This window comes from Vitis riparia, chromosome 10, assembly GCF_004353265.1.
Source record: "Vitis riparia cultivar Riparia Gloire de Montpellier isolate 1030 chromosome 10, EGFV_Vit.rip_1.0, whole genome shotgun sequence".
NCBI classification, from domain to species: Eukaryota; Viridiplantae; Streptophyta; class Magnoliopsida; order Vitales; family Vitaceae; genus Vitis; species Vitis riparia.
This window is the reverse complement of record NC_048440.1, coordinates 9,713,161-9,842,116: the sequence shown is the minus strand read 5'-3', so window position 1 is coordinate 9,842,116 and position 128,956 is coordinate 9,713,161. Positions and strand designations below refer to the sequence as shown.

Sequence of the window (128,956 nt, the reverse complement as noted above, 5' to 3'; positions counted from 1 at the left end):
TTTTAAAACAGTCAAAAAGAACAAAGTACGTAAGATGATGACAAAAGGATTTTTAGTTGAAAGTGGAGTTGATTGTTATCCGTCATAAGGATGTGATACAAAAAGTGTTTATAATGGAGAAATGGAAGATTGATTTAATGGAATTTGACCTAAAGTGAAAATTTTTCGAAAATGTTTTAAATTCCTAATTAATATAAATTCTTTTTTTATAAAGAATATTGTATGAAATATTTTCTAAGTTGATATATTATTATAATATTAAATTTCCTTATACAATAAGAAAATTTATTTATCTCTATAAATATTTTAAGTCATGAAGAAAAAAAATTATAAGATAGAGATGGGCTTGTAAAGATTATATGAGGTGGATAAAAATGTGAAGAAAAATGAGAGATATCTAGTAGAATGAGTAGAATGTCAATTCTCCACTTTGACTATCCCCTCACTTGCAACTCTAAGTTTAAAGAGAATGGAGATAAGCTTTTCATTTCCTCCCTCACATGTTCAAAATCTTTCAATGAAAAGGTATCATTTCAAGCTAGTAGCGGACTCATCTTTTAATTCCTCATACTACACATCCTAAGTATCCATGTTCAATACCCCTATTCCAACTTTTTTTTTAGTTCACTTCGTATAGACATTTAGTCAATACAATAACTACATATGGTAACCAAAGTTGGTTAATTTTCAGCCACATAAATAAGTAAAAAGTGGACTTAGGTGGTGTTTGGTTTTTTTTTTTTTTTTTTTTACTTAATTCTAAATAGAACTTTAATACTTAATAGTGTTAAATATCAGGTTGTTTGTTTTTGTAATATTTTATTTTCATTAAGTATTAAAAGAGAAAACAAAATCAACATGTTACTTTTTCTATTGACCAAAAAATTTATAATAAATCATGAAAAAATAGAAAAACAAAGGACTTAAAGTTTGAAAGCAAAGTGCTTTTAACAAAAAATTAAAAAAAAAACAAACACCTTTTTGCTAACTTGTATGACTACTTATGCTAGTAGATCTTTTGTAGAGAAATTCCACTATTTTTACTCCACCTTTAAGCCACTCCACACTTGGTTTAGCATACTAATTAATTACCTAGCTAATCATTTCCCTCATTCGTAGTAGAATTTCAACAACTAGTTTTTTCAAATCTCTAAATGCATTGATTTGACTTTCACCACATTCATCACCATGGACCATAATTAGGATAAATTATCGATTATAACCTTCCCCTAAATTAAGTAACTAAACAATCTACTAATGGGCTCATTCATTAAGTTATTAATGAATGCCCTTGATGAAGTTTGCAAAAGGGATGATAACCGCTCCCACATCCAATGGAAGTCCAAATGATATTTATTCTAATTATGAGATGATTTTCTTAAGGTAAATATTAACATGTCTTCTAATTAATTATTAATTTAAAACTTTCTTATAAAATCTAAATTATAATTTTTTTCATAGGATGCTATTGGTGCAATTGATGAGACTCTTATTCATGCACATATCCTAAGATACAAACAATCCCATGTAGAGGTTGTGAAAAAGGAGATTGTTTCCAAATGTTGTGGTCATATATAATTTTAACCAAATATTTACTTATGTAGTACTAGTTGGATGAGAAGGGGCCATACATGATTCAAAAAATTTGATAGAAACTTCAAGATTCTACTATAACACTTTTTATGTCTTCTGGTGGTAATCTCATGTAAATTAATTTATGTTTAGTGTTTTAAATAAAATTCTTTGTTAGAAAATTTTAATTTATGATTTTATGCTTTCTTCGGATAAATATAATTTAGTAGATATTACTTATTCGCATGCCAGAGGATTTATGGAGTTGTATAGACATGTTAAATATTGGTTATCATATTTTGAAATAGGTGGTCTTGCAAGGGGAAAGGAAGAAAAATTTAAATCATACGAATGCTAAGCTGCGAAATGTTATTGAACTAGCAATTGGAAGCCTTAAAGCACACTTTTCAATATTAGAAAGGATAGAACCTTACCAATTTCATACTCAAATTCACATTGTAATTACTTATAATGCAATACATGATTTTCTTTGAATATTACTTGCAATTAGTGATAAATTGTTTTCCTAATTTAATAATGAAATTAATGTTCGTTTGACCATGTTTTCTTAAACTTGTTTTTAAAACTGTTTTTTCTTTTTTCACTTAAAAACAATTTTTAAAAATAAGTTTAAGAAAACATAACAAATGGGCTCATGTTTTCTTTTTGTTTTTAAAAACGAGTGAAAACAACTCTTACCTGTTCTCTAAAAATTGTTGTCTATTTCACTTTGTTTTTAAAAATTATTTTCTAAAAACGACAACTAAACAGTGTTAAAAAAATTTTTAAACAGTTTTTAAATCACATGGTCAAATAGACTCCAAATTTACAAAGTCAAATCATAAATGAAATTAATCAAGTATATATTGACCATGAGGTTTTTTTTTTTTTTGCCATATGCATGAACAATATTTTTTTAATAAATATAAATAAATTACATATTATAGTTGATTTCATGTCACATTATAATTGTTTGATTTTTTTAATGTTAGTTTTAATATATTATGTTGTATATTTATTTAGTGATAAAATATAATTTATATTTATACCGCCAATATTTTATAGTTAATTTATGAAATTTTATATGTGTTCAATATTTTTAATATGAATTTTTAATAAACAAATTTATTTACTTAAAATTAATAAGGACGAATATGCCAAATAGATGATTAAAAAAAATTGTAAGTTGACTTTGTTGAACATCCTTAATGTTTAAAAGTTAAATTAAGTAATAAGTTTTTAGTAATTAAAATGATTTAAATATAATATAATTTAAAGTGAATTAAATTTATTAAATAATAAGTATTAAATTTTATCGAACATCCTTTTAATAAGTACTTTTTTTTTCTTATTTATATAACAAATTATAAAAAATTTAATTTTTTTTTATTTATGTTCAAATGCTTATTAAGTCTATTAAAAATGTATACAGTATCTTATTAATAAGAACATTGCAAATTAGAAATGTGTAGTCCACAATACTTCTATAGGACCTAAGACAACTAAAACTTAAGCTTTCTATTTGAAGTTTGGATCCCATACTTCAAAAATTGGATGTGACAATTCGTATTGATAGATCATGTTCATAGTGTTTCAAAACTCAAACACTTAACTAATTATTAAGTTGAACTCAAATATGATAGGAATAATATTAAATTAAAAACGAGAACCGAAACATAACCTAATTATTAAATAATAACATATCATATAATCTATTTAATAGTCACATTCTATTTAATAAAATAAAAAAATTAGGAATAAAAAAATTAGGTTTTGATTGAATCAATACTATTAACCTCTCAATCTAACATGATTATGACTTAATTGATCTATTTAATCAAAATAAATTTTAAATAAGTCAAATATAAGTTAAATAAATTATATTTATAATTAGATAAATTAATATGGTTATTAAATAAGATTAATTCGAGTCAAACTCAAAAACAACTTGTTTATTAAACAGGTGAAGCAACTCCATACAAATTTGAAATAAACCAGTTATATTCAATTCAAACCCACGAAAAATATGTGAGGTTCCAGCTTCGAGGTTCCGATTGTGTTGCCGTATCGAATCAAACTTTGCCACCCCAACCAAAAACACCCATGAACGTTGCTTTCTATTTCTAATTCATATCAAGAGGAACTTGGGCTTCAGCCCACCAGTTTTCCACATTTAGGGTCCATTAATCACCACCAAAATGGGCAAAAGGCCCACATAGCCAAGAAGTTTACACTGGGCCAAATCCTTTAATAAAAACCTTCATACATGAGAAATTGGACGAGGTCTTACCAACTTTGTCGGTTTACAATTTGCTTTCACATATACAAAATGGGTTACTCCCTATTTCCTCATTTTATCATTAAAATATCCCAACATGTGGCCACCAGGAAACCAAAAGACGAAGTCTTATATTTGGCCACCAATCAATCTGACTATAGAGTTTGTACCAATGTTTATTTAGACTTCATATGTAAGCAACTCAATTTTAATTTAACAAAACAAAAGTTCCATCAAACAACCAACAAAAATTCTTAGGCATGTTAGAAGGTAACCCGAAAGTCTTAGTCTCCATCATGTGTAATTTTTAAAATTCTATCTACTTTGTTTTGGTTGAGTTTCAAGTCAATTAATATATAAATATTGCATATAAAAATTTCAAAATTATATTATTAAGCAAAATCCCAATTGATTTATGATTCAAAATTGAAGAACTAGGACCTACATAGCCAAAAGGCAACTTAGTTGAAAGGTGCGTCTCCGACTAATTTAGTTGTATCATTGAATGGCTAAGGGAATTGTATTAAAGGTTTATTAAAATAATATTTAAATAGAATTGAAGGTTGTTATGACTTAGTAGCCGTTGAAATAAGTATCATATTTATGGAAGAAATCAATTTTAAAAATTTAAGAACAAAATTTTTTTATCCTTTTATTTTTATAATTTTTACTATCAAATTTTAAAAATTAAAATTAAACACATGTTATAAACATTATCTTAAATTAAAAATTAAGTTTAACGAAACATATTCTAAGTGGGTATTTGGTAAACCAATTTAATAACTTAATTTAAATTATTAAGTAAATTAAGCATGTCTGGTAAAAAAATTTAATGGTGCGACTTAAAAGAAAAAAAACAGCTTTAAGTAATAAATAAAAACAATTAACTTATTATTAAGTCCACATCTTCATTTTACTTTTTTATCCTTATTTGCTTTTAAGTATTTTGACGATCTCCTTTACTACTCCATCACTTTCACGATTACTTGACCTCCTTTGTTATAATTATAATTTATAAAAATAAATATGTCAATTTAGTAATATATAATAAATTTTAAATTAATTTTATCAAATAACCTTAATACTTAAAGTAAGAATTAAAGAATATGTTTTAAGTCAACAACTTAAGAATAATTTAACTTAAAATCAACTTAAATCATTAAGTAATAAGTATTAAACGTTACCAAACATCTTATTAAAACTCATAACATTTTTTAAACCATAATTTATTGGCACTCATTTGTACAATAAAAAAATAAGGGTACCTTTTAAAAGCGTATATTAAAAAAAAATAACAATTTTAAGGATGGTTTAAAAAGACTAAGACATCAAAAAAAAAAATTATTATTTCAAAATTTAAAATCTTTAGAAGTGATTTTTAAACACATAAGGTAAAATTATACTTTTATACAAAATAATTTATTTTAAAAGTGATTTTTCAAATAAATAAAAGAAATGCTAAAGTGGGCTTTCATACTTATTCAAATGGCCTAAGTGTGAAAGGATGGAAAGTGGAGGAATAATTTTGGGAAAATTCTAACGGGACAGTTCCAAAAGTTTTGATGGGTAGATATTGAGACTTGACCTTTCCATATAGAAAATGACAGGATGGTCATACCCTCCGGGGTCCCCAAAGAAACTTAAGCACTAATGGGCTATCCAAATTCCCTCATCCCTATTTGTTGCTATTTTTTATTATCCATTTCTTTACCGAGGCTACTTTTAATTATTTCTATCCTTAATAATTTTGATAGTTACTAAAGAGTGGTAGGCCTATCACATGCATTCACTGTTATTAAGAAAATGACAAATTCACACCCACACAATTAACAAATTAGTCATATAATATATTCCCAAGGAGTGGTAAACTTGTCCATGATGTAATTACCGGGAAGAGAAAAGTATAAAGAAAAACACGTGAAAAACTTGACACTCTCAAATAAGTTATAAAAATGATCGGTAAATTCAAATTTGATGAATCCTCCCTCAAAGTGGTACAAATAAAATAGATGGCTTTAAAAAAAACCCATATTGAATAAACCGCAACTAAGAGATTAAATGAATATCCCATAAAGAGGTATAAATACCTAAAAAGAATGGAACTGTAATAAGTTATATATAGAGAAAATTTGGATCGAAATAATATTGTTTAATATACTACTTTTTTTTTCTTTTCTAGTAGCACTTGACATCATAAGAAATTATGAGGATCACGAATTATAAAATATGGAAGAATGCTGACACTAAAATGATTGATTGAAATAGAATAAGCAATTTTGATAGAACTAAATTCATTAATAAAACGCGAAGTATTTAGAATTATATTCCAAGTGCTTAAAGACATAAAGCCAGTTATGTATAAATGGGTATTTGTATGAAATCATAATAAGAAAAAAATGAGATCTAAGATATAAAGTATGAATAGTAGTATAAGGTTTCTCATAAGGACTTGACATTTACTAGGAGAAGAGATACTCTCCCATGATGAATGCAATGACATTTTGCATTTTAATTGATCTAGTAGTCTTAAAAAGACTAGATATGCATCTTATAAATGTCATTATAACATAATTTTATAAATCCATAGACAAATGGTATATACATGAAATCTTAGAAAGACTTAAAATGCCTAAAACAAATAATGTATAACCTTATAGTATGTACTTAATTAAACTATAACAATCTTTATATGAATTGAAGCAATCTAGACACATGTGTTACAATCGCCTTAGCAAATACCTGCTAAAAGAAGAGTATGCAAAGAACATTATATGTTCATGCATTTTCATTAAGAAATCAAAAATCAAATTTGCAATTATTTCAGTATACTTTTATGACTTAAATCTTATTAAGACTTTTAAAGAACTTATAAAAACAAAAACTCATTTTAAAAAAGGGATTTAGGATGAAAGATTGAAGAAAAATAAAGTTTTATCTTGGCCTATAAATTGAGCATTTTCCAAATTGAGTTTTAGCATATTAATCAACATATATCAAGAAAATCTTGAATTTCATATGGACAAAGCATGTCCTTTAAGTTCCCCAATGGTTTGCCAATCATTTGAAGTAAAATATGACTTATTTCATTCTCACAAAAATAATGAAGAACTATTTGGTCATGAAGTACCATATTTTAGTTGTTAAAACCCTTAAAAGTAACAACATGATGTAACATTTCAATTTCATATTAGATATATATATAATATTTGTTTCATTTTACTATCCTACTTTTGTATTATGATCTAATCACTTGTATTATACATAATTTGAGTACACTAAAAGTTACACGGAAGATTCAAGTCATAAAATCTTTACAATTGATGAGTTTGTTCATAACTGGTTCATAGACTTAGACAATTTATATACTAGAGGTCATAGTTCACTATATTTTAATTGGTTAAATGAATTACCTTAGTCTTCAAGATACATTCCTCATGGTGAGTGTACTAGTGTGTATAGTTACACAATGAATAGGAGCCTCAAAGTCATGACTAAGGGTTACTAGGTTGACATGATTTCTCTAAGCTACTCTATTATGTGGATTCTCAACTTTGAGAGAACAATGTGTTGGTGCTGAGGTTATCAATTACTTTGACCTATGAATGAGATCTTAACGTGATCATATATTCCTTATGGGTTAAGTGACTGGTGTTTTAAGAAAGTGATAATAGATATTCTTGATAGAAGTACCATGATATTTGTTATCCTCTTAGGTGATCTTAAGGATTCATAATCATGTAGTAAATAGCCATAACAATTATAGTGGAATTTGACATATGTTCTTTGTGTTGGAAATCCCTTAATTGCTTCATTTCCTGCCTTGGATCATATAAGGTGCATGCACTATCTCCTTATCTGGATTGCTTCGTTCCTTGGCCTTGGATCATAAATGGTGCATGCAATATCTCCTTAGGCTCTTTAGATATATAGCAGCAAAAAACATGGCATCAAAAACCATATTAGAACCTAAATCTAGAGATATAGAAACCATACTTATGATATGGATGTTCCCAAATCGAATCCAATCCATAGAAGACATTGATGATGTTGGTAGTCATTATAAATCATGTCTACCCAATGACTTTCCACCTAAACTCCCCCTTCATGGATCTTAGCATGAGAGAAGGGTGGACTTTTCTATCTCTTTCTTTCTTTCTCTCTCTCTTTATCTCAAGAGGATGATTAGGGTTTCTCTCTAGAAGGTAGGAGGCAAAAGTCCTAATCCCTAAAAGGGTATTTATAAGCTTCCTTGTGGGTCTAACTAGCTTGAGCCCAAATTGGGTTTGAGTCACCTGATCCATCCCACCTCAATCTTAATTGATTAATTCGTCAATTCTAGAAAAAACAATTCATAAGATCTAGCTCAACCTTGTGTTTTTACTAAAATGCCATTATGCATCACTTGTGAACCAGAAATCCAACTTTCTCGAATAAAATGTGCAAACATGACTAGGAGCCCAAGCAAGACCATTAGGACCTATGGGAAATACTAACCAATTGTCAATCTCTATTGTAAATAAAGTACTAAAGTCTAAATATGTGACAACTCTGACCAAGAAAAACCAAAGATAAAGTTACCACAATTTTGTTGTATTTCAAGTTGTCATCCTTTAGGATAAACTCTAATGTATTTATTTGTTTTAAGATTAAAATGATTAATCATTTGCTAAAAATAATAAAATCCTAATTTAAATAAATAGGGATAATATATAAATAAATATTTCCTAAAATATTAAATGAAATAGATCAAACAAAAGAAAGAATGTTCTAGAGAGTTTCACAATCCAATGTCAAAACTTTAAAGAGAGAGACAGACATTATAAAATCTAGGGTTGAAGATCAAAGTCAATCCACAACCAAATTGAATCTTAAGACTAATATTGCATTTAGAACTTAGATTTTTCTTTTTTAAAAAAGATTCCTAAAACCATAAAGTAAATTAAATTAATTACCGGTTTAAGGTTTGACCTTTTAACCCTTCTTACTTCTTATAACTTTCTTTTCGGATAAATAACAATTAGGGAGATCAGGATAACTAACGATCAAAAGTTACCAAGAATCACTAGTATCAGGTAATAACTTACCATATCATTCTCTAATATAAGTTATAAGGATAGAACCAAATATTCATAATTTATAACTCAATCAATCATTAATCTCATTGTTATAATTCTTAGACCAATTAGAAATGATGATTAATTTTGATTTTCAATTTTATTCAATCAAAGGCCCATATCCATCTTTGTAGATTTGGTCCTTAAATTCGTTAATAGTAGGACCAAACTATAGTAATAGTGATTAAGGCCTTCACAAAAATCACTAGTATCGTTATAAGAATCTTCTATAATATATCTAAGGTGATCTAACATAGAGTTTTTAAGTATCAATTAAAAGTATGTATAAAGGTGTTTTTGTATGATTACAAGGTTGCATAAGGACAATAATTAAATGACTTATGTGTTTTCATTTTGGATTATTTAATTGATTAAGACCCTTTTGGACTAATTAATTAAATAGAACCCAATCTGACCTTAATGAGTTAAGCCTAATTGAGAGTCTATATAAACTCTCTTGAGGTTTAAGGATAAACTAAATGTTCTTTTCCACTTTGTTCAGAGAACCTTAGTCACCACTCCCTCTACAAAGAAACTCACACTTCTTCATTACCAAGGTTTATGATAGAGTTATTAGGTGGAAAATCACAAAGTATTTGAGATTTCTGTTATGAATTGGAAAAGGATTTAGGAACATAAAAGTCCAAAGGTATATTTTTATTTATTTATTTATTTTAAATTAGCATCTTTTGCTACACCTAAGATCTTAGTTGCATGTGCCCTTTAATCTAGATCCAAAGGTTGTTTTCCCAACATTAGTGTTATTTGTGCACTTATATATCTTGTCAACTACACATGCCTAAATATTGTATTATATATATTGGCATGATATATTTTTGCACTAACACAAAGACATCAAAATTGTATGAAACACATATTGCCTTATCTTTGTGGAAACAATTATATAAGTATATCTTATTCAGGAAAATGAAAGCTATAATTGCTTTAAGTATGATAATGTATGATACCTTTCAAAACCTTATAAAGCTTGATCACAAATAAGGTATATGTTTACTCATGATGATACTAGTATTTTATGAAATTTACCAAACAATAATGGTGACTATATCTTTAAATCATTAAGAACTACTTACAATTCATGAAGCAAATTATGAATGTATTTGACTATAATTTATGATCTGACATATTCAGAAATCATATGGACTATCCTTAATCAAAGGCAACCCAATAAATATTACATGAATATAATGTTGCGTGTATTACACATATATAAATGATGGTTATATTAAGAAGACAAAACTAAACACATTTCACGAAAGTTCTTTCATATAAATGAACTTCAAAAGATGATGAAATTGATGTTTAACAAATACATTCAAGTGATGACCTAATAGATTTATTTATAGAGGTATTGTCAACCTTAACATTCAAGAAGCTAATATACAACATTCGAATGTGTCAACTCAGAGATTTTTCTTACTAACTTCTAAAGCATACTCATGTCCATATAAGAGAGAGTGCTTACAAGGAGACATATGCAAGGTATATTAACATATTGTACTATTTTCTCATTTGTCTAGGTTTTGTCAGTTTTTCGACAAGATTTTTAAAGAGACAATCATAACAATCTAAGACTACTCTAACATTTATAGAGTTTTTTTTTTCTTCATTTGTTTTTTCCCATAGAAAATTTTCCCAGCAAGTTTTTAACTATATATATTCTCTTTAATGTAATGGGCATTGAAGATAAGTATCAAATATAAGCCATTTTGTAAGTTTATAAAAGTCATGGAAGATTTCTTTATAATTTTTTTCCACTCCTCTCCTAGTTTTCTTTCACTTTACATTTTTTTTTAATAGTATATATAAAATTTTATTCACTTCTACATTAGTCTCACAACCATTAAGGGCTTGTTTGGTAACTATTTTCGAAAATAATTTTGAAAAATAGTTTTTAAAAATTATTATTTAATTTTTGTAGAACAAAGTTTATTTGGAAACTCAAAATCTTTTTAACATGTTTTTAATATTTTTAAAAATAATTTTTATATCTAATATTTTATTTTTAATTATTCTTAATATTTATATAATTATTTCTTAAAATAGTTATCAGAAAAAAAGTAAAAAAAAAATAATTAAAAAATGATATCTAAAAACACTATGCTCTTTGTTTTCCATAATAAAAGATATAAAAAACAAAAAACAGTTTTTCACTATCAAACTGTTTTTTAGATTTTTTTTATTTAGAGAATAAAAAAGTGTACTTAAAAACAGTTCCCCTAATTTTCTTTACATTTTTTATAGTATATATAAAATTTTAATTACTTCTAGGCTAGTCGTAGAAGCAAAAATAATTAAGCTCAAAATTTTATTTTTATTACTACATCTTTTCCAAGCCCTTAGATGATCAACAAAAAACTTGGTTGAAATCCAACGGCCCAAGTTAAATCCTTTTCTATTACATATCTTTTCTCTTTCTCCTTTTTAAAAAGGCCGAATGCTAATCGTTGTTTTTGAAGCATGCCTTTCCTACGACACAAACACCCAAACTTGGTCAAACACAATGAGTAGCATGTGTTTCTCATTCCACCACTTATGTCTTCCCATCACAGAATTAAATAAATACATAAGAAATGGCGGGGAAGGGACATGGAATGCCGTGTGCCAACAGGGTGGACCCACGCATTTGTCTTCGTCTGCAAGTCACGCTCTTCCATTTTCCACTGACCACACTCCCAACCCTTTTTTCCACCTCGGTGGCTTCCATATTTCTTTGATGGATGGACCCTTCTCCACCGTTGGATCAATCAATGGGTCCCATCAAAATCATATGTCGACGACTTAAACATAATCATCGTCCAGGCCTGTCCTCTTCTACGTGATGATGTGTCAGATTTTGAAAACATTTTGTCTTTCGGTAATAAAATAAATAATATTTTATTTTGTAATTTATAAATTATTGGATTTGAGTAGGTGGGCAAATCCAATAGCCAATCAAATATAATGCAGTCTTTCTCATAGTGATGTACACTCTAATTTAAATTAATACAACTTGTTAAATTAAGGTGACTTTTTTGCTTAAAGCAAATTCCATTTGAGATGCTTTATTTATTTATTTTTTTATTGCTTATTTTATTTTATTTTATTGAATAGAAAAGGTTAAAATATCTAGATGATTTTTTTGTATTTAATTTTAAATATAACTTTATTGTTTAGTAGTATTAAGTGTTTGTATAATTTTTTTATCTGGATAAATTATTTATTGACACATACAGCTAAATATTTGGGAGTTTCTATATTCAATTATTTTCCTTTTTCTTATTGCTAGACATCTCGTTCATTCATATCTTCTCTTTGTTTTTCAAGTCTCTAGTAAGTTACAAAGTGTAATATTTTATTTATATTAAATATTAATAAGTAAAAAAAAATACTAATATATTACTTTTTCCACTTAAAAAAAATATATTTTAATTTTTTTATTCAATAAAAAGCTTATAATAAGTTATGAAAAAAAATAAACAATTCAAATTTTGAAAACAAATTATTTTCAACAAAAAAATAAAAGAGCAAACACCCTTGTTTTCTAGTGATAAAAGTAAGATATTTTTTTTAACTTCTTAATATTTAATACTTAACATTATTAAATACTATTTAGTTTTAAATTCCATTTAAAATTAAGTGAAGAAACAAACATGATCTAACCCTTTACTTTAAAATGTAATTATTATAAAATATTACAACACCACGTATATCCAAATTTATCAATAATTTAGGGTTTTTATTTTCATTATTTAAAATTTACAATGTGATATTATATTAATGCTTGTGGATATATTGTTTTTATCATGTGTCACAACATTAACTATTGTTAACAGTATTTTTATCATTATAATTATAGATATATTTTCAAAAATAATTTTTAATTGATTTTAAGAATAAAATTTTATTAAAAAACTTAAATATGAAAAATAGGTTTTTGAAGTTATTTTTCCATAAAAGTATTATATACAAAATAATCTTCATATTTTTAATTATTTATGCTTTAAAAAAAATACATAAATATTTATTTAAAGAAAGAATGTAAATTTTTTAAAAATATCTTTTTTATATAACTCGATAAATATTTTTATTTTTATTGAATATGTTAAAAAAAAAATATTTGGAAAGCTTACAACTAGAAGTGAAAAAATAAAAACTTATTATTATTATTATTATTATTATTATTATTATTTATGGTGATTTTTTTTTAATTTATGTTAACCATAACATGTTAGCTTGCTAGATTGATAAAGAAGAATAAGATGATTTAAAATTTATAGTGAAAATTTAGATTATTTTTTTTTTCATATTGAATGTTTGGTAAAACTTAATATTTATTACTTAATAAATTAACTTATTTTAAGTTAAATTATACTTGACTTAAAATTTGTTATTTAGTTCACATCTTAAAATTTATTTTAAATCATCAAATTGATATCAAAGTTTAAATATCCGAATATATCATCGATATATTCTGATATATCTAAATCCTCATATTGATATTTCTTGATATTTTACCTATATTTCATCATTTTTTTTTAATTTTCTATAATTAAATATATTAATTCTAATTATTTTATTTCATTTATTTAATTTATTACCAAAAATATAAAAACATAATTTCTTAATAGGTTTTTTTATTTTTTATTTATATATATATAATCTATATATTCATTCAATATAAAAATATAAAAATTAAAAAAATTATGCATAAATTATTATTTATTGATATCATTGAATACATTTAAATTAAAATTTATCATAATTTTAATATTAAATATATTTAAAAATTAAATATTTTATCATAATATTATTGTAAAATAATATATAATGCAACATACATTTATAAAATTTATATGTTTTATGTGTAATATTATTATCAAATATGACAAGTTATATATATCATTTTTTTAAATAACTTTAAAATGTATATTATTAATTCTTATATAATTTTTTAGAGTTTTTGTTTTAAATTTTTGTAATTTTCATTAATCTTTATATCACTGATATTTTGTATCCATTGATATACTAAATCATATATGTAAAATTGAAGTACCTATATATTCGTGATTATATATATTTTCATCAATTTATACTCATAAATTAAAATTAAAGGAGATTAAATAATAATGAATGTTGTGACATAATAAAAGAAATCGTGAAGATAATAAGGATAAATAAAAGTAAAAAGATAAACTAAAAATATGAAATTAAAAATGAATTAATTATTTTTTTACTTTAAATTATTTTACAAAACATACTTAATTTACTTAATTAATTGAATTAAATTATTAAATTAGTTTATTAAATACTAACTTATTTATGAACTTTTCCAAGATCGCATATAACATTAATCTAAATATCGAAAAACAATAATGCAATCTTATGTTAAAGAAGTAAGTTTTTGGAAACAATTTCATCTCTATTTTTCAAAATAATTATATATTTATTGACAAAATAAAAAGGGAAGTATTGATGTTATCAAATTCATGTCGTGGTTAATGTAGTATTTCGATTTAGGATAAAGTAAAATTTAGGGATAAAACGCATCCAAACAGCCAATAAAAAGAAAGAAAATAAATTAAAAACGCCGACAGAAACAGAAAAAACCGTAAATACAAACATGGTGTCAGTAAATAGCGTGCATTCAACGACTCCAGCTCACACGCCACCAGGCGGTTACTTTTCCTTTTCATTTTCTCACATTTCCACCGTTTTTTCTATGTCCCTTCCCTAGGGTTCTCTTTTTTTTCCGCGCTTCCCCCATGGACTAATTTATATTTCCTCGGCTCTTCATGCTCGTCTCTCCATTCCTGTGATCGAGTTCGGATTATTGACAAGCTTTGTTCCTGAAACCGCTATGCCTCTCCCATGGAAGAATGCGAGGGTGGGGCGAATTTCGCGGTTTGTGGCGGATCTCCAGTCACCCAAGCGCGGTGGGTCGCTGGTCGTGGAGACCGGCTTCCCCACCTCGCTCATCGATCTCTTTGTCAAGAATCGGGATCGCCTCAAGAAACCCAGAAAAAGGCGTTCTCGTGTCTCCGATCCAGTCCCACAGCAGCCTGTGGAGCCTCAACGGCGTCCCGAGTCTGTGCAGACTGTGCAGGCTCCGGCGTCTTCGGATTCTTTTTCGGAGATCAGGAGCGTTGAATGTGAAGAAGAGGAGATTGGTGGAATTGATGGGGGCAGTCTGGTAGATGGTGGTGGTGAGGTTGAAGAGAGCGTCCGAAGGCCGAGTGGGAGGGGAGTGACTGTGGCGGTTTTGAAGATGTCGGTGGTTGTAATTCTAGCTTTGGGGACGAAGAAGCTCGCGGTTGGTATCACAATGTCTGCTTTTTTGCTTCTCTTCCTTGAATATGCGGCCAAGTGGGTTTTTGGTTTATTGACACCGTGTTCCGATGCCCAAATCGCCATCAAGTCCCTGATCCCAAAGGTCTTTCCCTTTCTTTTGACCAAACAGACAGCATTGAATCCACCAGAGGCTCCCACTCCCATAACTCTGAGCAATGCTTCCGTTGAAGAAATTCAGATTGCTGAATCTCAGTTTGATTTCCCTGCACCCGTGGAAGAAACTCGAGAAATTGAAGAAATTCAAATGGGAAGGCCCAAGATTGATTTTCCTGCCGGGGAGAGAAGATGGGGATATATGGAAGTGAAGGAAAGGGAGGGTGATAAGGAGAAGGAAGAGGAAATATTTGAAGCTTTGGAACCCAAACATGGACACAGCCGGAGTGCCAGGCTGAAAGCTAAGATCAAGAAATATATTCCAAAAAAAATTCGTCGTAGGAAATGGGGAAGTGGTAAGGAGAAAGGGAGAGGGCCAGACTCGAGCAGTGAAGTGTCTAGTTGTATGGGAGGTGATAAACCAGGTAGCTTTGAAGAAGAAGAAGAAGAAGAAGAAGTAGAGGAACAAGATGATGAGGATAAATCATTTCAATCACCACCCCTAGAAGAGCAGGAAAAATTGCGTGAGGAACCAGATATGAATGGTGCCAGTTGTAGTTCTGACATACAATCACAAAATGATGTGGAAGCAGCTGTAGTCAGAGAGAACCCAGAGAAGGAAATAGGGAGGAATTCAGGGTATCTAGTTCTCTTTCTGATTGCTCTTGCTGGACTTCTGGGTGGTCGTGTTCTTGCCCTTTTACTCACAACAGCCTGTTGTCTAATGTTGAAATTATTCAAAAAGCCAATAACACTCTAGACTTAAAATTTTCCCTTTCTTTTTATTTTTGGTACATTTTGTTTCTCTGGCTTTCTTGGAGCATCAAATTGTATTCCTGAAAATCATGTGATGGAAGGTTCAACCTTTTTTGTTGGCTGTCCAACTTTCAGGTAGTGTATTCTTAACTGTAAATTTACAGATACAAATTACAATCCATTACACCTTTTTTTCTGTAAATTTCTGTTGCTTGCCTTTCTTCTGTTTCAGATTGATTGAGCTTCTACATAGTTCTTCATTTCAATTTGTCATTTTTAGCTGTTCTTCCATTACAAACTTAGTATGCAGAAATGGATACTTTGACAACAGAGGAATTGCAGTTATAAGATTTTGGGTTTTCATTTTTTTTCCAACGATTTCTCAAGAAACGAAGAATTTATTTACAAGTTGATATCATCTTTGATGAGAAGAACACGAATAGCTAAATTTACAAGGTCACAAGTTTAGATATTCACTTGTGTTTCATTCCAAAATGTGGGAAATTTTCTATTGAAAATGCATAGGTTGCTCTGAATGGAACCTGGATTGCTGTTTGAAATTTCTTGACTTAAACTTCCCATTCTAGTTTCTGGTGTGCTATCCAGACAATCTATGTATGAGCTATAAGTGTCATCATAAGTATGAGGTTCTTCTTCCATTCCACTGCTTCAATCTTTGATCTTGTTTCCTATATTAAGTTTTAATGTCTACAGAGCTGATCCCTGGAACCTTTCTTATATCAGTCTCGTTCATTACTCGTCTTGTCTTTGCTACTTCAGCCCATTGACCTGCCAGAGCATAGAAGTTAGATAACAGGATATGAGTTGCATGGCTTTGAGAACTCAACTCTGTCAGTCCATTGGCAATCTTCTCCCCAAGATCGTACTCCAAATGATTCATGCATGCACTCAGCAGAGTCTTGTTAGCTATGATCTTTTCCTCGGGTGGCATGAGTTTGATAAACTCCTCTGCTTGGTGCAGAAGCCCTGCTCTGCTCAGGATATCAAGCAAACAACCCAAGTGTTCAATCTTTGGTTGGATTTGGTAAGCTTCCACCATCCTCTTGAACAAGAGGCAGCCTTCTTTAACTAGCCCTGAGCGGCTGCATGCCATCAAGATGGAAACGAATGTTGCTTGATTTGGCTTAATCCCTTGTTTTTCCATTTCGGTAAACAAACTCAAAGCTTTATCCCCATGCCCATGATTTGCAAGCCCCTCTATTGCTGTTGTCCATGTAAAAACATCTCTAGAATCCATTTTGTAGAAGGTAACCATGGCCTCCTCTAGACTCCCACACTTTGCATACATGTCAATGAGAGCTGTTCCCACAAAAAGATCTTGCCTTGGATTGTTTTGGAGTATAAATCGATGAACTAGTCTACCATTCTGCAGGTCTGCCAAGCTTGCACATGCCGCAAGCACACTTACCATTGTGGTTTCATCTGGTTCTACCATCTCATTCTCCATTTTCCTGAAAAGTTCTATAGCCTTCTTTGGATGCTTTGCCTTGACATATGCATGAATCATCGAATTCCATGAAACAAGGTCTTTAATCCTCATCTGATCAAAGATACCTCGAGCCAAATCTATTGACCCCATATCAACATAGCCATTGAACAAAATGGTATGGGACACTACATCTCTCATGGTAGCCATTTCAACAAACAGACTTTGCGCAGCATCCATCTCCCCACACTTGGTGTACACCCGCAACAATGCATTGCTCAAACTCAATGCTGGTCTAATCCCCACTTTTATAACATAACCATGAACCTCTTTTCCAAACTCTGTCCCTCCTATCTTTCCACAAGCTGAGAACACAATCACCATAGAGATGTGATCAGCTCCTATACCTTCGTACATCATTCTTTTGAACAAAATCAGTACTTCAACTGCATTGTCATTGTAAGCTCCTAGAAGCGTATTCCAACTTACTAAATCTCTATGAGGCATCCCATCAAACAACCTACGGGCATTGGTTACTTGCCCTGTGGATCCATACAAGTGAAGCAGAGCATTCCCCACATAAACATCAGACTCCAAACCTGTTTTTGTTACATGGGCATGTACTTCTTTGCCCTTTGAAAGTGAACCCATACGCCAACATGCCTTTAGCATAGCTGGATAAGTATACTTATCAGGAAAAACGAATCTTCCTTTAATGAAGTGGTTGTATATGAGAATGGCCGTGATGGGGGTGGGGCTTCTGGAGTAGGCTCTGATGAGGCAATTCCATGTGGGTGTAGCGTGAATGAAAGCAGTCGTGATGGTTTGGGTGAGGACTTGATCAAACACTTTAATGTCATGGGGTGAGGCTGTGAGGCACACAAGAATTTTTTTCAATTGCCTAGACATAGTGTCATTTCATGATGGATGTGGTGGTGGTTGCTAGAGATAATTGAGAGAAGGAAGCGCCTCCCTTGGCTTTAATTAGTGAAAAGTATTTATCGTGGAGAGGCCATTATGGGTTTGCAGGGATATTATTGGATCAATTCTGTTGGTCCACCATACTTTTTACAATTGAGTCCTGATTCAGTTCAAGTGTTAATGGCATACGCCTTTGTACAGGTGGTTTTAGATTATAATATCTTAGATGTGGCGTTATCCTATTGGGGAGTAGGGATGGGCAAAAAATATCTCCCGATCAACCTATATATATTTTAAATAAAATGGAAAAATCTTATACAAAAATGGGTACACATCTTGTGTATTTGAAAAGAATTTTTAAAATTTTTAGAATTCAAGGAAGTATAAGGGTTTTTTTTTTTTTCCATATTTTTTTTAAACTTGTTTTTACAAACCGTTTTTATCCTTTAATTTTAAAATAGTTTTTAAAAATAAGTTTTAAAAAATATGGTTAAACATGTCAATGTTTTCTTTTTGTTTTTTAAAACGAATGAAAATAATTTTTATTTGTTTTTAAACAATTGTTCTTTATTTTATTTTTTTTAAAGAATGTCGGTAAAATAGTATTAGAAAATTCTCTAAGATTTTTAATTCTTTCGCTTTTTAAAATTTTGAAAAAAAAATGCAATTAGGAGTATAAGATGATTATTTGGTTTTTATAAGAATTCTTATATTTTATATTTTAGGTAGGAGTTTCTATTTTTTTTTTAATATCCCAATTATTATTGAAAAAAAGGTAACTTTTTGTAAGATATTTTAAGAAAACACAAGCAAAAGGTCGACATTTTTTTTTTTTAAAATATACCCCTCACCAAAGGAAAAATTTTCACAAGCTATAATTAATTTCTTTATTCAATTTATTTATTTTTAATATCAATTCTGGTGTAATATATTATACTATATTGTCAATATTTGCAAATTTTTAGAACCATCAACATCTATTTTCTCCCCATAACAAGACATGTGATCCTAGGTGATGGAATCGAATGAATACTTAATTTCAAGGACTACAATTTAAGGCTAATTTCATTTGGTGTAGATATGTTCAATTATTATTACTTTTAAATTTCTTTAGGTGACACCCTAAAATTTTATTTTATTAATAAAATTTAAATAGATGTGTTTAACAATTCTTTGAAATATTATGAAATATATTTATAAGATTGTTAAATGATAAAATTTGAAACTAAGTGGGTGTTTTTTAAACCAATTTAATAATTTAAAAGTGACTTAATAACTTAATTTAAGTTATAAGTAAATTAAGTATATTTGGTAAAATAGTTTGATGGTATGTTTTAAAGTAAAAAATAACTTTAAGTAATAGGTAAAAATAATTAATTTATTATTAAGTTTATATTTTTATTTTACATTTTTATCTTTATTTGTCATTATTACTTTAATGATCTCTTTTACTATTCCATGATTTTTATTATTACTTGATCTCTTTTGTCTTAATTATAATTTATGAGAATAAATATACTAATTTGATGATTTATAATAAATTTTAAGTTAATTTTATCAAATAACCTTAATACTTAAAGTATGAATTAAGTAATAAGTTTTAAGTCAATAATTTAAGTATAATTTAACTTAAAGTCTATTTAAGTAATCAAGTAACAAGTATTAATTAAGTTTTACAAAACACCCTGTGGACCCCGCATTTCGGCTCAATGCGTTTCCCACTCGATGGCGAGCTCGATTTTTATTTGAAAAATTGATTTTTATTGATTATTTGAAAATGACTTGGAGTCGCCACTTATTTTTGTTTTATTTTTAAAAGGGTAAACAAAATAAGAAAGAAAAACCCTAAGTGTGACTCCTTATTTTGGAAAAGGCAGTCTGTAAAAAACCGGATCGGGTTCGGGGGTCAGGTTACTTATCGGGAAGGTACGGTAAAGACCGTAGCACCCCTCTAAGTCCCTAAAGACGGGTCTCTACTAATAAAATGAAGCTGACGTGGCAATTGATGAGCAAATCAATGAATACCTAGGACGAATCATGCACATACGAGAATCAAAACATGCAAAGAAAATGACTAGGATGCGAGTCGATGTGTACCTGGACCACGAACAACAACGCGCTATCATGGAATGGGGTTAGTGAATAAACACAAAATGATTATATGTATATCAAAGAACAGAGTAAATCAATCACACATGGCGGACAGATCAACCAACCAGTCAATCAGTCAATTATAATCACATATGTGGGGCCCCCACCAAAGCCCGTTCGATCTTGCATGAATTAATCTCACAAATTCCATTATTCCAGAATTATGAAAAGTTCATTCATGCTTATTAAAATTAAGAAGAGCAGAAGATTGTTTGAAAATCATAACAGAATTAAAACTATTTGAGAGAAAATTGGATTTTCGAAATTTATTTGAAAAAATGGAATCTCGAAGGTTATTTAAAAATTGAAGTATTGGGAATTAAATTCAAGAATTGGAATTTTGGAAATTGAAATTAAAAGAAATTAGAATTTTTAAAATTATTTGAGAGTGGGAACTATGAAAATTAAATTATGAAAATTGGAACCTTGGAAGTTATTTGAAGGTGGAATTTTTTTGAAAGAAATAAATAAAATGATGATAACAATAAATAAATAAATAAATATATGTGAAAATTGAAAATTTGGAAATTGGAGATTAAATTCAGAAATTGGAAAATATGAATTTTGATGGATTATTTAAAGATAGGATTTTAAAAATAAATAAATAAATAAAATAATAAGGAAAATAATAATGATTAAATAAATAAATGTGAAAATTGAAAATTTGAAAATTAGAAATTAAATTTGAAAATTAGAATTTTGATGAATTGAGAATTAAATTTGAAAACCGAAATAGGGAAGAATTATTTAAAAATGAAATTTTAAGAAAGAAAATAACTATAATAAAATAATAATAATACGAAAATAATAATGATCAAATAAATAAATATAAAATTAAAAAAATAAATAATATTGAAGTTCTGGAAAATCAAATTTAAGATTAAAATTTAAAAATGAAATTTTTGGCATCCAGTTGAAGAAAACTAAATAATAATAATAATAATAATAATAATAATAAAAGAAATGGCTTAGGATCAAGACGTGTACAGGAAAGTCCTATAAGGAATAAACAAATAAAAAGTAATACACCACAAACCCATTTTTCTATATATCATAATGATGCCATGCTGACACCAAAAGCCCATTCTCCAACTTTGCGACTTGGCCCGCCGCTGCATATATGAGATCCCATGCTCTTGTTGACATGTGTGAAAGAGGGATACTGTCAGTGAAGTGAATGATTAGAGGCATGAACTAGAGGGTATTGGGAGGCAATAATGAGATGGTCGTTAGAAATGTGGTATGAAAATGGGTTTATTAGATGCATGGCGCGAAGAGAAATGAGTATGAAGGTATGAAGACATAGAGAGAATGGTGATGGGTATATAAGTTTGGGAAGGTGAGAACATGGGTAGACGGGGCACTGGATGCGGATATGAATGATGATAGGTATGAAAAAAAAAAACTTAGAGAGAGACAAGGTGGCAAACACAGAATGGGTTCAATGGCATTAACATTAAATGGGTATATGGTGGGGGTTTAGAGTGAGAAAGAAATATGTGTGGTTCCATGGGTGGGCAAATCTGGAACCTTCATGAAGACTTTGGATAGATTTTGGGGCAGCCATGCATATGCAGGGATAGACTACGGGTTGGTGGGATGCATAGGGTTGTAGTCTGCAACAGTACACGCAGAAAGCCACTATGGAAAGTTCCACCATTAGGCGAGTCGAAGAGTGTAGTGGACAACATGAAGCCTCCACTGATTCTGCTGCAAGACCTTCTCTAGGCACAAGATCCTCATCACAAAAAAAAAGCATCCAGAAATGAACACGCATCCTCAAAGCATCAATGACACACCCGACAACCAGAGCAACAGCTAATATAATCCATGCATACGTCTCATCCGCTGAGGTCAAGGGTTTGGGGTAGCAAACTAATGCGCAGTTCTCTCACCTCAAGCGTAGATCAGAACGTCAAACCAATAGTTCAAAGCCAATCTAGGAAATTGAGCCAGAAACAGGGATTACGAATTGAGATATCAGAAATAAAAGAGGAAACAAAAACAAGATAGTGTGCTCAAAATAGAGTAAACAGAATGAGCAATGCTTCCGGTGGGGTGAACTGAAAACCATCAAGCCTCAAGCTAAAGTAAGGATCTAGCCATTTATAGGAGGAGAAAAGAAAAAAGATCATGAATATTATAGAGGACAAAACAGAGCAGGTATATACAGGTAATCACATTCAACTAAAACAACCTTGAGGCCCTGAATATCCACAAAAAAAAAAAATCACAAAAATAATGTTCATGGATCAACAGAGAATGATGCAGGACACTAAAAGATGGAAAATGTACCAAGCTCCAGACAGCCTTGCCTGGAAATTCACAGCGCGACCTTCCTCTGTTTCTCCCTTTCTTCAACAGCAAGCTCTCTCCCTCAAAAGCACTTCTCACAGCACTCGCTACTTCTCTCTGCTCAGTTCTAGCTCCCTCCCTTCCTAGATCCTCGAACCAGCAAGTCTCCTCTAAGATCAATGGAATCAGCAAGCTCCCTTCTTTTTCCTCTCTAATGGCTTCCCCCTCCGTATATCTCTCCTCTCTCCTGTTTCTATCTTCCTCAAGAAGCCACTACCAGCTCCACTATTCCCTCCATCAGCCAGCATGGCGTCTTTGACTACCACCAGCATGGCCCCCTGCCATCTCCATGCTGGTCCATGCAGCTCCTCTCATGTGTCGGGAAGGGGTCCCCCTACTTGCCTAGGGTGTTGCCCGGCTCTTCCAATGCCATATTAAAAACTAAAATCCCCTGAATGGGGGTCTTCACACCCTTACACTCGACCTTTGAAAGTTTATTACTTAATGATTTAAGTTTATTTTAAGTTAAATTATTTTTAAGTTGTTAACTTAAAATTTATTATTTGTTTTTTAGTTTAAGTATTAAAGTTGTTTGATAAAATTAACTTAAAATTTATTTAATTTATTTAGAATGCTTTGAGAGTGATTTTAGAAAGTATTTATAATTTTTCTGTATTAAAGATGTTAGAAACACTTCCTACAATCATTACTAAACACGCCTTTAATAATTCAAATTAAATCATTAAGTTACTTAACTTAAATCAATTCCAGTTTTCAATCATTTGGGCTTTGTTCTGCATCTTTCCAATCACAAGTCTCACCTTCCTTTACCATTTGTTCGGGGATTTTAGCGATTCAAAATTTTTTTGTTTTGTTCTTTGTTTTGTTGTATTTTGTTTTTGTTTTCTTTCATAATAGAAACATGTTTATTAATTAATTAGGTAGCTGCCAAACTCACCAACGAACTGTACTTTGTCTACTCTTCCATGTTACTGTCACTGGATATATAGGAATTAGAGACATCAAGTGGATGCCAACTTGCCAAGTGGGGTATTTTGGAAAATAGGTCTTCAAAAATGTAGAATCGGGGCAATCCTATGATCACACACGCTAAAAAATATGTAGTAAACAAAAACCTACATACTAAAATGAAATTAAAGAAACAAAATGTGAATAAGTAAAAATTTATTTAGAGTAAGGTGTTTAATTTTTTATTGAATAAAAAAAATAAAATATTTGACTTTTTCTATTCAGGTAAAAATAATATATCAATAACAACTAATATAATTAAATTAAACCTAATGACAATAAATTTACTTTTTTATGTTGGCTGATATTAATAAATTATTTTTAATTAAATATGAAAAGTAAAATATTTTGACTTTTTTTATTTAATCGAAAAATAAACACCAATTGAAAGTGTAATTACTATTCTTATTCTTACTAAGATCGATTGAAACGGACAAATATCAAGAATATGTGATAGTGCATTCTCCTCGGGGACAACAACACAACTATATACTCAAAGAGTATTCCTAGATAAAGTATACAATTGAATTTTGTAGAGCTCACTTTATTTTTCCATAATGTGACTATGCTTTTCATATAAGGTTTTTCTTTATTTTTTTTCTTGTCAAAGAAAAAAGTATTAATATGAAAAATGTTTTTTGAATATGAAAGTATTTTCTACTTATTTGGGCAACGGTCCCTAGTTATATTAAGGGTTTTTTTTCCCCAATTTTATTTGCTTTATTTATTTAGTTTTCTTAATTTTATCCATATCCTCTTCATATGTGAGATATTGTGTAGAGGGACAAATTAATTTTTTTCACTTATTAATTGACACATGTCAATACTCACTAATAATATGTTGATGAGTGTTAGATTGGTTTCACACAAAAAATAGACTGATAAATTAAATTAAAAATTGATAATACAAATAAATGTTGTAATAATTATAATCAATTAATTATGGTAGTTGAAATAATAGATAATTATCATAATATATAAGATAATTATTTCTAAAAGATAATATCAAAATAAAATTTTCACCACTATAAACAAAAAGTTCCTCTTATTTCAAAGAATACTTTGAAAACTAAAGAAATTTTTTAGAGCATTTAAAGAAATTCCTTGAAGATTCGAAGATGCTTTAAAGTTGAAGAATATTTGAAGAAGTTGAAGACTTGATTTTCTTTATGAAGGATAGAAGACTTCATTAGAATTTAGTGTTTATTTATGAAACCTCTTTTGAACCAAATTAAACATTAAACTACTTAAAAGGGCAATGTTATCTTTGTAGGAAGAATCAAACGATAAATTAGAAATTCTTTCATCAAATTATAAATAAATACAATTTACAATTTTGTCCATAATTTTCTTTTTTGAGAAAATTTGTATGCACAAAATTTTTTGCGTACTCGTTGAGACAACTTTACCTTCCATCTCTTCCTTACAAGAAATCTGCATCACATCATACGAAGTCTTGAAAGAACAAATTTGGTGATCAAGGAATCAAATCTAACCAATCTAATCCAACCAAAGCTATTAGAACCAAAATAAATTTAGGTCCCAGGACTTGAAGTAGTATGAAAAGCTATTTCATTCCATAAAAAAACGAATGTTTTTAAAGTAACTTCTCCCCAAAGTCCAAGAATCTCAAAACAACATGGTTAAACAAGTCAAATCACACCCAAACATGTCTTAAAAGGCAACTCTAAAGTCTTCTTCTACTAAAATAGACAATGAGTCTAGTAGCGGGTCTATACTTGCATCTCCATGTGAGACCTTAAAAATAACACAACCAATAACAACTGATTATGTTACTTCTTCTAATACCATTATGCCAGTTACGATGATAAACTTAATTCAATTAGAAGAGCAAATTGATGATCAAATGGTTAAACAAATTAAGGTCCTTACCAGAATTAGAATGAAAAATATGTCAAAATTGCTCATCTTGGGCAAAATCAAAAGTAAGGAAGAATCAAGACAAATAGTTGCCCATCCATCCATAGGATTTCCATTGAAAGAAAATCATTCTCTTGGTAATGAGGGTTCTAAAGCACAAGAACCCCATGCAAATATTCAAGTTTCTCTAGAGGAGTTAATCCCTATTAATCAATTAAAACAATTCATCCTAGAAGCTCTTAGGAGTAAAGATGAAGGTGGTGTTTTATCTTCTCATAATTATGCTAAGTCTTATTGATAAAGGATTGAGCAATTGAGAAAGCCTATAAGTTTTCAACTATCGAAATTCCAATGATTTGATGGCAAGGGTAATCTAAGACAATATGTAGCTCACTTTGGTGGAAACTTATAACAATGTAGACGCTCAAGGGGACCTCCTAATCAAACAATTTGTTTTCTTATTGAAGGGAAATGCCTTTGATTAGTATATCGACCTTGAGCCTAACTCAATAGACAATTAACATGAGCGAGAGTTTGATCCTCAATCATTCTTATAGTACCCAACACACTATAAGCATGATAGAACTCACAAATACTTGCCAATGGAAGAATGAACCCGTCATTGGCTACATCCAAAGATGAAGAAACCCAAGTCTTGATTGCAAAGACAGGTTAATTGAAGATTCAAATTGAGATGTGTACACAAGGAATGCACTGAGGTTTATACTATATTCTTTGAGATGATATTGAGTTTGTGCTGAAATCATTAGAAGACTTTAAGGTATAGGTAAAACCTTAATATGGTCATATATTCTCTACAGATTAGGTCACTATTGATAGAAGTTGGTGCCAACATGTATTCTTGATAAAGACACCATGATATTTCATGAGATTGAGACAATATATTCCCTTATGTGATCTTAAGGACTTGTGATAATGAAATTTGTGGGATTGTAATAATTTATTAAGTGAAATTTGAGTTAGAGTATGTCAATTAATCATATAATAGGATGATCTGCAACCCAAGGTTTAAAGAGGTAATTTTGAGAAGTTGATAACTCATACCTTGTTAAATTACGAATACTAATTCATAGAGAGTTTGCATGTAATGAATAGTAGGTTATAGACTTGAGTTTTTTGTCTCGATCAAATATCATTGAATATTGAAGTGCAATTGACTCTTTATAGTAAGATGTTGAATCAATTTCAAAATTGGATTTTGAGGGAGCTAGTATTTTCCTATGGGTCCCAATGGTCCCTACTCAAGCCCATGTTTCTTGGTGGCATCGTTTTTTAGGGTTAGTTAGGCTATGTATTCGCATGTGTGTATAAGGACATTTTGGTAAAAATGCAAGATTGTAGGCTATGGGTCCCAATGGTCCCCACTCAAGCCTATGTTTCTAGGTGACATCGTTTTTTAGGGTTAGTTAGGCTATATATATTCACATGTGTGTATAAAGACGTTTTGGTAAAAATGAAAGATTGTAGAGGAGCTTGTGAATGTTATCTTTGGACCAAGCTAATCAATTAATTAAAGCTCAATAAGGTTAATTAATCAATTAGGACCCAAGTAGGTTAGATTAAGTGACCTAAACCCAAGATAAACTCAAGTTACTTAAGCCCACAAGGAAACCTATATAAACCTCCTTAGGGGTTAGAGTTTTAGTCCTTTTCTTTAGTCTTTTGAGGAACTAGAGAGAGCAACACTAGCCTCCACTCCTTAGAGAGGATTCCATCATCCTCAAGTACCTAGATCTAGGACAGAGGATCATCAGGTGGAAGATCCCTTGGTTTTTGAGATCTCTATCGACTTCTTCATTGATAGGAATAGATCTAGGAACATCTATATCACATGTATGGTTTGCATCTCTAAATCTACGGTTATCGATGGTTTTTATGATCATGTTTTTTCATTGTGCTTATATTTAGAGATCCTCAGGATAGTTTTGCATGCACCCCAATGGTTAAATGTTTAGAATGAAGCAATCTAAATCTTCCAATAGAAGAGATATCGTATATTGATCTTTTGATAGAGTATAAAAATGTTTATGCATAGAGTTATAAACAAATATTAGGATTAGATATGAAGGTAGTAGTTCACCATGCATTCAGCTATTAAACATAGTGCTCGACCTATAAAATCGGCACAACGTCATTTTCATCTAAATTAATTCCTCAAATTGAAGCTGAAGTCAATAAACTTATTAAAGCTTATTTCATACAAGAAGTGAAATATCTAACTTGAATCTCAAATATCGTCCTTGTTTGAGTATGCATCAAATTTTGTGATCTTAACAATTCAAGTCCAAAAGATGACTTCCCATTGCCCTTGATTGAATTGATGGTTGATGCCACTACTGGACATGAAGTGCTATCCTTCATGGATGGCTTATTAGGATATAATCAAATGTGGATGTCTCTTGAGGAATGAAGAACTCATGGCCTTTTTGTACTTTGACAGGGATTTTATTGCTACAAAGCTATGCCTTTTAAGCTGAAGAATGTCAGTGCCACCTACCAAGAGCTATGCAAAAGATCTTCAATAACATACTTCATAAAAGTGTTGAATGTTATGTTGATGATCTAGTTGTAAAATCAAAGAAGATAATTGACCATCTTCAAGACCTCCAAAAAGTATTTGAATGATTACTCCAATACCAATTTACAATGAATTCATTGAAGTGTGCCTTTAGAGTTACTTTAGGAAAGTTTCTTGAATTCATCATTAACCATGACAGTGAGATTGATTAATCCAAAACTGCAGCAATTTGAAATATGTCAGTGCCTGAAAACACACATAAGTTGAAAAGCTTATAAGGTCATTTGGCTTACATCCATAGGTTCATCTCCAATCTAGTTGGACAATGATAACCATTCAATTGGTTTATGAAGAGAGGTGTTCCTTTTGAGTAGGATGAAGCTTGTAGAATTACTTTCAAAGTATTAAAGAATATAACAAAACCTCCAATGTTGAGAGCTCTTGTATCAAGTGGACCACTCAGCTTTTACATTGTGGCACAAGAACAATCTTAAGGATCATTACTCAACCAAAAAAATTAATGATGAAGGAATGGAGAATGCCTTGTACTATTTAAGTCAAACAACAATAGGTGCTGGGGAAAATTACTCACCAATAGAGAAGCTATGTCTACCCTTGTTCTCCTCGATCAAGAAGCTAAGACATTATTTTCATACCTATTTGATGCATCTGATTTCAAAAGCAAATCCTATTTAAGTATATCATGTCAAGATCCGTCCTAATAGGACAACTAGAAAAATTGTCGTTTTTACCATGAGTATTCGACTCATTACATCGCTCAAAATCCTTAAAAGGCCAATTCTTAGATGATTTCTTAGCGGATCATCCTATCCAGCAAATTGAGAGCTATCCAAGGACTTTCTTGATGAAGAAGTGCTTTTAGTTGAAACTTTATCTCCATGACGAATGTTCTTTGATGTTACATTACCTTTTATTTGTTTAGACTTAAGCTTGGATCAGAATTTTGAGATCTAGTTTAGGCATAAGCTGGATCCAGTAATAAGTTAGTAGCTTATGGTCGTTAGAGTCGAGTTATAGAAGAAACTTAAGAGGCCATTTATAAAACAAGTATTACAGGTAAACTAATAGAGACATTTCATTCTATCAAAATAAAACGGATTAGTTCTTCCATAGAAATATTCCTGTGTGCTATTTCAATTTCCATAGAATTTCCAAATGCCCCTTGAGAAACTTGGATTTTACATCTTAATTGAAATGAGTCAACTGCATAGATAGATATCCAAATCATTTCTCCTGGCAGTTGAGATTATCAGTCCCAACATGTGGAGGAGTGGAAAGAAAGTGGGAAGACGGTGGATCAAGAATGAGACAATCAATATATTTGATAAACACATTTCCAACAATCATATTTTTATTTCCGAAAAAGTATGTAATGGAATCTTAATAGGAGATAGTGCAATTATATATATATATCAATATAACAGATATAGAGCTAAAACACAAATGGGGAAAGAAATTTTCTTCTTCATATGGCTTCCACTCATCTAGAACTGTGCTTGAAGATGATCAATTGTAGTTTTGTCCACCTGGAAAGCCTTGGCCAGAACATCATCAGCAATGCCTGGGTTGGATCCAAAAACAGCATTGGCAATAGTGTTGACACCGGGATTCTGGCTGCTCAAGGCAGAGAGTGAAACTGCTTTTCCCCCAGCCATATTCCACTGGAAATGAGGAAGTCCCACCGGAAACACGAACACATCACCCTTCCTAAGGTCCTTGGTGATGAGCCGATTGTCCGGGTTAGACGTAACAAAGCCAACCTGCAGAGAGCCTTCTAGGACTGTGAGTATCTCACTGGCACGAGGATGTGTGTGAGGTGGAATGACACCCTGTGGTGCATAGTCAATGCGAGCGATGGAGATGCCAAGGGTGTTTAGTCCAGGCAGTTGTCCCACAGTGACTGGGGTAACCCTAGAGCCGAGGGGGTTTGACGTGTTGCCAGGCACATGGAGACCAGCAAAGGAGAAATGCCCCGCCTGTGCAAGTTTTGAGTCCATGCAAGCAAGGCCATTAACTCGAGCTGCCATTAACACAAAAAGTAATGAGAAAAACAGCCACGTACAATTTACGTAAATCACTTTGGTACTCAAGAAAAGCAAATATATGTTTATATGATGACCCTACCTGAGCTAGCAGGATCGGCTACGCAGAAATCTTGCAAAGGACTGGGCTCAAAACCAATGGCAAGACTACAAGTAATAGCTAGCAAACTCAGTATCATAATGTGGCTTGCCATCTTACTCTCCTGTTATTGTAATCAACTGATCAGAAGATGTATGCTGTAGTATTTGAGAGTTAGAGATGTGAAGCATAAGTTGTAAAACTCTATGTATATAGAGCAAGTAGGAGTAGATGATCCACATGAAATGAAGGAAGGAGTCATCAATGGAATAAGCTGCCGGCTCAAGATCCCAAGTTCATTGAAAAGGTAAGAAATCTTCAAACCTGCAGGCTAACGAGATTTTAATAGAAATTAGTCACATGTAAACATTCCTTCGGTCCAAAATGTTTTCATTATATTATATATGCAGCAAACATACATAAAATTCAAAAATCTGTGTGTACATGTATGTATACACTAGCCGTAAGTAATATGCGCTAAACATAACATCTAAATCCTTTTTGTGTGTATACATGTGTGCACTAGCTCTATGTATGTACGTATATTTAAACAAAAATTTCAAAAGTTTGTGTATGTATATTTCTTTTCAAGGTTATGGTAGACCTTAAGAATTTGAGCAATTGACTGTATAAACCTGAGTAAAAAGAATACTATAATCGAGCCTTTTTCTGAAATGAGATTGGATTTTATATTCATCTTTTAAGTTTCAAGCTAAACTTATTTATCAATAATTTCAAACAGACTTCCTTTGTTAATTAGAAGATGCTCAAATCTCAAACTTGAAATATGAAAGATGCAGTCAGTGCTCTGGAATTGGTGTCGTAATGATGACACCCCTTAATATTGGAATGAGTTTTTCTCTGCTCATGCTACACATGATTTCATGATCATGTATACATTACAAATCAGTTTAATATTATACATTGCCTATGACTGATTCATATGAAAAGGGTGGTGGTTTTTTTATTAATTAGCACCAGTTCAATGGTTTGCCACGTGGCAAAAAATTCTCATATGACCATATGGGAGAGGATGTCTTTATCCTTAAAATATCCTCGAGAAGTTTCTTGCAGCGGACCTATTATGTATTTATATTAACTGACTCTTGGATTTTCTGTTCAGCACAATAGTGTGGAGTAATTATTAAACATCACAACTACATCAAAACCAGCATACGTTTGGTTTAAATACATGTCTTCAGGTCATATAAAAATACATATATTTTCAATATCTAGTCGGCTTGGTCTTCAGAGAGCAAAGAATTTTTCAAAGAGGATCTTAGTGCGGCAGCTAGCTAATGCAACCCTTCAAAGACTTCTTCCCTTCTTCATTTCATGCCTATGATCACCTGCTTCTACTTCTCTATATATAGAGACATCTTACCACTTTTGCTTCACATCTCTATCTAACACCTTCTCAAATCTTTTAGTATCAATATCTTCTATTGATAACCATATAAGAAGATCAGAAAGATGGCATGCCACAATATTATGATATTGAGTTTGCTTGCTGTCACTTTTACTCTGGTCATTGCCTTTGAGCCTAGTCCTCTGCAAGATTTCTGCGTTGCTGATCCTACTAGCTCAGGTTTGGACATTAGCCTATTACCATTGCTCGGTTCCCAATTTTCACCATAATGGGCTTTCTTTAATTTTCATAATGTAATTAGTTTTTTGCTTGTTCTGTTTTCTTCGTACTGATAATGTCTTAAAGACTGAGTTTGGTTCTTTCTCATTTTTGTGCTTTTGGCAGCCCGAGTTAATGGCCTTGCTTGTTTGGACTCTAAGCTTGTACAGGCCAACCATTTCTTTTTCAGTGGACTCCATGTGCCTGGGAACACATCGAACCCCCTTGGCTCTAGGGTTACTCCAGTCACTGTAGGACAACTGCCTGGGCTGAACACCCTTGGCATCTCCTTGGCCCGTATAGACTATGCATCATGGGGTGTTATTCCACCACACACTCATCCTCGTGCAACCGAGATACTCACAGTCCTACAAGGGAAACTCTTTGTTGGGTTTGTGACCTCCAACCCGGACAACAAACTCATTTCAAAGGTGCTTGGTACGGGAGACGTGTTTGTGTTTCCAGTGGGGCTTCCTCACTTCCAACAGAACATTGGCACTGGAAAGGCAGCTTCGCTCTCCACCCTGAGCAGCCAAAACCCAGGTGTCATCACTATTGCAAATGCTGTTTTTGGATCAACCCCGCCCATTGCTGATGATGTTTTAGCCAAGGCATTCCAGGTAGACAAGAGTGTAATTACTCGTCTGCAGGCACAATTCTAGAGTACTGAGTGAGAACCACATGAAGAAGAGACTTTATTTTTCTTGGAGGCCAATTCATATGCAGAAGTTTGTATTTGTTATGTTTAATTCTGTTATTCAGGTTGCAGCATGTATTATTCAGAATTAATATTCATATGATTGATTTGAATGAAACACATTTAATATTGATTTCTTGTGACCTTCCCCATTGTCTCTGAACCCTAGAACATATTAATATTGTTGTAGAGCTAGCTATCGGAAAAGATCTGCGAACATCCAGTGTTCATTTATGAAACCTCTTTCCATCTAAAATTAAACATTAAATTAGTTACAAGAGCGATGTTATCTTTGTAAGAATATCAAATGATAAATTAGAGATTCTTCCCTTGAATTACAAATAAATAAAATTTACAATTTTGTTGACAATTTTCTTATTTGAGAAATTTTGTATGTACAAATTTTTGCCATACTCGACGGGACAATTTTATCTCTCATCTCTTCCTTACAAGAAATTTTATACTACATCATATGGAGTCTTGAAAAAACAAATTTGGTCATCAAGAAATCAAATCTACACAATCTAATCCAGCCAAAGTTGTTGGAACCAAAACAAATTTAGGTCCCATGACTTAGAGTAGAGTGAAAAGTTGTTTCATTCCATAAAAAAGGTAAGTTTTTAAAGCAACTTCTCCCAAAAATCCAACAATCTCAAAACAACATGGTTGAACAAGTGGAATCACACCTAGCCATGTCTTAAGAGGCAACTATAAAATCTTCTTCTACTAAAAAAGACAATGAGTCTACCAACGGGTCTACACTAGCATCTCCATGCAAGAACTTAAAAGCAACACAACCAATGACAATTGATCATGTTGCTTGTTCTAACACCATCATGCCAATCATGATGACAAACTCAATTTAACTAGATATACAAGAGCAAGTTGCTTAAATGGTTAAGCAAATTGAGGTCCTTACCAAAATTAGAACAAAAAGGATGTCAAAATGGTTCCTCTCGGGCAAAATCAGAAGTATAGAAGAATCAAGCCAAATGGCTACCCATCCATCTATAGGATTTCCACTAAAAAAAATCCTTCTCTTATTATTGAGGGTTCTAATGCACAAGAAACCCATTCAAATCTTCAAGTTTCTCTAGAGGAGTTGATCTTAATTTGTTAATCAATTAAAAGAATTCATCCTTGAGGCTCTTGGGAATAAGGATGAAGATAGTGTTTTATCTTCTCATAATTATGTTAAGCCTTATTGATAAAGGATTGAGCAATTAAGAGTGCCTATAAGTTTTCAACTACCGAAATTCCAATAATTTGATGGCAAGAGCAACTCAAGACAATATGTCACTCATTTTGTGGAAACCTGTAACAATGCAAACACTTAAGAGGACCTCCTAATCAAAGCAATTTGTTTTCTTATTAAAAGGAAATGTCATTGATTAGTACACCGACCTCGAGCCCGACTCAATAGGCAGTTAACTTGAGTGAGAGTTCTTCAATCATCTTTATAATAGGCAACACATTATAAGCATGATAGAACTTACAAATACTCACCAATGAAAGAATGAACCTATCATTGGCTATATAAAAAAAAATGGAGAAACCTAAGTTTTGATTGCAAACACAAGTTAACCGAAGCTTCAGACATTGAGATGTGTACACAAGGAATGCATTGAAGTTTATGCTATATTCTTTGAGAGGATATTGAGTCTATGCTGAAATTGTTAGGAGGTTTTGACTTATGGATGTGACCTTAATATGGTCATATATTCCTTATAGATTGGGTCACTATTGATAGAGGTTGGTGGCAACAAGTATTCTTGATAAACACCTCATGATATTTCATGAGATTGAGATAATATGTTTGCTAGAAAGTTTGGATTACTCAGTTTCTTGGCCTTGGATCTCGTAGATACATGCATCTATTCCTAGGCTTCTCTAGATCTAAGAAATGGAATATAATGACTACAAAAACCATTATAGAATAAAGATTTAGAGATTAGAAGCTCATACTTATGATCTAGATATTCCCAAATCGTTTCCAATTCAAAGAAGATGTTGTGGGTGTCGTAGAACTCGTTCACCCAAAGATCTTCCACTCAAACTCTCTCTTTATGAATCTTAACACGAGAATGATGGTTTTCTTTCTCATTAGAGGGTGGCTAGGGTTCCTCTTTTTGGAATCTCAAAAATCTAAGTAGAAAATCTAAAGCCCTAACCCCTAAGGGTTTTATACGTGTACTATTTACCTAAATCATATTGGTACTTAATAGAAAAGCAAATACTATGTTTCTATGATGTCCCGGCCTGAGCTAGTAGGATCGGCTACGCAGAAATCTTGCAAAGGACTGGGCTCAAAACCAATGGCAAGACTGCAAGTAATAGCTAGCAAACTCAGTGTCATAATGTGGCTTGCCATCTTACTCTCCTGTTATTGTAATCAACTGGTCAGAATATGTATGCTGTAGTATTTGAGAGTGAGTTATAGATATGAAGCATAAGTTGTAAAAGTCTCTGCATATAGAACAAGTGGAAGTAGATTATCGACATGAAATGGAGAAGGAAGGAGTCATCAATGGAATAGCCGCCGGTGCAAGATCCCAAGTTTATTGAAAAGGTCAGACATCTTCAAACCTGCAGGCTAACGAGATTCTAATAGAAATTAGTCATATGTAAACATTCCTTGTCGTCCAAAATGGTTTTCTATATATTATATATGCGGTAAACATATATAAAATCCAAACATTTGTGTGTACATGTATGTATACACTAGCCCTATACAATATGCGCGTAACATAACATCTAAATCTTTTGTGTATGCATGTGTGCACTAGTGCTATGTATGTATATTGAAAAATAAAGTTCAAAAGTTTGTGTATGCATACATATATAGATATAAGTGGATCTAATAAAGTTGGGTGGTACATATATAGACTGTATAAACTCGAGTAAAAAGAATTAATCGAGCTCTTTCTGAAATAAGATCGAATTTTATATTCATCTTTTAAGTTTCAAGCTAAACTTATTTATCTATAACTTCCAACAGACTTTCTTTGTTAATTAGAAGGTGCTCAAATCTCAAACATGAAATATGAAAGATGCAGTCCGTGCTTTGGAATTGGTGTCTTAATGATGACACCCCTTAATATTGGAATGAGTTTTTCTCTGCTCATGCTACACATGAATTCATGATCATGTATACATTACAAATCAGTTTAAATCTATACATTGCCTATGACTGATTCATATGAAAAGGGTGGTGGGTTTTATTAATTAGCACCAATTCAATAGTATGCCACGTGGCAAAACATCCTTAATATATGATCATATGGGAGAGGATGTCTTTATCCTTAATATATCCTCGAGAAGTTTCTTGCAGTGGACCTATTATGTATTATATTAACTGAATCTTGGATTTTCTGTTCAGCACAATAGTGTGGAGTAATTATTAAACATCACAAGTACATCAAAACCAGCATACATTTGGTTTAAATACATGTCCTCACGTCATATAAAAATACATATATTTTCAGTATCTAGTCGGCTTGGTTTTCAGATAGCAAAGAATTTTTCAAAGAGGACCTTAGTTCGGCAGCTAGCTAATGTAACCCTTCAAAGACTTCTTCTCTTCTTTATTTCATGCCTATGATCACCTGCTTCTACTTCTCTATATATAGAGACATCTTACCACTTTTGCTTCACATCTCTAGTTAATACCTTCTCAAATCTTTTAGTATCAATACCTTCTATTGATAACCATATAAGAAGATCAGAAAGATGGCATGCCACAATATTATGATATTGAGTTTGCTTGCTGTCACTTTTACTCTGGTCATTGCCTTTGAGCCTAGTCCTCTGCAAGATTTCTGCGTTGCTGATCCTACTAGCTCAGGTTTGGACATTAGCCTATTACCATTGCTCGGTTCCCAATTTTCACCATAATGGGCTTTCTTTAATTTTCATAATGTAATTAGTTTTTTGCTTGATCTGTTTTCTTCGTACTGATAATGTGTTAAAGACTGAGTTTGGTTCTTTCTCATTTTTGTGCTTTTGGCAGCCCGAGTTAATGGCCTTGCTTGTTTGGACTCTAAGCTTGTACAGGCCAACCATTTCTTTTTCAGTGGACTCCATGTGCCTGGGAACACATCGAACCCCCTTGGTTCTAGGGTTACTCCAGTCACTGTAGGACAACTGCCTGGGCTGAACACCCTTGGCATCTCCTTGGCCCGTATAGACTATGCATCATGGGGTGTTATTCCACCACACACTCATCCTCGTGCAACCGAGATACTCACAGTCCTACAAGGGAAACTCTTTGTTGGGTTTGTGACCTCCAACCCGGACAACAAACTCATTTCAAAGGTGCTTGGTACGGGAGACGTGTTTGTGTTTCCAGTGGGGCTTCCTCACTTCCAACAGAACATTGGCACTGGAAAGGCAGCTTCGCTCTCCACCCTGAGCAGTCAAAACCCAGGTGTCATCACTATTGCAAATGCTGTTTTTGGATCAACCCCGCCCATTGCTGATGATGTTTTGGCCAAGGCATTCCAGGTAGACAAGAGTGTAATTACTCGTCTGCAGGCACAATTCTAGATTACTACTTAGTAGAATACCTGAAGAAGGAGACTTTATTTCTCTTGGAGGCTAATTTATATGAAAAAGTTGTTATATGTTATTCACGGGATTGCAGATTGTATTGTTCAGAATTAATATTCAAATGATTGATTTGAATGCAACACACTTAATATTGATCTCTTGTGATCTTCCCATTTGTCTCTCAACCCTAGAACATATTAATCTTGTTGTAGAGCTAGCTATAGCAAAAGATATCTTTTGCGAACATCCGTCGATTACAATTTATATATATGCTATGAGAAGGGTGTGCATGGCCACTCAAAAGATACGACTAATTTATGATTAATAATGCTATTTTTTCATTAACAGATTTTGCTAATCTTTTCTTCCTCTGCAGTTTAATTTTAGAAAATTTGTTAGGCTCATATCCGGCTTTACCACTTAAGTATCCATTAATCCCATAAAATAAAACATCTAATTCTATTTATTGGCATACATATAAAACCGTTAGACAACATATGCCATTCATCTAAGATCTTATTTATTTAACATACATAGTCTAAATTCGGTATCCAACGGTTGAGGTGGAGCTATAACTTTGGCGGTCCACAGAAATCGGTCCATCAACTTGAACAAATATGAGAAACCCACCTCCTACTCTTTCTGAGAACATCTTCCATCTGGGTCGCCTTCTCTTTTCTTCCTCCCAACCTTACCACAAAGGAGGAGAGAAAAAGAGAAAGATCCAATTCTACTTTATTTTGGAGAACCGCTCCTCCTTTGTCCTCAGGTTTGTTAATTTGTTGAAATATTGCAGTAAGGTTGTGGCATTGTATTGCATTCCCTTTCTGAAAAATCCATGATATACTGTGAACAAGCTCTTCAAAACGTTTATTTGAAAAACACACTAGCATGATATGTAAATAATTCTTAAACTAAAAGCAATTATATGGATCATGAGTCAGTATTCATGTTTCAACGAAGTTGTTTGCTTTATGTACAGACCTAGCCAATCCAAACACATCCTTTTTTTTTTTTTTTCAAGCCATGAACCTTGAATTCCAATTTCAAAGGACCAGAAAAATAAAATGGAAAGAAATCCACCTGTACAACTGTTCGGCAAAGTTCTCTCAAAAAATAACCTGGGACTCAAATTGTTTTTTCTTTTCCTTCCCTGGTTTTCTCATCAACCAAACAGAATGATACGGGAAAAAACCATTGAAAGGATGAGAATCTTCAACATTGAATGTGATTCTAATACTTAATTTTGACACTTTTCGTGTGTCATTGCAATGCACTGTGTGCTTCTTTGGTTGTAGATTGTGAGTTGCTTATTTGATTGATATTCATTAATGCTTTGCTTAATCTTGGGATAACAACGTGGTCCTTTGGTTAATATAAAGAAAATATGGATCAGTTGTTATAGAGAGATATGCAGTTTTGAAATCAGGATATTTATCAAATGGCTGGGAATGTCCTAAAATCTTAGTTGTTTAAATGTTCCTTGATTAGCATGTCATAGTTGTAGAGGGACTTTCTCGTTTCTGAGCAGCAGGTTCAATATCATTGTTTCTAGTGCTGTAAGATGATTGTTTGTAATGAATGAGGTATCTTAAGGATTAATATCAGAGACAGTGTCTGTTTGGATTGGATTAAGGATTAGATTTTCAACATGACATTCAAATTTGCACTCCTGTAGCAACTTTCCAAATTATCTTCTATATAGTATGGAGTTAAAACTCCCTCATAGTGATTGATCTTCTTTTGGGTTATAGTGGTGACTCTTTCTGTATGAGGAAATAATATAGACATCCATCCCTTGGAATAATTTAAAACTAAAAGATGAATGTGGATGTGGATAGTTTTATTTTTGGGTGTCTATTTTGTATTTCATATCAGTAGCTTCTATGCAAGCTCATACCTAGATTTTCTTATCCATGATTTGCATATGGGCATTGTAAGGATCCAATTCTAATCATATATATATTGTCCACTTTGAGCCCCTTAGGCTCAAAACAAACAATATCTATATGGTTAAAAGTAGTTTGTTACAAATGGTATCAGAGTTGATCTCCAACCCCAGTGTAAGGGTTTGTTTGGCCCTATGAGAGATGTATGTTTGTATTTGCTCACAATCCCATAGGATACAACGAGAACATTGTATCTGCATGAGATGGGAGTGATTGTGATATCTTATATTAGATAAGAGAGAAAATTCTTAGTGTTATATAAATGAGTTCTTTTTAACCTTTTAGACATGTTTTAAAGTCATAAGAGTCCCTTGGGCCTAGAGCGAATAATATCTACATGATTGGAGACTTGTTGTTACAAATGGTATCAGAGTCAATCTTTAACCCTAGTGTGAGGGTTTATTTGGTCTCGTGAGGCGTGTTTGTCTATTTGACCCTACAATCCTATGGGACACAAGAAGGAAGCGAGGGTGATTATAATGTTCATACATTAGATAAGGGAAAAAGTTTTGGGGAATATATAACGATAGACTCCTTTTAACCTTATAGACATGTTTTAAAGTCGTGAGAGCTCCTTTGGGCCCAAAGTAGACGACATCTATACAATTGGGTGTGGGTTATTACATTAAAGTCGTGAAGACTTATTGGGCTTAGAGCGGGTAATATCTATATGGTTGGAAGTGGGTCGTTACAAATGATATAAAAACTTATATCCCCAACCCTAGTGTGGAAGGTTTGTTTGGCCTTGTGAGAGGTATTTGTTTATATGGCCTTACAATCCTGTAGAACACAATGAGAACATTGTATCTATATGAGGGAGGAGGAGGAGGAGGAGGAGGAGGAGGAGGAGGAGGGGGGGAGATATGACTGTGATATCCCACATCTTATAGGAGAGAAAGTTTTTTGCGCTATATAAGCTTGAACTCTTCTTAACCTTGTAAACACGTTTTACTGTGAAAACCCCTTTAGACTCAATAGGTCATTACAAACTCTAAATTTACTTATTCATCTTAAAAAAAACAAAACAAAACAAAACAAAAAGCTTATCTCCATAGGAAAATAAAGTTTAAAAAAATATATATATCTTGCAAATAAGGCAAAGAATTTGTACATCTTGTGGGGATTCAAAGTAAAAAGTTGTAATAGGGGTGAAAAGAGGGAAGTAGTGAAGAACATAAATATTTTTGAAAGGTTGAATTTGCACCTCTCTTTGCTGATTGTTTTCTTTTCTTATATATATTGTTACAATGTTGAAAAAAAATAAAAAATAAAAACATTACATACTTTCTCTTCATAGAAGAGGGAATATTAGTAAGTGAAAATTTCCTTCCAGCCTTGATTTTCCACATTACAAATATGGAGAGTAGTTTTCCTTATTGGCAGATTGCATGCTGGCAGATTTTCATTATCAGGATTGTATGATGGATTGCATGCTAGCATATTGCATTATCAACTTCTCACGTAGAGATTCTGCTTTGGCATGGATTGTATGCTGGCTGAGTTGGAGTTTCCTTTATTAAGTAGATTGTTACATTACATGTATATATTTTATCAAAAAAAAAAAAAGTTGAAGTTTCGTTCATTCTCATCATTCTAACTATGCTTAGTATAACATGATGATCATAGATGCAAAGATTGATAAAACTATATTTGTAGTGAGGACAAGAGGACTAAAGGAGGAAACACCATCTAAGATGGTTCTCTAATGTGTGAAATGGGACCGTTGGATATGCCAGTAAAGAGCGAGTGGATTCAATGACAAGAAGATGGTTAAAAAGAAACTTGTTTGAAATTATAAGAAAAACATGATGGCGTGTGACTTGGTGAATGAATCGGATTGCCCTAGATAGAGTTGCATGCTAGAGAAGGATTCATATTCCAAGTAGAGGGATTCAAGATTTCTTGACTGTGGAATACATTACTGTGGAAAGTTATTCTACTTAGTCAAGATCAATACAAAAATGCATGAAAGAATACAACAGAAAGTATCAGAATCCTATTCTTTATGAAATGTAAGGTTCTATCAGGCTCTGATTGGAGAAAGGAAAGAGATACGGAGAACAAGATTTCAGAGGAGATTGTACAATCATTCCAAAGGTTCTTTTTTAATCAAAATCATAAATCTTATGGTCCATATTATTTTTAATTGGCCAACAAAGCCTCTTATTTTCCATTCTCCTTTGCCTGAATTAATTTCAGTATCTTTTATATATGTTCAGTTGGCTTATTAAGATTGCTGTGTAGTTCACTGGTTTTCTGAATGGTTTCCAATTGCAGGAGAAGGTGCCAAGATGGTCTCCAAGGACTTCACTGTAGATTTGAATAAGCCTCTTGTTTTTCAGGTCAACTCCCTTCTCTGATCTTTGTATATGGTTCCATTCAATATTTTAATTTGACTCCTACCACTGAAACCTTCATCACAGGTTGGCCATCTTGGAGAAGCTTATGAGGAATGGGTTCACCAGCCTATTATTAGCAAGGAAGGGCCTCGGTTTTTTGGGAGTGATATTTTAGAGGTACTACTCTGATGATAAATCCACAGGATTGTTAATAGAGCAGTAAATGCATATGAGTTCTTTAGTCTTAGTTTTTGCATTAGGATCTTTTATACCTGTCCTGAATATATACAATAAAATCTTTATAAAGTACATCATCTCTTTCAACTCAGTTCAAGCCATTCGGACATTGAAAGCAAAAAGGATGGGAAAATCTCAGATTTGAAAGTGCTCTCTGTGGACACAAATGATTAAAGTTATGTTTCTGATAACTTTCTTGTCTATGTTGGTGGCTTCCTTTTGACTCCTATGGAACTTGAAACTTGAAACAGAGCACGACCCGCACAGTGTGGTGGGTCATTCCACTTGTTTGGCTCCCAGTCGTGTGCTGGGCAGTTTCCATGTCTGTCCGCATGGGCCTTCCCCTTCTTCAGTTGGCTGCAGCTGTGGCTGGTGGTATCTTCATATGGACATTTCTGGAGTACACGTTGCACCGCTTTCTTTTCCACATCAAAACAAAAAGCTACTGGTTAGCACTCCCTCTCAGCTGGAGAATTTTTTTCTTCTCATTTTTATTGTTTTCAATTCATAAATTATATTCTATTACATAGTTTAAACTAATCACAGGGGAAACACCATACACTATCTTCTTCATGGCTGCCATCACAAGCACCCTATGGATGGACTACGCCTCGTATTCCCTCCTGCTGCTGCAGCTATCCTATGTCTGCCAGTATGTTCCTTTCGCTCTTTCAAAGTATGCCTTCTTGTTTTTGGTCTCTTCCATGCATTCTTCTGTTTCTGATTCATAATGGTCTGTGATATCTAGTTCTGGAACTTGATGAAACTTCTATCACCTCCATCGGTTGCTCCTACTTTGTTTGGAGGGGGCTTGCTGGGATATGTTATTTATGATGTCACCCATTACTATCTGCACCACGGGAAGCCATCGAAAGGGATTACACAGAACATGAAGGTAACTAAGCCAAAAGGGGAAAAAAAAAAGGACATTTCTTCTGTTCTTTTTTCAGCCAAAATGTCAGTTTTCATGAAGGATGGTCTATGAATTCATTGTGCTTGTGTTTAACAGAGATATCACATGAACCATCACTTCAGAATTGACGATAAAGGGTTTGGGATCACCTCCACATTCTGGGACAGGGTGTTTGGAACACTTCCTCCCGCAAAAGCTGCTGAAAAGAGTAGATGATTTTACTGCAAAGCTGTAGAAAATTCTCCATTAGGTTCCCAAGGTAATGAATTGATTCTATCAATCAAGGAACCTGGCTGGCAAGGATGTCATGGTTACATTGTAATAGCTTGGCCTTTTGTAGCATGTTTTCTATCTTTGGTTCTCCTTCTCGTTCTTCTATACATGATATCTTCTTTCAGAAACTTTTTCAGTTTTGCCAGCTGGTGGATTAGGTTCGTTTCAAAAGTAATACTTTTGGAAATTAACTTAATGACTTAAAGTCACTTAATAACTTAAATAACTTAATTTAAATTATTAAACAAATTAGATATATTTGATAAATTAACTTAATACCACAACTTATACATAAAAATGATTTTTAAGTATTAAGTTAAATTATTAATATCGAATCTTTTTTATTTTATTTATCAATATTTAATAATAACATATTTAACAACTATAACTTCTTATTAATGACTCATTTTTATAATTAATATTTTAAGATTACCTTATATATCTACAATACTCTATTTATTGTTTAAAATTAATAAAAATAATATTTATTAATTAAAATTAATGATGATAATTATTAATTACGATTTATAAGAGTAATGTATCGATTTTATTAAGTAAATTTCACCAAAAAACCTTAATATTTAAAAGTAAAAAATAAGTAATAAATTTTAATTTAATAATTTAAAAATAATTTAACTTAAAATTAATTTAAATCATTAAGTATTAAATATTACCAATCGTGAACTTGATAAAATTAATATTAAATTTAAATGCTCTCACAAAATAATCATCAAAATGCCTTTTTCCTATTTGTACACTTGTTCTTTTTTTTTTCTTTTTTTTGTGGTTGTTTTTAAATACCATGTTAGCGTCCACATTTTTTTTTTCATTTTAGAACCACAAGAAAATACATTTTCCCCATGAATTTCTATTTAATATTTTGTACTAAACTTCTCTTGATTTTACTAGCAACTATCTTTTTTTTTTATTTTCTTTTTTCTTTTTTTATTTTACTATTAAATTTTTACTTGTTATTTTTTTTAATCACCAATGGTCATGCTTTAAAATGGTTAGAAATGAAATATTAAATTAAAAAAAAATAAAAGATAATGAAATAAAATAAAGAAATAAAAATATTATAAACATAAAAATAATATAACAAACATTTTTTATTTATTTATATGCTATAAGATTCACAAAATAAATAAATATTTTAATTAGTATTAATCTCTAAAATTCGTTATTAGCATGCCTTAACCTCTAAACAATAAAACCTAATTTCTAAATTTGAATGCTCAATTGTCAAGAATATTATTATTAGGATTTTAAATTATTAAGTATATCATTTGTCGTATAGGATGATATTTTTATTTCTCATCTTTTTTATAAATATTTTTATATTCACTATTATCATTGATTGCCCAATGTATTATCATTTCATGTCATGGTAATAATAAATCATTGTATGGATGCTCACACATATGATTGCTAAAGAAAATGATGAATATTATAACCTTATTTATTTGAAATAGTACATCATATAAATCAATATGTATTAACCAACCGTCTAATAAACCGTTGTAGTATTATGAGCAATACAAAGGAAATGATAGTAATAAGAAAGTTAAGAATCATTCTCATCATATGAGATCGATATGTCTAAACTCTTAGCTTGTATGGACGTGTGTAGATAGGAAAAACCAATCCCTTTAATTTCTAAAAGAGATGTCCAAGGTTTAGCACTCACCTAGGCTTAAGTTCACAAGTATCCCCACCTAACGACAAGACTCAAACTTTATTAAAAATTATTTCCAAAAACTAATTTTTTATTTGTTTTGGAATCATCATTTAGTCTATTTATTTTAAAGGAAAAAAAATTAAGAAAAAAAAAGACATGTCCATTGACCATAAATGGATTCAAATGATTAGATTGCTCGATAAGATGGTATTAGTTGGCACCCCACCCAACTCGAAGATCTATGGCCTCTACCAAACAAGTGAATAGAACTTTAGGATTTTATTAAACAATCAATGAATACTAAAAGATACGAATATTTAATAAATATAAACGCATATAACAACATGATGGAAGGAAGCAAGAAATTGAACATGTGAAATGTGTACACAAACCAAATGAATGTAAATCATGTATCACCTTCGGAACCTATTTTTACAATTCATATCAAACTTTGGATTTTAAAGAAATTAAACTTAAATTTTAGAATAATTAAAGTATATAAATGAACAAATGAAATTCAAAATCTTGCCATAATGATAAGAAAGATGTGGATAAACATAAGTCAAAATTGAAATTAAAACCCATGCTAATATATTAGAAATTTGACATTGGAGATGGCTAAAATCAATACCAAAATGCTAGATGAAGTGATGGTACATGATCATTTTAATATGTCAGGCTGGTATCACCTTAGACATAGTGCTATTGTCACTTGAAATTGACATTTTTTGTCATGGAACATCAATTCGATAGAGATTTAAAACTAGTAATTGGTGTCAACTTCAAAATAATACCAAAATTTGCATTTTGATACCTCAATCTTCATCATTCCAAAATCAAATTCAATTTCCAAACTAATTAGAATCTTATTCTTAGTTCAGATCCAACTTTTAACTTGTCTTTTAATTAAAATTTGATGAAATTCGAAAGGGTGCAACATTGTCATAAAAAAATGGGAAACCTAAAGATCTTACCATGATGTAGCATACCGTTAGGAGTTTTACCATACTAAAAGAAAAATGTGAGATTTACCTATTAGAAACCTCAAAACATCATATGTCCTATTGTCACCTGAATGCTTCAAGTTTGATGGGCACAACTCAAATACTTGTTAGAAAGTTATTACACCTAACTAATTCCCTAAGCAAACTCAAAATGAATAAATATAAATAAAACCTAAACTAAAAACAAAAACAAAATGACCTAAACCTACTTTACCTATTGAATTAAGGAAAATGCATGCATTATTCATTTGGAATCTCTTCATCTAGGAGATGGAAAGTTTCCTCCATGGCCACAATCGTTCTTTGAGGGAGCTTGAGGCAATGATCTTTCATCTTAAACTTATAGCTTTTTTTGGAATTGACTAGGCTAGCTAACATGGTTGAAAATAAGGACTTCCTTCTTGCTAGTGTGAACTTCCTCTTTAATTCCCTTTACCGTGATGTAATTTTAACTTGTCTATTGCTATCTTCCACCTTTAATAGGGTTCTTCCTTCAAAACTCTAAGGTTACACTTCCCATCCATCCCATGTCTTTTACATTCTTTTGAAGGTCTCAATAGCTCCATTCATTGCATTTTTTTTGGGTGTAAAGACTAAATTAATCTCTAGCCCTATGTTCTCCAAGGCATAGTTAGGCGACTTCTAGATGAAATTAAGTCTCCATTCAATAAACTTCCTCACTCTCTACCTTCTCATAGTTAAATGATACTTGCTTAAGTTGAATACATTAAACTCCAATATCATATTATCAAAAAAGAGTTGCATTACCCTATTTTGATAGTTAATGAAGGCATTTGTTGTTACCAAAAAAGGTCTCTCATGAATGATTGACATGAAATTCACTCCCTTTCCTAGTGACTCGATGTTTAGTACCACAAAATCTAAAGGATAATAGAACTTGTGAACTTAGTAACACATCTACCATCACTCTTCTTGGCACTTGGATAGATCAATCAACCAAGGATAAGATCATGATAGTGGCTTGGAGTTCTTTTAATCCTAGTTTCATATAGATGGAGTAAGGTGGGAGATTCACACTAGCTCTCAAGTAAGTAGAGCCTTTTCCACATATGTATCTTATATTTGCATTGAAATAATAGGGCAACTTGGAGCTTTGTTCTCAATGATCTCACTCACTTGCTTAATAAAGAATGCCCTTTTGTTGAAAAACAAGCATTTAAAACAATTTTAGGATTTAGATAATAAGATTAAAATGCTTATACCAATGATTTGGATGCTCCCAAATCAATTCCTTACCGTAAAGAATAAATTCAAAGTCACTAGAAGTCTTGTAGACCATGATCTTATACCTAACGACTCAACTTCGAATCTTGGCACTTAAAAAGATGGAGTTTAGAGGATAGAGACTAGGGCTCTTTTTTTTTTAGAATGTAAAGAATAGTGAGTGGGAGAAGAAAAATAAAACCATAATCCCTAAGGATGCATTTATAGGGTTCCTACCAAGCTTAAGTGACTTGAGCCCCCTTGGGCTTGAATCACTTAATCTAGCTAAAAAATGATCCTAATTAATTAATTTACCAAATAAGGTTGTCTAATTAATCAATTAATCTAATCCCGAGATACCATTTACTAACTCTTGTGCAACCTTACGAAATTACCAAAAAGCTCTTATGCACATAAGTGAACCAAAAATCAATTCAACCATCATAAACCATGTCTCACTATAGAGAGTCAATTCAACCAAAAATCAATTCAACCATCAATCCTGGTATATGGGCTCAAACAAGGACCATTGAGACCCATAGGATAGTACTAACTTTCTCATAATCCAATTTTGAAGTTAATTCAATATCTCACTATAAAGAGTCAACTACACTTCAGTACCATATGTAAATAACAATGAAACACTTAGTGTTTAAGTATGTAACCTACTATCCCTTGTATACAATCTCCCCATGAACTAGTATTTGTAATCTAACAAAGTGAAAGCTACCAACCTATCAAGATTTCAAATTCTTCTATAGTGTGATCAACTTACATATCTTAGTTCACAAAGAGCTTATATCAAGTTTCACTTATGGAACTACTACGACCATAGTTTACTTAAAGACACCTCCTTATGATCATCCAAGATGACATACTATCTTAATCTTATGAGATATCATGATGCCTATATTGAGAATACCTATTACTACTAACTTTCATTCAATAGTGACTCAATCTATAAAGAATATATGATCATTTTAAGATCTCATTTGTAGGTCAAAGTCACTATTAACTTTGACATAAGCTCAAATTCTCTCAAGCTTGAGAGATAACACTACATAGCAACTTGGTGAAGTCATGACTACCCAATAGCTTTATGTCACGACTCATCGTAGGTCTTGTCAAATGTATAACCATATGAACTAGTGCACTTGCCATGAGAAACCTATCTTGATGGCTAAAACCAATCATCCTTCTAATTACGAGGTAATGCACCATAACCTCAAATAAATTTCCTAAGTCCACAAACTAATTGTGAACAAATCATCTACTTGCAAGAAACTCATGACTTAGATCCTTTATATAACTCCTAATGCACCCAAGTCATGTACATTAATGCAAGAGATATAGGCCAAAATGCTTATGAGGTACAATGCATGAAATAAGGATAGATTAAAGTACATTTGGAACTTTATTAAAAAATAATAAACTTTGAATTTGTTACATCATATTATACTTTTAAGGCCCTATCCTAACAATTTTATCTTGTTCCAACACTTCTAACATTTCTGAGGTCTTATCCCCTACCCTGTATCTTTGAATTTCTATAGGAAATGGTAAATGGTTCGTAGATTTTCCTTCTTTATGCTCGCTTTGACTTCTTCAAGCTTCTCAAATTCTTTTTTAACTTCCATATCTACTTCCAAGGTTGAACCATTCTTTTTAGTACCACTATCTTCTATCATTTGTTGCTTAGACCTTTTATATCCTTTTCTACTTATAGGTATATATGATCCCTATCTTAGATTCTTCATTTCTTACTTCTAAAACTTTGCATGCTCCCCTTAAGTTTTGTTATAGCTAAGCAAGGAACTTGTCTTTTTCTTAAGGTATACTTGCAATGATTTGATTTAGAGTTACTTGAATGTTTAAGATTGCTTGTTGATTTGTGATTCCCAATTGGTGTCTCAGCGGATTCATATCCAGCTAGTACTCTTTGATTGAGAGAGTAATCAACAAAATTTATAACCTATTACACCATGAACTAGGGTAGCAAAGACAAATCTACTATAGCATAGTGGCTCTAGGATCGTTCACTGGGAAGGGTTTTCAACTCACAACTGATACCAATTCAAAGTAAATTGGTGCTTTTTCATTTCAAGTTTAGCTTTAAAAGAAAACATAAAGATGTTTAAGTGAAAAAAGTTTGGTCTTAAACTAACCAAAAAGAAAGTAATAGAAATTACTTATGAAGAAAAACATTCCTTGGAGGTTTAGGTTCACATGGGAGATTCCTCATGCAAAAACAGAGCTTCGGTCATTTGGTTCGTTTCCTCGCATTAGAGAATTAACATGTAGTCAATTCTCTAACTGGTGCTGTACAGAGGTATCCTTTAAATGGATTTCAGCTCTAATTCCCTCTCACTGATACAATTTGCAATGACTCATCGTGCCTCTCACCTAGCATTTTCCATTCAAGGTGATCTTTAACTTTGGACTTCCCTTCTCAAGCTCGTAAGAGATAACTAATGGATGTCTCCTTGGAGTCCAAAAGCTTACCAAGTGTTGGCAATTCTAGAAAATCCTACCTCCAAGTCACTTCCCAAAAGCTCGCAAGAGATAAACAAGTGCATCTCCATGGACGGAGATCACGTGCCTTACCAAGTGTTGGCTCAAGTGACTTGAAGGTGTTTTAAGTTAACTAAAAATATAGAAATCATTAAAGGAACACACTTTCTCTTCATTAATGATTGAAACCACAAAGCTACTAATTCATGCACTTGGAACCTTTCCCGGCTACCTTAACTCCAATGAACTAAAAGTCTAGCCACTCATTCTCTGAGGAAACTTCCTCAGAGCTTGTTTGGCTAGAAAGAAAACTAACGAGAAAACAAATATATCAAGGAAAAACAGAGCAAGTGCTCTCTAAAATATATTTCTTCCTTCTACTGATTACAAAATAGATCACATAAGAGATGATCCTACATGATCTCTTTGTAGAGAAAATTACAAACTATATATATGAGGTTATTCACCCTTTTTCTTGCTTAAAGACTAAGGAATCCTATGATAGGTGGATTACAAGGAGAGTTTGGGGATTTAAACAACAAATATCTAAAGCAAAATATCCCAAAATATCTTCAACATGTCGGTCGGAAATATCAGGAAGCTTCAGGAGAACACCGTAGCTGTGCATGTCTGACCGGGTAGGTGCTACCAGTGGATCCGGATATGTCTGACCAGAGAAGTTGAAACGTCCTCCTCTCCCATCCGACTATGAGATATCCGGATGTAAAAATGTCGGCGCACGGAATTCCGGATGTGAAAATGTCGACGCACGGAATTCCTCTCCTGGTGGACTGAGCTATGCTGCACAAGGGGGACCGTCTGCGTGTGCAAGGTGTAGGGACCCCTTTCCCGGATGACACAGAGTGCGCAAGGATATCTGGATCAACTCCATCCGGATTTCCCAAGAGATCATGCGGCGCAATGCTAGCCGGCGCAGCTCCATCCGAACGATAGCATATACTATCCGGACATGTTGTCCGGATGGAAAACATTGACTAAAGTGAGTGAGTGAGTCTTGCTACAGCCCACGTTCCGCCGCTCTCCAATGGTGTGTCCGAACGCCCTGTCCGGACATCTTTACCAAGGATTCCAAAGAATCTCTCCTCAATCTCTGATTGCTTTGGTGATCAAAAAGCTATCAAAACACCAAAACTTAAAACAATTTGATTAGAATTGATTGCAAGGGTCCTTAATATGTTAATTGGGTTAAAAGGTGATAACTACTACTCAAAAGTGTTTTAAAAGAGTTTATTATAAGCTATGAAATAACACTTTTTGAGTAGTAATCACTTGCAATATCTAAACATTAATCTTAATCTTCATTAATCTTATCATGGCATTGGATCAAATGTTCCATCATGTTCTCGAGGATTGACATAGATGATAAAATTTGTCCTTGTTATTCGAAACCGTGAAGTGCAAATCTTTATTATCCACTACCTTGGTAACTTGATATTGATTGGCATGTAGTTGGAATTAGTCATTATTATTACTTCTCCATAACAAATTTGAATAATTTCTCCAACCTCAATTATAAATATTAGAGAATAGAAAGTTATTCATTGGTTATCTAAAAGGTCCAATAACATTAGCATGCTCAAAGAACATGTCTTCTATAGTGGGAAATGTGAGGTAAAAATGCACCTCATCAAATCTTCTACTAAGTGTAGCAATTTTTGCTTAAAAATCAAATCCATCAAGTAATGCATACACCCGACTAGCCTTTGTCTTATTCACGCCCCTATCTCTTGGTTGAGTAAATTTGCTCCATATCTTTTATATGAGTATAAGGATTCTCACTCTAGTCCCCCTTTGAAGATCGATAGTAGAGGAACTAGTTAGGGTTGGATAGTCACATGATTCTAGTTCTATAGTATTGTGAAACATGAAGGTATGCTTAGGCATGAAGGGTTTAGATGCTCTCTTAGTCTTGTACCCTTGAAAAGCCACCTATGGACTATTGTGGTTGTTACTATTCACATCCTCATTATTTTCCATAACTAGTTAAGATTGTTGTCTTGTCCTCTAAAGTCTACTTGAAAATTAAATCTTTCTCCTAATCAAGCATATAATGAAGGAAAATTGGATTAATTAAAATAACTATACTAAGAAAATTTAAAAATAAATAATTAAGAATGATAGAAGTAACTTGAAGAAAAAATAATATCCTAAGTTCATAGAAAGGAGATAAATCCTAAAAACAAACTAAAAATATTAAAGCAAAGCAATTCATTTTATCCTAGTTATGATGGTTGTCAAACCCCAACAACGACGCCACTTTCTTGACCTTGAATCTTTGTTGTCCAAAATACCAAGTTTGTTATATATATATATATATATACTAACTTTTGCTAAAGAAAAAGTCACTATTACTCTTATAGTAGTGCTTTAGGTATCATCCTTAGGGATTGGACTATATATATATACTAACTTTTGCTAAAGAAAAAGTCACTATTACTCTTATAGTAGTACTTTAGGTATCGTCCTTAGGGATTGGACTATGAAAATTACCAAAACTAAGCTAAAGTGAATGCTTTTACCTAAATTCCTAAAGGAAAAATATTGATCAAATATTTGAATGAATTGAAATAAACCTAATTAATTAGAAAAAGAATTATTGATATTAATTCATTTGATTAAAGTTTGGACACTCCACAATCCAACCTCAGGAATAGAAATTCAAAGGGAATAAGGGTACTCAAGTTATGTTGATCTTAGGGTTTTCAATATCGTTTTTCAATCATGATCAATCTGAGTTCTATAACTTAGAGTTGTGTTTAAAACCTAATTTTCCTTTTTATCCTAATTTGGAATTACCATTTGATGAATGGAAATCAATTTAAATTCAAGTCTTGGCTTTTAGTCCTTATAATTTCTATAGTTTTGTCGAATGATGGGTAAAGAGAGAGAGAACCATGATAATTAGGGATCAAGGTGTACCAAGAATCCTTGATATCATGTAGTGATCTACCATACTACCTTTTAGTTCAAACTAACATGGAGAGTACTGCAATCTCATTATTTATGCCTAATACACTTCATTAAATCATCATTTATTCATTTATCCTAACTTATAACTCTAGATTTTTTATGTTTCAGATCCCAGGATGATTTTTTAGCTTTCAAAGAAGTGTTGTCAAATATATAATCTATAGAAAAAGTTAAGGGAAAAAAAAACACTATTGAATCAAAAGAAACTATAAATAATGATAAAATTAATTTCAAAACAAAAATTAAAAATTAAAACAATTTTCAATATCTTCTCCTTGAAAACCTTGATCCAAGGTGTCAAAACTCAAATCTAATCTAATTCCCCTAAACCTTAAAATAATTGAATTTCAATAGTAAATAAAATCCCTAAACATGTGGAACTATTTATTCTAATAAATTACATTAAAATATCCAAAAATATCTCACTTATAAGTGAGATTTCATTTATGTTGGAAACATTTTTTATTTTATTTTCATCGTCACTTGAGTTATCCAAACATGAGAATGGATGAGAAAAATAATGAGATGTTCATTCTCACATACCAAACATGACCTGCATGTTAATAGTGAAAGTGATCAATCCTAAAAATGGAACTCCTTACTTGGTAACATTAATGTCAAAGATCCTAGTTATATGTTTAACTTTGATATGAAGTGGTAGAATGTACCTAAAGTGGTCCCACTTACATAGTTTAAGGGCTAAATTTAAAGAAGTATATTAATTATTGTCTTCGAAAACCTTTTAAGTTTCAAGCAAGGTAATTAATTAGAGAGGGCCTCTATCTAGTAATAATAATCATAACATGCTTAAAGTAGACTTGATTTTTATGATACTAGAATACATTGCATAAATAGTAGGCTAAAATATGTTAATTGGCCATACTATAAGAGGATTTGGAACTCAAGAATGTTAAAGATAATCTTAAGAGACTAATAGGTTTCACTTTGTTAGATTACAAATACTAGTTCATAGGGAGACTATATATAATGGATGAAAACTCATAGGCCCGAGCACTTAATGTCTCATTATACATAGGGTACTGGAATACAATCAACTTTTTATAGTGGAATGTTGAGTCAACTTTAGAATTAAATTTTAAGGGAGATAGTACTATTCTATTAGTCCTAATGGTCCTTATTCAAGCTCATATACCTTGTTGACACATTTTATGAGGATTAGATCGGTTATAAGTTCACTTATATGCATAAGGGTAATTTAGTAATTATGCAAGGTTGCACAGGAATGATTAAACAATATCTATGGATTAGACTAATGATCAATTAGAGCCTTATTGGGTTAATTGATCAATTATGACTCTTTTTAAGCTAGATTAAGTGACTCAAGCCCAAAATGAATTCAAGTTACTTAAACCTACTAAGAAACCTATAAATACCCCTTATAGGGTTAAGGTTTCATTCTTCCATTCTCCCCTATCACGTTTTAGATAGAGCTTTAGCCTTAACCTTTAGAGATTTCCACCATCTGTATTCTAAAGCACAAGGATGAGTCATCGAGTGGAAGATCTCTAGGTTTTCGAGGTCATCTTCAACACTTAAAATTTAGTTTTGAGAACATCAAAACCTAAAGGTTAGATTTTTAATCCTTAAAGATCAAATTTTTAAAAATCGATATTACTTCCATTGCGTGGATATAAGATGCCAACATTAAGGTATTAAGGGATGGCAATAATAGGAAAATTATGTAATCTTAAGCCACTTACATTGACAAGCTTTTGGTCAAATATGTGATGTAGTATTCCAAGAAGGGTTTGTTACCCTTTAGGCATGGAGTTCTACTTTCTTAGGATTAATGTCCTAAGATAGCTAAGGAGAAAGAGTGCATAAAGACAGTACCTTATGCCTCGACAAGATATTTGCTTCATTATAATCCAAGCCTAGAACATTGGACAATGGTCAAACATGTACTTAAGTATCTTAAGAGAATAAAAGATCGTATGCTTGTGTTCCATAATAACAAGTTAGTTGTACCCATTGGGTACACAAATTTAGACTTTCAGTATGATAAGGATTCTTGTTGATTTACCTTTGATTTTGTATATACTCTAAATAGTGTAGCTATTAGTCGGAGAAATGTGAAGCAATCTTGTTTTGCTGACTTTACTATGGAAGTCAATTATGTTGCAACCTTTAAAGCTACAAAGGAAGTCATTTGGCTTAAGAAGTTCTTCATGGGACTTGGGGTGGTTCCCTTGTTTGTATCTCCTATGACCTTATTTTGTGATAATAAAGAGATGGTGGCATATTCTAAATAACTAAGAAACCATTGGAAAGGTAATCACATTCAGAAAAAAGTACCATTTGATTCCTAAGATACAAATGAGTGTTATAACAATGAAAAAGATACCTTTTGTGAAGAACCTAATGGATACTTTTAGCAAGACTTTATCAAGTAATGTTTTTATAGTCATAAGGATAGCATAGATATCAAATATATTCCCAATATGCTTTGAGGGTTAATGAGAGATTGTTAGAATAAAGCCTTTAAAAGCATAATATGATGTAATAATAATAGCTTTATTATTGATTAAGAAGATTCTAGTTTTCTTATACTATCTATCTTATCCATGCATTAGACTTTTTGAGCATTCTAATTTGGAATCTCTTACATTGTATATGAAAGGTGCATTAAAATTTACAAAAGATCTAAGTAATAAGTTACTTGCAAGTAAATGATTTGTTCACAATTGGTTCATTGACTTTGACAATCTATTTGAAACTATAGTGCACTACCTCCCAATTGAGAAGATGATTAGTCTTGGTCATCAGGATGAACTTCCCATATAAAGTATACTAGTGTGCACGGTTACATATTAAATAAGACTTATGGTGAGTCATCATATTGGTTATTTAATAATCATGATTTGACCAACTTACTATACTGTATGAGTTCTCAACCTTGAAAGGATATTGAGTTTATGCTAAAGTCTTTAATGACTTTGGCCTATGGGTGAGATTTTAAGGTGGTCATATATTCCCTATGGATTTGGTCACACCATTAATGGAGGTTGTTGACAATAGGTATATTTAAGATAGATACTATGATATCTCATGCGTTTGAGACAGCATGTCTCCTTAGGTGATCCCAAAGATATGTGATAAAAAAAAATTATGGTTATAATAATTCCTTAAGTAGAATTTAACACATATTATTGAAGAACTAAAGTATATTTATCGATCACATAATAAAAGGATCTAAGACTTAAGAATTGTAGAGATAATTTTAATGGATATATAACATTCACTTTGTTAGATTATGTATACCAATTCATGAGGAGCTTACATACAATAGATATTAGGTCACATACTAGAGTGTAGTTGACTTTCTATAGTAGGATGTTAAGTAAATTTCATAATTAAATTCTAAATGGGCAATTATTTTTCTATAGGTCTCATTTGTCCCTGCTTGAACTCATATTCCTTAACGACACATTTATTGAGGGGTATTTGGGTTCATTATACACATGTGTGTATAAGTGCATTTTAGTAAACATGTAAGGTTGCACAAAAGCTTGTGAATGGTTTCTTTAAACTAAGTTAATTGATTAATTAAAACCCAATAGGACTAATTAATTAATTAAAACCCAAGTATGTTAAATTAAGTGATCCAAACCCAATATGAGGTCAAGTTACTTGAGTGAAGCCTATATAAACTTCCCTTTAGGCGTTAGAGCTTTACTCTTGTTATTCATTCTTTTATTCTCCAAAGAGAAAAGAGCCTTAGCCACCACCTCTTTGTGTGACCTCCACCACCTTCAGTGCCAAGAGTAAACGAAGAAGAGTTATTAGACAGAAAATCCATTGGTTTGCAAGATCTATTCTATTCTTCATTGACAGGAAATGATATGAGAATATCTAGATCCAAGGTAAATCATCGTAAACTCTATGTCTATGTTTTATATATATATATATTTATATATATTGCATTTTTTTTGTTAAATCTAGAAAACCCCTAGGATAGTTTAGATGCATCCTACTTGATCCAAGGTTGGAAATGGAATAATCCAAGGATTCTCAACAAATTCAATAAATATGACTAGAGAATTGTCTTCATCACACAAAAATAAGAGTGAGGACAACCACCACTTGTAGAATTCGACCACTTGCTCACATACACAACCCTCACATTAATTGTATAACTGTCACAACCTTCACATTGACCACAAAACAACTAAAGCCTTAAAGATCATTCCATAATCACTACATAACAGTCAAAGCCTTAAAGATGGACATGATAAAAGTCATTTATGGTCATGCATAATCGCCCTCATTATCTTCCCATAAGAAATCTACCAAAAAAAGGGTTATAAATGGAGGCCTCAATTTTAGAACAATACCTAAAATAATAAAAAGAAAAAATTTCATCTTTTGTTTATTGTCCTTCATTTTGCTTCTTCATGGTTAATTTCATTATAATAGACTAGTCAACCTAATTGGCTAATCCCTTTTCATATTTTTGTCTTTTTCATTCACATAAGAAAAGTTGTGCTTAGTTTGACTTTTTCCAAAAAAAATGCAACAAAACATTTTTCTTTTATTTTTTATTATCAAAAGTGTTTTTAATAAAAGTAACATATTCAAACCAAATGGAAAAATATATTGTCACAAAAATAACTTCCAAAGGGTCGAAAGTGCGATACTACATTGGTGGTCAAGCAAAATGGCCATGAGGTAATCAATCTCTATATTGACTATTCAATTCCTAGAGCACATAGTTATATTTGATGGATAATTACTAGATAAACCCTTTTGTGGATTATTGAAGCTTCAAGCTATGCAAGGAGTGTGAATCACTCCCAAGGAAATCATAAATTTCGTTGGGCTATCAAATATATTTCCAACAATTTTTTTGCTGAATTCTATTCCACCAAGTGAAGATATTTGAAATAATTGAGGGAGGCCACGTGGGGTCCCGTGATGTGCGTGAATGGCAGGGCATGCCAAATTTGAATTTGGACAATGACTTAAGGCCCCGCAAGATAACGTGACATGTTCATCAAAAGAATGACCACAAAGTTTGACATCGACCTTTTATTTATTATTTATTTATTTATTTTTAATGACAAGTGTTTTGAAATGTAAATATGAATTATTAAAAACAAGCCAAGTATTTGTTTTTAAGTACATATGACAAACATTTTCATGATTAAGCTTCAACAAAAGGGTTTTTCCTTTGGCCTTCGAGGAGGGTTCTTACATTTGTTTTTCATAGTTTTTATATTTCATAAAAATTGTCAATTGTCTTGCAATATATATAAAATAAAAATTGCATATAATTTATAAATAAAAATAATTAAATTAACTCAACTAAATTAAATATTTAAGATTTGAAGTATTGGTTGAGAGGGTACTTATAAAATTCTTTAATAATGTCATTAGCTTTTATATAATTTGAATGTAAGACATTCCTTGGTTTTGCATAATATTATGCTCTTTTAAGTCCAATTTGATTTGATTTTTAAGAAGTCAAAAGTGTTTTTTAAGTTTAATAAGAGTTTTATTTTATTTTATTATTTGAGTTAATTTTGTTTTAAAAACTCATAAATTTTAAAAAGTATTTAATATGAAAATAAAGAAAGTATTGTTTATTGTAAAACATCTTAATGCAAAATGAGGTTATCGAGTTATTTCATTAACCAATTTTCTCATCTCAGGTAATAAAAGAAAACTACGAATATGAGAACCATTTTTTTTCATAGTATAAAAGTCTTAACCTTTATTTTTCACGAAAAAAATAAAATACAAAAAAATTTAAGAAAAAAAGACTTTTGTTTCTTTAAAAAAGAAAATTGTATTCTTTCTTTATTTTCAAAGAGGGATGAGGAAAAAACATATTTTTTTTTATAAATAATGACAATTTTTTTTATGATTTTAAAACTCTTCGAAACTATTCTCTCATTTTCTAATTTATTGGGTTAGGTTGAGTGAGTCCACTTGAACACTTAAACCCATATCCAACATTCACGACTTATCTCATGAGTTATTATATTTTTAATAAAAATTTTATAATACTAATTTTTTACTTTAAGGATTTTGATTTTAGTTTTAATTTTAATTTCCAAAAAAGATGAAAAAAAAGAAATTATCATAAATAAAATCTCATGATTATATTTGATTCCAAAAAGTGTTAAAGAAGAAATAAAAAAATATTATTTTTTTAATATTTGATTTTGAGAAAAATAATAAAAACAATCAATATAATTAAAACAAGTTTTTTCATTTATTATTTGACTTACGCATATTGTGGATTCAAATGTAGCCCATGGTTTTTTGATTTTAAAATCCTTTTTAAAAAAAAAAAAAAGAAAAAAAGAAAAAAAAAAAGATTCGTGTATAAATTTTGAAATGGAGGTGGAGGGATATGCGGAAGCGAATCGTGATTGCCTCTACCAACTCTACGTAATACAACTTTTCTTTTTTTCTTTTCTTTAATGTATTTTTTAACAATAAAATATTGAACAAAGATTCATAGAGAATTTTATATTGCCAAGAAAATGAAATTGAATGCGAATGGGGAAGTGACGCACCTGATTGTTGTTTTGAATAAAAGAGGCAAGCCATGAGAAGGAGAAGAAGGCGTCGACTTGACTAAAGGGGATGGAGGGTGAGGTATTTATTTTAAATAAGTATAAGTAACGTGGCTTTATTAAATACCTAAACACCTCATTCACCATTTCAAACACTCCTCCCTCCCATCCTTAATGCCTTCTAGAAACGTACTTGTCATTCTACCATTTTTGTAAACCCTTTTATAATTACATTTCTCTTGTTCTCATGGTAAATGATTCTCTCCAGCTTGTATTCGGAATATTGGCATTTTTTTTTTTGTTTGATTAAAAATTTTAAACTATTATAATTATTCCTATCTTTAATAAATAATATTTGAAAATAATTCTCCATGATAAAAATATGTCAAATCATCAATAAATATTTTTATTTTCATCATTATTAAATGTTATATTTTACATGAATAATGAAAAAAAATAATAGTAATTGAAGTGAATAAATTATTTTAATAGTAAAATAAAAAAATATTTTTATTAACTTTAGTTTTTAAATAATAATTAATATTATTTATGTCTTTTTATTTATCAATATGGCATAGAAAAAAAAAATCGATATCTAATCACATAGGAATAATTTTATTTGTCATTTTTTAATGATGATTGGGCATGGAATTAAAAAATATGTTGGTATAAATTTCTTTCTCCATCAAATCACATGTAACCGAGATTCCTAGAATGTAAAATTCCCACAATCCAAGTATGTACAATCATCCATGGCCCCAACTATCATTACCATATACCATACTTACCATAAAAACTAATTATTTCATTCTTTATCTTGTATGGTAAAAATAATTCCATTTCGCTACCTGTCTTAAATTGCTTATTTTTAAAATAATTTTTTTTTTTTAATTTTTTTAAAAATTATATGGAATGGAACTTTTATGATATGATATTATTATTATTATTTTAAATATAAATAAAAAATAAAAAATATTATTTAAAAGATAAATATTTTTTCCGCTTCACAGCTGGAGGTGGTCTCAATTCTTGGATGCAAAACGGGTGTGAGCAGATGGACCCTAGACGTTCCCCCAATCGCCGAGCTGTATTCAAGAGTGCCAGCCTGGCAAGCCACAGGATCCAACGTGAGGTCCCGCTGGCGATTCCAAGATGCTCTTTTAAATGGACGGCCACGATCTCTGCTTCTCCTGCTCATCGATATCTCCTCTTTCTTCTTCTTCTTCGTCTTCGTCTTCTACTCTCTTCACTGTTTCTCGGGAAGCTAAGACTGAGAAAACCCTAGCTACATTCACAGATCCACCAGCATTTTCTCTGTGTTGGTAAATTTCGCTGTTATTCTTTTGGTTATTTCATGTCAATTCGTTTTTCAGATTCCTAGATCTGAGTTACTTTCAATTTCGTTTTTTCTCTTGAGAATTATGATTGCTTTTTTAGGATTTTCGGGTGTTTCTTGTTGATTTCTTGTTGGAAGTGGTTTTCTTTAGTACATTGTTTTGTTTGGCTGCCTGTTTAAATGATCGCTGACAAGTTTTGTGCTTTGGTTGATGAGGAAATTCATAGTTTTCTTGTGAAGAATGGAAAAAAAATGGTTTGAATGGAAAGGCTTTGTTAGGTGGAAGGTCTCTCTTTTTTGGATGCAAAATTTGTTTGTTTTTTAATTTGTTTTTTATTTTTTATTTATTTTTAATGTACTATATTTTCTCAGCAACCAAACAGTTAGGAATTCTTGAAGAGATGTCTAATTTAGTGCCTCTGTTTCATCTTCTTGTATGTTCCTATTGTTGCCGGGAGTACATTGTGGAAAGCTAGTTTAACTAATATTAAAACGGAACTTGTATAACAGGCAAACAAGTTTCACGATTTGAAAATTTTCACATCATTCAACATCCTTCTCCAGTTTGCTTGTGGGTCACGCTGGCCTCCAAGATTTAATTTTTGCCATGTGTCTGTTTGAAGAATATATCGGTAGAATCTATAGGGCATTGCTGTTTAAGTTTAGGTGTGAATTGCGCACCCTTATGCCTAACCTCAGTCTGAAGATATAGGGTGTGGAAGGTTCAGAATTAGGTCTTGGTACAATCTGATGTTATCCAAAGGACAAAGGTTTAATGGAAAGTTGAAATATATATGCTGGTTGCATACCAGTTCTTAGATCACCTAAACATTGCTTTTGAGGCCAAAATTGAGCTGTTGAGTTCTAAATAATTTTGATTTTTAAAATCTTTGACAGACCATTTAAAGATCCAGGTTTCATTTAATTATTTATTTATTTTATCTTTTGAATTTGAGAACAGAGCAAACTCAAAGGTGGAAGTGCTGGTAGAAGTGCATAATGTTTGACTATGAAGAATATCATATATCATGTTATAATCTTGAGTAGTCAAGGTGGGAAAATAAAAATTTGATTGTTGCCATGGTTCATTTTCCTCAAAGTAATTGTCATGGATGCCTAGTGTGTGTGTTCTTGAATTTTAAAATCTAAGATGAATGAATCAACTATTGTGTTTTAATATTTGAGGAAAGTACTTGTGACACAGAGGCCACTGAATGATCTTGAAGTAAGAAGAGGATTGAGCTTAAGTTTTTTCCTTTCAAGTTGATTTGGATATCCAAAACCTCATCATTGAATAAAGCCTTACTCTTGATCCCATATGCAAAATCAAAGGAACAAGAGGCTTTTTAAGGATGGGAAAATTTTCACTCCTAAAGTCAGGTAGGAAATGAATCAAAACTTTGGATTTGATAACTGATGAATAACTAAAGTTTAGGGAGAATCATGACTATGAAGACAATTTTGCAGTCTCAGTTATTTGATTCAGAACCTCCTTTTGGCATGCATTTCAGTTTTGATCTCATGTTTGTCAAGCTGTTCTGAGTTTGACTTTCAGTTTGTTATCTTTTTCCAATTTATTTATTTATTTTTAATTTAAGTATTTAATATTATTATTTTACATTTGCCTACATCACATAATAGGGTCCCAAGATGGTTGCACAAGACTTCACTGTCGATTTGAGTAAGCCTCTTGTATTTCAGGTAAAATCCCATTTCCTTTTCTCTGTCTTCCTTCTTATTTGTAAAATATATGTTTAAGGCATGTATTATGATATAATGGCATGTTTACTTCATTCCTCGGAAATAAAATCAATGGGAGCAATTCCCATTCCCTTCATTACACTTGTTTACTTGGGTTTAGGAATCAAAACATAGAGTGGGGCTCATAAAAGACTGATAAATCCATTCTCCAATAAGGGAGAATTGGATTCCTTGGTTGAACTTGAGGAATACCACATTTTGATTCCTCAAAATATGAGTGGGGTTCAAGTATATTACATATTTAAAATGTTTAAAAATAAATAATTATAATGAGATTTAAACATAAATATTTGAATATTTAGATATTAAGGTCAGCAAGTCATTTAGTATATTTGAATTTTTTTAAATCGTTAAAACGATCTAATAATTTAATATATTTAAATTTTTGAAGTCATTAAAATTATAAAATAAAAAGAAAGGAATTATTAAGAAAATAACCTTGAAATGTTATAAACACTTCAATCGAATTCTCAATTCTAATTCTGTTTCCTTGCATTCTATTTCATTCTTGTTTTGATTCATTGTTTTTTTGATTTTGTTTCTCAAGAATTTAATTGAAGTGTTTAAATAATTGTCAAGAAAGAGAATAAGAATGTTTTTAGTCCATTTGGAGAGAGAGGAATAGGAGAGCTTTTGAGAATTGTGAAAGTTTGGACAAAACAATTAAAAGTTTTTTTTTTTATCTATTTTGGGATTGGATTAGATTGTACATTGGGGATGAGTCTATCATTGTTCGATTTTGTGGATTGGTTAGGTTCCCCATAAGGTGCCGGTGCTTATTTTTTGAGTATTTTCCCCTTATGGTTTTTGTTGCTTTGTATACATCGTGTATACTTTTTTACTACAATTTCCATTTACCTATCAAAAAAAAAAAAAAAAAAAAAAAAAGAAGAGGAAAAGAATGAGGATGAAATGATTGATTTTTGATTCCATGGTTACGTAAACACTTGAATTGAATTCTTAATTTCGATTATGTGTCCTTTCCTTTCATTTTGTTTGCATTTCTTTTCAATTCTATTTCCTAAAAATTCGATTGAAGTGCTTATGTAACTATCATGAAACTTACCTAAACTCTTAATTATGACTATGTTTCCTTTTATTTCATTTCGTTCTTATTGTGTTACCTTTTCTTTTAGATTCCGTTTCTTAAAAATTCAATTGAAGTATTTATTTATTTATTTGATAGGTTCAATTGAAATATTTACTAACTATTAGGAAACTTACCTAAACACTTCAATCAAATTCTTAATTCTAATTTGGTTTCCATTCATTTCGTTTCATTCTTATTTTGATTTTTTTCGATTTCATTTCCTAAGAATGAGATTGTAGTGTTTATGTAATTGTCAAGAATCAAAATGAGAATTAAAACGATCGATTTTGAGCTATTTACTAACAATAAGGAAATGGAATGAAATGTATGCATGATGATCTTATAAAAAAAGATATATTTTTTAATCATTATTATTAATTTAACATTAATAATTTCAAATAACTCCTATTTTAATGTTCAATTAATATGACTTTGTTTTTATTTTCTTAAATAATATTTCAAGGTTATTTTTTAATAATTCCTTTCTCTTTATTAGATAATTTTAACTTGAAATAACATATTTTAATATTAAATGGCTTGATGACTTTAATATCTAAATGTTCAAATATTTATGTTTAAATCTAATTATAATTATTTATTTTCAAGCATTTAAATATTTAAATATGAATATATAATAAATATAGGCCCCACTCCACATTTTAAGGAATTTTAATGGTGTCCCTCTAGTTTGCTTAAGGAATCAAATTCTCCATTTTTGGATTCCTAGGATTTTTATGGGCTTTGCTCTATGTTTTGATTGCTAAAGCCAAGTAAACAAGTGAAATGAAGTGAATGGGAATCACATCCATTGATTTCATTCCTAGGGAATGAAGTAAACACACTATTAGTTCTGATTTTGTTTCCTTTCATTCTGTTTCATTCTTATTCTGATTCCGTTTCTTTTTTGTTTGGTTTCTTTGTAACTTGGTAAATACGCCATATGTGATCTTTGTGTTAAAGCAGATTTTGAGCTATCCTGAGTTTTCTGCATGCACTAATTAGTTGTATCCATTGTTTTGTGGAACCCACTCTTAAGCTCTTGTGATTTGACTGCTTGGTATTTTTTTTTTATTTTAATCTCTAATCCTTAGCAGTTTGCTCTGAATTTATGGCCTTTAGTCTAGCCTTTGTTGTTGTTATTGTTGGGTTTTTTTTTTTCAATGATGCTGTTTATTTTCTCACTTGTTTTTCTATTTTGTTTTGATCTTTTTGTTTATTATCAGCTTTTCCAAAGAGGTTTAATTTAACTTCAATGTTATTATGATTGTTCCCAGCTTGCCTTCTTGTTTGACTTGTTAAGGATCTTTAACAGGTTGGTCATCTTGGAGAAGATTATCAAGAGTGGGTTCACCAGCCTATTGTTAGCAAGGAAGGCCCTCGGTTTTTTGACAGTGATTTTTGGGAGGTAAGACCATTTCTTAGTTCGTGTTATGCATATCTAAGTTCTAAAGCTAGCTATTAGCTTGAGTATTGAAGCTATGAGAATAATCTGGCTCCATTTTTGACTCATCTATACTCAAACTAGGCCTTGACACGCACGAAATGGTGGGCAATCCCGCTCATTTGGTTGCCAGTGGTAACCTGGTCCATCTCCAGGTCTGTGCGGATGGGTCTTGAACTCCCTCGGTTAGTGCTAATGATGGCCATTGGCATTTTTGTTTGGACATTGATGGAATACTCTTTGCATCGCTTCCTTTTTCACATCAAAACAAAGACCTATTGGTTTGCTCTCTCTCTCTCTCTCTCTCTCTCTCTCTCTCTCTGTATGTATGTGTGTGTGTGTGCACATGTTTGTGTATGCGTATTTGTGTAGCTGCTTTATTTCCAAACTTTACATGTAAATAGTGTTTGCAACTTGTAGGGGAAACACCATTCATTATCTGCTTCATGGTTGCCATCATAAACACCCTATGGATGGGCTCCGTCTTGTTTTTCCTCCTGCTGGAGCAGCTGTTATATGTGTGCCAGTATGTTCCACTCTGCCTGATCTCTTGATTTCACCTCATATCATTAATGAAAATTTTGATTTGTTGATGAAAATTTTGATTCTTGAAATGTTTGTTTTAAATCTTCCTTTTTAATGTTGTCCTGCTTGCTAATTATCTTTTGTTAGAAAGAAAAAGTCATTAACAGCAAATAATAAAAGATTTGTACAACCAGAGGTTTAAAAGGGTGAGAAATCCTTAAACATAAAGCCAAAAATATATAAAACAACTGTACAAACCTGGCACACTGAAATGCAAAGACAGAATACAACCCCTGCATGGCCAGTCCACAAATTCTTGCCTCTTGAGCCAGGCCTTAGAGGCTAGCAGGTCCCCTATGAGAAAATCTGGCATTCAGGTTCCCCTCTAGCCAAGGATCTGCTGCATGCTTTTTGTTCCTACCCAACCACCCAACGATTGCTCCACTTCTAGCAATGTAATCTGTCATCTCCTGCATATTTTACCCATAACACCAAGAACCTAATTCTGTCTCTGTAAGGGAATAATGACTGCGTCTGCCTTATCCCGCTGCACATCACAATCCCTTAGCCCATTGTGTCCCTGGCCATTCTTAATGCCCCTAAAAGCTTGGGTTTCAGGCAAAACCTTTCCCTGTTGGTTTTGTCAGGTAAATAATGTCCCTGTTACTCTCTCAGTCCTGCCACTATCAACTCTACCAATGGTCCTGGATTGTCCAGATTAACATTCATACTGCTATATCTGGCCTTGAAAGTGGTGCATTGGAACATTTTGCTGCTGATCTAAGGCCTACTTTTGACAGTCTACTTTAAACATATTTCATCTGAAGTCCTAATATTCGGAATGGTAGAGAATTTCCATCAACTATCTTATGCTTGATTTTTTTCAGCTTTTGGCTTATGTTGCATCGCTGTGGATAGAAGTATGGAACCTAAGATGCTAAACACAAATTCAGATAATTTGATTTTATTCAATGCCATCATTTATTGCACACTCAAATTTGCAAAATGGGTATCAATAAACAGTAATAGAGCCTTATGAATTGCATATGACTAATGCTATTCTCTCTGAAAGGTTATCCAAAGTGTGTAGAATGCTTTAAAGGGTAATACTTCTGTGTTATTGACTTATGAAGATTATGTATGTATTTCATAGAATCAAAAATTTTTTAAAGATGCGAGAGAGAGAGAGCGTGGGCGACCCTGCGAGCGAAGAGGGAGAAGGGGATAGCAGGGCGGAAAATCGAGGGAAGAGGAAGAGAAAAAGCTTCGTGGTGGAATCAAAGGAGTTTGAAATAGTGTCTGAGGAGAAAAATGGTAAGAGCTTTGCCATTATCTCGGAGAGCAAGGGAGGGGTAGTTTCTTGGGTCCGGCTAGGGCCGGCGAGTGTGGGTCTACTCTTAGAAGGGCTGACACAGTGCTTGAAGGACGGAAAAGATGGCAAATGGGAGAAAGGGTGGAAGGAAAAAGGGAGGGTCTACTCTCTGGTAAGAGAGACTAACAGGGCCGGGAGTTTCATCCGCTTGGGGGTGACGGATCAGGAAAAGAGGAGATTTGGGATTTGCATACCAAAAGGGAGAGGGGAAAAGGGAGGATGGGTGTCGTTGTTGGAGTCCCTCTTGTGGGCTGGATTTCGGCGCGAAGGAAAAGCAGTGGAACAAGGGCCAGGGGAGTCGGGCAGGTCATATGCAGAGGTGGCCAGGGGCTCGGGGTTAAGGGATTCCGCAAGGGTTAGAGTAGAGCTGAAGGAGGAGGATATACGGAGCAACGTGAACAGACTGAAGCATTGTCTGATAGGGAAATGGAAACCTAATTCGGCTTGCGAAGAAGATCTATCGAGGCTGGGGTGGACAGCGGCAAGAGCGTGGAGATTGAAAGGAAAGTTAGGGCTGGCCAGACTGGGAAAGGGCTGCGCTTTGATGGAATTTGAGACGGTGGAAGAAGCTAAGTGGGTCCTTGCCGCGGGGGAAAGATCAGTGGGAGGACTCCATTTGGGCTTGGAGATGTGGAGTCCGAGATTTGGATGCGTTGCAGAGGATGAAGAGAGGAAAGATGCGTGGGTAAGGATCATGGGGCTCCCAATCTCGTTGTGGGTGCCGTCGGTTCTGAGGAAAGTGGGGGATGAGTGTGGCGGTTTCGTAGGAATTGATCCTCAAACAGAAAGGAAAGAGGATTTGGAATGGGCAAGGATTAAGGTTAGGATGAACGGAGGCTTCTTGCCGAGTTCGCTGGAGATTGGGGTGGAAGGGGAGATGTACGTTGTATCCCTGTGGTGGGAGATCCTGCCGGCATTGAGAAGAAACCAGGGGGATGGGCGTGAGGATGCTGGACGGGGTGATCGCTCTCCACGCGCGGGTTGGTGCGTGGGAGAGAAGCTGGGCGCTGGAACCAAGGAGCAGCGCCGGTCAGAGGAAGTGACGGGAGAGCAGGTGGGAGGGGAAGGGGGAGAAGTGTTTGAAAAGTGGGCCCATGTCGGGCGGGTGGCCCGACAGAACTCTGGTCCAGCGGGTGATGGGTCAAGCTCCTCTGGATCGGGGCTTGGCCTCGTGGGCTTGAAGCGGGATAGCGGGCCAGTGTTCCAAGGCCCAATGGAAGCAGGTGGGTTAGAGTGTGGGCCGGCTGAGGTTCAAGCCCCTGATGGAATGGCGCTCCTGGCCCATGGGCCTGATGTTTCGGCTGGGGGTCTTCTGGGCCAAAGGCAAGCCAAGCTCATGGGCATAGGCCATGAAGAAAATCTGGGCCTAAAAATGGAAGGGGATTTTATAAAGTGTCGCGAGAAGGAGATCTTTGGAACGCAGATGCCGGCTCCCCTGTGCTCCATGGCAGAGAGAGCGATCGTGGAGGAAGCTCTCAGGTACGGGTCCTCTTTAAATCTTAGGGTTGGGGATTCTTCTCCCTCTTCTTCTTCTCTTTTTGGTCGGACTCCGGCGAGGGAGTATTGCGACCTTTCTGGGGATTTAAGGGTGAGCCGCCAGCAAGAAAACAACATAGAAGATGCAGCTTCAGGGGGGGAGCCAGCGCGAAGAGAGGGCTGTTGGGATTTAGTTGCGATTAATGGCGATGCTCTTGAGGACCAAAACCCGGACTGGATGCCAGCCGTGTCTGGATCCCAGGCCCAAAGGAGTGTGAAGGAGACAGATTGGGAAGAAAGCAGCTTGGCTAAGTTCAGCAAGCTGTTGGGTTTTCAATAGAGGGATTGGAGAGGGAGATCTTGGATTTCCTGTCTAAAATAAGGAAAAGACGGGAAAGGATACATAGCAAGGGATTATTGGAGAGAACTAAATTTGAGAGGGAGCTCAAAAGGCTGGAATGCTCAGTCAAGTACAAGGGGAAGGAAAAGAAGAATAATTCCATGAAAGATGGAGGGGGCCAATTGCTGTTGGGTTAATGAACCTCAAACTAATGAGCTGGAATGTGAGGGGTGCAAATGACGTCAACAAAAGAAGGATTATTAAGTCTGTAATTAGAAAACAGAGGGTGGATTTGGTGTGTATCCAGGAGACAAAAATTCAGTTAATGACTGATGGGGTGGCGAAAAGCTTAGGGGTAGGGAGATTCTTAGACTGGAGAGCTATTGCAGCTGCTGGTGCAGCCGGAGGTGTTTTGGTTTGTTGGGATAAAAGGTCCTTGGAATTGTTGGAGTGGGAGGAGGGCATTTTTTCAGTTTCTTGCAAATTTAGAACTGTGGAAAATGGGGCAACATGGGTGTTCACGGGTGTGTATGGCCCCTTCAACAAAGAGGATAGGGAGTGTTTCTGGAATGAGCTAGGAGCAGTGAGAGGTCTTTGGGGTGACCCATGGTGTGTTGGGGGTGACTTTAATGCTATTCTCGCGCAAGGAGAAAGAAGCAGGCAAGGGAGGGTGACCTCAGTTATGAGGAGGTTCGCTCAGGTTATGGATGACCTTGAGCTCATTGATCTTCCCCTCCAAGGGGGAATTTTCACGTGGAGTGGGGGGCTTCATAACCAAGCCTGGGCAAGGCTTGACAGATTTCTGGTCTCGTCCAGATGGCTTGACCAGTTCAGCAATGTGACTCAGAAGAGGCTATCTAGGCCTACATCAGACCACTTTCCAATTACAATTGAAGGGGGTGGCAAAAGAAGAGGCCCCTCACCTTTCAGGTTCGAGAACATGTGGCTAAAAGTGGAAGGCTTTAAGGAGCTATTGAGGAGTTGGTGGCAGGGGATATCGGTTAGAGGTAGGGCTAGCTATAAATTGGCAACAAAACTGAAAGGAATTAAACAAAACCTTAAAATCTGGAACAAGGAGGTGTTTGGGAATTTGGAGAGTAATAAACTGGCTGCCTTGCAGCAAGTGGACTATTGGGACCAAGTGGAAAGTGAGAGGAGGTTGTCTGAGGAGGAATTCTCTAGAAAGAAAGAAGCAAAAGAAGGATATGCTAAGTGGGTCATGCTGGAAGAGACTCACTGGCGGCAGCTATCTAGGGAGCTGTGGCTAAGAGAAGGGGACAAAAATACGGGGTATTTTCATAGAATGGCAAATGCGCACCGAAGAAGGAATGCCATGGAAAGAGTTAAAATCAGGGGGGCCTGGCTGTCAGAGGAGAATGCAATTAGGACCGGGATAGTAGACGCCTTTCATCGGCTATTAACGGAAGACTCGGAGTGGAAGGCAGATATAGGGGGTTTAAATCTGAACCAGATTACTCAACAAGAGGCGGACTTCTTGGAGCGGCCTTTCATGGAAGAGGAAGTCCACTCGGCTCTAATGGACATGAATGGGGACAAGGCTCCAGGCCCGGATGGCTTTACGGGAGCTTTTTGGCAATTCAGCTGGGAGTTTGTGAAGGAGGAGGTGTTGGAGATGTTCAAGGAATTCCATGAACATAACACCTTTCTTAAGAGTCTCAATGCCACGTTCTTGGTGCTGATACCCAAAAAAGGAGGAGCGGAGGAGCTGGAGGACTTCAGGCCGATCAGTCTTTTGAGCGGATTATACAAACTATTGGCTAAGGTGTTGGCCAATAGGGTTAAGAAGGTGATGGATAGAGTGATTTCATATGACCAGAACGCGTTTGTAAGGGGAAGGCAGATTTTGGACGCGTCCCTAATCGCAAACGAGGTGATTGACTCATGGAAAAAAGAAGGAAAGAAGGGCCTAATCTGCAAACTAGATATTGAAAAGGCGTACGATAGCGTCAATTGGCAGTTTTTGATGAGGGTAATGGAGAAAATGGGTTTTGGGGCCAAGTGGAGGGAGTGGATATGGAGCTGCATATCGACTGCCAAGTTCTCGGTTTTAGTAAACGGGGAGCCAGCTGGTTTCTTCCCTAGCTCTAAGGGACTCCGGCAAGGCGACCCCCTATCTCCATATTTGTTTATCATGGGGATGGAGGTGCTGAGTGTCCTGATTCGAAGGGCTGTGGAAGGGGGCTGCATCACTGGATGTAGAATCCAGAGGGGTAGGGGGCAGGCTGTTAGCATCTCTCACCTCCTCTTTGCGGATGATGCCATAGTATTTTGCGAGGCTAAGAAAGAAGATATGACCTGTTTGAGTTGGACCTTATGCTGGTTTGAAGCTGCTTCGGGGCTGAGGATTAACTTGGCTAAAAGTGAGATTATTCCGGTGGGGGAGGTGGAGGAGATCCGGGAGATGGCTGTGGAATTGGGATGCAAGGTTGGGCAGCTGCCTTCAACCTATCTGGGGCTGCCCCTGGGTGCGCCAAATAAAGCTAGCTACGTGTGGGATGGGGTGGAGGAACGGATGAGGTGGAAACTAGCCTTGTGGAAGCGGCAATATCTCTCTAAGGGTGGTAGAATCACCCTTATAAAGAGTACATTGGCTAGCATGCCACTATACCAGCTGTCCCTATTCCGTATGCCTAAGACAGTGGCGAGAAGACTAGAAAATTTGCAAAGAGACTTCTTGTGGGGAGGGGGAAGTTTGGAGAGGAAAGCTCACCTTGTCAGTTGGGAGAGGGTGTGTGTGAGCAAGGAGAAGGGGGGGCTTGGCTTGAGGAAACTAGTATTCTTGAACAAAGCCCTCCTTGGAAAATGGGTTTGGAGGTTTGCTCATGCTAAGGAGGAAATGTGGAAACGTGTTCTTGTGGCTAAGTATGGACAAGAGGAATTTGGGTGGAGAACTAAAAAAGCAAATGGGGCTTTTGGTGTTGGGCTTTGGAAGGATATTATGAAAGAAGCAGATTGGTGTTGGAACAATATGGCTTTTAAGGTTGGAAAAGGCACCAAAATCAGTTTTTGGAATGACACTTGGTGTGGGGATGTGGGGCTGGCCAGGAGATTCCCTAATCTCTTTAATGTGGCTGCACAAAAAAGTGCCACTGTGGGGAGTTATGGGACCAGTCTGCTGGCCAAGGAGGCTGGAACCTTAGGTTTATTAGAAGGTTCAATGATTGGGAGCTGACCCGGGTTGACGAATTGCTACAAATCTTAAGGAGTCAAAGAATATCCTTGGAGGAAGACTTGGCTGTATGGAAGGGGGGAAAAAATGGGAAGTATGAAGTCAAGGATGCGTATGGGCTGGTGACCAGCCATAGCATCCCTATGTTTCCCAAAAAAGAAGTTTGGGTGGAGAATGTTCCTTCCAAGTTAGCGTTTTTTGCTTGGGAAGCGACTTGGGGAAGGGTTCTTACTATTGATAGGCTTCAAAAGAGAGGATGGCAGATGCCTAACAGGTGTTACCTTTGTGGTAGTGAGGAGGAAAATGTAAATCATCTTCTTATTCAGTGTACAGTGGCTGGAGTGTTGTGGGGGATGGTTCTTAGCCTGTTTGGAGCCCAGTGGGTTTTTCCAGAAACTGTTAAGGAGGTGATTATCAGCTGGAAGGGCTCTTTTGTGGGCAAAAAGAGGAAGAGAATTTGGAGATCCATACCGTTATTTATTTTTGGACGGTGTGGAAAGAAAGGAATAGACTAGCATTTAGGGGGGGGAGCTTGCTATACAGAAAATTAAATATTCTTTTGTTTGTAATTTGTGGGGTGGGCTAAGTTGTATAATGGTGCGGAGTCCCGCTCCCTTATAGGTTTCCTGGAGTGGCTAGCCTCCAGTTGAGGGTTGGTGGGTTTTTTGTTTGTTTTTTGGTCTTTTGTTGTGAGGCCGTCGTCGCCTCGTATACTCCCTGTGTACCTTGCGGCGTTTGCCTTTGCTAATATATTTGTGTTTACGTATCAAAAAAAAAAAAAAATGTATGTATTTCATAGAACATGGATAAATCTTGGTCAACAATGACCATGTAAGCAACAAGTAATGTAGGAGTCATGTACCAAAATCCAGAGAATGTTGAATCCAATTTTTGGTTTTAATAAGAGATAACTTATTTAGATGTGTCAATGCAAGACATTATCAGCTGGATTGGACATGGTATTTCTCATGTTCGTTTATTCTGTGATCTTGTAACATTAGCTCAATGGCGTGTAGCAAAATTTTCTTGTGATTTCTGACCTGTTCAGCTTTCAGAATCAACCTGACTTTAAGTCAGCCTTTCCTTTTTTTTTTTTTTTTTTTCACTTGGGATGATGGTTTTGGTCTTCTTGATACTCTTTCCATGTGCCATTCATGACCCCTCTACCATTTACAACTGAACTGGGTTGAGTTGACCTGTGTGGCAGACAGTTTTTTAATATTTCATTATGCATTTTGGATAGAGTGAAGAGGGTCTAGCAATATCCTTAAAAGTTTTTGGCAATTCAGGTTTAAGCCAATGAAGGATTGTGAATCCCATATTGAATTTGCATAAAGCTATGTAATTACTTGTCAAACATGCATGGAATCTGCTGATAGTTGAGTACTGCTTCTGACTCATCATGGTATTTCACTGTCAGTTATGGAACTTGATTAAATTCTTGTCAACTCCTACTACTGCTCCTGCTCTGTTTGGAGGTGGTTTACTTGGCTATGTAATGTATGACGTCACTCATTACTATCTGCACCATGGACAGCCATCAAGTAAAGTACCTCGAAGTCTTAAGGTAAGAAATGTTTCTATGGACATTTCTTAATGTGATTGTAATATAAATTTTGAAGCTCTCTCAAGTTTTAGAAAACTGTTCCTGGACTAGGAAAATGAATTTAATTAATCTTCTTTCATGATTGTTTGAAAATATGCTATCAACTTGGCAGAAGGAAAATTTCACATTTAAATTTTCCACCATGCTTTTATGGGCCAAGAATGGATCTATATATTGATGATTATTCTCTCTTTCTTTTGTGATGCCCTTCAAGTATGCCAAACCCGAACTTTCTACTTTATGGTTTCTATCCAAATATTATATATATATATATATATCGAGATACTTTCTCCTGTATGCTGGTGCTAACAAATAGGCTTGTTTGCTTTTGTTGTGCAGAAATATCACCTGAACCATCACTTCCGAATCCAGGATATGGGCTTTGGCATCACTTCATCACTATGGGACAGAGTGTTTGGAACACTTCCTCCATCAAAAGCACCAGGAAAAAGTAGATAATTTAATTGAAAGGATTGCACCTGTTCAGGGTAGACTGTAGAATAACAGGTTTCATCCGGTTTAACTTATTCTACCCCCTACACATTCTTCTGCTGCCACTGATTCAGTGGTGTATATTAGTCTAGGCAGCGTCTTACAGGTTTTAGTTTGGACTATCAATTGTTTGGTGCTCTTTTCTCTGCAATGAAAAATACTGTGTAAAGGGAATTGATGGTTGCAGATTCTTTATTTGATTATTTATTATAAAATGTATCGTATTCCGTCTGTTTTATTACTCGGAAGTGTTTCTAATATAGGGTGGCAATTGTGAAGGAACCTGATTGGGGTTTTGCCAAGCTGTTTTGGCCCTTATGTGACTAAATGGCTAAATGCTAAAGGTAAATATCTTGTAATATTTAGATTTCAAGTGTGAGTGCAATAACTACAATAATTTTAGACTAATTTCAAGCCTGTGCTGCACATGCAATCTCATTTTATATGATTACTATAAAACCCTCTAGTAAAACTGTAGAGGAGGCTCTCTCTTCCTCTCTCTCTCTCTCTCTCTTTGAAATAATTGTGTAGGTGAACATGCAAATGGTGAGCGTTTTTACTCTGGGCCTGTTTTATGCTTTGGGATTATTTTTATTTTATTATTTTATTATCTTTTATTTCGTGTATGTAGTCCTGGAATATCTGGAGCCTACAATTGAAGAAGATTTTGTATGACTGCCACGATTGAGTAGTGCAAAGTACATCTAGAAAACTCGGGTTCGATTGTGCCTAAAATATGTAACGACCCAATGACAATCTTTCTTGTCTGGTTTCATGTCCTGAGTGAATCAGCTTAGGACACATCTCCAATCTTGTTCAAGAACCAGTTAGTGGTGGGTTAGTTCCATGTTTATCGTGTAAAGGAATTTCTCCTCAATCCAGAGGAATCTTCTCTATTAACCTTGTTTGTAAATGGGCCTCATTTTGGAGGGGGGATTGGCTTTTTGGTAGGATGATTTGGAGAGCTTTAAACTTTAAAGCATTGTTTGGAAAGAGTCCACCAGAAACTCAAATGGGATCTTTTTACCACACCTCATAAACAAAACCCTTAAGAAGATTTTAAATTAGAAACTTGAAATATGGTCTAAAATTACTCTAAAAGGCCTTGTTTGGAACCAATTCTTTGGTCTTACAAGAAGCCAATCCCAACGGTACAGAACCATCCTCAAACCTGGGTAGCCAGAGACTTGAAAGATGGTCTAGAGAGCCTTTTATAAGCCTAAAACCTCATATATCTGTGTTTGAATCTGTGAAATTAGCATGTCTATAAGAAGACATGCCTGCTTCTTGTTATGCAAGGCGCTTGATTAAAAACTTTCTTTGATTATACATATTCCAATAGGGGTCTGTCTAATCATACCACCTTCTTCTTGTTCTCCATGTGGGAAGTGGTGGAATGCTTTGTTCGTTCCTGAAAAAGTTATCTGGATCAACCTTGGCCTTCACCCATGCCAGTCTGAAGAAGTTACCCTTGAAGTACTTTGTACCCCAAACCCAGGCTTGTGAGTAGCTTGCCTTGTCCTGATTGTTGATCCCCAAGTCAAGATCCCTGTAGTTGAGATAGGCAGCCCTGGGAGATTTGGAAACAAAAGGCCTCATGTATTGGTACAGCATCCTGATCCAGTGTACATGCTTGTTTGATATCTTGGCCTCATTGACTTCCCATTTCACCAGGTACTGTATGTTGTACAAGTTTCCTTTTCTGTGGGGAAAAGGGAGCTCAGATTCTGAAATCTTATTCATTCTTCCCCCATAAGGATCCATTATCATGAATACTATCTGTTCTTTCAAAAATCTCTCCCACAAACCTTCTAGGCCAACTTCTGGTATGGGCTCCTTAACATAATCTGATTTTGCCTTGAAATAGCTCCTGTCAGGATGAGTTCTGTTTAGTAAAACGTCTAAGGAATTTCCTCTTGGGAAGCCTGCAAAGTAGAGGACAGATTCAATCCAAGTCATTTCGGTGCAGTCTCCTGCCTGCAAACCCAGCTCAGGGAAGCTCTTGCCCATCAATGGGATTAGCTTGTCAACTCCTCCCAGAAATAGAGAGTTGAAGGAAGCTTGGATTGTCATCTTCTTACCACTGCTCTGTCCACCCACATCTTGAATGATGATTCTGATAAAGATATCTTCATGTAATTGGTCTGCAACATATTGCCACCTGTGGACAAGCTTGGTGGCGCCTTGTTCCAAGGTCTTATGAATGGTGAAAACAGTCACGGTTGGTGGAACTCGAACCAGCTTTATTTTCCATGAAACTATGATTCCAAAGCTTGCTCCTCCACCCCCTCTTATAGCCCAAAACAAAGACTCACCCATGGATTCTCTATTGAGGATTCTTCCATTAACATCTATCAGGTAAGCATCGAGAATATTATCCGCAGCCAGGCCATACTTCCTTAACAAGGTGCCAAACCCTCCTCCACTGAAGTGCCCACCAACCCCTACAGTTGGACATATCCCAGCCGGGAATCCATGGATATGGCTTTTCATGGAAATACTATAGTAGAGCTCACCAAGGGTTGCTCCGGCCTGAACCCATGCTGTTTCATCTTCAATATCAACACTGACTGTCCCTAGATAGATGAGGTCAACAATGATGAAAGGGGCTTCGCTGAGGTAGGACAGCCCTTCATAGTCATGGCCACCACTTCGAGTCCTGATTTGCAAACCCTGCTTCCTGCTGCAGAGAACGGCTGCTTGGATTTCAGACTCGTGAAAAGGTGTGAGGATGAGAAGAGGCTTTGAGGTTGAGGCGTTTAGCCATCTGGGATTTTGTTGAGAAGATTGCAAGAAATATGAATACAAAGAGGAGTTTGGTTGATGGATGATTTGGGCGAACTTAGCATGGGGTGTAGAATGAATAGACATGCACTGGAGAAAGTGATCATTGACTGTTGCAGAAGTTGAAGATGAAACCGAAAGCATAAGCAGAAAAACTGTTAGTGTAAAGCAACTCATCTCTGTGAATTTAGGCCTGGATGTCGAGTTTATTATACAAAACACATACACACACATGGAAGCAAGAAATAAACCAGCCGATTGAACCATATATATATATGTTAAAAGGACAAAAGCTACCTTTGCACTTCAGCATTGGAGTTATCACTTTACAAATCTTTCTATATTTGTAAGGACTTGAGCCTATTCAACCATATATATATACATATATATATATATATATGCTTCAGCATTGGAGTTATCACTTTACGAATCTTTCTATATTTGTAAGGACCCTATTCAACCATATATATATATGCTTCAGCATTGGAGTTATCACTTTACAAATCTTTCTATATTTGTGATGTAAGGACATGAACCCATTCATATGTTAAATCTTAGGGGGCTTCAAAGGGCAGTTGTTTCTTGCTCCCATCTATACAAATGATATTTGCCTGTGAACAGTTCCACTTGGCATCTTCATATGCACACAGCACTGTTTCAGGACATGTGACATTTTGAACTCCAGTATTTGCCACGTATGTTTATGGTAATTTCTTCCAACTGCTGTGGTTGATATGTTGATAGGTCTTCTCCCTGGCATTGCATGGTGGGCTGTATATTTTGTGTCTTCTTCCTCAAGCCTGTCTTACCTAAGGGCAGATGTGCTTGTGAATGGGTCACTTACCATTTTCATAGTACATTTGGTGACAAGTGTGGAGTATCAAACATGTCTGTATGTCAGATGCTTTGTCCTTAATGTAAGGATTTTCTGATAGTTGACATGCTTTCATCATAAAAAAGATTTACAAAATTTCTAACTTCACTTAAAAAACATTGGACATCACTAAAAATGTTTTTTAGACTTTGTTCAAAGATCATTCCAGTATACTTAGAAATGCTCTAGGAGCTTGAAAACAGTCTCTTTATTAAGATCAGGCATTTGACAAATTATTAGAAATTATTTTCTTTGGTTCAACCCTCTCAAACTCTAGCTGGTGAGATCGGAAAGGGATTGAAAGAACAGATGTTGATATTCTACAAGGCTAAAACACCCTACGAAATAACAAGAAGGTATGTGATACTACTATACATGACACAAATCAATAGGCTATGGAGGGATGTCAAGGTTGATGGTACTATAAGGCCCATAATTAGACAAGTGTTAAAAAATAGGATAAAATAGGATCAAGGTGTAGTAGACAATGTGGAGGCTCCCCTCCACGTGTCCCTCTTTTCGAGGCTGGGGGACACCTTGGCCGGGCATGGGGGCATGGTGACCATCCGGACCACTATCAATTCCGCCCAGCGTCATGCATAAAGAAGCCCTTGTCCTGTAGGGCTAGGCAGCATAAGGAGACCGAGCTCCCCAAACTAACGGCACTGCCCGATCAAGATTAATTACAAGATCCATTGACATATGTAATCATTCACATCTGACATGAGAATGGCTGATGGGATCTCTTCTAACCCTCAAGTCCATGTCAATTAATTACTACACACAACCCCACGCCACTAGTAGGTTGAAAGGATAGATTGTTGTGTGATCAAACATCATGGCACATAATCTGACACCCCCTGCCAGCCGTCCAAAGCTGTAATGATTGTCCTACCACTTGTAAGACAATCATCATTACAGAGAAGGTTAAAGTGCTCAGTCAGCACTATAGTGACATTCTCTTCAGCGCTATAAAAGCCCTCCTAAAGCATAAACAAGGTACGCACGCATAAGCTGACCTGCTCACTCTCTCCTTTGAGGAACCTTAGCTATCTTTGCCTAATTTAAGTTTCGGAGGGGTGTGCCCGGACCACCTATCCAGACATTTTTTTGTGTAGGAAAGAAGCTCATCCAGTCTCCCTATCGCTAGGAAGGAGCTCTGAGAGGCACAACGTAGGGAGGAAGGTTGTCTAACCCCTGTGAACTTAGACGGACCTGAGTCCAATTGGCTCATATCCAATAGACAAGATGTTGCTTTGGTCACAAGATAAAGTGCTTGTTTTACACAGTTTTTTAAAAACAGAAAACAATTTTTAAAAATTCATAATATTATTTGGTTATTGTTCTCTATTTACAGTTTTTAAAAATAAGGTGAAATAGAGAACAATTTTTAGAAAACAAGTAAAAGTTTTTTTCACCAAATTTTAAAAATAATAGAAAAACATATACTATTATTTATATAGAATTATTATTTTTCAATTTTTTTTCCATTAGGCAAATTAACTTTAAATTAAACAAGACTTAATGCATTTGAATTTGTTAACAAGTCCATTAATTTTTAAAAATAATTTAAAACTTAAATAATAAAATCATTAATACCATAAATTTATGAATATAATAAAATGTCACTTTTTTCTAATATATAATAAAATAGTATATTTTCTATTAAAAATATAATTGATGATTTTATTATAATATTACTATTTATATTTTACTAAAAATGGTATATATTTTAATTTATTTGTAATTTAAAAATTATTTTCATTTTTAAGAACACTTCAATTAAATTTAATTAATTAATCTTATATAAATTGAATTTAAAATGTTATTACAAAATCAAAACAAATTAAAAAAAAAATTTATCCAAACAAGTCTTTTTGTTTTTAATTTTTAAAATCTTTTTATAAAAACAACTTGCCAAATATAATTATTTTAGAAAACAGTAATTTTTTTTTTTTTTTTTGGTTTTTTAACTTAAAGAAAATTTCTCAAAAAAAAAAAAAAAAAAAAAAAAAAAAAAAGCATAAGAAGTCATGATCAAACAAGAAATTTAAAAAATAAAAAAATAAAAATTAAATAGCTTATTTGACTTGTATTAAAAATAAATATTAAAATTATTTTTATCTTATAGTAATTTTTGTTTTACTATAATAAAAAAATTGTTTCATAATTAAAAAAATTATTTATCTTTAACTCATATATAATTGTAGTTTAATTTTTATTTTTTTTAATAAAATTTAATTTGAATTTAATTTCATATTATTATAAATTAAATTTATAAATTTTTATAAAATAAAAGTAAGATATTGCTTTTAAAAACAATACAAATTCTTTCATCTAAACAAGTTTTTTGTTTTTTGTTTTAAAAAACCTTTTTTAAAAACATCTTGTCAAACACTTTTATTTTTTTAAAAAAAAAAGAAATTTAAAAATTGTTTTTTGCTCTATTTTGAAAACAATTTTTAAAAACAAAATTTAAAAAACATAGCTAAAATGGCCTTAAATGAGCCAGGGTCTTAATCTCTCTAGGCCGATCCTCTAATTTAAGGTTAATAAATTCAATATCCTTCATGATGGGTTAGACCTCACAATCATGATACACTAATGAAGATAGCCTCATCAAGTGCATGGTCATAAAAAAGAAAACTAGCATCACTAAAGGAGCCATACATCATGCAAATCGAATGATAAACAAAAACAAAACTTGAAATTCGAGTTGCAAATTCTAACACTAGATTAAAACATTACTCTAAATAACAACCCATTATGACACCCATTTTTGCCTAAGGAATCCAAAATCTAAGTTGCATAGCACTACAAGTGTGCCATCATAAGTCAATCATCAATTCAATGAGGTCGTCAAATGGTTCGTGAAGGGATGTTGCATTCATGGTGTGAGTTAAGATGGATCAATAATCACATTTGATTGAGAAATGAGAATCATCCCAAATTTAATGAGATCTTGAATGGCATTATGCAAAGAAACAAAATGAACAAAATCATGGCTTGATACTTAGTGATAACTACAAAACTCATTTACTTCAAAATATAAGGGTAAATGGTTTGGAACGGTCGAGGCGCCATGTTGTCAATAATCTTGTAGCTAGAAACTTCTCAAAAGCTCTATCCAAAAGCATCCTAAAGTTAGAACGGTGCCTTAGATGTGGCTTAGGAAAGTAGATTGTGCCTAAAAAATAATAGTAACCTATGGGTACCATTGTAGAAATAAGGGTCATATTATTGTGATTTGATTAATGAATAAAGAATGTTGTTATGATTTTGGCCGATGATGATGTTGTATGTTGGAATACTAGGATTAGAGGGGTGCATACTTTCTAGATCCCAAGGCTACTAGATCTGATTAACAATAGAAGCAAAGAAACTTCGATTTAGATGTTATAAAAAGCATACCTTTGAATTTAGATTGTCCTAAATCCTATTCCAATTAATGTAGGAATCTCAAAAACCTTGTGATCTTCCACTTGATGGCTCGGTCTTTGATCCTTGGTACTTATGTAGAGTGACTACACACCATGAGAAGAAAAAGAGAGAGAGAGAGAGAGAGAGAGAGAGAGAGAGAGAGAGAGAGAAAGAAAGAGGCTATGGTTTCTAGAAGGCTACTAGTTTGAAAGTTTTGAGTCTAATCTTAAAACCCAAGGGGTTCATAGAGACTCTTTTATAGGCTTTAGTGACTCTGGCCTAACTTGGGCTTGAGTCATTTTATCTAGGTCACTAGGTCTTAATTACCTAATAGACTCTAATTAATTACTTAGCCTAATGCAAAAAATCAAAACAACTAATCATAAATTCATGTGCAATCTTGCATTTTTACAAAGCAACCTTATACATATAAATGATAACTGGTCTATAAAACCTAAAAACTTGTGCCAACAAAAGATTGTTAGCTCAAACAAGAACCACTAGGACCTATATGAAAATATTTGCTCATTCAAAATCAAATTTTAAAGTTGAATTAAAATTCCAGTAGCATGAGTCAATTGCACTTTTGTATCCTTTGACATTAAATCTAATTGAATAAATTTTTTAGAGGTTATGAATTATTATCTATTATATGCAAGCTCCCCATGAATTGATGTTCATAATCCAATAAGGTGAAAGCTATTAATCTTTTAAGATTACTTCTACTATCCTTGAATCTTAATCCTTATTGTTAGAAAAATTAGGCTAATCCAATATAAAGTAATCACCCTAGAGGGGGGGTGAAAAGGGTGATGGTCTTTTTTGGCAAATTCAAACTATGTAAATATAAGAGACAAATATATGCAAGTATATAATAAAACAATATAGACAATTGCATATAAAGTAAAAGAGTAGGGAAGAGAGAATGCAAACACAAGATTTTATAGTGGTTCGACGCATCCCGACCTACATCCACTCTCCTCTAGCTTCAATTCCAAGTTTGAGGTTCCACTAATTCAAGGCTTCCAAACCAAGCCTTCAAGCAATGCAATTGGATTATGGTTTCAATCCACCATCTTGGATTTTTGGCTCCAAGCACCCTTTACAATCCTCAAGATATACCCCATTATTGAACAACCTCTCAAGTGATACCCCACACTTGAAAATCCCTAAGTGATGCCTCACACTTAAACTTTTCTTTTAAAAGATTTACGAATGATTTCACAAAATCCTAATACAAAACTTTAGGCTCAAATGATACACGAAAACTAGGATTGAATGGTGCACTAAAGATATGCAAGTTTTAGAACAATGGTACACTAAAAAACACTCTTCCAAGACTCAAATATATTCAAGAAAGGTTTGAGAGGGTTAAGCTTATAAACAATGAAAATTTGGACATTTTTATAGAGAAAAAAAAAGTCAAACTAGTCGTTGGGGGTTTAACCGATTGAGATAGGGGTCGACCAGTTGATTAGCCGTTAACATTTAATGCTTGGAAGATGATTGTTAGACCTCGACCGGTTACTGTTCACACTTTGACCGGTTGAGGTGGGGTCGACCGGTTACTGTTCATACCTTGATCGGTTGAACAACCGTTCTGAAGAGAGATAAGGTTCTTTTCACCTCTCAACTGGTTGAATTGGGGAGTCGATCAATTCCTCATTCGGTTGGACCGGATGAGCCATTTTTGGCTCAACAACCAACTTTTTCAACAAGTTTGGAAAATATTTAACACAAGGTTTTAGTTGAAAACATGAAATCATCTAATTTTAAAAATTTTAAAACTAAATAAATCTTGGATGATTTTGGTGCATAAGTAAAAAATGTAATGCATGAAAATCCTAGTGCACCAACAACCTTACAAATAGATCTTATGAAGTTTGGGTCTTGAAAAACACTTCTCTTTGAGGTGGTCTTCTTTTTCATGATTTCTCCTTGGCTTGATTTGTCTTTGTGATTTCCACTTTGGAAATCGTCTTGCCTAATCACACTTGAAATATAATAATTAGTTCTAAACCTTGTTTTGTTATCATCAAAACCGAACCAAACCTTGATTTCACACTCATATTATGTGACTAACTGACATACTCTAGTTCACAAAGAGAATATGTCAAATTCAACTAAATGAATTAATATGACCACAAATTTCATAATTAAAAGTCCTTAGAATCACCCAAGGGGACACATTTTCCCAAATCCATGAGATATCACCATACCTTCTTGAGAATACCTATTGGTACATACCTTAATTAATAATTATCCAATTCATAAGGAATAGATGAACACTTTAAGGTCTCACCTATAGGTCAAAACTTTTGAAGATCTCAACACTATCTTAATGTTTTCTCAAGGTTGAGAGTCATACAACATACTAGCTTAGTAAAATTATGACTACTTGATACCCAATGTCATGATTCACTATTGGTCTTATTCTATGTGTAACCATATACACTAGTACGTTTACCATATAAAACTCATCCTGATAACCAAAACTAGTCATTCCTAAAATTAAAAGATAGTGAATTACAACCTCAAATGAATTTCCAAAGTTCATAAACCAACTGTGAACAACTCATCAACTTGTAAGAAACCCATAATTTGAATCCTCCATGCAACTCTTAATGCACCAAAGTCATATACAATCACTACTATAAAAAACTAATATAATGATGCTTCATACCTTGACAATTGTTAAAAGTGTCAATATTTTGGAAAAAAAAAATAGATTTATATTGGTGCTTTAGGAACAACAACATTTTTTTTTAAAGATTATAATGGCATTTTTATTCCTTGGCGTTTTTTAAGAGTGTCATTATAAGAAATGCTTATATTTCTTGGCATTTTTAAAGAGTGTCATGGTAGGATTTTATGTTATTAACTACCTTGATGATTCTTACAATCACTATTTTATCTCTTACTATATAAAGCCCATGTTTCTCATTCTCATACCCGAAACCTTCAAACCTGATAAAACATAAAAAACCTAGAGCACGTACCCACACTAGCAACCTTAACCTATCACCACTACCATAGAAAGTGACTTCCCTTTTGATGTCTTTGCCCTCTCTACCCTATGTGTTGCTTTCTCTTCTCTCCAATCCTCCATTGGTCATGTTCCCCCTTTGATTGCGAATGAAATTACAAGATCTCTATGGTACTATATTATAAACCCCTGATTTTGCCCTTAACCCATATAGGTTACTACCCTAGTAAATTATCGTAATTCATTGATTGGTAATCTTTGATTCTTTCTCAAGAGCTTCATGGAGGACAATTATGGAATTTTGATGTGATCATATAAACTTCTGGTTTTTTTTTTTTTTTATTTTAGTTTAGAATTCTTTGTTGCTTGAACTTATTATTTCTTTTAAATATAATTTGAATTGTAAAAAGGAAATTTGTTTTCAGAAGACAAATTCATGATTTAAATTAAACAATAATTGATTCCATTTTCTTTAAAAATATGAAATACAATAAGAGTTTGATAATGAATTGGGATAAGATTTTTTTTAAAAAATATAGAATGATTTAATATGATTCAAGCATTTTGTTAGCATTATCTTATAAATTATAGAAATCTAAGTATTAATTAAGATTGTTAAATGTTTAAATTGAAAACTAATATGTTAAGGTTACCAAATATATATTTTAAGGTTTTCTTTTATGCTAAAATATTTTCTTTCTTTCTTTCTAATATTTCATGAACCATAATTGAAATAAAAATATGAGTTTATTAATATGTCAATAATTATCCTTCTAATACCTCATGAACCAAAAGCAAAATTGAAAATTGAAGTTTATTACAACTACCTAATTCATGTTTTGAAATATAAAATAGAATGAGTTAGTTCTTTTAATAATGGAATTGCTAAATCAATGTTCTTTTTTTAATATCTGATGAACCACAAATTAAAAATAGAATATTTAAGACATTACAACTATTGAAACGCAACTTAAAACATGAAATGAATTGGTCTTTCAATTAATAACAATTATACAGTGTATATACTTTCATAATATATATATATATATTTACATGGTTTAAAGTGCACTCTCTTCATAACTCAAACACATTATAACCGGTCACCATGTCAGCCTATCCATTACCAGCTATACACTTAAACCTTATAACCTATACCAACCCATAACCTAGTTCCTTGCAGCTGCAACCAACCGTCCCATCTCCCTGCAACTGCCCAAGACCCATCTCCACAACCTTCACCTCCTACCTCCTACCTCCAAGAGTTTGCAACCAAAGTAATCTTTATTTAAAAAAAAAAAAAAAACAAAGTAGTGTATCTTTCAAATTAATTGCCAAACTACTCACTACAAGAAAAAAGGCCATTGTTGACAGTTTTTTGCCGTTAAGATAAGATATATCTGTCAAGATAGGTTACTATTTGTATATGTCATCTATGCCAATGTCAAGAAAAGTTTAAAGCTAGCTTGACATATACATATGTCAAGATTTCTCTATTTCTACTAATGATGAAATCTTAATAGTATGATATCTATCAATGTTTCTTTTACTTCTGTCAATGTTGAATTTAACATATGACAAGATTACTTGATCTTATGTCAAGGTTAACTTACTCTTTTGTTAAGGTTACTCCAACAAGTGTCAAGGTCAGACGTCATATATGTCATGATTAATCCCACATATGTCAAGATTTCTAAATATATATGTCAAGGTTAGATTTTATATATATCATAATTGTTTTATATATGTCAATGTTTGGTATCACATATGTCATAGTTGCCACTGCACATGTCAACATTAAGCATGAGCCATATGTCAATATAACTTATGAAAAATTTAATATTATTTTATTATATTTTTTTATTTTTTAATGGAAAATGAACATGTTATATACCATATGAAACCTACCTCAAAATTAAATTTGGTATATTTTTAATTATGCTAATCACAATCAAGTCCCGAAAATAATTTAAATAAATTACTATTTAAGAAAAAAAATCATTACATATACATTAAATATTAAGAACACAATTCAATAAATGTTTTTCAAGTACCTCTCTATTTTCTATATACAAACAAAACCTAGCTAAAAACATTCAATTAAAATAATATACAAACTTAAATTGAAAAGTACAACATTATCTTCATAAGAGGTGATCTTTGTTTCTGCATCATTGTCTTCTTCTTGACGTATTTCTTAGATACCTAGTAGAATAAACACAAAATTAATATAAAATTAAGTAACAAATACAAAAAAATTAAAAGATTTTTTCATAGGGCAGTAAATATACTAACCTTCAATATCACAAAAATAAAATAAATACACCTATTGACCTTTAATATCATCAATTGTAATTGAATTGATTTTGTGATTCTAGATTCAATGTAAAACACAGTGGATATTCAAACTCACATATCCTCCAGGATGAAGCCTCATCCATACTTATCTCTTGCTTGAAGCCCAATCAATGGTGAAACATGACCTCAATCAATGGTGAAGCATGACCTCAACAATCCTAAGGTTCAACAAAACTCCATGGCTCTCAAAGAACCAACCTGCTTATGTGTGCCTGATACTCTTATTATTGGGCTCAACCAAATGAAACACAAGGCCCAAGTAATAAAATATTATAACATCAAACCCATGCACCAAATATTTGAAGCCTAATCATAAAGCAAAGGAGACCCAGGCCCATATAAAAATTAAATTAAAACTACCTCAACAATTACTGTAGAGATCCAAGGAAACTTACCTACGTCTCTTGAAGCCCTAAGATGAAGAACGAAGTGGCAACCATGGAGATGGTGGTGTTGATGTCAGTCCAACAAAATTCAATAGGTAGTGCAGGAGGTACCAAGGTTGTGGGCTGCAACAATGGTGGCTATGATGGTGATGGAACATCAAGAATCACATCAGGGTTATGGCAAAACATCGGGAAGCACGTTTGAGTCGTAGTGAACATGGGAACAATAGCCATGGGGGAATATAAAGATGGTGGCATGGTGGCTGTGGGCCTCATGGATGGTAACAACACAGGAGATGGAGGTGGTGGTGTAGAGGCTGCCATGAATATGAGGATGAGAGGATGAAAAAAGAAAGAAGATAGAAGAAGAAATAAGAAAAAAAATAGGAAAAGAAGAGAAAAATGAAGATGGGGAAGATGGGGCGGCTGTAAGTGGAAGGAAATGGAATAGAAAGGAAAAACAAAAAACTTATATATTAAGCTTTTTTTAATGGCTCAGGCAAAAGCATAAATGTAATGGGCCCGCCCAAACTAAATAAAACGGCTTAAAATATTTTAAAAGAAATGGGTCTATGGATTGATTTTTCAATTAGTTATAATACCTAAATACTAATTAAGTTATTCTTAGTAGATTTAATGTCCAATTAAACACAAATAATAATTTAATTACCTAATACTTGTGAGACCTCGACCCAAGTTAGTGGCAATATATTTTAATTCCAACAATTAGAAATATAGAGACATAACTTAGTGTCTTATCCAAAATATTAAAATAAGATTATAGGTATAGTTTTCAATATATTGATATTCTTTTTTAAATGGAAACATTATCTTATCCTTTTTAATCACAAATTTCTATTCAAAATAATAATGAATATGCTTGTAAAAACTACCAAAATTTGATAAAATTGCCTTAAATTAGGATTTTGTTTTTCAATAACTCAACCTTAATAAATTAAAATAAAATAGGCTTATTTTCACTTACAAAATATATGTTAAAGTGACGGTACCAAATATTCTAATCTTAAAACATTAATTTATTAAATATTTATTAACTTATAAATTTCTATTAAGGTTGTGTCATTATAAACCATATAAAAATTTAGCAAATGCATGTATGTCATTATTACTTTTATTTAGATAGAAAAGATTAACCATACTTTGGCTAATGAATTTTTAGTCAAGATTGCATATCATTAAACCAAGAAAAATTTAGCAAATAATATATATGTCACTATTGCTTTCATTTTGGTACCTTGACATATGAACATATTAATTATAGATTGACTTATAAATTATTTGTCAAGGTTGCATCATCATAAGTCATGGAAAAATGCAATAACTATTATATATGTCATTGTTGATTTAATCTAAATTGTATATGTCATAATTGTTCATTTAAATAGACAATCTTCACATATATTATCTTAAGTCAAGATGATATATGTCAATAATGACCTTTTTTCTTGTAGTGACTCTTTTGAGTCCACATCATCAAGTTGTCTTTGACTTGTCTTTCCTATTTAGCACACTTTTCTTTCCTAGTAGCACACTTATATTTTCGGTGTCTTTATATATATATATATATATATATATATATATATTATCCCAAAGCCCCTGTATTTTATCCGAAATCCTAACTATCATCTTCTCTTCTCACCGTCTGCGACTCCCACCATCTACGGCTCCCACCAGCGGCTCCCATTAACAACGTCTTGTAGTGCTAGGTAAGTTTTTGAAGCAATTTAATTTTGGGTAAAATAGTAGCCAAATATTTGGGTAAGTGGGTATGAGGACAGAAATGGTTAATGAGTTTTTTCTTCTTATTTTTCTCATCTTTCTCACTAACCAAACAGAGGAAAATGAAACATTAAAAACACCAAAAATAAACAAAGAATCAAATCGAACAAGTGGTTCATGAGTTTGTTTGCCCTCATTTTCCTTAGCTTTCTCACTAACCAAACGGAGGAAAACGAAACATTAAAAACACTGAAAATAAATAAAGAATCAAATTAAAAACAACAATTAACGTTTTATGCCCACTTTCCTTGAATTAGCAACCCCCTATTTTATGCTCACTTTCCTTACAATTACCAACCTCCTGTTTTATGCCCACTTCTATTTGAAATTAAAAATAAATAAAAATAAATTTAATTTATTTTCAATCTATAAATGTTATTGCTATGACATATATATATATATTTTTCTTTTAGCACACCTAATATTTAATATTTATATTCTATTAATATTTATTTTAGATTTCTCATTTTGGCCAACTAGATAATTAAAAAATTAAATTAGTTAAATTACTACTTATGAATGGATAATATATTTGTACATAGATCCCACAAATCTTATAATATTTAATAGAAAAAAATAAATTAATTACTATTTTTGGAATTATTAAATTGTATAAAAGTTGGGAGAGTCAAGGATGTAAATGATAAAAATGGCCTTACTGGGTATATTTTAATTTTTTTTTCAAGTATTTTAAATTTATTAAATTGGTAATAAGTCTTAAAAATGGACTTTGGAATGATATTGTATGAAAATGTAAAATATTTGCAAAAAATTCTAAAAAAAATACTTACTCTTCCCTTTTAAACAAATCAAAATTATATTTTAAACATATTATTAATGTTACATTTTATAAAACTTTCATTAATTATATGTAAAACCATTACCAAAATGTTATATTATTAACAAAAAAATAAAAAATAACAAATAACACTAAAAATAAATTTAATATATAGAAAATATTAGTTTTTACTTAAAATTTAACTTATTAAATTATAAAATATAAAAATTGAATTAAATTAGAAAAATTTAAAAATTCACAATATATAAGCAAAAGTGTATCAATATGTTTATTTTCTCTTTTTTAATTATTTTAATGAAAAAAGAAATGGAAAAATATTAAAATATTTATAGTATTAACTATTAATTATGTTGAATATGTACACTTTACATCCATTTTTTAAACTAATATAAAATCAAATTTTGAACAAATTTAAAAAAATTTCCACTGAATATGGGTAGCTTAAACAACAAAATTTTAATTGTTAATGGAAAAATAACAACATTTTATTCAATTTTAATGGTAATAAATAATAAAAAATATTATTAATAAAAAAACATTGAATTATTTGGATATTAAACTGTTATTTGTTATTTGACTGTTGTTAATAGCATACCTTATTATTGTTATTTGTTATTTCATTAAAAATTGATGTTATTACTAATGTTTTCTATTGTGTAATTTTTGTGGTTAAAAATGAAATTGATTTGATTTTTTTTTTTTTTTTTGCTTCTTCTATAGGTAAACTATGTCTAATTTATCGATGGCAATATGTTGTTTTTGTAATGGGAAAATGGTGAGAACACAAACCGATGTTGATTATGTTGGGGATAGAGTTGTGGTTGAACCTACTGATGTGCCTCTTAGGACAACATATGAACAACTGCTAGAAATAATATACTTGGTCACTAATATCAATAGAGAACATTTTTAATTAATTCTTAGTTGTAAGTATCCTATGAAAAGAGGGAATAAATTCCAACCTTACCTAGTAAAGAATGATAGTGGTGTAGCTTGAATGTTAGAAATGCATAACAGATTTGGGATGGATGAAGTTGAGTTATTTGCTGAACAAACACCGATTGACTTACAAATGAATTCACCAATTGGTAATTGCACACCTTTGTTACTTGGTGAAAATGATGGTACTAGCAATGTTCAAAATCCATTTACTTTTGAGCATAGAGCAGAAGAGGATGAGGAAGATGAAGAAGGAAAACAATGTGATAATGACAATGTAGGAGCCAAGGATGTTCATAATGATGATAATCAGGATAGGGAAGGTAGCTCGTCTTTTTTAGCTGTTCGTGAGGCAATTGAAAGAGAAAAAATGAGATATGTGGTTGTGGATAGGAGAGGATATAACTTGTCAAACAATCTAAATCCAAATGATCTAGATGACCCAATTGAATTATCTCCAATGCAATATCATTTGGCACCATCACCATAGTTTGAAAATGTTGAAAACATTGGTCATATTGTGTCAAGTGATTGAACCCCATGGGGAAACACTCTTACAGGATATCCAATCAAAGACTTCACAGTTGGCCAAATATTTAATTCCAAAAGAGATTTGCAATATTGTGGACCCGCATTTTTCACGTGCGTCCCCACTCGATCGGCGAGACTCGCTTTTTATTTGTGAAAAATAATTTTTGGAAAAGTTGGAGTCGCCACTTATTTTATTTTTATTTTAAAGGGAAAATAAAACAAGAAAGAAAAACCCTAAAATGTGACTCCATAATTTTTGGAAAAAAGGCATGTCTTTGAAAAACCCGAGTCTTGGTCCGGGGATCAGGTTACTTATTGGGAAGGTACCTTTAAAAGGCAGCGTCCCTCTAAGCCCTATGAAGGTCTCTACTGACTAAGTTGAGGGAAATGTGACAATTAATCGGTAAATTATGGATACCTAAGTAGGCTAGGTGGTTTTAGAGAATGGCATGCCAAACACAATCAAATTGCAAATAAGGAGAGTTAGGGTGCATACCTGAACCGTTCTTCAAGCGCTATCATAAAACATAAAAGTTAGTGTAGAAATGTAGCACACAACATTTGTTTTATTCAAGCATATCAGGCATATATCAAGACATCCAAGAATCACGTCAAATATGGATATGGTCATCAATGGCATACAAGTCCATAGAGTTCTAGAAAATAGATGAGAAGAGAGCGTACCTGGATAGCGAGTCAGTACTCCTCTATGGGAATCAAGAGCATCTCAACAATAAATACGAAACAAATTCATGTATATCATCAAGAAGAATAAAAAAAATCAACATATCAAGCAAACAATATTGAAGAAGGTATAATGAATGTTGGACCCCCCACCAAAGTCCATATTACTTTTGCACGAATCGATTCAATGAATTCCATTGTTTGGAATCATGAAGTTTGTTCATGCTTGTTGAAAATCAAGAAAATCATGAAAATAGTTAAAAATCAGATAAAACAGTGAAAATGCATGCCCGAAAGGAAAATGGCAGCAAATAGCATGTTAAAATTGGGATTTTATACCTAGATGCTCCTAAGATGGATTTTTTCAAAGCTGGGAATATTCAGTTGAACAATGGTTTCAAAATTCAATTTAAAACAGTAAGTTCCCAATCAAAGAAGTAAATAGAGGAGAAGGTGTATGTAGTAAGGTTGCCATGATGGAGTGGAGTCTGGAGGTGTGATTGGGACTGCAGTGCTGGTGTTGAACCCCAAAATGCATTCTGCCCTCTTTTGGCACGTTCCGAAGCTCCCTGTTATTCACAGTTTTGGTGACTTCTAGTGAGGGATGAATAATTCCAGCAAACTTGGGTTGCTGTTGAGAAATACGAACCCTGGCGTAACCAACTTTCCCTACCCATGTCTTCCTTGGAGTGGTTTAATGCAGCTTGAGTGACATAGTTGACATATGGGTCCAGTATCATCTGATCTAATTGGGGATGATCTATGAATTCTTTAAATGATACAAACAAACTGCTCTTCCCCAGCATATTTCAGGTACTTCTCAACGACATTGTTGCTGTACTTCCACATGGAGAGGTGCCTATATTGACCCTCTAATTGGTTGAGCATTTCTGTTCTTGCCCCTGAACCCTCAAGTTCAAATACATATTGCACAACATAATTCCCAAATGGATCTTGGGACAGGATAAGAGCATTGGCAATAATTGTAGATAGCAAGTGGCATCTATGCTCACCATCAGAATGGCCAAGGCATTTTTAAAATACAAGCAGCCATAACAGTCTGCTGCAGGTTCAACACAGTGAGCACTCTTAGCTTCAAGAAGGAACTCGATATATCCAGGCATCAAGTACTGCGAGCAGCATTCTTGTAATCCCCATCTGAGCACAAATTCCCATTCCCAATGTCGTTAAGGTTAACAGCAGTAGCCTTCATTTTCTCAACATCCGTTTCAACTTGAACATTCATTCTCTCCTTGTTATAAAAAAAATTCTATTTCAAAGTTCTTCGCGGACTCCTTTTCCAAAGTCTGAATGTGTGGTGGGATCACTATGCACAAATCTCAAATTACCGTGTTCCCCCTTCTTTGATTGATCACCCTTTCTTTTGTAGTAATCTCATCAGGAACTGATTTTTCCAAGCTATAATTCATGGTGTTTTGGTCCAGATTTTAGTCCAAGAGATGCAGGCCTTTGATGGTCGAACTTCCTTTTTATCTCAAGCAATTCACGAACATAAATTATGGGAATATCACTAGGCTGAACCATAGTACCAGTTTCGCTGTCTTGTCAGACTGAATATAGTAAAATTGGTTCCTAAATAGGATCTCTTCTCTTTTCTATGCCTATTTTAGGTAGACATGGCATTTTGATTCCTCGATGCGACACAAAGCGGAGGAGGGGGATATATTGGTTCGAATTTTGACTGATTCAACCCATTGTGTTTCTGGAATCCTGTTAGAGGAACTGAAGATTATCATATCTTGTCATTCTTTCAGATTCAAGGATGCAATCTTTACTGACAGCACCAGAAGCAATAGCAACAACCACAACTACAAGTTCGGCTTGAACTGTTTCAGGTATTGTATCATCTAAGATCTAAAGACCTTCTGGAATTAGACAATTTCGATTATTGGATAGAATATCCTCTTCACTATTAGCACCAATAGCATTGTCACAGATCTGCTGATGGGTTAGTGAAGAATTAGAATTTGCCAGAAGCTGATTTAAGACCCCCATCTGGTGAGAAACTCGAAGACAATCAGCATGGTTATTAACTTCTCGATGAGGATGTACATAAGGCTGCAAATAAATTGTGATTGCTGGAATATCCATCCAGCATTGCTGTGAATCAAACTCCACTTGTTGTGGTCGTACAGCAAAGGGGTACAATTTTCCCAAACTGATAGTTCTTTACGAAAATATTGTGCAACTTTATACAGCCAATAACCTAACAAAATCTTGATCATCTTGTATCAGATCCTCAAATGTTGACATGGTGTCAGCCTTTGAATGAGCAGCTTCAACAGTAGCAGCAAACTTTCCCAGATTTGATGCAGCAGATCTCTTCACCATTGGCATGTCATCTTGACAAAGCTGGCTATATATTGCTATATTGAAGTAGATGACGTATTCTAGAAAACTGTGCTTGTCAACTGGATTAATTTCTCATGACATTCAGAGGAACCACGTACTTCTTCATTTGAATCTTCCCACCAAGCATTTAATTGAATTCTGGATTCTTATATTACCAATAGGATAAACAAACTAATTCCTGTAGCTTCACTTACAAGATCGTAAATACCTTGCTGCCATTCGTTCTTAAGTTTCAAAACTTTGCTCACAAACTCATCTGATTTGTCAATTTTCTCACAATTTCCTCATAGATTTTTCTGTAGCTCAGAACCTCGGAATTCAAGAATCCATTAGGAAATCGGTGGTGTAAAGCACAAGAACACAACAGTTTTGCGTGATTTAGGCATGCATATCTATCCAGAGAACAGTGACAATCTGCTGCTGATGGGTGCAAATCAAATAGGCATATAGTGCATTCCCTCTCGTTGATGGCACCAAAATTAGTCTCCATTTTCAATGCCAATGAAAAACCACAAAGAAATTCCCTCCTCATATGCTTCTTCTCAACATGTGCCTTGAGCGTTCTTGTTAAGATTCCATCCTTTCCACAGATCTATTTCCATTTTAAATTGTCCAAAGAATTTCTCTTCAATAAAGTTCCCGATTAGCTCTCACCACTTCATCCCTGTTCATGTACAGCCGTAGGCGTCGTTCTATCAAATTCTGGGCAGGTTCAATATCTTTACGCGAACCTTTCTTGCTATCAATTCTGTTGCATAACAGAGCATCCTGAGGAACCTCACTCCTCTCCTTGTTCTTCTCCAAATCTTGTTGTTTCTAAATGCTTCCAAAGGTTGAAATCAGTACCTTCTTCATCTCAAAGAAACAAACTACAGGAGCAACATGATCGTCAACGTATTCAAATTCTGGACTCTTCATAAAATCACTAGCGAATATGGTTTTGTCTAAAGGAACCAGACCTTCCAATCAACTTGGGGAAATATCCATGGTTCTAAGGATTGGAATGGATGCTGTTGAGAGAGAGAGAAAGAAGAAAGACCTTAATTCTCATTAATGTAATATTCTACTTACAATTGAGAAATATATATATATACAAGGCTAGGAGTCCTAACTACCATACATGTATCCTATATTAACAAGGAAAGGTTATATACTATAAATACATTATATTCAACACTCCCCCTCAAGCTGGAGCATATACGTCATATGCACCAAGCTTGTTACAAATATATTTAATCCTAGGACCTCTGAGAGATTTAGTGAAGATGTCAGCTAGTTGATCATTTGAATTAACAAAACTTGTAGCAACACATCCTGATGCGATCTTCTCTCTAATGAAATGACAGTCAACTTCAATATGTTTGGTCCTTTCATGAAAGACTGGATTGGATGCAATATGTAATGCGGCCTGGTTATCACATATGAGTTTCATCTGTTCATCCTTTCCAAATCTCAACTCTAGAAGAAGATGTCTCAACCATATGAGTTCACATGTTGCCAAAGCCATAGCTCGATACTCGGCTTCAGCGCTAGATCTGGCCACTACATCTTGTTTCTTACTCTTCCAAGATATTAGATTACCTCCAATAAAAACACAGTACCCTGAAGTGGAACGTCTATCTGTGGGTGAGCCAGCCCAATCTGCATCTGTGTAACCAACAACCTGAGTATGACCTCTGTTCTCGTACAACACACCTTGGCCTGGTGTACTTTTGATATATCGAAGAATGCGGATTACAGCATCCCAATGGCTATCACATGGTGACTGTAGGAATTGACTAACAACACTCACAGGAAAAGAAATGTCTGGACGAGTAATGGTGAGATAGTTCAATTTACCTACGAGCCGTCGATATCTCCCGGGGTCTCCTAAAGGCTCCCCCTGTCCTGGTACAAGTTTGACGTTCGGATCCATAGGTGTGTCTACCGGTTTACAGTCTAACATACCAGTTTCTTCCAGGATGTCTAAAGCATACTTCCTTTGGGAAAGGACCACAGCAGAACTGGATTGAGCTATCTCAATTCCCAAGAAATACTTGAGTTTCCCCAAGTCTTTGGTCTGAAAGTGGGTAAAAAGGTGTTGCTTTAGTTTCTGAATACCATCCTGATCACTGCCTGTAATGACGATGTCGTCCACATAAACAACCAGATAAATACACTGCCCCAAAGAGTTATGATGATAGAAAACTGAATGGTCTGCTGTACTGCGAAGCATGCCAAACTCTTGAACAACAGAACTAAAACGGCTAAACCATGCTCGAGGAGATTGTTTCAAGCCATATAGAGAACGGCGTAACCTGCATACTAAACCAGACTCCCCCTGAGCAACAAAACCAGGAGGTTGCTCCATATAAACTTCCTCGGCAAGATCACCATGAAGGAAGGCATTTTTAATATCCAATTGATAAAGAGGCCAAGAACACATGGCAGCCATGGAGAGAAGCAGACGAACAGAAGCAATCTTGGCAACCGGAGAGAATGTGTCACCATAATCAGAACCATAAACCTGAGTATAGCCTTTAGCAACTAAGCGGGCCTTAAGGCGATCAACCTGACCATCAGGACCAACCTTAACTGCGTAAACCCAACGACAACCAACGGTAGATTTACCCGAGGGTAAAACAACAAGATCCCAAGTGCCATTAGAGTGCAGAGCAGCCATTTCATCCACCATTGCCTGTCGCCAGCCTGGATGGGAAAGAGCTTCATGGGTGCTCTTTGGAAGAGAAACAGAGGATATAGCAGAAACAAAAGCAGAATAGGGTGAAGATAATCGATGATAACTCAAAAAATTGTAAATAGGATGAGGATTACGAGTAGAGCGAGTACCTTTCCGAACAGCAATGGGTAAGTCATTAGGAGAAGGCAGAGCCGGGGTAGGTGAAGCCGAAGGGATAGGAAGTGAGTCAGCAGGTGCCTCAGCAAAAGGGAGAGGAGCAACGACACGAGGGCGACGATGATAAACCTGAAGTGGCCGAGGAGGCATAGCATCAGGTGGGGAGACAATGGGAATAGGCAAGACTTCAGAAACAGGAAGAGACTCAGAAGTGGTGGAAAAGAATGGTGAGTCCTCAAAGAAGGTGACATCAGCGGAGATAAAGTATCGATGAGTCTCAAGGGAATAACAACGATAACCCTTCTGAAGTCTAGAGTATCCCAAGAAGAGACACTTCATGGCTTTGGCGGAAAGCTTGTCCTGTCCAGGAGTGAGAATATGAACAAAGCAAGTACAACCAAAGACACGAGGAGGAAGGAAATAAAGTGGTTGGTCAGGGAAGAGAAGGGAGTGAGGAATCTGATCATGTAAGACAGAGGAGGGCATACGATTAATCAAATAACAAGCGGTAAGAACAGCGTCCCCCCAAAAACGAAAAGGAACATTGCTATGGAGGAGGAGAGTACGAGCTGTCTCAACAAGATGTCGATTCTTGCGTTCAGCTACCCCATTTTGTTGAGGAGTATGAGCACAAGAAGACTGATGAAGAATCCCATGATGAGACATAAACGAAGTAAATGGGGCTGAAAAATATTCCCTGGCATTGTCACTGCGTAACACACGAATAGAAACATTGAACTGGGTTTGGATTTCAGCATAAAATTTCTGGAAAATAGAGAATAACTCAGCTCGATTTTTCATTAAAAATAACCAAGTACATCGAGAATAATCATCAATGAAAGTGACAAAATACTGAAATCCTAAAGTAGACGCAGTCCGACAAGGACCCCAAACATCAGTGTGGACAAGCTCAAAAGGAGACTTTGCCCGATTATTCAAACGCTTTGGGAACGAGACACGAGTATGTTTCCCAAGCTGACATGACTCACACGGAAGCGACGATAAAGTGGAAAAACGAGGGACCATCTTCTGGAACTTGGAGAGACTAGGGTGGCCCAGACGATTGTGAATGAGGAGAGGAGCATCAGTGGAAATGCAAACTGCAGGAGATGAATCCGAGGTGAGGTGATAGAGGCCTTGAGACTCACGTCCTATGCCAATCGTCTTCCCCGTACTCCGGTCCTGCAAGGTCACAAATTTATCAGAAAAGGTAATAGAGCAATTAAGAGTACGAGTGATTTTGCTGATGGAAATAAGATTAAAAGGACATTCAGGAGTATAAAGGACAGAAGTGAGAGGTAGAGAAGGCAGAGGAAGGGCCAAACCAATACCTTTAGCCACAGTTTGAGAACCATTAGCTAAGGTAACATTAGGTAAAGCAGAGGTAGTAGTAATAGAGGAGAAAAGATCCTTATTACCAGATAAGTGATCAGAAGCTCCAGAATCTAGAATCCAGGGTCCAAGAGAAGATGTGTGGGTAAGGCAGGCAGAGGCATTACCAGGCTGGGCAACAGAGGCAACAGAAGCCTGAGATGCGGAAGAGCTCGGAGCTTGAGGCAGCGGAGAATCAGAGGACTGGGCCACATGGGCAGTGCGAGGAGGTCGTCCATGTAACTGATAGCAACGATCGCGAGTGTGGCCAAGTTTATTGCAATAGGTGCAATGAGGACGTTGACCTCTACCTCGGGTACCACTACGGCCTCCTCGAGAGTTAGTTTGAGAAACTAACACAGAAGAATCTGAAGTGCTATCAAATGGCAAAGTCTGAGTGGAGGAGATACGGAGGAGGCGAGCAAACACATCATCCAAGGACGGAACTGATGAACTACCAAGAATCTGATCGCGGACAGGCTCAAGATCCGGACGGAGGCCAATAAGAGTAAGAACCATGAAGAACTTGTCAAGCTGTGTTTGTTGAGCCCCAACATCAGGAGTAAGAGGCATCACAGTCAAGAACTCCTCCTTAAGAGAGGCAATCTGGCCAATATAAGTAGATAGATCCAAGTCCTGTTGGCTGAGATGGACAATTGCAGAAGCCACCTTATAAAGACGCTGGATATCATTCGTATATAATCCTTTGGCCTGAGTCCAAAATTTAAAACAAGTTTTGTAGGCCCGAAGATGAAGAAGAATCTTGGGATCAACCGATTGCCATAATACACTACATAACTGTGCATCTATCTTCCTCCACTGTACGCGGTCAACCTCAGGGATATCTGCCTCCTGTGTAATCAAGTGATCCTCATATCCTTGACCCATAAACCAAAGTTCAACAGACGCAGACCAGGAAAGATAATTGTCACTGCCAACCAATTTCTCCGAAGTAATCATAGGAGATCCAGATATAACAGCGGAAAAAATGGAATTTTTAGTAGTCATATCTACTTATCTGAAGAATGAAGTATGTTTGGATCGAAGAGAGCCCTAATACGGCTTCAGATTGCGGCGTGGCACCACCGAAAAAGGGAGACGGCCTCAGATCGCGGCGTGGTACCACCAGAAAGGTAGAAGAACACTTCCCAAGGCACGTGCAGGGATTGGAGTGGAGAAAAAGTAGTCGGAGCTTCGCCGGAAAGGCTGTTTGGAGGGTCAACGGAGACAAAAATCCCCAAAAGAGGTATGTGCAGGGCTCGGATGGGAGAACCAGGGAGGTAGGGAGGCTGGTCGGCGTCAGGCGAAGCTGGAGGAGGAGGCGCGTCGCCGGAAAAGGCCTCACGCGCCCTCACGCGCCGGCGCGTGAGATTCAGTCGCCGGCCGGAAATTTGCGCGTGGACGGCGCGTGGATGGGATTTTGGTGCCGGTGCCTTCACAAAAGTTGTAGATCTCCTCCAGGCGCTCCTTCTGGTATAGTCGGTGTCGGAAAAATACGTCGCCGGAAAAGTCGCCGGAAAAGCTCGCCGGAAAAGTTCGCCGGCGGTGAGTAGTTTCTGTCGACGATCCGAATGACCGGAAAGTATTGGAAGATGGGGAAGGTGACTGGAATGAAACACGGTCACCGGAAGGTTTCCCGGAGTTGATGACACGGGAAACAAGAAAGAATTAGGTTTTCTTCCTTGGCTCTGATACCATGTTGAGAGAGAGAGAAAGAAGAAAGACCTTAATTCTCATTAATGTAATATTCTACTTACAATTGAGAAATATATATATATACAAGGCTAGGAGTCCTAACTACCATACATGTATCCTATATTAACAAGGAAAGGTTATATACTATAAATACATTATATTCAACAGATGCTAACTATGATATTTGAAGCAGAAGACTGATAGTGTAACTAGGAGTGCAGCCTCAGGTGCTTTCAACTTTCTTCTTAGAATCAAGTATGATGAGTTTATTGCATATAAACCCTCAAGGCGAGCTTTGCCACTTGGAAATTTATACTCTGTGCTTCGTTGGCTGGTGTCTTTCGAACTAGAGGTTTATTAGCAGTATAGATACTGCTGCTCATTGCCTCACTCTTCCTTTTAACCGGAAGAAACCCACTTCCAACTGTCTTGGTATAACCATTCTGTCGATGCATCACCAGGAGCATCAAGCACTCTGTCATCCTGAATACAATACGAAATATTAATAGGACCTCCCATTTGAGCCAGCTGGGAAGCACAAGGTACCACCTTCTTGGATGCAGCAAAGAACCAGCTTATTGAAAGGGCTAGTGAGCAGTCCGCATATATAAATTCTGTTCCACTACTTGTTGGGAACCCGTAGTTGCTCTTAATAAATTGTCTGATGCTGGTGGTGATATCAGTTTCTGACTCAGCCATGTTCTGTCTTGAAAAAAACTCTCGAAGATAGAAGCCTTGACTGAAGATGGAAATGGCAAGAAGCTTTTATCTACGTCCATGTGGATCACTGATGAGTTTTCTGTCTCGGTAATTGACACTTCAGCATTATCAAGGACAGAAAGGGCAGAACTAGCAAAGCCAATCATCTCAGCAGGTTTTTCATTTTCACATACCCTCTCTGCAGGTGGATGTCGATCAGCAAGCTGAAAAGCCAGAAGCTCATGGAAAAGGCAACCATAATAATACTGACTAATGAGTGCAGTATTCCCTTCCAGTAATTTCACGGTTTTGGACAGTGCCTTAAAGATGGCCTCCTCTTCTGAAATGACAAAAGCTACTTCTAGATCTGAATAAACCTGATTTTTACTAGGCCACATATAACTGCTGCATGGGAGGGCAGAGGAGTTCCTGACAGATATTTTAAGACTCCGTTGGAACTTGGAAGGCTGGATAACTCAAAGTGATCAGATATGTCTAAGAAAAGGCGAGATCCAATTTTTCCAGTAATATTTAAAAGGTGCTCAAAAGCTGAGCTAGTGACAGCCTCAAAATGAGCAATCCCAGTAACCACCACCTGTGGCTTCAACTTTTTGATGAGCTCTATCATTAAATCTAACTGGCGTGGGGCTTCAATCACTGTGAGTACATCCTCTGAAGGATTATCTGTTTCCGCACTCTCAATTTTCAAGGATGTTAACCACTGTCTTGGAAGATGTCGAGTCAGATTTTCATCAACAATTGCAAGACGGGGTGAGAATAATCGAAGAGCCTTCTCAATTACCACAGCCCTTGAAGGAAATATGACAACATTATCAGCATTGACTGGAACATGGTGATATGTTCTCATAAAGCCTGCAATGAGATTACGAAACCGTTTGCTACCAGCTGGTGGCTCATATGGGAAGAATGAATTCCCTTTCAAAACACTGGCAAGATAAGCTAGGAATGGAATCTTTTCATCAGCAACAAAATCATCTTCAAAGAATAAATCTAAGGAACTGCTGATCTCATGGAAGCCATTTTTGAGAAACTCAAAAATTGTTTTCACCTGATTTGGTTGACGAAGTTGACAGCTGTAAACTGATAAAGCATGAGAAATGCGCCCACCGGCCTTCCCATAGGCCCATGCTGTTCGAGCACAAATGGGCTGATCTCCAGCAAGTCCCATGAAGAACTCAAAGCGGTGAGGACTATTCTTCTCGATTTCGACTAAAGCAGAAATATCTGTATCAGCAGCCTGAATAACTTTGGTCTGCCAAAGCCTAGTAACACGGAAACCACGGCGCTCAAACAAGCGTTTACAAACACCTTGTCCTGGTCGACCTCCCATATTGAAGATCATAATGCCCATTGGTTTGATGACAGCTATTCCTTCCTCAACTGCTCTAGCAATTAGACCCAATCCAAACTGATCCTCGACAAAACCCTGAAGTGCACAATAATTACTCAGTGAATATAGAAATTCCTCGCTGGCATTTTCTGTAATCATCTTAGACATTGCATCAGGATTTGGGTTGAGAATCTGTGGTATGCATCCAACAATCCTTTCAAGTGCTATACCACGATCTCTATAGTAAGCTAACAGATCAGATTCATGAAACTCCACCCTGTCCAGTAGAGTTTTATTTTCACCATCATAGATAGGTTGACCATTATCATCCAAAGCATTTAGATACAAGTTTATCCACGAAATCTTTACTGCTCTTGGATTGATATCAAGGCCATACGCCTTTAAAGGTGACCATTTCTCAGCAATGGCAATAGAAATCCATCCATTTCCACAACCAAGCTCCGCAACAGTCTTTTCCTTGAAGATAGAGTCAGGATGTCTATTCAGACCTTCATAAAAAGTAAAGGACCAGTCTTCTGGGATAAAAATGCTAGGGATCACCATCATTGTCAATTTCTTCCTCCCGCAGTAGCCTTTGTACTGGTCCAAAAAGATGTCTTGGATCCGGAAATGGAAGGTACTGAGGCATTGCTCGGAGGCCTCTCCGGAAGCGAACTGCTTCTGGAGATCGGACAAGAATACCCTCGCTGGAGCTCGGATGCAATGGAATTGTCATTGTTGCAAGTCATCGATTGCAGCAAAGTGGCAGTCTTTCCTCTTCTAGCAGTTAGTTGGACTCTGTGGTATCTCCAGCCTCGGCCAATGGATAGTCAGGAGCCTCTGGAGGACTCGCCAGTTGAGTTAAAGTGTCTGAAACAAAAGGTGGGAAATTCACAGGCATTAACAGAGAAGCTGCGTTTTTAATAGTTAACCATCTGTAGTAAACCTTTCTCCATGAAATTTCTTTCTCTCACCGAAGAACACAGATATTAACAAAACATCATTAAGATCAAACAGATCCTTGGGTTTAGGAAGATCTATGGAGAATTCATCAAAATTTCTTACAAATCTAGTCTCCTTCAAAAGCTTCAACTATCAAAGAATCTACCTATAGATCTTGCCAATTCATGTAAAGATATATTAGGATATCCCCCCGTTCAGTCTGAGGCTTGCCTTCAAACCCAGGGGATCCCAATTTGACCAAGATCGTTTGATCTTGCAGCTCAGGGACTACAAGGGCTCTAAATAATGAACTTTCCACAGAATCTGTAGGATGTGAAAGGCAACGCTCATCACACGGCTTGAGGAATGAACCAGATGGGATCATACACAGGTCTTGATTTCGCAATTGAATGTATGACCCTGTAACCATTTTGTATATAGGCAGAGCACGTAAAACTTCAAGCTTTTCCCTTCTATACTTTGGAGCCGTTAGAAGAGAAATCAGAAGCGAAAAGTGTACAGAGTTCCATACGCTCTGAAGTTAGAAAAGAATTAAGTTCAGAGAAAATAGACAACCTGTTTAGCAACCAGCTTTCAAGCAATAATCTGCCCTAATGACTGATCAAGTGCAGAGAGGTAATTACATTAAGCCGCGCATGCTATGAAACAACGTTTCTTTCTGACATAATCTCAAACAATTGCCTCGTAATACCCATGCATCCGAATTTTGAGTACACGTCAACCAAAGCCGTCTCCACAAACACATTACTTTCAAAACCACCCCGAGCCCAAAAGAAAAGTGCGCTGATTTCGCAATCTGGGTCAAGCCTGGAAACACTGCCTTCCGACAAGAGGACCTCCTCTGGTTTTGTATTATCTGATTTTATGGTAACCAAACTTAGCAAGTGCAATGAACAACCGACATGCCCTTCGGACAATCTTCTCTAGATCCCATACTGTGATAGCAGTTCCAGAATTTTGGAGTGTTTGACCTCTTTGCTGAATCTCATGACTATATTCCCAAGCCTTGGAGTCACCCCCATATCAAGAATTGATGGCTATGTGACGGGTTGGAAGAAAGGCAAAACAGATATGGTAGAGAGTAGAGGAAACGATAGGAAAGCAGACATGGGAGATTAAAAGAAAATAAAACCACATCTCATGATTTTTCAATAGGCTCAGGTTAGTGGGAACAGGCATGGAGTTATATGCTTCCGAAGACATTAATGACATCCAAAATCAAAACAAGGCAAACAGGCAAGTAACCAATCTCAACAAAGCAAATTGTGGCCCTTTTCGTCCACACAAAAATCAACAAAACAATTAAATATTCAGGAGTCGAACACACGGAAAAAATCAAATATAGGTAAAAATTCCAAAAGCAACGAGGTGCATACCTGGACAGCTTTGAGTTGCAATGGCTCTGCTTCTCCAATTCCTTTGTGCTTTTCCTCCAATACCTCTCTTTTTCTTCTCCAATGCGTACCCCCTCCCTCTACGTGTTTCTTTTTTTTCTTTTATATATGGCAGCCCCTCCTTGCAGAATATTTTGTTTCCTTATTTTTTTAGTCTTCTCCTTCAAAAGCAAATCTTCCCAATTTCGAATTCCCCTCCCAAAACTTCCAAGGGGAGTCCCACTTTCTTTAAACTCCAATGGTAAGTTTCCTTGCAAAAGCGTGAAATTTTTGAAAGTAAATAATTGAATGAGTAACCAAATAAGTAAACAAACTAGGGGACAATAATAAAAATAAATAAATAAATAAAAATAAAAATATAATGAATAATCAAGTTAAGAAAAACAATATAAAGAGGAAGAAAACAAATAAAAATAAGAGTGATTGATAATCATAAAACTAAAACCAAGAAATAAAAATAAACAAATTAATAAAAACTGGGCCCCACAAGTCATGCAGTCGTGTAAGTCATACAAAAAGTGAGTCTAAAAGTGCCTAATGGGTCAAGTGTGCCTAAGTGGGCCTAGAGCGGTGCCTAAAGGCCAAGTGTATCTAAAAGCTATCCTAAAAATGAATGAAAAGTCTAAGTCTAAATTAGGGCTGTCAAGAGTCACAATATGGGTTAAATAATTCCACAACCAAAAGTCTCTAAGGTGACTCAGAAAAAGGTAAGTCATATGAGTAGTAATGGGCCACCAAGAAACTATTGTGGAGCATTGAAAACGAATTTTAAAGACATGTGCTAAAGGGACAAAATTGAGGGTCTACAAATATGCTGTAAAGATGTACTCTATTAATTCGCACCAAGAGTATATCGTTTTGTCATCCACAAAGAAATTGTTGGTCCTAAGATGCAAAAAAGCTGAACAGTCTCAATTGCCTTGGAGACTTCATGCTATGGTTGTTAAAGGGACATCTTTATTTGAAATCAACAAATATAGTGGCTTGCACACATGTGTCAATCCTTACATGAACCAAGACCATCATCAGTTAGTGTTGATGATGCATAAGATTACCTTTGCAGCATTTTGCACCAATGTGACTAATTAATTTTTTTTTTAATTACAAGTATTATGGGATCCATATACAATAGATTTGATTGCACATCTTTCAGTTATATGTCAGGCTAACGAAGACATTTGGTGAACTATGTCATTTTTATTTACTTTGATGTTATCGAGTGGCATAGACCAAGGCGAGATTTATGCCAGTTTCGTATGCAACAAAGGATACCTCCACCTTGTTTGATAGATATGGAGCTACATTTAGTGGATAAGAGAGGATGACATTAATATGATTGGGCGACATTCCATGCCCAGTATAGTTCTCTTTGGGTTACTCATTATGAGTGTATTGTGACAACACCACTTGCTATTACTACCATTGATTTTTATGATCCATATATGCAGTGGTATTGATGTAAAAACATTTTTTAATGAATGTTAAACTTAAAGTATGTGCAAATGCCTCATGTTTCATTTTCTTATACAAATCATTGTCGTATTGTAAATGGCTATTTCAGATGATTTAGAGGAAACTCACTGAATTACTATTGATGTTTTACGCCTTATAAGAGAGGGTCATCACATACACTTAACACAAGAGCCATCCATATCTTCAGGGCCATCCATGAGACCACCATCATTGATTACGCCTGTTAGGGTACCACCAATTAGAGGTCGAGGAAGAAGTGGTCATCGAGCTGGTTAGCGACATGTACCTCTGGAATCTACTTTGGTACAACCCTCACATGTACAGGTACCTAAAGGACATCAGTCTCCATGTGTACATCGGGTTCTACCTCCCTCAATCACATATGACTCGACAGCTCCTATAGATGGCACATCACAATCTATAAAGATGGAGACTTTTCAGATAGCACAGATGGATCCAACAAGTATGGCCATCTACCATAGATGTTCACAACAAAGAGAAAGACTCCATCATGTAGTGTTGAGAGCTTTTTTCATGTTTGTAGAAATATAATAGTTTGGTTCATACATTTAAGTTTATATAAAATGTCAATTCAAATTAGTGATGTTATGTTATTCATATGTTTCCTTGATAATTCAAACAAATAAGACTCAAATGCATCCTAAGGCCCAAATGAAAGAAATTTTAACTAAACAAATTGTTACAATCATAACCTATTTTTCTTTCATATAATTAAAAAATTATACATTTTAACCAAGACATAAGTTCAAATCATACTTAATAAGGAATAACCTAAAATCATAATCATTGGCATTAATTTTCATATGAAAATATAAAATTTTAAAATAATATAAACAATTTGTTTAGTTATTTTAAAATTTAAAAATAATATGAAAAAATAATTTTCTTTAATTCATATGTGATAAAATTCATTAAACAAATAAATATTTTATTACCATAAATATATAAAATTTTATGGGAATGCATGTAAGTGAAATTATTTTCTCAAAATTTCAAGGAAAATATGGAAAAAAAAGGATAAACAAAAAAAAAAAATTTTAAAACAGCCGAAATGAAAAAATTTGTTAAGGATAGTTTGTAAAAAAATAATAATTTTAAATTGACAATGTAAAATTGTAAGAAATTTTCCCTACTCCGAAATGAACTTTGGAACCCTAGGTACACCTTTAAGGAAATTTTGTACATCGTTAAGAAATTTTGGTACATCCAATCACTTCCCAAAAATCCCTACAGGAATAAATGGACCATGGGTAATAAGATAGGGGTCTCGATAGTTCAATGATTGGATGTATCAAATTTTTTTAAGGATGTACCAAATTTTCTCAAGAATGTACCTAGGGTTCCAAAGTCTGTTTTAGAGTAGGGAACAACCTCCAATCACCTTCCAAAGATTCCTAAAGGAATAAATGGACTATGGGTAATAAGATAGGGATCCTAGTAGCTCAAGGATTGGATGTACCAATTTTTTTTTTTATGGATGTACCAAATTTTATGAATGATGTACCAAATTTTGTAAATGATGTACCGAATTTTATAAAGGATGTACCAAGGTTGCCAAAATTGGTTTCGAGGTGGGGAACGACCTCCAATCACTTCTCGAGAGTCTCCAAATGAAGAAATGTACCATAGGAAGGGAGATAGGTGTCTCATTAGCTCAAGGATTGGATGTATCAAATTTTCTCAAGGATGTACCTAGGGTTCCAAAGTTTGTTTTGGAGTAGGAAACGACCTCCAATCACTTTCCAAAGATCCCTAAAGGAATAAACGGACCATAGGTAATAAGATAGGGGTCCTAGTAGCTCAAGGATTGGATGTACCAAATATTTTTAATGATGTACCAAATTTTGTGAAAGATGTATCAAATTTTGTAAATGATGTACCAAGGGGGCTAAAGTCCATTTCGAAGTGGGGAACGACCTCCAATCACTTCCTAAGTTTTTCCAAAGGAATAAATAAACCATGGGAAAGAAGATAGGTGTCCTATTAGCTTAAGAATTGGATGTATCAAATTTTTTTAATGATGTACCAAATTTCCTTAACAATGTACCTAGGGTTCCAAAGTTCGTTTTGGAGTAGGGAACAACTTTTAATTAGTTCCTAAAGATCCTTAAAGAAATAAAGGAACCATAGGTAATAATATAGAGGTCTCGGTAGTTCATGGATCAGATGTACCAAATTGTTTTATGGATCTACCAAATTTTGTGAAAAATGTACCAAATTTTGTAAAGGATGTACCAAATTATGTTTAGGTTGTACCTTAGGTTCCATTGTTCGTTCCAGGATAGGGAACAACCTCCAATTCCTTCTTAAGGGTCTCTAAAGGAATATATGAACCATGAGAATGGAGATAGGGGTCTTGATTCCTTTAAGAATGGATATAACTAGGATTCCAAAGTTTGTTTTGGGGTGGGTGAGGACCTCTAATTACTTATCGAGGGTCTCAAAGGAATATATACACCATGATAAGTATGATAGTGGTTCTAGTTCCTCTAAGCATGAATTTACCCTTTTTTTTTCTTAAGGATATACCTATTTTTTATGAAATTAATATAAAAGGTTAAATACAATTTTTTTATTTATGAAAAATATATTTTCTTTTATATTTTATTTTAATTAAAAATTAAAATTTTTAACCAAACAAAAAGTTAGATCCACAATCAATTTGAAAGCATTATTGGAATGCATGAATAAACAATATTTTTCCCATTTTACACTAAAATTAAAAAAAAAAAAAAGACAAAGTTCTAAAATCTCATATCACTTTTGAGGGTAATTGTGAAACAATTTGAAAGCACTATTGGAATGCATAAATAAACAATTTTTTTTTCCCATTTTACACTAATATTAAAAAAAAAAAAAAAAAAGCAAAGTCCTAAAATCTCATATTTTTTTTAGTTGATGTATGGTTTTACACGAGTTCCCTTTAAAGATATTTGTGAAACCACAACTAGTAACTATAGTTCTAAAGAAAATTGTAAAACCACAATCATAGGATATTTTTAAAACCATAGATACTAAATGTGGTTTTATGGTTATTATGATAAATAATATTTTAAAAATAATATTAAAATCACAATACTATTGAAACAGGGATGGTTTAAAAATATTTTTGAAACCACATTACTAACCATGGTTCTACGGAAAATTGTAAAACCATGGTCTCTGACTGTGGTTTTAAGGCTATTTCTAAAACTTTTAAAACCACAATTACCAACAGTGGTTTTTTACACTAAAAAAAAAAAAAAAAAAAAAAAAGTCACATGGATGATTATGTGGATAGAAAATACTACTTTGAAAAATATTTTGAGATGGGTACTATTCTTACCATTTTTTTCTACAAACGGATCATTTTGGACTTAAACTCCAACTCTAAGCTACACTACATAGAGCTTTGGACCAACTGCTTTTATGGTTCTCTCTTTCGTTAAAGCTTCATTTCAAAGCTGTCATGCCTGTAAATGACCAAAGTCCATCCATCCTTTCATTTTTCTAGCACTCATATCCACTTTATTTTCCCCCATACCAAGCATGACACCTCTACTACAACTTCATATATATATTTTTTTTTTTCTCTCAAACCAAACACCACACTTCCATTAGAGTTTTATCTTATTATTCTCCAAATTGAAAACCTCTTGCCCTATAGCTCTATTTTCTTTCTTCCCCAAACCGAGCACTATATCGTCTTCATTCTTACCAATGTTGACCGTTGATCAATGAAGGTTTGACATGCTGTTAGTTTGTCTTGAGAAAATAACCATTGGAGTTGCATTCAATTCCATTTACCCCTCATGTACCTTGTCGGAGTTGCTTTCAGGTTTGAAGCTGTTGTTCCAATCTTGAGCGCCTCTCTTTACACTGTTGATGATAGCAAGCACACCATCCTCTCGACCTTTCTCACAAAGTAATCGATGACATCATTAGTAAGAGTTCCAACTTGATCATCAACTTTCTTGTTTGTGGGCAATTTGGACCAAAACTTGCATTCCCACCTTAAAAGGCTCTATTCTCGGTTCTACAACTCTTAGTGTAGCTAGAAGACTTTGGTGCTAGGTTTCTTCCTTGACGTGTTGATGTAGTGCCCCCTAGTCGATCTTGCAGGCCATGCATGTTATGTTTTCTGCATCTATTTTATTTTATTTTGTTTATTTATTTGTTCTTTTGTATTATTATTATTATTATTATTATTATTTTGGTGTTTATTCTCTTTGTATCACTACAACAAAAATAATTTATGGTGTCACTATTTATGGTGTCACTTTTAAAATAATGACACCATATGACTTAAAATTCATAAAGGTGACACATCATATAAAAATTTTTAATTAGGATAGATGATATTAATTTTAAGTTTAGTGTCAATTTTAAAAAAGTGACACCATATAAAATAAAAATTTTAAAATATTATAACTAAATAGGCCCACTTTGAGAATAATGATGGTATATAAAAAAAACTCATTGTTTCCACATTCCCACAATCCAAAAAAATCTCATTCCATAACCCATAACCATAACTTTCTTCTACCTCTCTTCTCACACCCGTAGTTCACACACAACTGCTCTTCTCTACTTTATGGACTCTCAGGTAACCCAAAATCTCTTAGATCTATCATTTTCTTTTTTTTTTTCTTTTTTTTTTTATTAATGCCAAAATCTTTATTAGCACAACTGATTTACATTCATTGATTTGGTATATTTGTAATGTAGATTGTGCAAATAGTGTTTTTTTTTATTGAGTTGGAGGAAAGTAAAAATTAGGTTTAACATTCCACCATATCTTTTGTTTTATTGTTAAATCCATAAACCTCAAAACGAAAGAAAATAAGATAAATGAATGATTTTTTAATATCTTTCATACTCAAAATGAGGGATAAACATTTTACAGTATGAAATTTTCTTTTGATCTTACAAGAAATTTCTTTTGATGAGATTTTCTGTTTGTTTTCTAGGAATATTATAGTATATTGTGATGAGGATATGTATCGGTGATATTTGAAAAATAATTTTTTAGAAAATTATTCTCAATATTGTCATCTCCCACAAAAGGAAAAATGAAATAGTTTCCATATCATGTTGGAATTAACAATGAGAAATTAATTTTATTTTCTATTTATTAATGTAAATGAATTGTTTTTTAAAATTTAAATAGAAATGAAAATTTTTATAATTATAAAAATGATCAAATCTCATATTTTGATTTTTTTTTTTAATTCTTTTACATGGTATTATGGTTAATATCTCATCTTGTTCTATTCATATTTTTTTTTTAATTCTTAAAATATGTTTTTTGTTTTTTATTTTTACCTTCTTTTCTTATTGTTTTTATATGCGTTCACCAAAATTTAGAGTAATTTGAGATTGATGATGAAATTTTCCTTTCAAGGTTAAAAAATTTCTATAAAATCCTTTTATTACATAAATTTTCCTTCCATAAAACTTTTTTTTTTTTTTTGAAAAAGATATTTTATAATTTTCTATGAAATTTCCTTTAATTTGTTTATTTTCTAATAATATTATAATATGTTGTGATGGAGATATTGGTTGGTAATATTTGGAAAATAATTTTTGAGAAAATTATTCTCAATATTATCATCTCCCTTAAAAGGATTCTAAAAATTTGTTTTACTTTTGTCTTCTTTTCTTATTGTTTTTATATGCATTGACCAAATTTTGGAGTAATTTGAGATTGATGATGAAATTTTCCTTTCAAGGTTAGGAAATTTCTATAAAATCATTTTATTACAAAAAAATTTTCAATCCCTTCCATAAAACTCTTCATTTTCTTCATTTTTCTTTTTTCTGAAAAAGGTATTTGATAATTTATTGATCTAAAGAATATCAAAAGTAAAATTTAAAATATTGAATATCTTTTCCTTTGATGTTTTTAATCTTTTATTATTTTTATTTGAACACATTTTTCATATCTAGATTTTTTATTAATTATTTTAATTAGAAAAAATAAATATTAATTGGAGTTATGACTGGAAAATTAATAATTTTTATGAAAGGTTCTTTAATTCTTTCTCATACTAATTTTTCTCTTAACATTTTTTAATAATGAATTAGGTTTTTTTTTCTTATATACACAATCTTCAAGCTTGTTATAATATCACGTCCTCTCATATTAGTAGTTGAAAACATTTTTATATTTTGTTACTAAAATTTTATTTTATATAATTGAAATGAAATTTAATGGACATTGTTATTTCACAAAATGAACATTAAAAAAATATTGAAATTAAAAAAATCCTTCCAAGAAATCAAAATATATATAAAAAGAATTAAATGTTAAAAATGATTTTTAAAAGCACAATGAATTATAAAAAAATAAATTTTAAAGTGCAGATTTTAAGTGGAAGATTACTATTTTATAAAATTTTAGAATTATTTTTTGATTTTCTAGTTTTGCTTTCTTTTTTATTTTCTTAAATTGTTTTTATTTGAGTTCAAATGTGACAGCTTCGTTATGAGATTCATTAAAGAGATAATTGTTGATTCTACAATTATTGTATTAAAGGTTTTACTCATTTAATGAATTGTACTTAGTTTCATACTTCCAATTATTATGATATTAATGTTATTTTCATTTGATTTAGTTTTATGATAAAAAAAAAAAACATATTCTCATGTAGAATTTGATGAAATTAGAGGAGAATTAACTTCTTTTGTGTTATAGCTAATCATGAATCATATTGACAAATCATGATCATGCATGGTGAGTCCCTTAGTTGTTATATGAATTTTCCATTAGTATTGTATAACATTACTTATTCTTTACAAACTATTTTTATATCAAAATGGGAGAAAAAGAAAAAAGAAAACATCAGTACTTAGATTTGTTTATTTTTTATAACATCAATTAATTTTTATTTTCAATAAAACTCTAAATCTCATTAAACTATGAAATGCAGGTATACACTCTTGGGAATACATTATGAAGAATAAAAAGAAAGGAGAAAGAAACAACAACATTTTGGGTTTTTAGATGTGACTCTTATGCCATACATTATAGGACATCAATGTTACTTTATTTGGTATTGAGAATTTTGGGTTTTTGGATGCAACTCTTGTGTCATTTTATGATTAACCGGTTTTATGCATATGAAATGCAGGTATACATGAATGTTGGAATGCTTAACATTTCTAAATCATATTTTAATATGTATTCACTTTTCTTTTTTAGTTTCGGTGGGTTTGATGTACTATCATTTTGTAAACATTTGATATACAAATATCATTGGATGATGTAATGTAATATAGGTTAATCCATAAGCATTACGAAAATATAAGTTAAATGTGATATGATTATTATATTTATGGACAAAATATACACAAGTTGATCTTATTTGTTAATAAGCATTACAAAAATCAATAGGCTAATTAATAAAAAACAACCATATCTTCCATAATCATTTACAATGATGTGACTTCATAGCTCAAAGGTGATGCATTTAACATGACACCATAACTAAAAGGTGATGCATTTAATATGACACCTTATATATCTCATGCAACTCTATATCAAATTAAGTATAACTAAAAATATATGGTGTTGCTTCTGAATGTGTCACCATTTATCTGCTTTGGTGTCGCTTCCAAATACGTCACCAATTGGTACCTTCTATGGTGTCAGTGGATAAGGTGACGCTATGTTGTAGCGACACCCTATGTTTATAGTGACTCATTATAAATGTCACCATATATCTTTTTTCTTGTAGTTTTTGGAGCTTGCATTTTAATTTTTTTAGACAACTAAGGGACAGAAAAGTTGGTTTCATCTAAGGCCTATTTGGCCGAAAAAACATGAAATAGTTTTGAGGATCATGATGAGAGCATTGGGTTGAAAGAGTGAGGTAATGTGGGAAGTGATCACTGATCTATTTTTTAAAGATTTCTAGAGGTGGTATAAAAGCCGATAAATCATCTCTATTATAAACATAAGGTGTTGCTACAACATAGCGTCACCTTATCCACTGACACCATAAAGGGTACCAATTAGTGACGTATTTGGAAGCGACACCAAAGCAGATAAATGGTGATGCATTCAGAAGCAACACCATATATTTTTAGTGATGCTTAATTTGATATAGAGTTGTGTGAGATATATAAGCTATCATATTAAATGCATCATCTTTGAGTTATGGTGTCATGTTAAATGCATCACCTTTGAGTTATGGTATCAGGTTAAATGCATCACCTTTGAGTTATGGTGTCACATCATTGTAAATGATTATGGAATATATGGTTGTTTTTTTGTTGATTAGTTTGTAGATTTTTGTAATGCTTATTAATAAAAAAATATCAACTTGTGTAAATTTTGTCTATAAATATAATAACCATATTACATTTAACTTATATTTTCATAATACTTATGGATTAACCTGTAATACATTACATCATCCAGTAATATTTGTATATCAAATGTTCACAAAATGATAGTACATCAAACACATCAAACCCACCAAAACTAAAAAAGGAAAGTTACATTAAAACATGATTTAGAAATGTCAAGCATTCCAACATTTATGTATACCTGCATTTCATATGCATAAAACCGGCTAACCATAAAATGACATAAGAGTTCATCCAAAAAACCCAAAATTCTCAATTCCAAATAGAGCAATGTTTATGTCCTATAATGTATGGCATAAGAGCCACATCTAAAAACCCAAATCTTGTTGCCTCTTTCTCCTTTCTTTTTATTCTTCATACTATCCTCCCAAGAGTGTATACCTACATTTCATAGTTTAATGAGTTTTAGAGTTCTTATTGAAAATAAAAATGTGATGTTATAAAAAATAAACAAATCTAAGTACTAATGTTTTCCTTTTTCTTTTTCCCATTTTGATATAAAAATAGTTCGTAAAGAATAGGTAATGTTATACAATACCAATGAAAAATTCAATCATATAATAACTAAGGGACTCACCATGAATGATCACTATACATCAACATGAGTCATGATTAGTTATAACACAAAAGTAATATATTCTCCTCTAATTTCATCAAATTCTACTTGAGAATATGTTTTTCAAACAAAAATAAAATGAGAATGACATTAATATCACAATATTTGGAAGAATGAAACTATGTATAATTCATTAAATGAGTAAAACCTTTAATGCAATTACTATAGAATCAACAATTATCTCTTTAATGAATTTCATAACAAAATAGTCACATTTGAACTCAAATAAAAACAATTCAAGACAATAAAAAATAAATCAAAGCTAAAAAAATCAAAATAAAAATTTAAAATTTTAGAAAATACTAATCTTCTACTTAAAATCTATACTTTTTAAATTTATTTTTTATAATTCATTATGCTTTTAAAAATCATTTTTAACATCCAATTCTTTTTATATTTTTTTTATTTCTTGGAAGGATTTTTTTAATTTCAATATTTTTTTAATGTTCATTTTGTGAAATAACAATGTCCATTAAATTTCATCTCAATTATAGAAAATAAAATTTTAGCAATAAAATATAAAAATGTTTTCAACTACTAATATGATAGGACATGATATTATAACAAGCATGAAAATTGTGTATATAAGACAAAAAACCTAATTCATTATTAAAAAAATGACAAGCATGAAAATTGTACATATAAGACAAAAAACCTAATTCATTATTATAAAATGTTAAGAGAAAAAAAATTAGTATAAGAAAGAATTAAAGAACCTTTCATAAAAGTTATTGATTTTTCAATCATAACTCTAATTGATATTTCTTTTTTTTTTCTAAGTAAAATAATTAATAAAAAAAATTGGATATGAAAAATATGTTCAAATAAAAATAAAAACATCAAAGGAAAAAATATTCAATATTTAAAATTTTTTAATTTTAATATTCTTTAGATCAATAAATTATCAAACATCTTTTTCAACAAAAAAAAAAAAAAAAAGGAAGAAAATGCAGAGTTTTATGGAAGGAATTGGAAAAAAAAAATGTAATAAAAGGATTTTATAGAAATTTCCTAACCTTGAAAGGAAAATTTCATCATCAATCTCAAATTACTCCAAAGTTTGGTCAATGCATATAAAAACAATAAGAAAAGAAGACAAAAATAAAACATATTTTTAGAATCCTTTTGCGGGAAATGACAATATTAAGAATAATTTTCTCAAAAATTATTTTCCAAATATCACCAACCAATATCCTCATCACAACATACTATAATATTCTGAGAAAATAAATGAAATTTCATAGAAAATCAAAAGAAAATTAGCAAACATCTACTTAAAAAAAAAAAAAAAAAAGGAAGAGTTTCATGGAAGGAATTGAAAAATTATGTAATAAAAAGATTTTATAGAAATTTTCTAACCTTGAAAGGGAAATTTCATCATCAATCTCAAATTACTCTAAATTTTGGTCAACGCATATAAAAACAATAAGAAAAGAGGTAAAAACAAAAAATAAAAAACATATTCTAAGAATAGAAAAAATATGAAAAGAACAAAATGAGATATTAACCACAATATCATGTAAAATAATAGAAAAAAAAAATCAAAATATAAGATTTGATCATTTTTATAATTATAAAAATTTTCATTCCTATTAAATTTTTTTTTAAAAAAAAAACACAATTCATTTACAATAATAAATAAAAAATAAAATTAATTTATCATTGTTAATTCCAACATTCCAAACCGACTCCAACATGATATGGAAACTATTTCATTTTTCCTTTTATGGGAGATGGCAATATTGGGAATAATTTTCTAAAAAATTATTTTTCAAATATTACCAATCAATATCCTCATCACAATATATTATAATATTCCTAGAAAACAAACAGAAAGTCCCATCAAAGGAAATTTCCTATAAGATCAAAAGAAAATTTCATGTTTGTAAAATGTTTATCTCTTGTTCTGAGTATGAAAGATATTAAAAATTAATTCATTTTTCTTATTTTAATTCATTTTGGGGTTCATAGGTTTAACAATGAAACAAAAGATATGGTGAAATGTTAAACCTAGTTTTTACTTTCCTACAACTCAATAAAAAGACACTATCAACACAATCCACATTATAGATATACCAAATCAATGAATATAAATCAATTGTCCTAATAAAGATTTTGACATTAATAAAAAAAATGAAAATGATAGATCTAAGAGATTTTGGGTTACCTAAGAGTCCACAAAGCAAAGAAGAGCAGTTATGTGTTAACTATGGGTATGAGAAGAGGTAGAAGAAAATTTTGATTAGGGTTATGGAATGAGATTTTTTTGGATTGTGGTTATGTGGAAACAATGAGCTTTTTATATACTATCATTATTCTCAAAGTGGGCTCATTAAGTTATAATATTTAAAAATAAATAAATATTTTATATGGTGTCACTTTTCGAAAACTGACACTATAAGCCTAAAATTAATATCATTGATCCTAATTGAAATTTTTTATATGATGTGTCACCTTTGTGGATTTTAAGTCATATGGTGTCATTATTTTAAAAGTGACATCATAAATTATTTTTGTAGTAGTGAATTAAGGGATTAGAGATCTTTTGGCTTTTCTTTGATTCTCTGTTGAGAAAAGGCTTGAGAAAAAGTGAGAGAGAGAGAAAGAGAGAGAGAGAGAGAGAGAGAGAGAGAGAGAGTTTGAGAGTTTCAAAAGAGGAAAAGCTAGGGTTGAGAGAGATCTTTGGGAAAAGTGTCTCGGTAGGAATTAGAGAGCAATAAAGCTTTCGACTATTTGATTTTATACATTTCGTCTTCCTTTTAGGTTCCATTTTTCTCTAATTATTTTGTGTATTTGTAAAAATCAAGACTAATTCTTTGGTTTTGTGTTTTCTTGGGTTTGAATAAAATTATTTTAGAACTAATTAATAATTATAATTCGTTTTCTTGTTGTTGATTTGTGTTTGGTTATCTCGGAATTTTGGAATAAATTTCTACGGTCTTTGCATCTTATACCTTGATTTGGATCATTTTTTTTATATATAAAAAAAACCCTAGGTCATTACTTCTGGCAAATTTTTATTAATTTATATCAAATTTGTTTGAAGGTCTTTTGATTATAGTTTGTTCATTTGTTCTTAATTCCTTAGTGATTTATATCAAATTTGTTTGAAAATAATTTTTTTTATTTTGTTTATTTGTTTTAATTATGTATTGATTTATATCAAATTTCTTTAGAGGTCTTTTATTATAGTTTGTTCATCTGTTTTTTTTTTTTTAATCCTATGGATTCAATTGTCTTAAAAAATCGAGATGATTTCCTGCTTCATCTGTTTTCTCTATAGATATTTGATTTGTTTACTACAATTGTAAATTGATGTTTCGTGAAGGTCTCTGTTTAAGAAATTCTAAATAGGTTATCACATGAATATTATAGATTTGTTGTTTAAGGTGCCAATTATTTAAAATTTATATAATAGCTTTCAAAATTTTGGATCTAGACTTTTCCTATGTTTTTCTTTGTAGATGTTTAGTTTGTTTTGATTATAATCATAAATTGATGTTTCATGAAGGTCTCTATTTAATAAATTCTGAATATGTTATCACATGATTAGAGATTCATTGTTTTAGGTGTCAATTATTAAAAGTTGATATAAACGCTTTCGAAATCTTGGATCTAGACTTTTCCTCTGTTTTTTCTATAGATGTTTGATTTGTTTTGTTGCAATCATAAATTAATGTTTCTTGTGGATTTTTGTTTAACAAATTCAGAGTAGGTTATCACATGATTAGGGATTTATTATTTTAGGAATGATGTAATTGTTTTCAAAAATTTTAGATCTAGGCTTTTCATTTAAGAACTGTTAACTTAATATTAGTTTTTATCATTTTATGTATTTAATTCATGATTTATTTAGCATTTATATGAATCTAATTTAATTCAATATACTGAGATTTTTAATTCTATGAATTTAAATGAACTTAGTTAATCTGAATCCTTATTTTACAACTTTCCTCAAGTCTTTATTAATTATGATGATATAGAAAGATTTTTTTTTCTTTTTGAATTTAAAATTGTTATTGTTTTAATCTTTGTTTAAATAACACTCTAACTGAATTATTGCATAAGTAAAAATTCATATTTTCTTTAATTTTTATTATTATAGGTTGGTCCAAATATTTTAGAGAATTTAGAATCTAGATTACTCTGTTTTATAATATTATGTTAATTTGATTATTATGTGTTTAATTAGTAACTCACTTACAATTTCTATACTGATTCAAAACATTTAGAATCTAGTTTTGTAGTTCTAGGGGATTAAAAGAAATTAGTCACTCTAAAGTCTTCTTTTCATATATATATATATATATATATATATTTCAAATCTTCATCAAGTTATCATGAATCTTATAAATCTTTCTAAAATCCATGAACTATTGTTTTCTTTAAATCTTTGTTTAATATAAATTCATCAAATCATTGTGTAATTAATGATTCGTTCTCTTTAAAATCTCAACTATTACAAATGGATTAGAACAGTATTGATAAATCATTGTTAATTAGGTTATTTCATGCAATTAAATTTACCATTTTCTTAGGACATCAATGACTTCATGTTGACTAAAATATAATCAGGTTAACTTTTCTATGATTTTAAATGAATTATTCTCCATTTTCCACAAATTTATAATAGTTTGATCTCACTTAAAAGTATGATGGGTTTTATTAATGATTTGGTTTAATCTTGTTTGTTCAAAAATCTTAATATGTATTTTTTAATTTTGGCAATTTAATTAACAATCAAGTAATAGATAAAGTTAATATATATTGATTTGTTCATATTTGCATATTTTAGGAGTTTGTATAGGGGAAATCAAATCTTCATTATTAATTTGATTTAGTCAAACACTTGAAATAATCTCTTCTTGATTTACATTGATTTTGAGTTAACATGATGAGATTTAAAATCTGGGTAATGATGCTTCAAGTTCATTGACCTTGTTCTAGTATGCTTTGATTGAGAACTTGACTGATGACATTCCTCAAATATCCATTGATTGATAAAGATTATTTTATCTTGAGAATGTAAATTGTCTATTTTTTTTATTATTCAAATTTGAAATCCTCCTAGACATTGTGGGAATTGGTTGGATCGATTTTAGATTTCATCAATTATGTGAAATTGAATTAGTGATTTAATGTGAACCGTGTACTCTAAAAGTGACTGAATTTCATATTTATAATTCTTGTTTATAATGTAATTCTTTCCTTTTTCTAATTGTATCTTGGAATGTTAATAATGATCGAATTCTATTCCTTTAAATGTTTGCATGGTTATTATCCTATTCACTTGTAATTTTATGTGATGGATTTTGGTGATATTGAGATAGACTTTTGGACTAATACAAAAATGGTTGAATAGATGAGAAACAAATGAATGAACAATAATTCTAGGAAGTAAGGATGGATGCGGAAAAGGTCGAGGAAGGTTAGGATATCCAAATTTTATAGTTTATGCAAGAAAAGGAAATAAACAAGAACAATTTTAATTAATTGATTATATAATACTATAAACCAATATTTTTAATGCAAGTGATTGTAAGCGATTCATCTAGATTACCATTTTATATGGACATAGGAAAGAAATAAAATATCAGTGTATAGCTTTCGATCATCATAATCTTGATGTTTTTTTTAGAGCCCTTGGGTAAGTTGCATGACATTGGGCTTTGGAATAAAACTCTTTATTTTAGAAAAACCTGATTTCCCATTTTCTTTTAAGACAAAGTGTCCCTCAATGTTTTACAAACCCTCTTACCCTTGTTTTCTTAAATCAATGAACTTCAAAATGACGTTTCATACATGTTAAATAATCTATTGTTTTTAAAATCAGTTTTGAATCATTTTATAATTATTTAGTTTTCCATTAAAAAAATAATCTAGTTCCCTTAGGCCATTAAACTTCTATTTTCTGAAAATGAATGCTACTTAATTTCATTTGGTAAGCATGTTTTAAAAATATGTTTTAAAAATGATATACACGAATTGAATTTCATTTATTTTAACAAAACTAATAATAAAAGAAGTGCCTACTCAAACTCGAGTTTTCAAAGACATGTTTTTTCCAAAATAAGGAGAAATTTTTTTTAGGGTTTTATTTCTTATTTTGTTTTTCTTTTTTTTTTAAAAAAAAAAAAAAACTAATAGTAAAATAAGTGTCGACTCCAATATTTATAAAATCAGTTTTTTACAAACAAAAAGCGAGTCTTGCCATCGAATGGGAACACATGTGAAAATGCGGGACTACATATATTCAACAAGCTTGGTCTCGGTAAAGTAGTAAAATTGAATTGTGAGATTTTAAGCCTTCTTAGCAAAAATGTCTTCAGTCTAGATAAGTTTTTATTTGCCTTTTTTTTTTTTTTTCCAGTTTTCCTAATTTAAAGAAAATGTCTAACAAAAAAGTGTCATTTTTTTTGGATATGTATATTTGTTCATATAGATCTTACCTTATTCATTCATTTTAAACATATCTCAATGCTCTATCCCTAAAAAAAAAAAAAAAAAAATTATCTTTGTCCCCAAGGATTTGAATTTCAAATATGTACGTAGGTTTTGGTAAATTTGAATTTTTTCAAGAAACATAATAAATTTTTGTTTTATTTATAGTTTATTTTTTATTTTTTGGTTATTTGTTACTATCATTATTATTATTTATTTGAATGGATGTTGAACATGAAAAGGTTTTGGATTTGTTTTGGAGAAAAAAAAAAAACCATATCTTTAATTGTCTCTCAAATGAGAAGTATGTTTCTGAACAATTATTATTATTAAGAGAATATATAAGAAAATGACTCACATTGTGCACTGGAAGTTTGTAAAGAGAAGAGGTGCCCTGTTCCTGGAACAAAGAGGAGAGAAACAATGCTTTGCTCTAAGCACCTATCAAGCCATTTCAATGGCATCTCTCATAATTTCCTTTTTTATTTCTCCTTGTTTATTTCATTTAATTGGGAAGGACCCATTTTTAACTTGTATTTATTTATAGGCATCACACATGGCTCTCTAATTCAAAATCAAGGACTCATCTTTTAAAAATAGTCTTGTGATTCTGAAAAAGGTAAATTTTTTTTCCTTTACTTGAGTTCATATATTTATTTTTTGTATAAGGTTTTTATTTCTATATTTCTTGTTTAGTACTAGAGTTGTGATTCTGCCGTATGAACCACTTGGAAAAAATAATTAAAAAAAAAGGAGAGTGTTGGGGATTCATAATCATTGCCCATATTTATAGCAAAACCTATAACATTTTTCTTGCCCTTTATGTTGATGAAAAAAAAAAAAAAAACTTTTTGGTATAATAATCTGCAGATTGTCTTGTCTCCTAGTTGAGTGGTAGATATAATATTCATGATTAATTGAATTTTTTCTCTTTTACTAGTGGTTATGGAGGATGATTACGGTGTAGTTTTGGATCCATGGACCCGAGTCTTGAGAGAAGGAAACTCTAAATGCAAAGTTGAATGTCGTTGATTGAAAGGCTATTCTTCAACTTCACATGTCATTAGGTTCATATTATTTAGGCTATGCAGTTCCTTATCATGGATTAAAGTCCATTAGATCATTAGTGAAAAAGGCAAAAGTGATGCTTGTGTAACCTATAAGTAGTTATTTGTTTTGAATGTTTGATGACTATTTAACTAATGGGTAGGACTGCTTAAGAATTTAATTAGCTAGTACATGTGAAATTTCAGTTTATACATTTTCCTATATGTGCATTTGTCTTCCTTTTTTTGTGTGTAATAAATAGATTTTATTTCGTGTGTATGCTTGAAGATTAATTATACAAAAGAATTTATAAAGTATTATTATGTTTGAGTAGTAGAATGTTTTAATTTGCATTATTAAAATAGGTTGGTTCTTTAAATAAATATTAAGCATTAGAGGTTATTAATTTTTTAATTTGCATTATTAAAACAAGTTGGTTCCTTAAATATTTTTTAAGAGTGCATTTGATAATGATTTTAGGAAGTGTTTTTAGTATTTTTAACTCTTAAAATTTTTTATCTTTCAAGTATAAAAAATATTAGAAACACTTTTTAGAATCACTATCAAACGTACTCTAAGTATTAAAGGTTATTAATTTATGGACCACAATTTAATTTCTTAGGGTTCTAGAAAGCATGCCTAGTGGGCAAAACACTTGAAATTATTATTTTGTTTTTCATTTATATTTACCTTATTCTTTTTTACATATTTTCGGTTCTAGAAAGCATCCTATTGGGTCAAGCACTTGAAATTATTACTTTGTATTTCATTTATATTTATCTTATTATTTTTTTTTACATATTTTGTTTTTGAAAGTTGAATGGAGGCTTTATCATCACTGTCTACCTTTGGGGTAGTGCATGCAATTATCAAAGCTCAAAAGCTCCCACGTGCTTTATGTGTTGCAAGTGCACATTAGTTAGTAGGACGTGTTTTGACCCACCTAACTCTCCCCTCCCTATTAGGGATGAAAATTTCACAGGTTTTTCAAGTCACCCGCTCCGCCTCATCCCTATTAGGACAACTATGGGAGCATAGTAATCGGGAATGGGACAAGTTTGGATTTGCTATTTAAAACCCGAATTGGGTTCCAGGCGGGTTGAGTTTTGTAATAATCTGCTCTGCCTCGCCCCAAATATAAAATTACAAGTTTACCTCCTACCTATAAATATTTGTTTCCTGTCTCATTTTAAGGTTCTCGTTTCTACCACTCTGCAGCATAAATTTCCTCTTCTTGGACAAATTTTATCATCTTTAGAGTTCACAGCTTGTAGAGAAGATGACCTTTCTAGCTTCAAGTAAAGATTTTAAAGAAATCTTAAATTTCTAGGTTTTGTTTTAGAATTTATCTCTTTGTTTTTATGTTTCACAGTGTGCCACTTATCTTGTTATGTCAGCGAAAGCTTTGATGCCAACAATGTTAGTTCAAGAACACAAAGATAAAACAATCACACATATGGTACACGAAGTTTTAACATAGTTTAACCAACCATACCTACGTCCACGGATGAGAGATAATGATTCCACTATACAATATCCACCTTGTATAGTCTTTATAGGTCCATCTCCATCTCATAACTTTTTCCCCTCATGACCTAGAATGTTTATAGAAATATTTTCAACAACCTTCCTTATTCTATAAGGAAGTCTAATATTACAATAATATATCAACCTATAAATATTCTATATAATATTCTTTACAAAAAGGAATCTATACTAATTAGGAATTTGGAACACTTCCTAACACATCTCTCAGTATAAGCTCCTCTTTCTCTCTCTAAGTTTTTTGAGCCATTCTTCTTTCTACAGGTTTCCTTTTTTTCATTTTGATTCAATGTCCTTTTTCTTCTTTTTATTTTTATTTCTTTGTTAGATTCTATTCAAATTCTTTGCGCTTAATGTTTTTCGTCTTCCTTTAAATGGGAGAGAAAATGGTAATCACCTTCATTTTTGTTTTTAGGCTTTGTTTTTTTTAGAAATATATTTTGTAGGCTATCTTCAAAGTTTTTGTTCTTTTTTCACTAAACCAAACAAAGCCTTAACCATGAAGTAATTAATCACTTTTTTTTTTTTTTCATTTTTTATGTTTTAGTGGGCTTTGTTTGGCTCCCAAGAAACTTGAAGCTTTTGTAAGCTCTAGAACAATTTAATGCTACTTTTGTTATATGACATAGTGGCTAGAATGGTTACTTCAACTCTGTTTTATCACCAGTCAAGAGAAGTATAGAAAAACAAACTTATAGATCAATTTGGTTACTTGCTTCCTGCCATTATCATTGAAAATGGTAAGTGTTGGAAAGAAGTGAGAGATTCCATTTCTTAAGTTTTTTTTTTATTCAAGAGAACCCACAAGCTAAATCTTACTCCTTTGAATGGTTTTTGCAGGGATGGATGATGCAAACAACCCATTCATCCCCATTAAAGACCTTTGAAGCTTTCAAAAGATGGCAATTTTTTATTCCTTATTTTTTAAAATTGTTTTTGCAATTGTTCATGCTATTTGGTGTTTTTTTTGGTGTATTATAAATTTGAAGCCAACTAGAATATATATTATAATCACTATGCGAGAGATAAATTTAATAGAATTATTAGAATTGGAGTGGTGCTTGTCTCTGGATATCCTTTTCTTATAGAGCAAAGCAACCTCGCCCATCCCATCCTCGCCCACTTCACTCCACCCCGCCCTGCACCGCTTCGCCCTACCCCACGCCGCTCCAAAAACATATACCCGGGTCAGGATGAGGCGGGGATGAGATTTTAATTGGTGTTTCAAAACGGTAATGAGAGTGCATTACCCTAACCTACCTCGAGTTTGGGACGGGGATGAGAAATAATTATATATTTTGAGATAGGAATGGGATAGAGGTGCCCCATCCCAAACTTGCCCCATTGTTATTCCTACTCCCTATCCACATATTTGTTTTTAAAATATTATTAAAATAACATTGTTTAAAAAATAAATACAAAAATATGTCGTTTTTCATAATTTCTTTTATTTTTGCACTAAACTCATTTTTCGAAAAGACGAATTCAATTTTTACATTGAACTCATCTTTTCAAAAGAGAGTTTACTTTTTATATTGAATTCGTCTTTTGAAAAGATGAGTTTCATTTTTTACTTTAAAATTTCTTATACTGAACTTGCCTTTTCAAAAGATGAGTTAACATTTTTTTATATTGAAATCGTTTTTTGTTAAAACAAGTTCACTTTTATACTGAACTCATTTGTTCAAAAGACGAGTTCTACTTGAAATATAAAAGTGTCGTAGTTTTAGAATTATTTTTTATGTTATGTTATTTTAAAAAATATTAAGATCCCCTATATGGATAATACACTGATATAATTGGTATGCTTTGGGACGGAAGGATTCGAACCTTCGAATAGCGGGAGAATGGAGAAGTTAAAAAAATATACTTCCATACAAATTCCAAATTTATTCAATTTTATACTAGATTGTTGAAGTTTAAAGTCTTAATTATGAAAATGCATTTAATATATATATATATATATATATATATATATATATATATATATATATAATATATATATATATATATAGATCATGTGTTCTAGTATATGGTAGACTTTCAACTGCTATTACAATATTATAATTGAATGAATTTCCTTTAAAAGAAGATATAAATTTCCATTATAGTTGATGGAATACCATGTGATTTTAACAACTAAGATCTCAATTATTTATTTATTTTTTCATACTTCACAATTTTTCATTGACCCATTATTCATGCTTGTAGAATCAATAATAATTATGGTATAACTAAAAAGAAAATCTTCATTTTTTAGTCTTTTTAATTAGTGCAATTTTATTTATTATAATTTATTCTACTTTTTATATTGACGAATTCAAGGTAATTACATTTTAGATTACTTCTATAAGAGTATCTATATATTCTACAAATAAATTTATACCTCTACTTTTTTTAATACACACTCACGTGTATGACTATATCTTTGAAGAAAAAAAAACCACATATGTGGTTGATTCTTTTTTTTTTTTCTAATTTTACTCATCTTACCTATGAATAATTATCTCCATAATTTTGTAGTGCAAAAAGCACTTGATAATTTTGCATGTTCGAAGTGCAATTTATACTTAAATCGGCTTTATATTTTTAAAAAGTTTTATTATTCTTCTTTAAATTGATAAGCTTCTTCACTTTTGTTGTTTTCCTACCCGACTAGTTATGTCTAGAAATATTATTAAAAAATAATTTTTGAAACTATATTATCAAGATATTTATTACATTATTGTTTTTTTTTTTTCCTTCTTTTGAAGAGTAGAGTGGATTGTCAAATGACGGAAAAAGAAATCTTATTCTTAAATTACCGTTGAGAAAACAGACAAAGTTACGAACAACTAGGTAAAATGGGAAAAGCAAAAAGAAAAGTAGTTTTATTGGAAAATATATTTGATTTGTATGTATGATTGAAACTAACTTTACATCTTTGTCTTGATTTGAATTTTTTATGATTTTTTTTTTAATTTTTGGATTTATATATTTTCTGGATTTTGGGTTTGATTTTCTTGGGTTTTTTGTATTTGGTATTTTAGGCCTCCAATTGAAATATTATTTTGTTCTTGGGTTTTTCTAGTCTTTCACTTTAGACGACCTAATTCTTCTATTGTCATAAGCACATTCATATTTTTATATTGTTTTGAATGTAAGAAGAATTTGAATTAATTTAATTAAAGATACAAGGATTTGCAAAAATACTTTAAATAAGCTAAGTTTCTTTCCATTACTTTGATGGTTTATATTTTTTTCTCCATACTTTACCTTGAATTATTCTTGGACTATTCCTTTGTTATTTTCTTTATATAACTGAACTTTTTATGTTTATTTCTCTATTTGTAGAACATTTATTTTAGGTTAGTTGTTTATGTTAAAATTTATCCTACTTTTGTTTTGGAGTACCATGATATGTTACTCTTAATTTTTCAATGTTATATCATATTTGAAAATCTATTACGTATTGTTAAAGAACCTTTTTTTATTATTATTACTCATAAAATATTGTGTACAATTTTATTATAGAGTTTATATGTACAATTACTGAAAGATATCTTATCCTCATGTGATAATTAGCTCTAACTATTTCGCTTTGACTCATGTTTATTTTCTCAATTTCTTCTACATTTTATTTGACATTGGTTCTATTTTTTTCCCCTCAGAATTTTTGTGAATTAAGGTTATAGTTTCAATTATACTTATTAGTTATTGCATGTATAATTTTTGTAATATTGGTTTTATTCATCATATCTTTGTTTATAGGTTGCAAAGGAAACTGGTTGCCCAAAAGAAAAGAAATCATTATGTTAAAAGAGACAATGTCAAAAACCATGAAGATTGCATCAATTGATTGATGAACTGATTATTAGGAGGTTAAAGTAGGTTTCTACATATTACGGTTTATCTTAATAGTCATTGCACTAATGCTTATTCTTTTGTTAAAGGAATAAAAAATTGTTGTTGTAATATTTTGATATAATTAAAAAATTCATACGTAATTATTTTTCCTAAATAGTTATATTAATTATTTGAACTAGATTATTGTATATCAATATTTGAAGATATTTAATTAGAAAACTTTAGTTTAATTTTATAGCTCATAATTGTTTTTCCTTTTATTTAATTATATAGGAAATTCATTATTTTAATAACAAGGTATAAATATTAATTTTAATAGAAAATGTACCAAAGATGACGCTTTTAGAAGTGTCATTGATAAAAATGAAAAATAAAAATAAAAATCAAAGATGACGATTTTATAAGTGTCAAGATTGGTAATTTTGTAAAAATTATTTTTTTTAAAAAAAATGTTTAAAGATGGTACTTTTACAAGTGTCATTGTTAACATCATTTAAAGATGATGCTTCTTTAAGCATCATTGAAAGCATTAACCAAAGATGGCATTTCCTAGAAACATCATTGTTCATTAACACATGCAATGACATGCTAGAAGATGATGTTTTAGAGAAGCATCATCTTTTCTATTTCTTAACGCTTAAAAAGCATCATTGTTTCATTTTTTTTCTTATAGTTAATGCAAGTGATGTCAACCTAAATACTTAAAGAAACCATAATGTAAAAATGGGATAATAAAATAAAATTGAAACCTCATTACATTATGTCATGCTTTTAAGGTTTATATCCCAACACTCTCACTAGCCTTAAAAGTGGATGGGGTACCATAAAAAGAATATGTTATATAGTCACATCACCTCTCTAAACTTTCTTTTGAACCATACATTACTTCCTCCCTATGTGTTTTCCCTTCCAATGACCCTTGGTTCTTTATGTTATGTCATCATCCCATAGTTATCACAAAATAGAATCATAAGCAGTACAACCGTGGAACTAGCCAAAGTCTATTAAGGAACTTTATAAGCCAACACTACAAGAAAAATGGGAAACAATGACATTTTTTAAGCGTCAAGAAAGGTAACAGATGACGCTTCTCTAAAGCGTCCTTTCCGCCTCTGTCATTGTATGTCTTAGGCAACAATGACACTTTCAGAAAGCGCCATCTTTGGTTGAAAAAAGCCCACCAAAATAAAGGTTCTGTTTTTGGTTGAAAGATGACTTTACAAAACTCTAAATCCGATCTTCACCGTTCAAATTTAAGATTAATGACTTATGAACCTCTCCTCCAAATTTCAGCTCAATCAGACCATGCACAAAGCGGCATCGGACCTTTGATGAAATCTGGGCATGATGTAAAAAACCACTGTTTTTCTCTCTTCTCCTCTTTCTCTCTAATGACTGTCCGAAACTCCAAATCTGATCTCCACCGTTAATATTGAAGATACATGAGCCACGAACCTCTCCTTCAAATTTCAACTCGATCGGACCACGGACGAAGCGGGATCGGACATTTGATGAAATCTGGGCATGATGAGAAAAACCTGCGTTTTTCTCTCTTCTCCTCTTTCTTTATAATGACTTTCCGAAACTCCAAATCCGATCTTCACCGTTCAGATTGAAGATAAATGAGTCACGAAACTCTCC

The 128,956-nt window shown here is 32.8% G+C and overlaps 9 protein-coding genes and 2 long non-coding RNA genes across 13 annotated transcripts; 6 read left to right on the top strand and 5 right to left on the bottom strand.

The window, feature by feature from the left end:
• The first annotated feature begins 14,688 nt into the window (after positions 1 to 14,688).
• Positions 14,689 to 16,366, top strand: LOC117924356. Its single transcript, XM_034842970.1, has one exon. The coding sequence runs from the start codon at positions 14,825 to 14,827 to the stop codon at positions 16,166 to 16,168; it is 1,344 nt and encodes a 447-aa protein (XP_034698861.1). The 5' UTR covers positions 14,689 to 14,824; the 3' UTR covers positions 16,169 to 16,366.
• A 142-nt stretch (positions 16,367 to 16,508) lies between these two features.
• On the bottom strand, positions 16,509 to 18,635 carry LOC117924355 (pentatricopeptide repeat-containing protein At2g29760, chloroplastic-like). The gene has a single exon (XM_034842969.1). It carries the CDS (start codon positions 18,518 to 18,520, stop codon positions 16,859 to 16,861), a length of 1,662 nt encoding a protein of 553 aa, XP_034698860.1. The 5' UTR covers positions 18,521 to 18,635; the 3' UTR covers positions 16,509 to 16,858.
• Positions 18,636 to 29,791: 11,156 nt separating this feature from the next.
• Positions 29,792 to 30,727, bottom strand: LOC117922843 (putative germin-like protein 2-2). The gene is made up of 2 exons (XM_034841029.1): positions 30,573 to 30,727; positions 29,792 to 30,468 (listed from the first exon to the last, which is right to left on the bottom strand). Exons 1-2 carry the CDS (start codon positions 30,682 to 30,684, stop codon positions 29,933 to 29,935), a joined length of 648 nt encoding a protein of 215 aa, XP_034696920.1. The 5' UTR covers positions 30,685 to 30,727; the 3' UTR covers positions 29,792 to 29,932.
• A 1,261-nt stretch (positions 30,728 to 31,988) lies between these two features.
• LOC117924352 (putative germin-like protein 2-1) lies at positions 31,989 to 32,959 on the top strand. The gene is made up of 2 exons (XM_034842964.1): positions 31,989 to 32,157; positions 32,323 to 32,959. Exons 1-2 carry the CDS (start codon positions 32,043 to 32,045, stop codon positions 32,856 to 32,858), a joined length of 651 nt encoding a protein of 216 aa, XP_034698855.1. The 5' UTR covers positions 31,989 to 32,042; the 3' UTR covers positions 32,859 to 32,959.
• Positions 32,960 to 36,569: 3,610 nt separating this feature from the next.
• On the top strand, positions 36,570 to 37,570 carry LOC117924358 (putative germin-like protein 2-1). The gene is made up of 2 exons (XM_034842973.1): positions 36,570 to 36,737; positions 36,903 to 37,570. The coding sequence occupies exons 1-2, from the start codon at positions 36,623 to 36,625 to the stop codon at positions 37,436 to 37,438; spliced, it is 651 nt and encodes a 216-aa protein (XP_034698864.1). The 5' UTR covers positions 36,570 to 36,622; the 3' UTR covers positions 37,439 to 37,570.
• A 565-nt stretch (positions 37,571 to 38,135) lies between these two features.
• LOC117924214 (dihydroceramide fatty acyl 2-hydroxylase FAH1-like) lies at positions 38,136 to 43,283 on the top strand. Of its 2 annotated transcripts, none has more exons than XM_034842800.1 (7): positions 38,136 to 38,210; positions 41,668 to 41,732; positions 41,814 to 41,906; positions 42,218 to 42,414; positions 42,513 to 42,618; positions 42,715 to 42,861; positions 42,976 to 43,283. In XM_034842800.1, the coding sequence occupies exons 2-7, from the start codon at positions 41,682 to 41,684 to the stop codon at positions 43,093 to 43,095; spliced, it is 714 nt and encodes a 237-aa protein (XP_034698691.1). In that variant the 5' UTR covers positions 38,136 to 38,210; positions 41,668 to 41,681; the 3' UTR covers positions 43,096 to 43,283. The 2 variants fall into 2 exon arrangements, with proteins under 2 accessions (XP_034698691.1, XP_034698692.1); XM_034842801.1 differs by lacking the exon at positions 38,136 to 38,210 and adding an exon at positions 41,322 to 41,487.
• A 17,006-nt stretch (positions 43,284 to 60,289) lies between these two features.
• On the top strand, positions 60,290 to 74,142 carry LOC117923704 (dihydroceramide fatty acyl 2-hydroxylase FAH1-like). Its single transcript, XM_034842125.1, has 7 exons — positions 60,290 to 60,427; positions 62,083 to 62,142; positions 64,605 to 64,697; positions 64,818 to 65,014; positions 65,154 to 65,259; positions 73,057 to 73,203; positions 73,582 to 74,142. The coding sequence occupies exons 2-7, from the start codon at positions 62,092 to 62,094 to the stop codon at positions 73,699 to 73,701; spliced, it is 714 nt and encodes a 237-aa protein (XP_034698016.1). The 5' UTR covers positions 60,290 to 60,427; positions 62,083 to 62,091; the 3' UTR covers positions 73,702 to 74,142.
• An 898-nt stretch (positions 74,143 to 75,040) lies between these two features.
• On the bottom strand, positions 75,041 to 76,695 carry LOC117923074 (berberine bridge enzyme-like 23). The gene has a single exon (XM_034841322.1). The coding sequence runs from the start codon at positions 76,693 to 76,695 to the stop codon at positions 75,085 to 75,087; it is 1,611 nt and encodes a 536-aa protein (XP_034697213.1). The 3' UTR covers positions 75,041 to 75,084.
• Positions 76,696 to 85,760: 9,065 nt separating this feature from the next.
• Positions 85,761 to 87,187, bottom strand: LOC117924087. Its single transcript, XR_004652716.1, has 2 exons — positions 86,209 to 87,187; positions 85,761 to 86,000 (listed from the first exon to the last, which is right to left on the bottom strand). It is a non-coding gene; the product is annotated as an uncharacterized LOC117924087 (long non-coding RNA).
• A 4,933-nt stretch (positions 87,188 to 92,120) lies between these two features.
• On the top strand, positions 92,121 to 93,891 carry LOC117924363. 2 transcript variants are annotated; one of them, XR_004652760.1, is made up of 3 exons: positions 92,121 to 93,148; positions 93,250 to 93,455; positions 93,549 to 93,891. It is a non-coding gene; the product is annotated as an uncharacterized LOC117924363 (long non-coding RNA). The 2 variants fall into 2 exon arrangements; XR_004652759.1 differs by having other exon boundaries at positions 92,121 to 93,455.
• Positions 93,892 to 99,742: 5,851 nt separating this feature from the next.
• On the bottom strand, positions 99,743 to 102,340 carry LOC117923073 (methionine S-methyltransferase-like; the record flags this gene model as incomplete). Its single annotated transcript, XM_034841320.1, is given in 4 exon segments — positions 99,743 to 100,152; positions 100,155 to 100,281; positions 100,284 to 100,654; positions 100,657 to 102,340. Coding segments are annotated over 4 exon segments (2,265 nt in total), but the record flags the coding sequence as incomplete, so codon positions are not given.
• Positions 102,341 to 128,956: the final 26,616 nt, after the last annotated feature.

Coding starts and splice junctions, on each gene's coding strand:
- LOC117922843 (XM_034841029.1), bottom strand. CDS start 30,684: ATGGCAAGCCACATTATGATACTGAGTTTGCTAGCTATTACTTGTAGT. Junction 30,469..30,572: donor AGCCGATCCTGCTAGCTCAG/GTAGGGTCATCA, acceptor TGTTAATGGCAG/CTCGAGTTAATGGCCTTGCT.
- LOC117924214 (XM_034842800.1), top strand. CDS start 41,682: ATGGTCTCCAAGGACTTCACTGTAGATTTGAATAAGCCTCTTGTTTTT. Junction 42,619..42,714: donor CAGCTATCCTATGTCTGCCA/GTATGTTCCTTT, acceptor TGTGATATCTAG/TTCTGGAACTTGATGAAACT. Junction 42,862..42,975: donor GGATTACACAGAACATGAAG/GTAACTAAGCCA, acceptor TGTGTTTAACAG/AGATATCACATGAACCATCA.
- LOC117924355 (XM_034842969.1), bottom strand. CDS start 18,520: ATGTCTAGGCAATTGAAAAAAATTCTTGTGTGCCTCACAGCCTCACCC.
- LOC117924358 (XM_034842973.1), top strand. CDS start 36,623: ATGGCATGCCACAATATTATGATATTGAGTTTGCTTGCTGTCACTTTT. Junction 36,738..36,902: donor TGCTGATCCTACTAGCTCAG/GTTTGGACATTA, acceptor TGCTTTTGGCAG/CCCGAGTTAATGGCCTTGCT.
- LOC117924352 (XM_034842964.1), top strand. CDS start 32,043: ATGGCATGCCACAATATTATGATATTGAGTTTGCTTGCTGTCACTTTT. Junction 32,158..32,322: donor TGCTGATCCTACTAGCTCAG/GTTTGGACATTA, acceptor TGCTTTTGGCAG/CCCGAGTTAATGGCCTTGCT.
- LOC117924356 (XM_034842970.1), top strand. CDS start 14,825: ATGCCTCTCCCATGGAAGAATGCGAGGGTGGGGCGAATTTCGCGGTTT.
- LOC117923074 (XM_034841322.1), bottom strand. CDS start 76,695: ATGAGTTGCTTTACACTAACAGTTTTTCTGCTTATGCTTTCGGTTTCA.
- LOC117923704 (XM_034842125.1), top strand. CDS start 62,092: ATGGTTGCACAAGACTTCACTGTCGATTTGAGTAAGCCTCTTGTATTT. Junction 64,698..64,817: donor TTGACAGTGATTTTTGGGAG/GTAAGACCATTT, acceptor TACTCAAACTAG/GCCTTGACACGCACGAAATG. Junction 65,260..73,056: donor CAGCTGTTATATGTGTGCCA/GTATGTTCCACT, acceptor TTTCACTGTCAG/TTATGGAACTTGATTAAATT.